Genomic DNA, 128,919 nt, shown 5'->3' with positions numbered 1-128,919 from the left:
GTGTTGTATTCAACTTTTGTGGTAGAGTAGAATGGGGTAAGATACATAGGTATGGGGGCACAATAGGTAGGTGGGGTTTTCGTCGCACTGTTTTTGCAGAGGTCACTCGTCTTATGTGAATTGAATAAGTGGTGGGGAACAACGTTCGCGACTGTCATTTCGGCCGTCACCATTGATTAGTTATCCTAGTTCTGGCGTCGTTTAGTTTTTTGTGAGCTTTTCTCCGACATAGCATTTTTTTGATTCTACGGTGCAGTACATTTAATGTATGTAAATATGTATTTGTCAGATGAGTTTTATTCTACGTAGAAAATAATGCTGAACACGAATAATGTGTTAGTTTTTTGATATTTTTGTTTAAAAAAAAATATCGACACTAACATAAAACATGTGCTTGGGGGTACTATAGGTCAGCCGTCTGGGGGCATTATAGGTCACTACTTTTAATTGAATAAAATAAATTTTAATTATTTTTGCAGCAAAATGGTGCGTAATTATGTGCGAAAAACGCCGAAACGAAGTGAAGAGGACGTAAAAAACGCAATCGCGGCAGTCCGAGATGGCGCTAGTGTTCGATCAGCCTCTAAACAATTTAAAATTCCGTTCGAAACATTACGTGCTCGCGTGATAGGAAAGAGCTCGTCATCAATAGAAGCGTGTCAGAAATTACGTATAATAAGAATAATAATATTGAAGTATTAGCTCTACCTCCGCATACCAGCCATCGTTTGCAGCCTCTCGATAGAGGAGTATTTGGGCCGCTCAAAACTTATTTTGACCATTCCTGCAAGGCGTGGATGTTACATCATTCCGGCATTCCTATTACCTTCGACCGAATAGCTGAACCCTTGTTGAAAGGTGCTTCCAGCATGAATATCATCGCTGGATTCAGATCAACTGGTATTTGGCCATTTAATCGCGACATTTTTTCGGAAGATGATTTCACGCCAGCATTCGTAACTGATCGGCCGCCGTAGCCGAATGGGTTGGTGCGTGATTACCATTCGGAATTCACAGAGAGGTCGTTAGTTCGAATCTCGGTGAAAGCAAAATTAATAAAAACATTTTTCTAATAGCGGTCGCCCCTCGGCAGGCAATGGCAAAGCTCCGAGTGTATTTCTGCCATGAAAAAGCTCCTCATAAAAATATCTGCCGTTCGGAATCGGCTTGAAACTGTAGGTCCCTCCATTTGTGGAACAACATCAAGACGCACACCACAAATAGGAGGAGGAGCTCGGCCAAACACCTAACAGAAGTGTACGCGCCAATTATTTATTTATTTTTTTTTTTATTCGTAACTGATCGTCCGTACGAGGACGAACCAGATCAAGAGGCTGGTCCATCGATTGCTCATCAAGAGACTGGTCCATCGAATGCCCATGAAGAGCCTGTTTTATCGAATGACGATCAAGAGCCAGATCAAGCGAATCTCGACCTATTAATTCCAATTGAGGACATTCGGCCGTTTCCTAAAGCGCCACTGCGCAAACCATCAAATTGAGGCCGGAAGCGACGTAAAGCTGTACTTCTCACAGATGCAGTGATGCTAGAGTCATTACGCGCTGAGCAAGCAGCTGCAGCTCAGACGAAATGGGACGCGGAAGCAAAAAAACAATTTGCCGCCGAAAGAAAAAATAAAGAGAGGCTGCAAAGAGGCAGAAGCTCATACAAAAACGCCAAAAATTGACCAAAGAAGAGAAGAAAAATGAATTAAATAAAAATTCCTAACTTTTATAACATGTGCAGTGTTCATACTCTATAAATAAAAGTTAAAACATTAATTTCCAAACCATGTACATTGTTCTTTTCCCCTCACATATAGTGACCTATCGTGCCCCCCGATTTTGAAAATATCGAAAAAAAGTACCTTTGTCTTATTGAATGCAGCTTGCAAAATATTTAGCCAAACATAAGTCAGTATAACCAAAATGTTAGCAGATAAATAACCTTTCAAAATCTTGCTTATTTTTCAAAATCAATGCAAAAACACCGTAGCAAGAGCTCTCAAAAAAAAAAAGACCTATCTTACCCCATTCTACTTTATCTATGTAAAGAATTTCGTAATTTTGTGGACGAAATTGGGAGAGTTGTTGACGAAATACTTGTAAATGTAATGTGTTGGGAGTTTTGTCTTTTATATATTTTGCAAACTCTGTGTTGCCTGACTTAGGCTGAAGGAGCGAAAGTGCGTATTTTTTAATGTGATGTTTGCGAATACGGTTTGCTTCACTTTTTCACAATTTTTAGATATTTCTACTAAGGAAAGCTTTTCCGGTGCCACTATCGAGTGTCTCTGGTGTCACTTAACAAGTTTCTCTGTGACAGGATTTTTGGGACTAGTCTGAGTCTGCTTTCGTGGACTCTTTCTTCCAGTGCTGGAAGGTCTCTTTACTCTTTACTGGTCTTTATGGCTCGGTGGTATGAAGGCTTGATGATGTTTAAAGTAATTTTTAGAATATTTTCATATAGAAATAGACCATAGTCTATTTTGCTTAGCACAAGTGTGTTTATCAAACACGTAAGTGTGTGAGTCTTTTTAAACCTCTTTTGGTTGTAGTCTTTTAGCAATTATCTTCTCTGAAGTTTTGAAGAGGCATGGTAATAAGGAAATTAGTCGTTGGCTGGAAGTTTTTGTTGGACCTTTAGACTACATATTTGAGTACGGGGACGATGATCGCGCCGGTGTTGAGTATTTTATTGTAAAGGTCAAGTATTTTGGAAGATATCCGTTCTGCCCCAGGAGTGTTTCCTTTTGCAGTATTTATTGCTTGTTTCAATTGGGATATGATTACGATTGCCTATAGCACTTTGTTTGCATGTTGGAGGGGTTGAGATTTTATGGGATTTCGGCCCGGCGTTTTGCTGCGTTAAAGGCGATAGAGAAACTTACATCTGATGAGAATCGTGCCCAGTGTGTAGCGAGGTGATTTGCAATGTTCGATGGATCAGTAAGGACTTGATTATTGTTTTTGATTGCTATTGTGTCGGCGTGTCACGGTTAACAGAGCTAGAGAATTGTTGGAAGCATTGGGCTTTGGCTGATTTTGCTTCCTTTCGGAATCTGGCGTTGGATATCTTGTAACGAATGGGATAATATTTTATAGAATGCCCTTGGTAACCGTTCTAGTCTTTAAACTTTGTCAATCCAATTGTGAAGAGTTCGTTACTGCATCAATATACCAATCTTTCCTTGCAGGGTTGGAGTTGACGAATGCGCTTATTACGACTCGAATGGATTAGGTAATCAAAGCGGCATCTCTGTTAGTTTGAGTGGTGAGTGTTTTTTCACAAGTTTTTGGTCGGTCGTTTTTACGAGTTCTACCCAATTCGCTTCGTGTAATTTAAATTTGACGAGAAATACATTTTGTAGTGATGATTGAGAGTGTTATTGTGGTTTTAATTGGAAAATGGTCACTGTGGTAGAGATCGTACAGCGTGTGACACGACGTTATTGGAAGGATTGCGGGAGAGCAGCCAGCGATGACGGAATGCGTAAGGGAATCATGGGTGGAGAAGTGGACTGGGCGAAGGTCGTTTAGTATACGTAGGTTGTGCCGTATGATTGCGGCTTCGAAGTCCCCAGGCGTTGGTTGCACGTGAGCGCCATATGGCGCTCTAACTGTTGATATCACCAGTCATTGTGATCGGTTTTTGCGTGTTGTACGAAATACGATTTTTGGTGATAATGGAAACAGGCGTTGACAGTTGCGGCAGCGCATAGGGTTGGGAAAGTATGGTTTGGCCTTGACGTTGTACCAAGCGACTTCGAGGGTTTTGGCAATGCGATACAGGTCGAAGGAGAGTACCATTTTTCATGTGCATTGACTCAAAGCTTATTTGATGCAGATAATACTTTTTTAGAAAAAAAAAAGAAAATGACTCGATGTTTATTAAATTTAATTTAAACAAAATGTATACGACTTGTTATGAGATATGTATGTACTGTTTACCACCTCAGAAAGAACAATATTAAAAACAAAGCTTGCTGAAAAAATATAGAAACAAATAATTTCCTCATCTAAATATAGGGTGTTTTTTTAGAGGTTAAGTTTTTTTTTTTAAATGATTTCGGGCAAGTGGCCGCCGAGGCTGGCTCGAATAAGTTCCAGCCGAGAGGCCCAATTTTCGACCACTTTTTGCAGCAATTGGGGCCGTATGTCAGCAATAACGCGCCGAATATTCTCTTCCAAGACGTCAATCGTCTCGGGCTTATCTGCGTAGACAAGCGACTTCACATAGCCCCACAAGAAATAGTCCAGCGGTGTTATATCGCACGATCTTGGAGGCCACGCCACAGGTCCACGGCGCGAGTAATGCGCTCATCAAAAGTTTCCTTCAATAAATCGATTGTTGCGTTGGCTGTATGGCATGTAGCGCCGTCTTGTTGGAACCAAAGGTCGTCCACATCAACATCGTCCAATTCAGGCACGAAAAAGTCATTAATCATGGCTCTATAGCGCTCTCCATTGACTGTAACATTATAGCCGGCTTCATTTTTAAAGAAATATGGACCAATGATTCCCTCTGCCCATAGAGCACACCAAACAGTGACTTTTTGAGGATGTAACGGCGTCTCAGCAATGGCTTGTGGATTATGTTCACTCCAAATGCCACAATTTTGCTTACTGACATACCCATTCAACCAAAAGTGAGCTTCATCGCTGAACAAAATTTTCTTCGATGCGGCGCGCGACCCGAACCATTATTTTCGTAATAAATTTGCACGATTTGCAAACGTTGTTCAAGTGTAAGTCTATTCATTATGAAATGGCAAACCAAACTGAGCATAAATCAAGTGACAGCTGTCAAAAAGACCATCTACGAAAAAAGTAGTGCCAACTTGAAAACCTAACCTCAAAAAAAAAAAACACCCTTTATGCTCACAGCATAAATGATACAATATTTTATATTTTCTCTGAGATTGCAATAACGATGAACTGTATATTTTACTGTTTAGCTTTAGCTTAGCTTGTCATTCTCAAAAAAAAATTTTTAAAGAAAAGTTCAAAAAATACAAATTTTTTAAAATGGGAAATCGGACCTCACTTGAAAAAAGGGAAGACGTTATTCGTCATTATAAAGAGGGCAAAAGCCAACGAAAAATTGCAGAAATTGTTGCTATTATATTTAATGATGGAGATAAGAGGTGGATTGTTCCGAAAGTTAAAGAAAAACCCGATTTAAAAAAATATTCATGGAAGGACTGCCCGAAATAAACCGTTGATTAATGCTCGTAATAGAAAACAAACAATAGAGTTTTGCAGACAACATTTGAATTAAGACATTTCGTTCTGGAAGTCCGTTGTTTTTGCGAATGAAAGCAAATTTTTCAAGTCTAATGGGAAGACCTGCGTTTGGAGAAAACCAAACACCACGCTTCAACCATGTAATTTTCGCTCTACAGTTAAACACGGCGGGGGCAGTGTGATGGCATTGGGTTGCATGTCCTATTCAGACGCCGGAAATTTAACATTTATCGAAGGAAATGTCAATAGATATATCTGGATCTGCTAAAAGATAATTTAGCACAAAGTGCGGATAAAATGGGCCTTAGGGATTCGTTTAATTTCGACCAAGAGAACGGTTCCAAGCATACGTCTGGCATTGTCAAATCTTGGCTTATCTGGAACTGCCCACATGTAGTACAGACTCTTGCACTTGAAATATTAATGTGTTTACGTTTTTTTAAATACTTTTAATTTTGTGCACCATTTAAGTTGTGCCTCAAAATTGTTACAGGATAATTTAATTTGCCATATCTTTCTTATAAGAAATATTTTTTGTTATTAAATAAAACATGTTATTTAACAATGAAAATATATAAAAATTGTTTCTGTAATGGAAATACCATAAAATATATTTGATATTTTAATATTTTTTTTTGGCTGCATCAAATAAGCTATGAGTTACTGTAGGTGTTATTTTTCCATCTTGAGTATTGCTGAATTTGTATACTGTAAGCATAAGCATCCGAGGCTTTGTTGCTGTTTTCATTGGGGGGGCTTTTTAAGTGGCGGGTCCCAAACCCAACGCACAACCAGCTATGCTGGGATACTTCGCCTTCTCACTTTAGCTCACTCCCGAACGGGTGTTCGGAAGCTAACCAGAGGATACGTGGGCTAATCCCGGACGTTGTGAGCTGCTTGAACCATATGTAGAAGAATCGTCCTGGCCACTCCCAAGTGAATGGCGATCAGTAACTTTCCCCACTTGCGTGGACTTCTACACATGGAACCATCCTTCTGCGTAAGATTTTTGAACCTTTGCACGTTGGCAACGGCGAATATCGCAGACGATGGAACGATGAGCTGTATGAGCTTTACGACGACATAGGCATAGCGCAGCGAATAAAGATCCAGCGGCTTCGTTGGCTGGGTCATGTCGTCCGAATGGATACAAACGCTCCGGCTTTGAAAGTATTCGATGCGGTACCAGCTGGTGGTAGCAGAGGAAGAAGAAGGCCTCCTCTGCGTTGGAAAGATCAGGTGGAGAAGGACTTGGCTTCACTTGGTGTGTCCAATTGGCGCCGGTTAGCACGAGAAAGAAACGACTGGCGCGCTTTGTTAATCTCGGCCAAAATCGCGTAAGCGGTTATCGCGCCAATTAAGAAGAAGAAGAAGAAGCATAAGCATACATCCATAGTGATTGATATGTGCAATTAGCCCCTAAGCAATAGTTCTTAGTTAACTTAAAAATATTTTCACGCCTTAAGGGGACAGATACCTGTAAACGGCCATATTTTCCCTGATTTTCATAAAAATTATTTAAAATGAAGAAGTCAATATATTTTTTTTTTAAATTGGCATACAGTTTATTTATACATTAAAATAACACTGTGTGACAAAACAAAAAAATTAAATATACTTTTATGGAGACCTAGCCCAACTTGTGGCTATAGAAAAACTAAAAAAAATGGTATAGGAGAAATTTCCAATACACCCCCAAAATCTCATTTTATGGCCATAAAACCGTTTTTCAGTAGGTTGATGTGAAGAATCACTCTTAACTTCGCCAATTTCCATCCGATTTCGAATTTGTTTTTTTAGTTCGAAAGAACAAAAACAAGCCTTTTTGAGAGTGTGTTGACAATTCTGAAATACTCCAATAAATATTATGTGTTTTAATGACACTTGTTATCATTTTCATGCTTCAAAACGCGCCCTTATTCTCATTTACCTACATACCAAATTAGTAAAAAAAAAATAAAATCTTAAAACCCACACAACTCTACTAATTTTAATTCAATTACAGTCAAATTTATCTCATTCGACGCAAAATTAAATTTACTATAACAGTAGTGTACTTAAAAAAATCCTCAATATCGGATAATATCGTAAAAATTATGTCAAACTTGAAAAAACAGAGAAAAAATAAAAAAAATTCCAAATACTTCCGTCTACAGTCTCGTCAGTTGTCATTTCAGAAAAATTGTCAACACACTCTCAAAAATGCTTGTTTTTGTTCTTCCGAACTAAAAAAACAAATTCGAAATTGGATGGAAATTGGCGAAGTTAAGAGTGATTCTTCACATCAACCTACTGAAAAACGGTTTTATGGCCATAAAACGAGATTTTGGGGGTGTATTGGAAATTTCTCCTATACCATTTTTCTTAGTTTTACTATACCTACAAGTTGTACTAGGTCTCCATAAAAGTATAATATCACTGTCGCACAGTGTAATATAATATGTATACATTTTTTTTTATTTTAATCATTTAAAATGGCGGATGTACACTCAATTCCTCCAGGAAGGTCGCATCGGCGTTAGTGACCTGACCAAAAAAAAAAATTTTTTTTGTTTATTAATGTCATAATTTCTATATGAATTAAAAAAATGGGGGAAAAAATTCGCGGAATAAAATGCTTAAAAAAAAGTGAATTTTGAGGCGAATTTTCCTACTATTTTTGCTTCGAAAAACTTTCAAAAACTTGTAAATTCTCATATAAAGTAATATCATAAAAAAGAGGCGCGCAAAGTTTTAGGGAGATCGGTCAATAACTTTTCGAGTAATCGTGTACGCCAATTCGAAAAATATAGTTTTGAGAAAAACGCGTTTAAAGTTTGAATACAACGTAACTATACCTCTCCCAGCGCTGGAACGCAAAGAATACAGTCGTCACGGTTCACGATCTATAATATAAGAAATACTTAAATTTACGTTCTAAAATTTGTTTGACATATTCTTAAAGGATTATACATATTAACATTTTAGGAAAAAAAACATTTTTTTCTTGAAATGTTACAGGTAAACGGGTTTTCAGTAAGAGCGCTTCAACTTTTGAACTTTTTTGAATAAAACACAAACGGTTTGACTTTTTTAACTAATTTTTTTTTTTATTATCGAGTTTGAACATATACATTTAAGTATGAAATTCGATTTCTTTTGCATGACCACCGCGTGCACGTTTTACGAAGTCCAATCGTTGAACCCAATTTTCGACCACTCTTTTGCATAAATCGGTCGAAATTCCAGCAATTTCGCGTTTAATATTGGCTCTGAGCTCACAAATCGTCGCCGGCTTGTTACTGTAGACCAATGACTTCACATAACCCCAAAACGGGACGGCTTGTTAAATGGACCGTAAAATGGCCGTAATGCTCTTAAAGTAGCAGCAACAGAACGATTATTTTCATAAAAAATTTGCACGATTTGCAATCGTTGCTCAAGTGTGTAGCGTTCCATGATGAAATGTATACTAATGAAGTTTACAAATGACAAGCGAAAAATAAAAAATATTGCGTCGTTCGCCCTCCCTATCGGAATAAAGTTGAAGCGCACCTATTGAATAACCCTACATATGTCGCCTTAAGTTAAGTGTTTAGACCTTAGGTATTGTTTGTTTTGTTTAAGAGTGTGGCTAACAACCATTTTTAAAAACGAATAAAAGCACAGATTGGATTTGACTACGAACCAGGTTGGGTGTGCATTTTTGTAAATATATTGAATATTTGTTACTCTTTGGCTTTTCAGTTTTTTTTACAATTTCTTTTTCCTTTACGTTGATTAGGCAAGGAGCGTATACCGTGCCCTCTACGGCGTTGAGATTGTTATGCAGTTCGGCAGAAACAAATATAGGGTGAGCCATGTAAAATTTGCTTTTTGAATCGGTTATAAAAAAAAACTAGTCAAAATTTTTTCAAACTTTTATTTTTATTTTGAAGATTGATCATTGTTATTTATGAATGAAAAATAATATCGTTCAAATGACTGCCAGGACTGGCTTTACAGTAGGCCATTCGATCAACCCAATTTTTAAGCACATTTTCGATTGTTTGGGCTCCAATTTCATGAATGGCAACTTCGATTTCGTGTTTTAAAGCATCAATCGTTTCTGGATGGTTCGCATAGCATTTGTCCTTAACGGCTCCCCACAAAAAATAGTTCAACGGGCTTAAATCATAGATCCGAGGTGACCAATTGATATCGGAATTTCGGCTGATTATTCGGTTTCAAAAACGGTAGCCAAAAGTTCGAGTGTAACTTTGGCAGTGTGACAAGTTGCACCGTCCTGTTGAAACCAAATGTCGACCATGTCATCCTCTTCAATTTTTGGAAACAACTCGTTGAGCAGGTCACGGTAACGCTCGCCATTTACTGTAACCGCGGTTCCTCGCTCATTTTCGAAAAAAAATGACCCGATGATGCCGGCAGACCAAAAACCGCAGCAAACAGTGACTCGTTGTGGATGCATTTGCTTCTCTACAGTAACGTGTAGATTTTCTGAGCCCCAAATCCAACAATTTTGCTTATTGACGTAGCCACCGATGTGAAAATCAGAAAAGAAGAAGCAGACTCACCACTTTGGAAATAGGTTTTCAATATTTCCCAATTTTTTTCAAGCGTATAGCGTCCCATTCCGTAAATGTCAAACCTTTAAGTAAATTATGAACACATTTGACATGTCATTTGTGTTATCATTCTCAAAAAAATAGGTGGTTCAAAAAGCAAACGCTATATGGCCCACCCTGTATTAGCTAGCGTTTTAGTTTTCAATAACTTTTCAGCGACTTTTCCAATTCGAGCTAAGATGAGAATGGATCCGTTTCTAAGTTGCTTGATGTTATCCACTTGGTTGAAATGGTGTTAGTGCTTTTTTTATTACGAATGAACTCAGTTCTGCATTGTTTGTTTTTGCGTTAGATTGGGAAAGGAATTGGAATACTCTAGGGAACTGTTGTGTTCACTTAGAAGCGAAAATCTATTAGCACTCCCATCCGGAGGTCCCGATGGCATTTTGTTGTTTATTTAACGGCGCCTGTGATTGGTTGAAATAATCGAATGATGTTACGGAAAATGAAAATCAAAGCGCAAAGCGCGACAGAACAACTATTTAGTAAGTAACTAGCACAGAACATTTTAATGCACGTCTATACACGCGGGCAGTTAGTCGATGACTGTGTCCATGATTTTTCGAAGATAGCAAATTTGACAAATGATTTGTGATTTTTGAATAGGTGAATTCGGCGATGTTTTGTTGTAAGCACGGAAGAATCGAAGTCAGTGCAAGTAGGTTGTACGAAACGAGGCCTAGACTACACTAACAAAATTTCTCCTTTGTGGCAGGTTGTAGGAGCATTGTCTATTTTGTTTTTCGGTTTACCTGCAAGTGCATATTCAAGTGCAATTTAATCTTTGGGTGCAATAAATAAATATTTATTCGTTACTTTATAACATATCTTGAAATTAAAGCACTTGTACATCATTTTACAGTAACGGATAAACAAAATCATACAGAATTCAAGGCATTTGTGAATTACTAATACAATTATTTTTTTTTTTTTACTTATTTGTTTATAAACTCTGTACAAATGTCTTTTAAGTCTTAAAGTGCTGTAATATTGTACCAAACGTATAAAATTTAGACCTTAGGTCCAATGGAAATATTTCAATTGCTCATGTTTGTATGCATGTATGTAGTATGTAGCTACAATATACTCAATAAGTAATATACACATTTAACACTTTATTTATCATTAACACTAACATTAAGTTTATTAAAGCTTAATACATGTGTATAAAAATATGTTTTTTTTTTAATACAAAATAATTCGTTTATGTTTTATGATATACGAAAATTCAGCCAGTCAAAAGACAAAAAGTAAAATGCTTAATTGAACTTGAAATTGGAGCTGCTATGTATTACTTATTTTGTTAGGATCTACATACACTCAGTGGTTTTAAACACGTTCTATAAATCAGCTCCCTCTCGTTTACTACGCGACATAGTTGAAGATGCATCGGTGATATAAAGGAAAATATCCTCTGGAACATTGCAATGATCTATTTCACTACCAAGGGCAAAATAGCGTTTTCGCAGTAGATGAGCCGTGGCCTTTGGCTGACGATTACGTGTGAAAACCCCTTTTCTATTACCGCCCACGCGTGTTACCGCTGAAACAAAAGAAAGCGATTTAATTACATTGGAGCAAATAAATAATTCTTCAACAGCGTACATTGTGCTGTCTTGAAGTCCGCGAAGTTCCAAACGAATTCGCCAATAAACCACTGCTTTTTTCGAAGTATGTCAAATGCCTTGAAGTGCTTCGAGAATAATTCATTTTGGTATTCTTCAGACCAAATATAAGCAGGAAGCAAATGTAGTCCTTCGATGGTGTCAGCGCCATATTCCCCAACCATCACCGGTTTGTTGTGTTTTTTGTTCCAAGTAATCGCTTCCTCGACGACGTTTGTAGTGATCATGTCCAATTTTCCGGGATTACTATACCATCCATTATAACGATTAAAACATATTATATCCAAATGTTTAGCCTGTATGAAAACACATTAAAATGGAATCTTTCAGTGTGTATTATTAAAGGCTTACAGCTCGATCACTGCCCGAGGGCACGGCAATGGCTGCAGTTACGGGCCTTGTGCTATCAAGTGCGCGTGTGAAGTTGGCTACAAATCTTTAGAATGATGTTAGTAGTTATTTACATTTACTATTAAATGAGAGCTATTGAAGTCTTACTGAAAGTGAGAATCGGCTTGAAATGGACTAGTACGGGGCTCGTTCGCTATAGACCACATAATCACACTTGGATGATTCCGATCCCTATGTATCAGCTGCTCCATGGAGGATTTATGTTTGTCCAATAATGCCTGGTTGTAATTGCTATAGTAAAATATAGAATATCAGATCTGTATAAAAAGAAACAAAATGTTATGCATTACATACTCCGTATCAACACTGGGACATTCGTCGATTATCATAATGCCATTTTCATCGGCAAACTGCATGGACTCTTCGGAGTAGGGATAATGTGAAGTGCGATAGGCATTTGCACCGATCCATTTCAACAAATTCATGTCACGAGTTAGTAACGCGAAGTCTAATCCCTTTCCACGTATCTGACGAGTATAGAAATAATTTATATTAGGTGTAACTAGTAAATAAATCAAAGTGTATTGTATTGTATTGTATGCAATTAAAAATAATATTAACATAACATTATAGCACGTAATAAATATATTGATGGATTTTTAGGTTGGGTTGCTCTAATATTATCCTACGAATGAAGCCCCTCGTAGGTGTATGCCCTATCCGAGCGGCAAGTGGTTTTTCAGAGAATCTTCTCCATAGCAAAAATGTGGAGGTTCGCTCTTGCCCGCCCATGCATGACCGCTATTTGAAAAAAAAAAAAAAAATGTATCCCAATTTGGTTGAACCCATTACATCGCACCGGAGTCGAGAAATTTACTGAAACTGTATTAATAGTAGGATTTATCAAAGTTCAGGATTTCTATTTTGAATGTTCCCAATAGACTTTCAAGAAACTAGTATGTGATATAAGGGCATAATAAGAGGGCGCAACAAATTCATATATAGGGTGGGCCATATAGCGTTTGCTTTTTGAACCACCTATTTTTTTGAGAATAGTAACACAAATGACATGTCAAATGTGTTCATAATTTACTTAAAGCTTTGACATTTACGAGATGGGACGCTATACGCTTGAACATAATTGGGAAATATTGAAAACCTATTTCCAAAGTGGTGAGTCTTCTTCTTCTTTTCTGATTTTCACATCGGTGGCTACGTCAATAAGCAAAATGGTCGGAAATTGGGGCTCAGAAAATCCACACGTTACTGTAGAGAAGCAAATGCATCCATAACGAGTCACTGTTTGGTGCGGTTTTTGGTCTGGCGGCATCATCGGGTCATTTTTTTCTCGAAAATGAGCGAGGAGCCGCGGTTACAGTAAATGGCGAGCGTTATTTTTTGTGGGGAGCCGTTAAGGACAAATGCTATGCGAACCATCCAGAGACGATTGATGCTTTAAAACACGAAATCGAAGTTGCCATTCATGAAATTGGAGCCCAAACAATCGAAAATGTGCTTAAAAATTGGGTTGATCGAATGGCCTACTGTAAAGCCAGTCGTGGCAGTCATTTGAACGATATTGTTTTTCATTCATAAATGACAATGTTCAATCTTCAAAATAAAAATAAAAGTTTGAAAAAATATTGATTAGTTTTTTTTTTATAGCCGATTTAAAAAGCAAAATTTTACATGGCCCACCCTATATAACATTGTTTTTGGCACAGCCTGAAAAATAACGCCCAGAAACATAAATTACGAATTCTAACTCGATTCCGTGTAAATAATTTTCTTATTCTGATTCATTCTTAATTTGGGTTCATATAAAATATATAGTATGTAGTTCAGCTTTTGTTGGTGTTGCATAAAAAAATGTCATTAATTTGCCTAATTGTAGGAACAATCACTTATACAATCTATGTAAATTACAATATATCAGGTCAGTTCATAAGTTCGTGCGGATTTTACCCATATTTTCACTTTTGTACGATTTTTGCATACAAAAAATTATTCGCGGAATATAACGGAACTATTTATATTTTCCTTGATATATTGTGGATTTTAATCGCGGATAGAAGCACGTGTTGTTAAAAAATAAAATGGAATCTTCGAACGCGTATAAGAGGCATATTTTGTATTAATTTTTATAAAAGTGGTAAAAATGCAACAACTGCTGCTGCAGAAATAAACACTGTTCACGGAGAGGATGCCGTGAGTGTAAGGACTGCGCAAAAGTGGTTTTCAAAATTCCGAAGTGGTAACTGCGACGTGGTGGATGCTCCGCGCGCTCGTTGTCCTGAAGTCTTTAACTACGTCGCCTTGCTCGAACTCGTGGAAGCTGAGCCAAATTTGACAGTCGATATGATAGCTCAGAGGTTAAATTCATCGCATGGAACAGTTCACAGGCACCTGGTTCAGTTGGGAAAGGTTTCAAAGCAGGGAAAATGAATTCCGCATAGACTTTAAGTCGCCAATCTTCAGCAGAGAGTGAATGTGTGTTCTTAGCTGCTGCAACGGCTTGAAAATGAAAGTTTTTTGTACCGTATCGTTACTTGTGATGAAAAATGGGTCCTTTACAACAATCCTGTTGGTAAACGCCAATGGTTAGATAAAGATGAAACACCAGAACCGACCCCTAGAGATGGCCTTCACCCCAAGAATATTCTCCTGTCTATTTGGTGGGATATGGCCGGTATTGTTTATTATGAACTTCTGGAACCAAACCAGACGATAACTACTGATTATTATTCCCATCAGCTATCAAACCTGAATGAGGCACTTAACAAAAATCGACCGTCTTTAGTGAATAGACGCAAAGTTTTGTTTCACCACGACAACGCAAGACCTAATACCGCAAGGCAAACATTAGGCAAGCTGAACGAGCTCGGATGGGAGCTAATGCCGCATCCACCATACTCTCCGGATATTGCACCTTGTGATTATCACCTTTTCCGTGGACTTCAACTCCATATGAGTAACAAGAACTACTCCTCAAAAGAAGCTATAAAACGGATATCGAACCTTATTTTAGCTCCAAGGACAAACAATTTTTTGAGCAGAGATTTAAAAATTTGCCTAAACGTTGGGAAGGCATTGTAAGAAATGAAGGAAAATATATTACTGATTAATAAATACTTTAAACATCTTTTTTATTAATTTTAAAACCACCTTTAAAAAACGCACGAACTTATGGACTGACCTGATATTATAAGCTGCTAAAAAACAATCTACCTTTCGGAGGTGGTATACAATTGTAGGCCCCTCCAATTGAGGACCAACATCAAGCCACAAAACAAAAATTGGAGGAGGAGCTCTGCCAGTGTCAAAATAATATAACCGATATTTTGACTACTCTCTTTTGTTTTTTGTTTTAATTAATTTTAATGAAAATAAACATTTAATATAAATTAAGCTTTTTAATAAATATTTTTAAACATAATTTAGGAATGCAGTTTAAAACCCATTAAATTTTAGTGTAATAAATTGCAAGTTTGAAGTGGCTGAAAATTCTCGGTGATTTTTGATAATTCTTTCCCTAACCGTGTTGCGCATTTTCTCCGTATAACGAAAGCACGAAAACTTTTTTGGGTTACTTACATCTGAATCTTCATGCTTGCCGAAACCTCTGAAGTACACTGGCCGTCCATTGATAAGGAATGAGGTATTATTCCAGGTAAGTGTGCGTATTCCAACCTTCAGTCGATAAATGTCTATTAAAGTATTATCAGCAGCGTGTAAAAATAATTCCATTTGATAAAGGTAACCAGGTTCAGGATGCATTAAATATGGCCACCAGGGATTTGCTTTCTTTACTTCCAGTACACCATTCAAATCGCCATTGGATGTACTATTGGAAACAATGACACCTTCTTTGTTTCGCAGTTGCACTCGAATTTGGAGAGAACTGTCGGCTTCGTTCGAGGCAGTTCCGCTCACTTTTACTTTATAATATACATGCCCCACTGCAGAACGATTGAGTATATTTGTAACAATAATAAAAAATACATAATAGGGTCTTCACACCGAAATCGTTGCTTCGTTACTTGATAGTTTCAGGTATATTTTGTTTTTGTAAATCCAACCAAAGTGCCTAATAATACGTTCACATATGCATTAATCACCTATAAATCCACCAAATTAATCTATCCGTTCACATATGGCAGATTACCTGCAAAATTGACCATCAGCAGCCAATACTGTTGTGAAAGGTTTTTTCTTTATAGAAATTATTTTGGTGGAGTATTTCGGTGTTTTTGGTTTCTTTAATAATTATTAACGATATGAAGAAAATACAAGGAGAAGTAATAGCTAATTTAATTGCGCAATTGGCTGCTAATAATAATCAGTTGGAAGAAAATCCGTAAACGACATTTATTGAGGTTGCAAAAAATTATGGCAGCAATGCGCATGGGAAATTCTACATAAAATTTTATAATAAGTAATAGGAGGACAAATCGTGTATGGACACACGCTTTTTTCTGTAAAATGAATCCCTAATTAATAATATTTAACAAACATTTTATTAGAATTATGTTTAAAGACCTGTTTTCTTTGATTTAGTTTTCTTTCTGATTTTAGTTCTTTCATTTAGTTTTTATTTTGATGCTTCTCCTTACATTCGTAATAATAATTATCGATAACACAGAAAACACAGGGTTGCATGTCAATAAGTATCGTTATTATCTAGGATTATTTTATAATCTCAGATATTGGGAGAGAAATTTTGTATGGGAAATCACGGATTTTGAGTAAACCGCGAAAAAGTAGATCATCTACTTATATGTGAACGTATTATAAGCTCTAAATAACGAGCTTAGCAATTTGATTGGTAATTGGCAAAAATAACAATCAGCTGTTTGACAATTGTCATTTGTTGGTGGGGCGGGAAGTTTAAGTTAAAAATATCAAAAAGGTAAAGGAACAATCATAAGAAAGTTATTCTTGCAATCAAAAATTTGGTATTTCAAGGATATTTTCTTTCAGTGGATGAAGCTCAAAAATGGAAGGATTGAGGGGACCACAGACTTATTTTAGATTTTTTGGCCAAGAATTGACTAATAGTTTTTGCTTTTTTGCTATGGTCTCTCATTACCATAAGTACGTATAAGTCAATAAGTTTCTTCGCAGTAAATACCATGCATATTTGCCGAACAGCCACTAACAAGCCGTCAAAGTAACGAAATTGGTTTGAATACCCCTAATATACACTTACACATATGTGTGCATGTACTACAAGTATATGTACAGGGTGGTCCATTCTACGTAAAAAATTTGAACAATCGCTAAAATCGTTATTTTGTGTGATGTGTCAAAAATTTACTTTATGGTTGGACATTTTAACAGCTTTACGCATAAACAAAGTTGGAATACGAGGCGTGTTCAAAAAGTAACGCGAATTTTGAATTTTCGCAGGTTACGAATATTCGAATTTCGATTTTTTTGTGGCGATATGTTGGTACTGTTGTTGTTTTTGTAGCACTACCTTTGCCATGTCAGTGTAGTGTAATCACCGGTCGCCTTCGTCTAGCTTATCTAACGGTAGGCACAGGAAACTAGCTGTTGAGTTGGGTCCAGAGGGAGCGAGGTGTTAGATGAGTGGGCTTGATGGGACATGTGAAAAAGTGGTTAGTGTCGTGCGGGGTGTCTTCACATGCCGGACATATGTATGTTAAGTATGTCGGGGTCGATTCTGGATAGGTAGGAGTTTAACCTGCTACAATATCCAGAACGTAATTGTGCCAAGGTTACGCGGAACTCTCGGGGAAGTTGGAGCTCTTCGTCTACAATTTGTGGTGGCGATAACGGCATTCGGAGGTCGGGAGCTTAAGAAGGTGGTAAGGGTCTCCCGATAAATGTCGTTTATGGCCTGTCTGTACACTGTCCGATCCTGGAGTGGTCTGTCTGTTTTGTCTAGGATATCGTTCACGTAATTTAGGAAGTGCCTCCTGATGTACCTGGGAGGTGGTTCAGGCTCAAGCAGGTGTTTGCATGGGTGAGGCCTACGGTGACATCCTAGCAGAAACTGCTTGCTGAGTAGTTTGTTATGCTCCTTCACAGATAGCATATGAGCCTCGTCATGCAGATGTTGTATGGGGGACATTAGAAGACACTGCTTATCACTAAGAACCGTACCAAAACTGCTAAATTTCGACCAAAAGCAGCATGAACATTGCTATTAAGATGTTGGACTCTGTTCCCGATTACCCAAATTTTCTCCAGAGGGTCATAAATGGTGACGAATCGTGGGTTTAAGCTCAATTATCTCAATGGAAGCTGCCGCACGAACCAAGACCGAAAAAGCGCGCCAAGTTCGGTCGAATGTAAAAGTTTTGCTTACCGTTTTCTTCGATTGCAGGGGCGTTGTGCATCATGAGTTCTTGCCACGGGGTAAAACGGTCAATACGGAATATTACCTGCAAGTTATGCGCAAATTGCGCGAAGCAATCCACGGATTTGTGAAAGAACAAAAATTGGCTCTAGCATCACGATGACGCCCCTGCTCACACATCGTTGCTTGTGCGCAACTTTTTGGCCAAAAACAACACACTAACGATGCCACAGCCACCGTATTCCCCAGATCTGGCCCCCTATGACTTCTTCTTGTTCCCGAAACTGAAGAGGCCCATGAAAAGAAAGACAGCATCGAAAGAGGACCTGAACAAGATAAAAAAATGGTTTTTTGAAGTGCTTCGAAGATTGCAAAAAAAAAAACGTTGGCACAAGTGCATAATATCTCATGGGGATTACTTTGAAGGGGACAAAATAGATATTAATGAATAAATAAATAATTTTTTAAAAACACACAAAATTCGCGATATTTTTTGAACACACCTTATAGTTGAAAAGTTAAAATGAGATTTTTACTGGAAAATCACATTTCTACGTCGATGGTTAGTTAACGAAGACATAGCTGTATTACTTTCAAGAATAAAATTAATTGAAAACTATTCATGCATCTTTTACGCTAGATTGGCCACCCTGTATATAAAGCAACCTGAATTTTCTGCCAAATCGGAAGTGACTTCAACCTCTTCGATGAAAGTTTTTGGTGTGGTATACAAATGGACGGAGCGATGTATTCCTGCGTAGTTGAAGAAGTCAAATGTATAAGTTTGAACTATTGCAACTCCTCCATCCCTTAAAGCATGAAGATATTATAAAATATGATAAATTTATTAGAAATACTTTTTGAATCTTTATTATCTATTCTACTCACTTCTTAACTTCGCTAATTTTTCCCTGAGGCACTGTGGTTTGTATAAGCGCATTGTCGCACATAACGGTAATACGATTTTCCTCGCCGTATTTTACAAAATTTGTAACTTCCGCTTCGAAAGGCAAATGACCCATTTCATGTTTTACGACCATTTCTCCATTAATCCACTATTAAAATTATTTCTATTACTCTTCTATTACAATTTGTGATATTATTAAGTAGCCAATTACTCACCACAAAGGCCTCGTAGTGCACACTGCCAAATCGAAGCCATACTCGTTGATCTTTCGCCCAGGACCGTGGAACGAAAAATTTGCGATCGTACCATACAGTACCAACATGATCGCGGATTGTATTGTCTGTTGTTATATCGTTATAACTAGCAGGCACTGGCATGGGGATCACATTTTTTACCTTACTCAAGTCGTCTCCAAACCATTTATCTCGTACTCCCTGTGTTGGATTTGCTTCGTCCGATGTGACAAAGTTCCATAATCCATCCAATGAACGCATCTCCCGCGTTTCGGACTCCCGTGGGTAAAGCATTCCGCGTGTAGGCGTCACTTCTTTATTCACAATAACTAACGCTATTGCGAAGTGAATAAGATACCCAACGACAGCCATGGCAAGTAAAGAAAATGCTGAAAATTTACGAAAAGATACATTGTAAAATGTTGGTGGCCATTTCAAATATGATAATAATTTGAATAGGTCGAGCCTTGCTCTAGCGAGGGCAGGACACTCACTGTTCATGCGAAGCATATTTAAATAATTATAGTACATGCTTACTTATTATCTTGTATTATTATTATTTTTCTTGTTAAACATATTCAACATACTTCAATTTATATAATTTCATTTTTGTAACTCACCATACTGTAATTGCAACTCTGTTGTAAGAATGAGGACTAAGCAATCGAAGTAAGTACTGAAAAAGTACCGTAATTGAGTGCTCTGGCCCTTTTCAAATTGTTGCCTTGCAGTATGCGAGCTTAGAATTTAGCTTTTCTTTTTCATTTGGACATCAGACCGTGTGTGTATATTTCAAGAATATCCAAATATTTAATAGAACATTTATTGGCATCCGAACAGGGACAGTCGGTCCAGTTTTTTTTTACCGTAAGATTATTTAAATTTTTTAATAAATTTGACTCATTTGTGTAATATGGATCAGGTAAAGGTACTTGCAGAGATTCAAACGCATTTGCTGTGCGAGCTGACGAAGCTTGAGGGGGGAAGCTGGTCTAGAATTTTGAAAAAATCGAAAAATTTTTTTTTGTCTTAAAAGGTGCTTTAGGGTCTTAGAAATAATATACCAAATGAGGGATGCCAGCAAAAATGTCTAAATGCCCAAATTTTTCATTCGACGGCAGTGCCTCGCAGGTATGCCCCGAACGCTACTTACAACTTTAAACGCGTTTTTCTCGAAATCACTTTTTTTAAACTGACCGAAGACATAACTCGAACAAATCTTTACCGATTCTTACGAAATTTTGACAATACATTCGAAATACCTTTCTCCGGAGACGTACGTAGGATTTTTTATTTATATTACATAGTTTTTTTTTTAATCAACAATTTTATGTCGTTCTTTATAGTGAAAATTGTAACTTTTTGTTCAAACGTGCACCATTTCGCGAAAAAACAAAATATCGAAAAAATCCTACGTACGTCTCTTTCTGTTGTTATATAGAAACTAAAAAAATTTAATTTTTTGATCCAGGACAAAAATTAAGGAGTTTACGTCTTCGGCAATGGACCCACTAGAAAAAAAAGGCGCCTTAGGAGAACTGCTGGACAGCGGCCATTTTGAAATTAATTCAGACGAAAAATTTTGTATTTGTACCATGAAAGCTATATTATTAAACCTATTTCACAGATTTTCGATTGATTCCTTTGTTGAGTCAAAATAAATTCATAAAATATGCCCATTTTTTGCGCTCTAGACCAGCTTCCCCCCTTAAGGAAAAGGCACATGGGCTGCGTCCGGAAACGCTGTCTCAGGGGTATATAAGGGTTATTAGTGATGAGATTCCATACATGACTAGTGCAACTTTTGACAGCTTCGAAGATGTATATGTCACCTTTAAAGGTTTTTTGCATGATTCTATGCCAGCCTGTTCTACAACTTCACCGGTGGCATTAAACAGTATATTAGTGGCGCCTTACCATCGAAATGACACATTTTACAGTGACGCTAAATTACCGAAAATCTCCGTACCAAATTTCTCGGGCGAGCCTTATTAGATCAAGGATCTCAAGGCACATTCGTTACAGAGCAATTTATACAATTATATAAAATACCATGCCGTTCGTGAACCCTTCCAAATTAACGGAAGATAAGATTGTTTTAGGCAACAGCGATACGGCTGTGAGTCGGGGCACAACCATTCAACCTGGCGATAAACCAATCACCTCCAACGGCTCGGCTGGAAACAATTTTAATTTTTCCGTTTAGTGAAGTACTGTCGTCCTAGGGCCCGGGAATGTTCATGCGAAGTATATTTAAATAATTATAATAGGTCTATGAATAAGTTCGTGCGGTTTTTTTCGAAATTTGAATTTCGGATCATTCCCATGGCTTTTAAACGTTTGGAAATGGTTGATTGATCAACTCCCAAAGTTTTTGCAACCTCTTCTTGCGTTTGAGCCGGATCTTGATCGAGCAATTCCTCCAATTCGGTATCCATGAACTTTGGCGGCGCGGCCAAAATCACCACTTTTAAAGCGTGCAAACCACTTCTGGCACGTTCGCTCAGCTAGAGCATGCTCACCATAAACTTCCACCAAGATACGATGACTTTCGGCTGCTTTTTTCTTCATATTAAAATAATGAAGAAGAATTCCCCGCAAAAACACATTATTTGGCACGAAATTCGACATTTTCAAGTGTGGTAAAAATATTGTTGTTTACGCTTCAAATAAAAAACGTATACTGACGTTTGTGCCTTACGACAGTAGCTCTCCAATGAATGTTTGGAAATGTGGATCGATGGAATAATAATCAAGTTACGCCATCTGTTGTAAAACCGCACGAACTTATCCATAGACCTATTAGTACATGCTTACTTCTTGACACGACTCTCTGGAGAGTATACTCGTGCACCAGGCAGAAATCCGCTACCACTTCGGAGGCGGATTCCCACCTGGTACTAGGTATCAATCTCGGGTCCCTCAAGGTGCTGAAGTCGAGGTACGGGTGCCGTCCTCACCTACATCTGGGGCGAATCCATTTCCGTATCCAGGATAAGATGGAGGACAAAGCGTAAATATACTCAGTCTTATGACTGAAGTAATATTTACACAGATAAATCTGCATAGCAAAGCGTCTACGGCTCTCCTGTGCCGTAGGCATGCAAAATTGCAAACAAACACACACATAATACTAATAATGCGAGAACCAGGGTGGTATGTCATGAGCGTATCTGTGGTCTAGGTGCTATGTCGTGGGGACAAATACTTCATTGTGAAGGGAATGTGAGACCGCGAGCTTGTATTATCATGCCGAGGTTTATCGAACACACGATGTTAAAAGAGCTATGCTCCGGAGATATCGTTGTTGCAAAAATAAAGTATTGGAAGAGTGGCAACAGTGTCGAAGCTTCGGCCTACCTACCCTACGACTCTTTACTTTACACATTCCCTAGCTCAATACTGGGGTAGAGGACTTGAAGACCTGCGACTTCACTTCTGGTGTGAGTAAGCCCTGGTACACCGTAAAGTCCCTGCGAAGCTTAACGAGAGTGTGGTTATCACAAAAATCTGACCCTAATTAAACATCAATATGGCTTCCACAAAGTGCACAGTACCGCCGCAGCACTTAATGCCATAACGTTCATGCTACTGTCCCAGCTAGCTATTCCACGCTACTGGATGACATTTAACAATCTACTCTCCTCCGGGACTGAAGAGATGGTCCGTAAATTTTCGAGATCATTGCATACATATAAGCAGAGTAGGATAAAGCAAAAGGGGTACGACAGGGTGAACAGGATGTTGTGCACACATTACTAAAATATAATCAATCGTTATTAATGATGCAATCAGGTTGCTTTTATCTTATAAATTCCCTTTATTATTTTAACTTGATATTTGTTTTGCTCCTTCGTCCCACATCAGGGATTAAAACACAATATTTTATACGAAATATGTTGGCATGAGTATTTGAAATATGTAAGAAATCGTTAATCGCTTTATAAAATCTATCATTTGCAGTTAATTTTTTATATACCGAGACGAGGCAGGGCAGGGGTACACAAATGGTATTTGCTCATAACATGAAAATAGTACAATCTATGTATGTATGTATATTAGGCCGGGTCGATTTGTGGGGAGGCAAAAAAATCGCCCATTGCTCTGTGAAAATCGTATTCTAGGGATCAAAATAAGAAACTTTGCCGAAGGAACCATACCTCTAAAACGAATTCTGATGTCACCCAGTTTGGGTCGAACTTTTTAGTTTCTTTTCTCATGTAAAGACCAAAAATGGTGATATTTTGAAATGATTGTATGGGGAACCCCCCAGGGGAGTTCCAGGGGGTGTGCCACGGGCATGGGTGGATCAACCGTCCAAAGTTAGTGGGGGTCGGTCATACATTTGGACTCGATTGGAGCACTCTAAATGGGTCAAAGTGGGATTTTTCGTTCGACTCAAATTGGGGGACATCAGAATTCGTTTTAGAGGTATGGTTCCTTCGGCAAAGTTTCTTATTTTGATCCCTAGAATACGATTTTCACAGAGCAATGAGCGATTTTTAAATCGACCCACCCTAATATATACATATATATCGCACCCTAAATATAAAAGGGTCACAACTCAAAATTTTCCACACTCGAGCTTGAATTGTTTACAGTAGCACAGAAAACAAACTATGTGACATATCACGCTGAAATTTGCCATGTAAGCTTATAACAGTCCTACCAAAAATTTTAGTTTTGCCATATGTCATCCGCGGACCGTTTTATTGATAACGTTTCGTTCATATTTGAGCAGAAGATACATTTTGAGTTGTGACCCTTTTGTATTTAGGGTGCGATATATATATATACATCTGATTGTAAATAAAGTATTTCTTAAATGGAAAGTAATCAACGAAAATTGTCATAATTGCTGGAGTATTTCACAAAAATAATATATTACCCACAGAATTACATAAATACTTACTCAATTGTTAGTTAGGTTTTTGTATCCATTTGTAATCATAGTAACGGTAGCACAGTAGATAAGGAAGTCGAAAGCGAACATGGAAAACGGCGATATATAAACACACACGTATATTATAGTTGAAAATCACAAACAAGAATAACAACAAGTTGAACGGATAAAATGATTAAAAATATTATATTTCAGAAAACACTCGATAATTAGCTCAAACGACATTTTAATACTAAAATTTTACTTTTGCAATCATATCACTTTCTCATATCAGCTGTTTGTACAACAAATGCCATAGTAATTCAAATGCAGAGAGCGAATAATGACGACACCGAACGTGTGCCACCCATAAATATTATAAAAACAAATTAAGAGAATGACGTGTTTGCGATGATGCAGACTGCGAATGTGACTTTCTACATACATATGTATGCACGTATATATGCACATATCTACATGTATCCATATGACTTAGAGCAGGCACAACTATTTTTCCAATATACAAGTTTAATAATACAAAATACTTGAATATGTTGACCGAATGAAATTACACATTTTCTTTGAAAAACTTGCGCATCATCCATTCTAAGCTAAGTATTAAAAAACTACTTCAATGTATATATATTTGTAAGCAAGTATGCTATTGACGTGTTGTTATTGTTGTTTAATAGAAAATCAAGGTATTTTAGCACAAACATGTTATTAGGCGACGCACTCCCCAGCCCATATTACATCGATGTGAAGCGGTTGAAACAGATCAACTACCGCTACGGTGGCCAAAAGTTGGTTTAGATAAGTTCACGATATAATATTTAGATGGTCACAATCCACTAATACGATAGATAATGTCAAAAAAAAAAAAGCACTTCAATTGCCAACTAGACGGTTTCACAACAAAATATGAACTAATCACATGCGAAATGGTTTCCTATGGCAAAAGCACACGCCTGCACTGGGTTTTAACTCATGCGGGCTGGTGAGGTCGAGGGTTAGCAAAACCGAGTGTTGAAAAGCTCATGAGAAAAGCTTAGCAGCCATACTCACCTCCAGATAATTTACCACAACTCTAATTTGATTAAAAACCAACCAACGTTATAACTTTTGTTTGAAAATAAACTGGCTTCATTTTATAGTCACAGTGACGGAATAGTTTAAATTGATAAAGTTATGTTCTCGTTGTTCGTGTAAAATTTCACCCATGTAGAAAAATACGCTGATACATATATCCAGCTGAATACTTACCCGAAATAGTTTCAAATACATATTTTTTACTTTTTGTTATGAAGGGTTTTTCAATTGGTCGATTTTGGCGCCCTGTGCCATTCTGTTTTGGTGACATCTGTCAAATCTTTTGTTTATTATTCAGTTGTTTATGCCAAATCATCATGGCCAATTACACGATTGAACAGCACGTTCAAATGATAAAACTTTATTATCAAAATGAGTGTTCATTAACGCAAACGTTGCGCGCATTGCGCCCATTTTTCGGTAGATGTGGTGGCCCTTCCAATTTCTTATGGCCCATATTGAACCATATGGACCTAGACGACATGTGGTTCGAGCAGGACGGCGCTACGTGCCACACAGCAAACGCCATTTTATTCCATTTCAACATCTACCCGCCCTTATTGAAAAACCCTTATTATGCGTACAAATAACATTTTGAAAACAAGCTTCTAAACTGAGTAGTCGTAAGCTACGTAACTGTTTGTTAATTTTCAAATTATGGAAGCACAAAGTTGTATGCTTTCTATTGGAGTTGTTGTGTACCAACAGGTGTTCAAAATGTATTGTCGTTTACAGTGTTTTGAGCGAATTCCAAATTCGTTATAAGTACAGGGTTTGATTGAAAAGTAATGAGCCTTCCCGCGCGGAGCGTCTGCTAAGCGATCAACTGAATGGGCTGGTGGGGGAAAATGATCGTTGGACCTTCCCCTTCCACTAGAAACCGGTCCCAGTTCGCTGGCAACAGCGGTGCAGTCAACATCGCTCCGCGCGTGAAAGCTGTTTTAAAAGTGTGATAGGATTTGCAGTGGCGAAAATGCAGCGATCGTTGAAGCAACGTTATTCGATCAAATTTTGCGTAAAGCTAAACAAAACGATAACCGAAACCATTGGGCTACTCGAGGAGGCTTACGGGAACCAATCTCTGTCCAGTGCCCAGGTAAAACGGTCATTTATACTGCATCCTCCGGGCGATAGATCCAAACGTCGTGCCACCAGACGACTGCATGAACTAACGAACAACAGTGCGCCACTTACATTCCCCAGCGATGAGGTTCGGGGGACCATCAACAAAATGAAATCGTCAAAAGTCATTGGCTCTGACGGACTAAGCATGCTGATGTGGAAAAACCTAGGTCCATTGGGAGTAGAGTACCTCAGAAGGGGTTTCAAAATCTCGATGGCCACTCTCGTAAGGAAATCAGGGGGAGTGGTCCCACTGCTGGGAAACCCATCAGCCAAGGGGGATTCTTATCGACCGATAATTCTCATTTTTCCTGTAGTGAAGATAATTGAAGCCCCCCCTACTCCCACTCCACACAGAACACCTGACCCCAGCCCCATATCAGCATGGCTCCCGACGAGTGCACAGTACCACCACAGCACTCTCCATCACAAACACTCAGATCAACCGCGGGCCCAACCAAAATCGCCTCTGCGAAAGGACTATCCTAATAGCGTTGGACCTAAAGAAGGCTTTCGACACTGTCAGCCGCGCCACGCTACTAGACGACTTTTCCCGTCGACACTCCCGCCAGGGTTGAACAGGTGGTCACATTCCTCGGTGATATTTCGAGACCAAATATCTAAACAGAGATAGATAATACAAGGAGTTCAGCAAAGTGTTCTCCTTTCACCCTTGCTTTTCAACTTCTAGATTTCGAACGACTGCACGATAATGGTGTCGGGAAATGGCATTGATGGCCTGTGCGTCAAAGTAACCGACTACTTCACCTGCCTTTCACACTTTTCGACTGTGAGAAACCTATAACTTTCCCCCATAAAGTTCATGGCGACCCTTTCACCACCTGGAGGTTGAAGTCAACGACACACCAATTCCGACTGTGAACAATCCTAAAATTTTGGGTGGATGTAACCTCTGACAGTTTGCTCCCTTTCTCTGTGCACACAACGACAATTGCTACTAAAGTCCAAAATCGCAAAAAGGTCCTCAAATCGCTAGCCGGCATTACTTCGGGCAAATACAAAGAAATTTTCTAAACTATGCTGCGCCTGTCTGTTCACCTGGAACTAATGATTCGCTGTGGACGAAGCTTCAGACTTGTCAAGACACTGCCATTCGGACTGCGACGGGATGTTTACTGATGCCCCTACTTCAACATCTACACGACGAGACGACGAGACCCTGTGAGGGAGCATAACAAACTGCTCAGCAAGCAGTTTCTGTTAGGGTGCTACCGTAGGTCTCACCCATGCAGACACCTACTTGAGCTTAAGCCGCCTTCCGGGCACGTCAGCAGACACTTCGTCAATTACGCGGACGAGATCCACGACAAAACAGACCGAAGATTACTGGATCAGACAGTGTACATACAGATAATAAAGGACATTCATCGGGAGACACCACCTTCTTAAGCTCCCGACCCCCGAATGCCGTTGTCAGAGTCCAACCACCACCCATTCTAAACGTAGGTTACGCTATGTTGTATTAACGCTAACGTTAACGTGAGCTAGACGAAGACGATCGGTGATTTACACTACACTGACAGGACAAAGTTTACTGCTACGACAACAACAACAACAATAAAACTTTATTAAGAGTGATTTGAAGAAAATGTAATCTGTCGCCGAGGTGACATGAACTATTATATGATCGTGCTTTGATCCAGCTAACCTTTTTCGTATTTTGTTATAAATCCATTTAATGTGGATTTCCCTATTTCCAGCCTTTACCAAGCGGCCGAGATAAAAATTTGCCTCCACTAAAACTTCATTTCAATATACGACGTGTGTTCAAAAAGTATGTGACTTTTCAAATTTCGTACATTCGATTTATTCCTTTTCTATGTATGTATGTGTGCTTTATTTTTAAAATCATTTCTCTATACTTAAATGTGTTTCTTTTGTTGTATTATCTCATATCGTCCCCTTAGTATAACAATAGCCTATGTGCTCATAGGCTATTATTTTTTATTGAATTTTTGGATTCTCCATCGTCGATTTTATATGTAGTCAAAATTTTGTCAAATTCTAGTTCCACAAAGTGGGTCAAAACGTCAGTCAAAAAATAATAAATATTTACAGACATAACGAGATTTGAGTGAGAGCTACTTTCGACAAAAAGTTTGAAATTCATTTTCTCAAAACATCAAAAAATTTATAGGCTATTTTAATACTAAGGGGACGATATGTTCGAATTTGATTTGTTTTTGATATTTTAGATACAAGTACTAGACGTGTTTTAGTGTACTCGGCGATTTTCTGTTATGGAAAAAAATTTATAAATATGATTTTTCTTGACCAAAAATTAAACCGTAATTTTGCCTATCACCGGTGAGTACGGTCTAGGCCCAATCCGACTTTTTCTTGCTCTCTCAAAAAAATATCTATCAACAGACGGAGATTTGCCACAAATGTGAAAACAAAGCCATACCAAAGAGCATTTGGTCAGAGGGGCTCGAGGATTGGAAAAGTAAAGCTTTGGCACAAGTGTGTAATATCAGAGAAGAATTACTTTAATATTGACGAATAGATAAATATTTTGCGAGAAAAATAGTTACCTTACTTTTTGAACAAATTAATTTAGCTTTTCTATACACTCTTGCAAGTAATAGCGCGTAACTCCAATGACTATTCATTAAAATTACTCCAAATGCGCCATTAGTTTGATTGATGACATTTTCCTATTAAAGAAATTATACATGAATGTAACATATATACATATGTACGTTCTACGTGTATTGAAAGCGTCAGTAATTTCTGAATGATAAGTAACTTTTCAAGATGAAAATCTTGTGGTAATTTTCTAATATTCCGGTGACATAAGTGAAAACAGAGTATTATGTTATAGTAGGTGAAGTAAAAATTTCAAAATATTTTATTTAGCGCCAGATGTCTGAGCCATTGCTCAAGATGCGTACATTGCATCTGGCCATACAAGGTGAAGTCAAAAATAAACAAGACTGAGCTAAAATAGAAACTACAGGAGCTTTGTTCTGATAACTTCGAGGCCCTCTAGCCTCAATACACTGTTTTGCGCGATCTAAAAACTTTTCGAAAGAGTGTTTCAGGTCATTGATCGGAATGTCCTTCGGGATGTCGGTACAAACCTTTTGGATGGCCTCTACCGACGCAAAACGTTTTCCTTTCATGGCCAAATGCAATTTCCCGAATAGGTAGAAGTCGCAGTGAGCCATATCAGGCGAATACGGTAAGTGATTGATGGTAAAAATCGTATTTATAGCCAAAAAATCACTCACAAGAGTGGATCGACGAGATGATATACATATATATATAAATGGCGCGTACACCCTTTTTGAGTGTTTGGCCGAGCTCCTCCTCCTATTTGTCGCGTACGTCTTCATGTAGTTCCACAAATGGAAGGACCTACAGTTTCAGGCCGACTCCGAACAGCAGATATTTTTATGAGGTTTGCCATTGCCTGCCGAGGGGCGACCGCTATTAAAAAAATGTTTTTATTAATTTTTGCTTTCACCGAGATTCGAACCAACGACCTCTCTGTGAATTCCGAATGGTAATCACGCACCAACCCATTCGGCTACGGCCGATGAGATAATGCATTATCATAAAATAAGCGCCAGCTAGCTTCTTCGGGGTATTCAGGGTGAATTCAACAACGGTAATGCAACAAACGCTTCAAAACGTCACTTTGACGTTTTGTTTCAGGTTCATGCTGGAGACACCTCGGTTCATCACCATTTACAATGTTGTAAAAGAAGTTCTCGTCTTTTTTCGCCTCTTTAATGAGGGCTTATGAATGTTCAATTCTGAGCAATTTTTCGTCCTCAGTTAACTTGTGCGGAATGAAACGTAAACCCAAATGATCAGTTAAAATGCGATAAATCGATGTATTGGAGTATTCAACCTCGATTCCATGAATGTCAATGATGATTTCGGTTTATTTTTGTCAATATATGGACATTCTCGATGGATTTTTCGGTGATTACTGATTTTGGGCGGCTCCTGTGCTCATTGTCATTTATGTCCTCACAACCATCTCTGAAACGTGTAAACCACTCATGAACTCTGGAAAGAGATATACAATCATCGCCATTAACTTTTTTACCAATTCAAATGTTTCGGTAAAAACGTTTTACCGATTTATCAACAGAATTTGATATTAGCTCTTTGTTCGAAACTCATTTTTGTATCGATGACTCAAATATACTGACACTTTAGACGCAATAATTTCGCTTCGACAGAACCGAATGTATCCAAGCTTTCACTGGACACGCACTAACTCATTAAAAAGATGGGGCCATCCAAAACATTTTTATGTCGTAGTTTACTTTGGACTTCAACTTGTATTATGCGGCAGTATGAAGATATTACTCTTCAACAAAAGTTCTTTGAAGCTTCTATCACTATGACCCTGAAAGTGAGCAAGAGTGTGAGATGGCATTGGAAGAATGCATGCGGTCCTACAAAATTTAAAGTTACTTCATCAGCTGGAAAGTTCATGGCTACAGTGTTTCAATATTCTAAGGGCCAAAAAGGGTGTACGCGCCAATTATATACTATATAAAATATATATAATTGAAAAAAAAAAAAAAAAATGAGAAAAACGCGCTGTCGTTGTGTTGCATTGTGCGTGTCCCGAAGGCGCCTGTAGCAGATTGCGGCTTCTCAGTGATTTGCCGATACCTATACTACTCGATACTGTCTTCCCGTAAGTCCCGATGTACACAGGGAAACGTTTTGTTCTTGTGAAAAGGACGAACGAGAAGAGATAGGTGTTTTTGTTTGCCTTACTGGCTACATGCTTTGTGCTACTTATTCGTGTTGTCAAACTTAAAGAAGTAAACGTCAAAAACAACGAATGTTGCCGGAATTTCTAGTTTCTCCCTTCCAGATGTCTCTGAAGAGTTCAAGGCGGCAATAAACGCTCATTTTTCATGCAAGGAGGAAAGATATTTTTTATAAGACGCTGAAAAATTATGTTAACTATGGGTGATTATATTGAAAAATAAACCTCCACTCATATGTTAATTACATTGCCGAAATAAAGCGAAAATTTGATTATCAAAGTTGTAAGGAATAAATTAGATTTTAGAGTAAAGTTTTCCCAAGAAGGACACTCAAAGTTGGCTTTTCAAGTTTTTATATGTCATTAGCCGAATTTCAATGTTAACTTGGTGTGCAATATTGTCACGAGTTATTTGTAAACAAGTTTTTATGCAGGCTCTTATAATTACCTTTTCACATTTCAGCACTCATTTCATCTTTTGATTCATTCGAATCTTATGACTTTTTACAGCAATTAGAAACTTTATTTCGTCCCCTTAGTATAACAATAGCCTATGTGCTCATAGGCTATTATTTTTTTATTGAATTTTTGGATTCTCCATCGTCGATTTTATATGTGGTCAAAATTTTTCCAAATTCTAGTTCCACAAAGTGGGTCAAAACGTCAGTCAAAAAATAATAAATATTTACAGACATAACGAGATTTGAGTGAGAGCTACTTTCGACAAAAAGTTTGAAATTCATTTTCTCAAAACATCAAAAAATTTATAGGCTATTTTAATACTAAGGGGACGATTTATATAATAAAAATATTTAGAAAAGAATTGAATTTTTTATTAACTTCCCATGAAAACTCAAAAAGCGTTATACGCATTATTTTCTTAAAAAAAAAAATTACTGTACTTTTGCATCGCAAGATAGTTATGTCGTTTATAGTGAAAGCATGTGAGTGCGCGCGCCCACACTGGCAGGTGATGCGTTCTAGATAGAGCGCACTTGAAATGTGTTTAAAGGAGCTGGCATTTTCACTCATTATCAAAAACACGTAATTCAAATCCTTTATCCCTAGACAATAATGAATAGTTATAAAAACAAGTTTGAATCATACTTAACTTACTACTTACTTATATACGGTTTTTTGATTTACTCGAGAAATTAATTTTTTGAATTTTTCACTATATGTATGTAAAGATGCATTGGTGGTAGTGCCCTCAGGCTATTGAAACACAATTGGGACGTAAACAATTGATTTTCAGATGAGATTTCGCTATTTTAATGTCCAAGCAATCTATATCTATATATATAAAAAGAAGTTACATTTCCTTGGTAATCTTATAACTCAAGAACCGCCGAACCGATTAACACAAAAATTTCAGAGTTCTTTTCTATCTCTGAGGAGGTGGTTTGTGTGAAGTTTGATTGAAATCGGTGCAGCCGTTCCTGACATTTTATGTGAGTAATGGTTTCCTCTCATACGAAATGCCTGTATGGGAAAAACAACAACAAATACACAGCCGCTTATGAGCGTTTGTGTTGTACTGTTGTGGTTGTAAGTGTATTATGTTAATATTAATTTTGGACGAAAATATAATAAAAACTGGAGCATTCAAGGAACTGGAAAAACATTTTTAACTTTATTTATTTTAGCACAATTTATTTAGCGTAAAAAATTGAAATGGAAATTAAAGAATCAAAGTTTAATTACAAGTTTTTATCGGCTCTTTCACCTTACCTGTATATAGGTGAGCACCAAATTTTAAAAAAGTACAGAAAAGGCTATTGTGATATCTTTAGAAAGTATGTTGAATGAAAAAAATCAACTAATTCAACTGATTAAACATTTTACGAGTTCTATAAAGAAAACTTTATATGAAAAATTTCTTGCGATATAAAAAAAACATTTTATGTATGGTGGTGCGAAGCCCACTGGGAAATGCTAGTATGTATATAAAAAGAAGTTACATTTCCTTGGTAATCTTATAACTCAAGAACGGGCTCACTTATCCAAACCAAATTTTTAGGCTTTGTTTGGACTATTCAGTAGATGGTTTGTGTTTTGAAATTTTAAGAATCGGATACCAGGGTCTCGAGAAATAGGCCAAAACGTGAACCCGGGTAACCCTAGGATGTGTTTGTACAATATGGGTAGCAAATGGAAGCTGCTGATGATTCTATAGTATAGAGTATTTTTGATGCCGCTCCGTGACTAGGGTCTCGAGATATCGGCCAAAATGTGGACCCCGATAACTTAAGGATGTGTTCGTACAATATGGGTAGCAAATGGGAGCTGTTGATGATTGCTATAGTATAGAGTATTTTTAATGCCCCTCCGTAACTAGGGTCTCGAGATATAGACCAAAACGTGGACCTGGATAACCCTAGGATGTCTTTGAACCACATGAGTATCCATTGTAAGTTGTTGATAAATGCTAATGAAAAGAGGACTTTTCTTTTCGCTGGGTAACTAAGGACTCCAGATATAGACCAATTGGGAACTCGCCTTCAGGTTAAGAGATTGCATTCTTATGTACTACAACCAGTTAAAATGTTTTTAAAAATTCAGATCCGTTATCAACATATATTTCTCGAACTTTACAGACTCAAGGTCCCAGATGGTGACCATCAATTTTTGCAAATATATTTTATTGGTGATGAGAATCGTGAATTAGATCAGCGCTGTGCAATTTCGACGAATAAAAGAAGATCAATCGTGAATGAATTGCAAACAATGTTCCATCAACACAATGAATTGGTGAAATTGTTCAAAGTGGCACTCGATCTGATGCCCACCGATGGCCACAAAATCATAATAAAGCCGATAAAACACCAATTGGGGAGCACGCCAGACGATTCAATGTACCAACGATTGATGAAGTAGCTATTGTTGTGGTTGGTGAACAGTTTCAGCCACGAGATATTGTTTTGTATCGTAGAAATGAGCAATTACAACGTATTTCAGAACTCCATCGCTGTTATGATGCATTGCAATACCCCATTTTGTTTTGGAGAGGGGACGATGGCTATCATATCAACATACCAATGATAAATCCAACAACTGGTACATACACATTTTATTTTTGTTTAAATATGATTTTTAAATAATTTTCATACGCTAATTAATTTTTGCATCGCAGGTCAAAAACCAACGAAAACCGTAAGTGCGATGAATTTTTATTCGTATCGATTGATGATTCGCCCTCAAGAAAACAATTTTATTTTGCGATGCAATCAACTTTCGCATCAATTTTTTATCGAATTGCAAGTCATTTTGGACGCAAATATAATAAAAAAATGGAATGCTCCAGGAGGAACTGGAAAAACATTTTTAACTTTATTTATTTTAGCATAATTTATTTAGCGTAAAAAATTGAAATGGAAATTAAAGAATCAAAGTTTAATTATAAGTTTTTTTCGGCTCTTTCACCTTACCTGTATATATGTAGGTGACCACAACAATAAAATTTTAAAAAAGTACAGAAAAGGCTATTGTGACATCTTTAGAAAGTATGTTGAATGAAAAAAATCAACTAATTCAACTGTTTAAACATTTTACGAGTTCTATAAAGAAAACTTAATATGAAAAATTTCTTGCGATATAAAAAAACATTTTATGTATGGTGGTGCGAAGCCCACTGGGTAATGCTAGTACATTATAATTATATGAAAACAATAATTTTTAATACATTTTATTACCCATTTCCTCACCACTTGGGAGGTATGACATTTTCGGTGCACTTTAGTTTTTGACGTATTTTTTTCACGTTCAAAAATACAAAATCATATTATCGAAAACTTTTACAAAGTCTGAAAAAAGAAGGAGGATAAGCTTTAGCCAAAAGTAGAAACGTTTTTACATTTAACTTTATTTTTTTCGTAAGGAATGCAAGAATGAAACCTTTGCGCATCGGCTATTGTTTTACACGTTTTTCTTAAGTTGCTTTTATTTTCTTATGTTCCACAAATACAATAAAGCCACCAGAAGCTACAATTAAAAAGACAATTTAGATACAAAAGTTCTCACAAAATCATTTTAATTTGAATTAAAATGTATAGAAAACATTCTGTTTCAATTTTTTTTTGTAATTTATTGGTAAACTTTCCTTTTTACGGTTAGTGGAGTAGCAAATTAAGCAGCTAAGCAGCAGAAAGGGTTCTTGACTCTGTAAAAGTTACAAATACACTATTAGTAACAGTATCTGAATGAAACAGAATCAGTAGGCAGCGATCAATTTAGCTGTTATTATTATTATTTCAGGGGATTTAGCAGCGTGACCTGAATGATCTATTGTGCGCAATTCATGGATTTTGAGTATTTCTCCGAGCCGTGGTGATCCTCAAGGTAGAAACTCCTTTATGTATGTGAAATTTTCGGAAAACGTGCGTAATTCAGCCACTATCTCAAGAACTACTCTATTGAATTCAACCAAACTTCGTGTACGGAATGCATTGGCCAGTACTCCTAAGTAAAATGCGTCCATATGCGATTATCGTCATATTTCAAGCAATCTTCAAGCTATAAATATGATCCTTACATGCCTATAAGCATAACATTCTATTGAGAACATGCGCTCGATATAGACAGCCTGTTTCAGAAAACGGAACCGCGATTATTCATAAAGTATAAAAGATATATATTTAATTTTTTTTACATGAAAGTATGTACAAAACTACGAGTCTTCATCGTTGTCGAGTATAGCCTGGCATCTTCTTCATGCTTTGAACCAACTTTTCTGCGTAGCTTGTTGACAAACAGGACTAGCGTTTTCATAGTTCCCCACATATTTTCCAATGGGGTTGGCGTCTGGGTACTGGGAAGGCCAGTCCATTTTTGTGACGCCATTTTCTTGTTTTGTTGTATCTCAATGTGTTTTTCTTAGAGTAGTGCTTTTGACGATGTGGGACGGTAGGATATGTTCGCCTCCTTTAGTCGTCGTTCGATGGTGCTGATACTCATATCTATCCTCTTTTTAGTAAGAATTGTGCGTCCTTGGCGTAGTCACAAAGAAGGGTCCCGCTTAAAAAGTTGGACGACTACTTTATTCTGCTTTTTTGTCGTCACTCGCTTCAGGCAGCGACACATCACAACACACTTTTTTTATTTACTTTTGCAGCAGCGGTATAAATATCGCCTCAAAACGCTTCGCATACTTCTCACTCATTTTTGTTTGTTTGCGTTTACGGGAAAGTTTCGAACGACTCTAACCTGAGTTAGCACTGGCGTCATAGCCCTTAAGTAGCAGAACGAATTATATCTTGAAGTCACAAGAAAAAAACCGGTTCTTTTTTTCTGACACAGACTGTAAAATCCGATTTGATTCCTACATCTTTCTCGGTATATAAAATCCCTGTTGTTAGCATTAGCAGCCCCCATACATATATGGAGATTGCTGCTGAAGTGACAGTTCTTAGCCGGATATAAATCTGGGTCGTCCCGGTTACGTAGAACCGACTGCCGTGGGAACGTATATAAAATCGTATTCCATTCTTATTGCTCGGTATATAAGATAAATTCGATCCTAGACAGTTCATTACTTGTGCTTTTTTCTGATTTTCTAAACATGTATGTCACTTTCATTAATTGTTATTCTACATCGAACAACTTTAGGATCACCTCACCTCAATTTTTGTTTTTTTGTTTTTTTTTTTTTTATTCTGCCACTTACAACTTCGCGTTAAGTCTTTGCACAAATTTGAAAACTGCAATTCTACTCTGCCGCTGTAAGCCGACTGATGGTCTTGTAAAGTTTTGCATCGAATTTTATTATGGGAGTCGAACGAACCACATACTTCAAATTAAATACATAGTTATGCGAATTTATACATGTGCATATATGTAGGCTAGGTACATAGTACGTACGTTAGTAATCAGCATAATGCACTAAGAAAACAACAAATTGAACGTCAAAAACATGTTTGGATCCCATTTGAATTTTATCAGGGCTATGGCGCAACGGTTAAGTTTACTCGTTTTCATTCTTCATGAAATGTATTGCCCAAGAAATAATTGTTCAGTTCAATTAAAATGCAAACTGTGTCTGCTGCTGGGTTAACAGGGAGAAAGCCTGTGGGTGCGCCTGACCTAATTAATAATATTACCATTCGAATGCGGATTTCACTTGACTCCAACAGGCTCACTATTCTATTAATTGGACACTGCGGCTTTATTTCCTTCTTACGAGCGTAATTGTGTATGTGTAAGTAGATATGCATATATGTATATACATACATACATACTAGTTGTATGCCTCTGCATTTTTTCATTTCCACCCACTTTTTAAGGTTTCACGCGTCGCTTACCGTAAATTTCAAAACGGTGACACTCAAGCCCAACTTTCAAACGCATTTTGATTGTAATTTGTGAATTAATTAGAAATGTTTGATTAACTAAATTTTCACATTTTTATTGCAATTTTTAACTACGATTTTCGAGTCCGACCCATACGCGTGTCCCGCACTCAAACGCAGACTAATCATTCAGTTCAGCTGCGGCTTAAGTGCACTGTTCTAACTTTTCATTTTATGTGGTTGTAGTACAGAGCCGCAAATTCTAGTATGAACTCAATCGCCACTGACATTTTCATGCTGGCCGTAAGTCGAAGTACATACGCAACTGCCCTCAAAACTCCCCCTTCATAGACGAACGCCGTTTGGAATGGATGATCACTGTGACCACATTGTACACAGAATAAACGATAAGCGATACAAAAATTACCTACACTTTGTGCAGCCACTTTTTTAAATTGAATTAAATAAATTAATGCCATTGCTGGTACAGCATCTACTTACGAGCGTGATGCACCGCACATTTCTCACAGTGTATCCATTATGAGATAATGCACATAAATATGTATACATATATATAGTATGTCACCATTGAACTCTTCATTTGCACCCAGGTGGTTGCTCCTTGAATAGGTTATCGTATCCAAATGGGCATTGCTGTTCCGGTTCATTTTATGTGCTCAATTTAAGTTCAGTAGGCTTAGGTCCATCCTCCTCTTACTAGTTTACGCATTCGGAACTCAATCTATTAACAATTTTCTACTAAAATGTATGTATATTTAAATAGTTCAAGACCAAAAGCGCAATTTTTAATACAAAACAACCGAGCATTTAATCCCTCAGCACTTTGTATACAATTCAATACAATTTTCTTTCAATACAATTTTCTGTATTAAAAATTCTGGTTGTTAAAATTCTGTATTGTAAACTTCGACTCGAAAAAAATTTCTTATTGCAAATGATGTAAGTATTTCAAAATTCGGTGCTGCAAAATTATGTTTTAAAAATTATGGACACCTTACGGATAATGAGAAGAAGCGCGCACGGCTGTCAGACTTTTTAATCCAGAAGTCAATATTAATAAATCAATTCCAGAATAATTTCAAATTGAAATTTGCAGAAGAGCTGTACAGTATATAATTCAGCACATACTAAAAAAGAACGTCTTCTTCTTAATTGGTGCGATAACCGCTTACGCAAGTTTGGCAGAGTTTACCAAAGCGCACCAGTCGTTTCTTTCTCGTGCTAACCGGCGCCAGTTGGACACACCAAGTGACGCCAAGTCCTTCTCCACCTGATCTTTCGAACGCAGAGGAGGCCTTCCTCTTCCTCTGCTACCACCAGCTGGTACCGCATCGAATATTTTCAGAGCCGGAGCGTTTGTATCCATTCGGACGACATGACCCAGCCAACGTATCCGCTGGATATGTCACTTCGCTATGTCTATGTAGTCGTAGAGCTCATACAGCTCATCGTTCCAGCGAACTCTTGTCGTGAACAAGCTCAGGAGATTCCAATGCACCTTCTCTTGGAACACAGCTAATTACGTGCACTTTTGGTTTCGTTAATTCCGTTCAGGCAATTTTGATGTTACAGAAAATGTTGATAATGTCGCAAATGTCGATAAAATCACACAAATAATTGAAGTTGGCCGGCATGTTACTAGTCGTAGCATCGCGCAGGAGCTAAAGATCGACCATAAAACAGTTTTAAGCTATTTACAGAAAAATTTTACGCGAAATTTCTGAATTTCTTTTACCTTAAAATAAAATTTTTGACAGTCTACCACTTTATCAGAATGAACGCATTCTTCTACTTCTCAATGCAGACGAGGATTTCGTTGACAACATTCTGCGCTTCAATAAGTCCTTGATCAAACAAGTAAAATTTGGATTGCCATGGAATTCATGGATTACCGGTACTTCAATTTTTTTTTTAAGATGTGGGTTGGTATTAATGCTTTATATGAAGGGATGAGGATTGCAGTGGGTATGGCAATACAAAGCGTTTATCATATACTCTTAGGAAAATCGTTTTCTATGGGCATGAGTATGCGGCTGCACTGGCACTTTACTGATCAACTGAGTTCTGCAGCATATGTCGTTTATACTGCTACAACAGCAATAACAACGTATCGGAGTATAATTATATTTGACAGGGTAATTTGCATTTATTAGTTCAATGTGACTTAAGTAGTTTCTTTTGAATGATGCATAGTAAAGAAAATTACTGCACGACTTGTTTTCGGTACATACGATACCAATGCCATATTTTTATTATTTTTATAAAACCAAAAACATTAGATTTGATGTCACGATTTCAACTTCGCCTCAAAAAACGCAATCCGACAGACGACAACCAATACATGCTCGCTGCGTAAGAGGTGGAAAAGGATCTCGGTATAGAAGAGATCTTGGAAGCTTTCGTCAATATACAGGAAGATACTGAAGCCAGATGCTGAAAGTCCTTCAGATAAATCTCGCCTCAGCCGAGCTCCTACTCAACATAGAGGGAGTCGGCTACGATGAGGCTCTAGTCCAGAAACCATGAACAGCATTGGGCTACATAGTCTCCGATTTAAAGCCACATAACTACAACACACGGTGAAGAAGCACCACAGATAGAGCTTCGGAAGCTAGTAGAAACAGCTGCCAGAAAGAAGCACGCTCTGGTGGTAGGAACTGACGCAAACGCACATCACACGGTCTGGGGTGGTGCGGACATAAACGACCGAGGTGAATTCTATAAGTTAGCCAAAGTTGCTGACAATCAGTTCTGCTGGAAGGAGTGGAGTATGGGGATCTACTAAAAGTATACAAGAAAGAAATACGTAGAGCCAAGAGAGAATCTTGGAAATACTTCTGTAGTAATAAGGAGGACACTAATAAAGTAGCTAGGCTTAGGAATCCGTCTATGCCAAGAACCATACGAAAAATTGGCGGGAAGCGGACTAACAATTGTGAGGATTATCTAGAAGACCTAGTCAGCACACATTTTTCAGGGTGTGCGGTCACTATAGATCTCGAACCTAGAAGAGATATTGTGCACGACATCCCAGCGTATATAATTTCGACTAACAAGATAGAATGGGCTATACAATGTTTCGACCCATTTAAATCGCCAGGACTCGATGGAATCTTCCCAGCCATGGTCCAAAAGGTACGCCTTCTTGTGGTAGCATGGTTAAGAATGATATTCGTGGGGTGCTTCGTATCGTGGAGAGAAGCGAGAGTTGTGTTTATTCCAAAAGCAAGAAAAAGCAACCATCTCTTATCGAAGGAATACAGGCCCATTACTCTGATTTCTTTTCTCCTTAAAACGTTAGAGAAGATTCTAGACGCATACATTAGAGACACAATTGCGCCGAACGAATTATTCAAGGCTCACACTAAAGGCAGATCTACTGAAACTGAAACAAGGGAGTGACCTTGTACTAAACATAGAAAAGACGTTTAAATATAAGGAGTATGCTCTAGGTGTATTTCTACATATATCAGGGGCCTTTAACAACATGACGAAATATGCTATTTTAAATAGTAGAGAGTCACTTAATGTGCAACCCGCGGTTTATCTATGGATAAAGCAGCTACTAGCAAGCAGAAAGATAAGAACGGAGTGGAACGATACGAGCATTACCAAATATGCATGCAGAGGTACTCCGCAAGGTGGGGTACTATCGCCGCTATTATGATTACTTGTAGCAAATTAACTGCTTAAGAAATTTGACGGAGGGGTCCTAAAACTAGTTGCATACGCCATAGCTATAGATCACACAGCTATAGTAGTTACGGGAAAGTTACGGCGGCGCTGGAAATGATACTCAACATACCACCTATTGACCTTATGACGGAAAATCTGCAAAGAACTCATATTGAATTAAGTCCAAAAATTTTCAACGGATCAGGGAGGCCATAAAAAGGCTAGCCGCAAATACATAGAAAACTTGAGTAGCTGGACACAAAGGCATTATGAGAAACGAAATAGTAGATGAGATAGCAAAAAGTGCTGTAAGACTACCATTTGAACCAGAGAACGACATACAAAAACCGCTAAATGCAGTATACAACGAAATGCACGACTACATGAAAAAGCCAGTGGATGCTAGGGGAACTAATCTGACCACAAAACAAGTCATGTGTAGAACAAAGTACAAAAAACTGATCCAATTCGGTCTTACGCTCTCACGAATGGACTGCAGAGGACAAATGCAGGAAATGCAGAGGGGAACTTGAGGAATCTTTCAAATACCTTCTGTGCGTTTGTTCGGCACTATTAAAAACGCGTTTAAAATGCCTGGGAGCCCCACTGTTTTAGGAGTCTGAAGGACGTCTCAAAAGCGGTTCTCCCAGCTCTGCTTAGATTCGCAAAAGCGTTGACATCCTATGATACGTGATGACTATTTTCAGTGTTCATAGAGGTCGGTCTCTATCTGGTATCACTAGGGACCAAAAGGTCTATGCGTGGCTTAATGCCAACCAGGCTAACCTAACCTAACCTGATATTTCTATTACTTCAGAAGCATAGTTCACACAATTGGTTGACTATACTTATATGCTAAATTTTCAGCTCTGTTTTGTCCTTCTTTTCCAAGATATGGTATACCATATAGAGGGTAGCTAATTTTACTGTCGGAGATCCACCAAATTTGTATGCCATATTTATCAGGCTTGCTGGGTATATATAATATCATTCGTCCTCGAAAAGGTAAGGTATTAGCTGTGAGGAATGGTGAGATTTCCTTTAGGTAAATACAATTTTTTTGGATTTTGGTTTATATATTCCCATAACAGTCTAACAGAGACAAGTATTTTTATTATGGAATCTTAAGAAACGGTATTTTTCCATTGATTTAGTAACCCTCGAGACGTTTCTGCATTGGTATCTCATCACACGGTATTGCCAAACCGTACATTTCGAAATCATTTACAAAATAAAATTTAAAAAATTTTTATTTTTATTAAAAGAACTTAAAAACAATGTTGAATAATGTTAATTATAGATAAATGAACTATTTGCATTTGATGATTTTGACTTTGGTTTATTAAACAATGAAAAATTGAAACTGATATCGCGGACGTGTATGCTAAAATATCAATGGCAAGATTGTGTCTAACAATCAAACACAAGCCGATGTATTGTGTAAATATGTAACTAAACGAACGCATTTATTTTCCACCGGTTAAGTTTTGCTCAATTTTGTGTACTCTACGGGCAACGGAAAGGGACTACGATGGTAAAGGTAATGGTTGTACGGGCCTTTATGCACTGCGACCAGATTAATCTATTGTGCGCCCCTAATTACTTAATTATATATTAATTATTTAGTATACCGAGGAATCGAACCAGCTCCTTAGGATTCTGTGTCTCCTGTGGCCTAGTGCCTCACAGTTGGTGATTAACGGTTCCATAGACTCCTCTTCATCCGAGCATAACCTGCATAATCTTGTACTAGATAACCCTATTGTGTTAAAGTATTTATAACAGTCAAAGTGACCCGTAAGTGCTCCACAAAGTAATCTGATGCCCTTTTTACATAGGGTTAGAGCAGATTTTGCTCTGAAGGGTACTGAAGTTCAAAAACTTTTTAGAGTGATTAAGGTCGCTTGTGCCGTTAGCCCTTCTGCCCCTTTTTTTTGCATAGAAGTCTGCCTTCTCGTTTCCTTCGTGTCCTTCATGTCACGGTACCCAAATCAGTGAGACCTGAGTTGATAGTAAATAATGTATGAAATCAAAATAAAACATTCTCTAGCACCAGTCTCATTATTCACGTCTCAGCAGCCGGAGGTGTAACCGTGAAATTAAAGTTTGAAAAAGGCGAGCCGAGAGAATGGTAACTCTTAAAACACTCGGGCTAAAAAGACCATTCCATTCGAAGCTCTGGAATAATTAATAGTGAAGAGGAGAGGAGAGAAGTGACAGAGAGAAAGGTATGGGATAGAATAGAGACGAAAACAGAGATGTGTAGCTAGTTTTGGGAGAATTTTCCAGATTCTTCGTCAAATCTGAAAATATCCTTGAGTTTGAGAGAACGAATTTTACTTATTCACATACACATCAGAACCCAAAATTCGTATACTTATTCTATCAAAGGCGGCCGCCGTTGCCGAGTGGGTTGGTACGTGACTACCATTCGGAGTTCAGAGGGAGCGTAGGTTCGAATCTCGGTGAAAGACCAAAATTAAGAAAAACATTTTTCTAATAGCGGTCGCACCTCGGCAGGCAATGACAAACCTCCGAGTGTATTTCTGCCATGAAAAAGCTCCTCATAAAAAATATCTGCCGTTCGGAGTCGGCTTGAAACTGTAGGTCCTCCATTTGTGGAGCAACATCAAGACGCACATCACCTACAAAAGGATGTAGGCGCCAATTATATTGTTGTACTCATGTCACTAGTAATGCATAAACATAGCCTTCTTTGCCGTCTGTATAGTTCCTAATGTGTGGACTTAACCGCGGTCCGTCGCCCCAAACCACCGGGGCAAACGATGATTGGTGTGATAAGTGTTGTGTATAGTATGTTATATCCCCAGGACCACAGCAGGTTTCAGACTCTACGTTTTACCAAAGGGTTTACGGCATTGTTGAAAAATCTTTAATGCGCGATTCATCTTCATCGAAGCATGTGTCTTCCTAGTCAGTTTCTTATCCTCTTCCTTCTTACTCCTAGATATTTAACTCTCTCAGAAATACTGAGTTTTACACATAACAATAATGGAAGACTAAGTTCATCCAATTTCTGTTTTTTCGTGAACACGCCTAAGGTAGTTTTGTTCGGATTGACGGAAATACCTTGTCTCGTGAACCAGTCATCGACCTAAAGGCAACCTTTCTGCCATGTCCATCATGGATGTTGTGCTAAAATTTCATGATATTTGGTTTAATAGAAGCTGAGTTATAGTGACTAAAGTGACAGTACTTCCGAACCATTGTTTGCATATATTTTGAATAAAAATTCCTTATTAAATTTTGCTTCCAATTTAGCTTTAAAAATTTGAAATTGTCTCTGAATTCATAAAAAGAGCCTAATCTTCATTGCGTTGGGCTCGTCCAGTGGACCAAAAGGGTACTAGTGTGTTGTATTTCTGTGTTATGAAGCGTGCAAATGTAAATTGCGCGTGTTGGGCGATAATGTGCCGGCTCATTGTTCAACTTTAATAACAAGATTTTTGACCAAAAACGGCCCAAAAGCGTCATTCTGTGTATCAAATGAAATATGGTTCACATAAAACCTGCATACACAAATATTATTATATTATTGCGAATGAATGCGCGATGGCGAAATTTATTATCTCAAATAGAAAGGTATTTAAAGTATCGGGTGTTCTTTAAGAACTTGAGGCATCGTCTTATCGAATTCCGACTGGGAATTGATACAATGCGAGTATCAATACATTCCGGTAGGAATCCTCGAAATGTGGACTGGGACAGGTGTGATGAGCATGTAACAGAGCGATTACTAAACCTGAAAAAACTCAAATCCGTAGAAATGATTGAAGATGCTACTAAGAAATTAGAAGGTACTTTAATAAATAATTCTAAAAACACTTTGAAAAAATTTGATTGCCAAGTCCACAACAAAACAGTAATAATTGCTAGAATGTGCACAGACTTTGGGTGAACCATGCTTTACTTCCAATTTTTATCTGATTTATCTTCGTATGACTTATTTTTGCTTGAAAAATTACATTTGGACATGAAAGGAAAGCGTCATGCAGACGATGAAGACATCTAAAGGTCAACGACCTGACCAAGTTTTCGTAAAATTTTTGATATGCTTCTTTGTTTGATGTGCTTTTTGACCGAATACGAAGGGATATATTTTTAATAAAATAAATCAACTGCCAGAATCCTTTACCGTTCTTTTATTGCACCAGTCCGGTAACTTTTTCGACAGACCTCGTACAAAGTATAATTTTAGCGTTGATGCCGAAAGCCGATTCATTTTTTTGAGCTTATTGACTCTGAAATTGATGAATTAAAATATAATTTATATCTGATTATGATATGATAAGTATAAGTAATAAATGGGCTTCACAAAATTCGCAATTTTTTCTTCTGCAGCTCTGAGGCACATACGAAAAATCTATTACGACCAGTTGATCGTCTTTGCATAAAGAGGCAACACTTCCATACGGATATATAAAGTATAGTGCTAAAAGCTGTTAATTGAAAGCCTATCCCGTATATATAACCGCCACAAATATGTATGTAGGTATGTATGTATATATTGTACTAACAATCGGTGTCAACGAGGGGTACAAAAACTGTGTTAATAAGGCAGAGCATAGTCATTCATTCAGTTTCTCTTCGTTCGTTGCGTTAATGCAGCTTTGTAGCTTAACTTTATTTGTAACGAACAGAGGGAATACGAGGGGTGCCTTTTATATTTCGCGATTTGGCAACCCTGGTGTTGCAATTAGGCAACTGACAGCTGTATCGCAAAGTTTTTGGCTTTTACGTACTCAGAACGTTTTGAAATACCAGCGCTATTTGTGTTGTTTACAGTAAGCTCCATCAAGGACCAGTGTTTATCGATGCTATGGTGAATTCAATCGTGGTCGTAGTTCACTCCAAGACGAATTTTATGAAGGTCGTCCAAAATCAGTTGTTGTTCCGAAAACCATTGATGCTGTGCGCGAACTGATATTGCAAGATCGTCAGTTGACCTATCGTGAGATTGAGACAATCTTAGGCATTAGTGGGACCAGCATACATTCAATATTGCATAAACATTTGACTGTCAAAAAAATTTGTTCGCGTTAGATCCCACACAATTTGTCAATCGCTCAAAAAAAGGCTCGTGTCGATTGGTCGAAGGAAATGCTCAAAAAATTCGATCGCGGGGCTTCGACACACATCAGGTGATGAATCATGGATTTACTCGTATGAGCCCGAAAGTAAACAGCAGTCGACTGTATGGGTGTTTCAAGATGAGCCAAATCCAACAAAAGTTGTTCGCGCACGAAGCACTTTAAAGCAAATGGTCGCCTGTTTTTTCGGAAAAACTGGACATGTCGCAACCGTACCACTAGAACAACGCAGAACAGTAAATTCTGAGTGGTACACAACCATTTTTTGCCAGTTGCCTTCAAGAAATTAGGAAAACCAATCGCCAAAGAGGGATCACTCTTCACCAGGACAATGCGAGCTCTCACACATCGGCTCAAACAACTGCATTTTTGAGCACCCAAAACATCGAATTAATGGGTCATCCGCCGTATAGTCCTGACTTGGCACCGAATGACTTCTTTTTATCCCCGTACGTAAAAAACAAACTGAGAGGTCAACATTTTACGACACCTGAAGAAGCGATTGCGGCATTCAGAATGCATGTTTTGGAGGTACCTCATTCAGAGTGGCAAAAGTGCTTCGACAATTGGTTCAAACGCATGCAAAAGTGTATAGATCTTCATGGAGAATATTTTGAAAAACAATAAAGTGATTTTCGATGATTAAAATTTGTTTTTGTTCTCTAATCCCGAAATATAAAAGGCACCCCTCGTAAGTGTAGCTACGAGCCTTTCACTAATTAATTACAGAGAATGCGGAAATGAAGTTGACACTTAATTCTATTGTCATTGTGTCCAATCTATGTAGTTGCAATACAAGAATGATAGCGAAAGAAATTGCGCCTTCCGAATTCGCCGTATTATAAAAGTTAATACTACAAATCAATAAACAAACAAAAGGAAGGGGAATTACATGTTTGTTAAGAAGAAGAGAAGGCAAAAGCAATGGAGACAATCAAACACAAAAAATTATACGCATACACACACACACTTTCTTGTCTCGGCGTCTTCTGCACAAAAACGCAAAAAACTGCATTTGGAGGCTTTATATTAATTTGTGCTTTCACAATTTAACACACGGCACCTTTTTTTCATAATTTGTGTATTTTGAATCTTAAGAATCACAATTCTACCAAGCCATTCACTGAATTTTCACAAACATGTAATTTCCCCTACTTTTGTTTGTTTCGTTCGTTTGTTTTATATTGTGAAGGGAGCTGATGTCAGAGTAAAGTAACTGTATTTTAATGGCGCCACAATTAACAGATTGAGCACTCGGCCTTCGCTCATGTTTTTAGAGAGCATTAGTAATCCAACTGACACGTCAAGTGAAGGGCATAATAAGGTCATCACCACCAACGAGGGAGTATAATCGCTCCCACGACTGTCGGTTCTACGTTACCGGAACGTCCCGGATTTATTTCCAGCCAAGGATTGCCACTCCAGCAGCAGAGAATAATAGGTTGGCGTCGATCGTGGTACCGCTACTTGCTCTCAGCGAATTTGATAGAATAGCCGCGTGTGTTACGTCATATTTGTGCAATTTATTCGTGTGTTGCTTGTGTAATTTCTTTTTGCATTCTTTTTCGCATTTTCACATCTCTCATGCGACTGCACCAATGTAACGTCATGCACTCTCTGATGGGCGCAATTTTGATTTTTCTATCATTCTTGATCATTATGGAATATTAATGGCAATAGCTGCCAAATAAATAAAGTAGATACTTTAAGAATACTAGGAGTTACTTTTAACAACCACTATAATTGGAATTCACACATAGCACTTCTACAACAAGACCTTTCACAGCGCCTTAATATCATCAAGTGCCTCTCTAGCTACAAATTCAATTGCAACTCAGTAACACTTATACACGTAACGAAAGCGCTCTTGATATCAAGAATTGATTTCGGTCTCTTTCTATATGGTTTCGCACCTAAATCTGCTCTAAATAAGTTAAGAATTATTCTGAATGCGGCTATAAGAACCGCACTAGGAGCATTTAGAACGTCCCCGATTAATAATATGCTTTTTGAAGCTAACATTCCCTCAATAGAAGCGAAAAGGGACTATACCACAAATAAATTAAATAAAGTGCTTATGAACAGCTATGATGCCCCTCTCTTCAAAATTGCTCAAACCTACAAAAAAAATAGGCCATCTAAAAGAGTCCCCTCAGCAGTTAGTAGAGCAGTCCTCAACAGCAAAAAACTTAACCTTCTATATCTACCACTAAAACCTATTCTAACCCACATCCCCCCATGGCGTTTACAGAAAGCAATAGTTAACACTGAGCTCCGAAAGTATAAAAAATTCGAAACACCAGCTAAAATATATCAACAAGCTTTTGTACACATACAAAATGAACTCAAAGATTGCACCTTCATATACACAGACGGCTCCCAAAGCAATAATATGATCGGATTCAGCGTAACTACCGAAAATGAAAACTTAATAGTTTCCAACCTATCTGCATACAGTACAGTCTACTCTGCTGAATTAATTGCTATCATGTCGGCTGTTAATATAATTAGAAATAAAAAAGGTAAATTTGCAATTTGCTCCGATTCACTTTCATCTCTCGATGCCATATCCAATATCGAAAACAATGATTACTATCCCAGTTCTATCCGAAGTATTTTACAAACAAAATACCCAAATATTTTACTGATATGGTCCCCGGGCCATGCCCTTATAAAGGGTAACGAATTTGCTGATAGCACAGCTAAATACGCCACTATAGCTCCTGTATTAACAACTACTAATCTAAATGTTAATCATATAGCTGAATTTCTCAAGAAAAAATTCATAAAACAATATAAATCTGAGACTTGGCAAAAATGCTCAACTTGGTACAAAGCGCAAAATGTTAAAAAGCTTGATTTAAGCAACCTCCTAAAACACGCTAACCTTTCACTTTCCAGAATGGGCCTTGTTAAACTCACGCGAGTACGTCTGGGCCATTCAAAATTAACCCACAATCACCTTATCGACAGCAATACCCCCAGAACATGTCAGTTTTGTAACTCCACCCCGATCTCCATTAATCACGTTATGTCCGAATGTTATCCCTTCAACTCCCTTCAACCGATCCCATTCAATGCATTTCCAACCCCACAATCGATAACATCACAAAAATTATAGCTTTCTTAAAAATATCAAAATTATATTGCGAAATTTAAACAAACATGTCGAATAAATATATTATATCTCCTAATTTATAATTAAATTCTAAACGATGCATAAGCACTTAGTATTAAGCATTAATTAAGCACTAATTTTACATCATAAGAAGAAGCTGAAGGCCTTAGCAGCCATAGCTTTCCCAACTAGGCTTACAATTTTAATTATAAGCTTCAGTTTGTAATAATAATAATAATAAGAATAATAATATCGATTATTCCGATAAATTTGATGTTTTTCGATATAACACTTATTTTCAATTTACATTTGTCGGGTATGTCTTTGGCCATAGGCAGGTCTTTTTTAAAATCGTATATAAAGGAATGAATATTTGAAAACTAAAGTCTATATAACATATTGATATTCAAAATTAGATAAATTGTCCTAATTAACGTAGAAAATATAATTGAAAAAAAAAAAAAAATATATATATATTTTTTAACAAATAATTCTTTTTTTTACAATGACGCTCCTGTAAACTTTTTTAGTAATTACATATGTATGTACATATGTATATGATTAGTAAAATAGAGTCGAGAACATTTGTTGACTATCCATGATTGGACGTTTGTAAAAACACATTTTTTTATTTTATTCATATTTCAATACTAATATTTTATTTAATATATTATTCTGATTATTTCAAGCAGTTTCACAAACTCTATACCAATCAAAGTAGTTGAAAAGCAAATTATTCATGAAAATAAATCAGTAAGATCTGAATCAGTAAGGGTTATCAGCATACAGACTTGCATGAGCGCAACTGGCAAGCTGTTTTTGGATTTTGTTTTCAAAAAAGCTCATTCTTAGAAATACTCGTTAATAAGCGTAACATCATTTCTTAGAAATGGCAAATAGACGTACGCATAAGCAAGACATTATTTCAGCCATTGATAATGGAACAAAAAAAATTGACATGGCAAAACAATTTAATATCGCTCCATCAACAATTACGACAATTTTACATAAAAGCGAGTTTATTCTGCAAACATCATCTCATAGTAAACTGAAGCATCAGAAACATGCTGAACATCCATTTTGTGGTTTACGTAATGCCGTGAGAGTAATGTTCCCATTGGCGGAGAGCTTTGTTTTTTGCCAGAGCTATGAATATAACAGATTTTAAGGCAAGCAGTGGTTGGCTAGATCGTTTTAAACAACGAAAAATGTCTCCTTTAAAAAAATGAGCGGCGAAAGTGCGTTTGCTAATGAAGGCGTTTGTTCTGACTGAAAGGAAAAGTTGAGTGACCTGATTAAAAACTACGAAGCTAAGAATTTAATGCTGATGAAGCTTGGTTGTTTTATAGGTGTTTACCAGATCGAACCACAGTAAGGAAAGAGTGACTTTGTTATTTTGCGTAAACATGGTTGGCACGGAAAAACTTAAGCCCTTGCTTATTGGGAAGTCAGCAAAACCAAGGTGCTTTAAAAACATTTCCTACTTTCCAGTGCATTATCGGAACAACAAGAAGGCCTGGATGACATCAATAGTTTTTAACGAATGGCTTCAAATATTAAATGGCCCCATGGCAGCTAAGAATCGAATGATATGGTTATTTATTTATAGACAACGGTACGGCGCATAGCGTAAATTCTCATCTGAGCCACGTCCAAGCTGCAGCCCTTTGACATGGGCAATGTAAAAGATTTTAAATCCTTATACCGCAAGGAAATGGTTATTAATCTAGTTAAGAGCATTGAGCAAAAGAAAAAGTTTAGTTGCACAATGTTAACAGCTACACAAATTGCTTACAAAGCTTGAAAAAATGTAAGCATTTCGTGCATTCAAAACTGTTTCTGTGCTTGTGGTTTCAATGAAAGATTAAACGATGATTATTTAGAAGATAGTCAATTAAACATAGATTATCTGTGGGTAGCTATATCTGAATACTGTGAAAATGCCGGATCTTTCGAGGAATATGTTAACGTTGACAATGACATTGCTGTAACTGGTACGGTAACAGATAACGACATTTTGGAAGAAGTTTTGCATGTCAGTAATGAAAGTGACGAAGATGATGATGACACCGAAGGAGATGAAACTTTAACAACCACACAAACCATAGCGTTAGTTCATCGATTGAAACATATTCTTTCAACAAATGATATTCAAGACAACCTTATTAGTTTGGAAAGTGAAATAGAAAAACTTAAAGAATAAAATGTCAAACAATCGAAAATAACAGATTTTTTTAAAAACTAATTTTATGTTATTAAAACAATTATGAATTTTGTTATTATCATTTTATTTACTGTTCAATTATGATTTAATATGAAAAACGTACAATTGAATGTATATACTTAAATATTTTTTAAAATTAAATTTATTAACACATTGACTGCCAAAGCACTTTCAGCAAATAAGATGCTCTGGGGCCACAGCATTTTTTTTAAATCTCATCAGAGACGTCTAAATTGGAATTTAGGGTAGTGCTGGTAATATTTTCTGCTTAGAAACAAGCAGTTTTTAACTAATTAGTATGTCACACACATATGTTCGACGTGGCGCCTACCGACTTTTTTTAACTCAGGGCCATGGCGGACATATATGCACGACAAAAACATTGGCTAAACATCAAAATACATCGTCGTCATACAAGCTCTACTTCGTTTTGCAAAAACAAAACAATTGGGAGTATGTTGTTTTTGCAAACAAACACCAAACAACGTTATATGACGACAATGTATTTTGATGTTTCAATCCGCCATTTTGGCAAACAGAATTGGTTTTTGAGCTGCGCCGAAGCCACTATAACAGAAATTTCATGGGAAGCCATATATTTTATTATTGCAATAAAATCATATTTATCGTCAATCGTTGCTGTGTGACATGGCGAGAGAGGATAATAGTCGCGTCGGACATATGTGTCCGACGTGGCGTAAACCGCATAGTACAGTGTCACACATATATGGCGCACGTGGCAGTCAATGTGTTAAGTATACATGATGAAATATAAAAGCCTCGTTTATTTGAATTTTTCTTTTTTGAGCCTCGTTTTATGGAAATCGCGATAATTTGAATTTCTGTGTAAATCGAAAAAAAAACTGATCCCCTTGCCATTTCGAATTATCGGGATTCGACTGTATATAGATTAGAACTTAGATTGCCACAACCGCAATCATCGCCGATTAGTGATTCAAAAATCGCGTTGATTTTTAATATTTACTTTTCTCTGTTGACGGTGTTGGAGCTATAAAGTTGCATACTTGGAACTTTTTCAGATATTATCATTAAAAAGTTTGAAGTTTTAATGAAAATTCGCCGAATTTTATGCCAAGTTCGAAAATTTTAATTATGAACATGGGTGTTGCAGTAGGTAGTAGCAGGAATTATATTTTTGTATAAAATTAAAAAATAAATAAATGCAATAAAAATAGTAAATAGTGTAAACTTGTCAATCTATGGTGTCTGTGTGCATGTAATATATTTAGGTTGATAATTTGAAATAAAAAACATGGTGTTAAGTTTCATAATATTTTTATTGGAATCGGAGGTATTTATATCATTCGAGACCCACTTTTTCGAACATTTGAGACGGTTCATGGCCAATGACTCGCTACCGCGATATACAGTTTGTCAAGGATATCTTTGCATAGTGAAGAAAAATTTAAAATTTTAACTTTGATCGAGAATTCCAACAATAAATAAAAAAGCAAACAAAAAATTTCGGCTATTTCTCTGGCTGATTTGCCTTTGTAGTGATTGAAATACACGAATTGAATATTTTTTTAAACTCGTTTTCCTGGCATTTTTTTATTCAAATCTGAGATCACTTGTAGCACTGAAGACAACTAAACTTATCACTAAATAATTTCTTACCCCTTTCACATTCTATACCATTTGCAAAGAAACCCAAATGAATGCAATTCGCGGAAAATAACTGCGTTTTTTATTTGTTTTCATGAGTTATGCAAAGATTTTTTTGACACTTTTTAAATAGAGTAAACATCTTTTTTGTTGTTGTTTTTATAATGTGTGTGTGTATACATTTTTTGTTTGTTTTTTTATTTGTTGTTGGAATTCTCCATCAAAGGTAAAATTTAAAATTTTTCTTCACTATGCAAACATATTCTTGACAAACTGTATTTGCTTATGAAGTCTAAGTGCGTGGACCGAATTTAAAAAATATAACACGCAAATGTAGTCACTATATCAGCCTTTTGATTTATAGTACTTTTCATAAGTTACAATCAAGAATTAATACCAATATTTAACGTTAAAAATACTTATTTTTGGCATAAGCTTGAAAAAATGCCCTATTACAGACGCTTATTTCACTTAAATACAAACACAGAAAAGTAACAATATTCACTTATAAACATTCCTTATTAAATGAAGATTCGATTTAAAGCTAAATACTAAATAATACTCCAAATTCTATTAAAATTCTATTATTACAAATGTTCTTCTAAACGTTTCTAATACCGTGCAGAATAAATGTGAGGAGCGAACTGTCAAACGAACGATGAGAGAGAGAAGAACAAAACGAAATAAGAAAAACCCAGTCAAGGGAACAATTCTTTTATTATTATTTTTATTATTTATAGGGACGCTTTTTTCATTTCAAATATGCATCTCTGTTACAAAAACAAATATTTTTACAAATACTGAAAATTTGGAATAAAAGTCGCGCGATTTTTAGTCCAAATTTTCCCTTGTGGGGCTGTTTTACTTTAAAATATACATACAGTTAGTAACATATGTATACACCGGACACGTTTTCAATTTCCCCCCAATCGATTCCTTCAAACAACCTATGTTATAACAAAATTGTGTATTATTTATATGGATGAAATACAAAAATCATATTTAATCCAAATAATGACAAAATTTTAAAAAGCAACCAAATTATAGCTTTTTATATTAAACTTTATAAAAATTCATGTCTCAAAAGTAAGTATACAGTTCTTCATATTTTTAATTTGTGAAATCAAAAACATAATTAAAATCAAATCCTAGTATTTGGTAGGCCATTAGACTTTACATTCGCTTTAAGTCGTTATGGCATTGATTTCACCAAGTTTTCAGTTACAGCTGGTGGTATTTTATTCCATTCTTCTTGAAGGACGTTTTTCAGTTGTTCCTTATTTCTAAACGGATGTTTACGTATTTGCCGCTTTAAATGTTCCCATAAATGTTCGATTGGGTTGGTGTCCGGGGACTGTGGCGGTGTTTTCAACTGTTTTCGCACATTGTATAACAGCTACTCTCATACAATGTTGGATGTGTGCTTGGGGTCATTATTCTGCTGGTAGATAAACGTTCCCCCAAGGCCTAATTTCGTAGCGCTTTCTTTTAAAATATTTTTCAAAATATTTAAATAACCATGTCGGTCCATAATATTTTCGATAAATACCAAATTTCCAACCCTGTTTGCAGCCATACATGCCCAAAGTATCACAGAGCCCCTACATGCTTCACAGTGCCGGCCATATTGTTTGGATCCAATTCCACGTTAACTTTTCTCCAAACTCTTTCACGGCCATCAGATCCACAGATACTGAACTTACACTCATCAGAAAATATGACTTGGTTCCAAAACGTTTGGAAGATCTTCATGATCTTTTGCGAATGAAATCCGTGACACTACTCACGAAGGGCTTTTTCCTAACATTGCGCACATGACAAAACCCGGCCAATAGTTTGGGTGCTAAATTGTTTTCCATTGTTGTCGCAATTAATACCAAACGTACTTCCATAAATTTTTATACTCACTTTAATTATTTCATTTTAATAAATAGTTTTAACTTTTTTAATCAATGCGTAAAATTAAATGTTATGCTAACTGAACAATCGTTTGCTGTATACTAACTTTTGTGACATAAATTTCGCTGGCATCAAAGACAAAGCAAAGCGTGGATAACGGTATTTCAGTACAAACTGCAAATACGGTCGGAAAAAACCTAATTTTTAAACTTCTCCTGGGGGTTCTATAGGGACCCTAGGAGGTTGGGATTTTCACGGTTATAACGGTGTGACCTTGCTCTTTCTAATAGGCGTGGTGGGTGGTGATGTATGTACGGATTTTTTTCAACTTTTTGAGTCATACACAGGTACTGAAAATACTGTAAAGTGCGTGCAGTTTTGTATCCACAAAACTAGACTTTGAAGATAGTTACGAAGCGGTTAGAAAAGAAACACTTTTGTAGATATGTACATATATGTGTATATAGATAGTATACTCGCATACGTAACCTGTAAGTTATTAATGAAGAAATTTAACGTGCTGCATTGTAATTTTATACTACACACCACCCTCTGAGCAAATAAACAATTGTCGCCTCTTTATTTACACTTTCGCTTTCGTTGACTTTCTAGCACGAGACTTTCAATCTGAGCCTTACAAATAGAGGTGGAAATAGGCGGCAATTGATTAATGAAAAAATAGAAAATGTTCGCTAAACGTGAAACCATGAGAAATTTACAACATACAATGTAAAGGTAGCGGAGCAGGGTCGTTGCAAAATTTTCACTCGTTTGTGTTTGATGACATAATTGCTTGTAGATTGCAATTGCTGTACAGTTCATTACTCTTTAGTTTTCATTTTTGAATTGAAAATAATATTATTTCTCATCTGCTACTTATTGTATACACTTGAGTAATTCTGAATTTTTACTAACCTTTCGCACAAATTCAGACGAAGTCATCAATAAGCAAAAAAGCGTGAATTAATGTAAACTGTTTCATACACCAAGATGCTCCTAGTTGAGTTGTTTCCAAATTGCATGCGAAAGATCAATCGTAGTAAAATATATTTTAGGTATTTTTGTACTTTATTTCACATATAAATGCTAATTATTGAGTCATTGCGATGCGTCAAATTTCAATGCTGTTGCCCTGCGGCAGTAGTAAAATGAACAAGCCTCAAACACCAGCCAATTAACCGTGACCAAACCAACTACTCGCGCTCACAAGCCCGAACCAACTGACCACAAGAAGGCATGCAATCCAGTGATGAAGTCTCCATCGTCGCTTTGTCGATGCGCTGTACAATGGGTGGAAAATGGAAAAAACTCTCAAATATGTTATTATACACATTGGTATGCTGCTCTTAGTGCATTTGGTATCGAGAGATATTGAACTGATGATTTTCTGCCACAGCTTTCCACAGAATGCTTTTATTTCTTTTAAATACTTTGCGTAGACCAACCAACGGAAACGTCTTGAATTATTTGAGTCTAACGTCTGTCAATTCTGCAAAATTTTTGAATACTTTTTGGGAATGTGTTTTGCTGTTACGACAACAATAATAATTTGCTCTTAACTATCGTTATAGTGAAGTCGAGAGAGAATTTCTTTAAGAATAAAAATATGTGGCATATGAATTATGACATTAAAGTTAAGGGGGGAGCCTGGTTTATGAGGTCTAAAACTTGCATCTCTTTCCGATTTTTTTTTTTTATAAGTATAAAAGTATAAAATATTTTTGTACTGGTTAAAATAAGTGGAAAAAAATGTTTAACATAGAAATTAGTAGAGCGCTGCAACGCTGGAGTTTCCAACTGGCGTACAAGATACAGCTCGTAATTATTATCTAAAGCAAAAAATTCAAATGGCTTTCTAATTATCATGATTTTTTATTCTAGACGAACTAAGAAAACTGAGAAATTCCAAAATTTCAACTTTTTGGAGGTTTTAAAGAAAAAAATGCCTTTCTATAAATGCCTTTCTATAAATTTTTTATCTATTTTGTTAGTTCAAATAGAAGAGAATTTAATACTGAAGGGAACAAGCTATGATTTTTTTTAAAAAATGTTCATTAGTTTTTTTTCATTCATGTACGCCAATTCAAAGAAATCATAAAAATGTAAAGTCGAGAAAAGAAGATAAAGTTTGTACTATAACTGTCCGGTTACAGCGTAACTACCTAACGCTCGCCTACCTTTGGCTTTGTATCTACGGAAATATTGAGAATTAGGCTCTGTAACTTTGTGTGAATATTCTGAAATATATTAGGAATCGCTTAAAACGAAAAAACAAAAATTGATTTTTTTGACGTTATAAACCAGGCTCCCCCATTAAATATTTTAAATTTTTTTCAAATAATAAATCCCACTGGCATGCCTGAAGCTACTCTTTCTACAACACGGTTGACATGTAAGCTCAGGTGGCAACTGTCTGAAACAAAAAAAAAGTAGTTCGAAAAAGAAATTTAAAATGGCGCGCTTCAAAGTTTTGAAACTTGTAATGTAAACGTAAATTGTTTAAAAACGGATTAAATATTGACTAATAATTATAACTGCAGTTAATGTTATTATGACATATTTGCAAAATAAGCTGTAAAAATTTAGCTCGATCGACCGATAGCTTTTTCTGAGTCATACCAACCAGGTCGTAAAGCGGAAACAAGAGAACCAAATCTATTCTAACAAAGTACGCTAAATTTACGTTCTGAGTGTATGAGACGCTTAAGTTGTTTCGCGTTTTCCGACCTGTACTCGAGTCTTCATATGTTAAGAGCTTTGTGTTGAATGCTTACAAGAGACCAATGTTAAGTCAAATACAACAGAAATTTATAAGTTTTTGTCTTAAAAAATTATATTTTTAAGTTGTAGTTCAAGTAGTCTCATATTTTTTTCTTTATAAAATATAAAGTTCGTGTCACAAAAAAATATGAGTACAAAATTTGTTCAACAAAGTAAAGTAAAAATACTAAAAAAGTGCATGTGACAAATTAAAATTTAGGTTTTGTTATTGTTGTAGCAGCATAAACATTCAGTACACATTCATATGTATATGTATGGGGAATGCTGCTGGAGTGACAGTGGTTGGATGGATACAAATTGGGGTCGTTCCGATAGCGTAGAACCGACTGCCTTGGGAAATAAATAATTTTTGTCGATCAGTGTTACTACAACAATGTCAATATATGTACATATCTCTCATTATAGAGATTGCCACCAGAAAGTTGCTGATGTGTGTATATAAAGGACCAATAAAATAAACACTAAATATTTATATGTATGTAGAAATTTTTTATTTTATCAGAGCTGCACGCTTTCATTAAATATGAATAATGCAACAAATACAGATAGTGTTCGAGACTCTTAGAATAACTTAAAAGATTGAATACCCAAGTACACTCAATTAATAATATACATATAAATATACACATGTGCATAAAGGAAGCTCACCTTTCAGGCATAAATTTTGAAACATGTACTTTAAAGCTTCCCAGTTTCGTTATTTTCGCCATGTTTTCCCCATTGTGCGGCGTCAGTTGCAGCTACAGTTGAGAGAAGGTCGCGCATGCCGCGATAACGCTACTCAATTCTATGAATTCTACAATTACGTAGACATTTCCTAACAATTTTTTGTTTTTAAACCTTTTTCCACCTATTATCATTCCTATTGCCTTCCTTGTTTATATTGACGTAGTCTAACTTTGCATTTTTGTTTAAAAAAGTTGACTATTTTGGCACTCTTCTCGTACACGAGTATTACAGATCATCTATATCTACTTCATGGTAAAATCACGTTTCTTCTGCACTTGACTTCTGCGTTATTGCTTCATAAAATTGTCGCTTTTTATTGTTTTTTGGCATGACTTTTAGTACTGAGGAGAACAAAATAGCGCAGCAAGTTCAGCCAGCAAAAACGAAAGGGGTGGATTGCTTGAGGGGCCCTGCTGCCACAGATCAAGGCGACTAGAATACAGAAGGTGGCGTCTTCCGCTAACCGTTACCTTATTTTTTGGGATTTTGACAAGCGTTGACATCATGCACCATAATAATAAAAAACAAAGCAAACAAAAGAAGAATTAATAACTTTACTGCATTCTACAATATCATTCTTGACTACTGATCAATATTTAATTAATAAACAAGAATGTGAATAAGTAAAACAAAGTGAAGAATAATAATAATTTAATTACATATATTTCGGGTACTCCCATTCACAAGTTGTCATATGTTGCATTTCATTTATATATGTACGTATGTACATTAGGGCGGGTCGATTTAAAAATCGCTCATTGCTCTGTGAAAATCGTATTCTAGGGATCAAAATAAGAAACTTTGCCGAAGGAACCATATCTCTAAAACGAATTCTGATGTCCCCCAATTTGGGTCGAACGAAAAATCCCACTTTGACCCATTTAGAGTACTCCAATCGAGTCCAAATGTATGACCGACCCCCACTAACTTTGGACGGCCGATCCACCCATGCCAGTGGCACACCCCCTGGAACTCCCCTGGGGGGTTCCCCATACAATCATTTCAAAATATCACCATTTTTGGCCTTTACATGAGAAAAGAAACTAAAAAGTTCGACCCGATTTGGGGGACATCAGATTTCGTTTTAGAGGTATGGTTCCTTCGGCAAAGTTTCTTATTCTGATCCCTAGAATATGATTTTCACAGAGCAATGGACGATTTTTTTGCCTCCCCACAAAAGACACTAAAAATTCGACACAAATTGGGGGACATCAGATTTCGTTTTAGAGGTATGGTTCCTTCGGCAAAGTTTCTTATTTTGATCCCTAGAATATGATTTTCACCTCCCCACAAATCGACCCGGCCTAATGTACATACACAAGTCATAAAATCATAAAGGGCACACTTGATAATACAGGGTGGCTGATGAAAGCCGCTACCAAAACAAAAAATTGAATAACTTTTTTTCTTTTTAAGTTATCTGTTCCATTTTTGTTTTAATTTGCAGATTGATCTTTAAAATTTATTAAAATGGATAACTGGGACACGCAAACAAGAATTTGGATAGTCCGCCGCTATCACGCACTGGAGTCCGTAGTTTTGGTACAGAGAGAGTACAGGCGGATGTTTGGCGGCGATCCCCCGAGCAGATGGACCATAATGAGACTGGTGAATAATTTTCCTGAGCAAGGAACAGTCGCAAGAAGGCCTTATCATCGAAACCCACCAGTTCGGACGGAGGAAACGATCGCTGCTGTAGCTGCAGCTATACAAAGCAATCCAAGGGTTTCAACAAGAAGCTTATCTGCTCAACTGGGTGTCAGCCGACAGTCTTTGCAAACAATAATGCACAAAGATTTAGACTTATTTCCCTACAAAATTCAAATGGTTAACAAACTGAATGCAGCAGACTTGCCGATTCGCTTGGAATTTTGCCAAAAGATCCTGCAAATGGTGGAAGAAGACCAAAACATGTTAAACTGTTTTTTCATGTCTGATGAGGCCCATTTCGATTTAAACGGCAATGTGAACAAACAAAATTGTCGAATATGGAGTACTTCTAACCCACAGATACTCCAGGAGACGGAATTGCATCCTCTTCGCGTGACAGTGTGGTGTGCGGTTTCTTCACGCTGTATTGTCGGGCCTTATTTTTTTGAAGAAAATGGTCACACCGTTACGGTTACTGGAGACCGTTATTTGAAAATGCTGAAAGAATTTTTCTATCCAGAACTACGCCGAAAGAGAATTCCTTTCAACTCTGTGTGGTTTCAACAAGATGGGGCAACGTCTCACATAGCCCAGACTGTTATGACAGAGTTGCGACGAAAATTTCCCAATAAACTGATTTCAAGAAACTCCGAATTTCGTTGGCCCCCCAGGTCGCCTGACCTTACTGCACCTGACTTTTTCTTATGGGGTTTATGTAAACAAGAAGTTTATAAAACAAAGCCAACAAATTTGGATGAACTAAAACAATCCATTCGGGCAACAATTGCGGCTATTCCTGTCGCAACTCTCAAAGCAGCAATGAACAACTTTTACAACTTTACATTTAATAAAATTTAATGACCTTCAACTTGAAAAAAAAAAAAAAGAAATGAATTCCATACACTAAAAAAAAGTTATTTGAGTTTCTTGATATAGCAAAATTCATCAGCCACCCTGTATGTACGTATGTACATATGTACATAAGTCATAAAATCATAAAGGGCACACTTGATAATATTAGGAACACAGCATTGCATCAAATAAATACATACCAATGTATGCGTACGTAAATATACACATACATACGTACATAATTTTTATTTTTATATATAATTTTGTCAATTAAAATTTCTTTTATGTACTTTTATATTGGTTGAACAGATATTCAAACATCTTTATCTGGCATCTGCATGGTATTAAATATTTGTTTATCGAAAATATTGTAAGTGTATATGTATGCCTGTATGTATAAACTAAAGCGTTGATTCCGGCGATTATGCAAAGTATTACGCAACACATTTATACTATGTATGTACATACAAACATCATGCATTTGTTAGCAGACTCTTAATATGCTTTAAAATCGTCTGTTGCTTAATAAGAAGTCGTGGCACAGTGTCTGCTTTTCGAAAATAGTTTTCTAAAAAGGGATGTAATATTTGTAAGGTTCGGTATCGGTAGGTGTAGGTGTACAAAAAGGGTTTTGAATTGTTTCTAACTCCTCCTGATTCCTACAGCTACGACAGAAATCATGCATGTAAACGCCTAATCTCGCTGCGTGATTTCCTATGAGGCAATGCCCTACTAAGGCCCTAATTTGAAGTCTACTCAATTTTATAATATTCTTGGAAAAACTTAAATTTAGCAATTTCACAGGAATTAGCACTAATCTATTTTTTATTTACAGAATTGATTAGTGCATCCATAACAAGGAGCTTACAAGTTGCGAGAGGTACCTACCTCCATAAAATTATTATTTATGTTTATGTTTGGCATACAGGTACCTTCTATTGCAAGTTGGTTAGACCTACAGTTCGCTGGTATATCTCGGTGGCCTGGAGTTACGTCTTATAAAATGTAAATACGAATTTCACATGCGTATTGCTGCTATAATTTTTTGAAGCCTCAGTAAACGTCGGCTACGGATTTCCTCCAACTGTTATTTACTAGCAGCCAATTGCGCAATTAAATTAGCTATTCCTTCTCCTTGTCTTTTCTGCATATCGTTAATAATAAAACAAACCATTAACTCCAAAATATTCCACCAAAGTAATTTCTATGAAGAAAAACCTTTCAAAACAGTATTGACAGCAATTTTGGAGGTAGTCTGCCATATGTGAACGGGTAGATTAATTTCGTGGATTTGCTGCTAATGACTGCATACTATATGTGAACGTACTTTTAGTAGCTAAATGGAAACGATGCGTCGGTTTTAACGCTCATTTGTTTGGAAATAGGTGGCATTCTTTTAGTTGAAGTCGGTAGCCCGTTTGACTGAGCGGAAATCGGTCAACGAGGATTTTCATCCAGCATTCAGAGCGATGGTAGAGATTGGATGAGTCGAGTAGTCACTATAGATGGCATCTGGATATTTGAGTACGACCGCAAGACTCATAAACAAAGTTAGTAGAGAATGCAAAAGTGTTGGGACTGACCAATGAAAGGTCGTTCCCATGACAGTCGGTTCTACGTTACCGGAACGACCCGGATTTATATCCGGCCAAGGACTGTCACTCCAGCAGTATTCCCCGTGCATGTATGGGGAATGTTTATGCTGTTACAACAACAACAACCAATGAAAGGTGGGAGCAACACTGGAGTCATGGTGAAGAATAAAAGGGAGTCTATTGTGAATTTCGCGGCCGCCGTAGCCGAATGGGTTGGTGCGTGATTACCATTCGGAATTCACAGTGATGTCGTTGGTTCGAATCTCGGTGAAACACCAAAATTAAGAAAAACATTTTTCTAATAGTGGTCACCCCTCGGCAGGCAATGGCAAACCTCCGAGTGTATTTTTGCCATGAAAAAGCTCCTCATAAAAAATATCTGCCGTTCGGAATCGGCTTAAACTGTAGGTCCCTCCATTTGTAGAACAACATGAAGACGCACACCACAAATAGGAGGAGAAGCTCGGCCAAACACCCAAATAGGGTGTACGCGCCAATTATATATATATATATATATATATTGTGAATTTCGAAACTAATGTGTCTCGTATGCGCGCATTACAACAACTTTAAATGCAGGATTTTGCACAATGGTAATATGTCGGAAAGCATTCCCACCAATGCTGGCGTACGGCAAAGCTGCCTTTGGTATCTGTACGGTCAAACTAGTTTGTTTGTCCGGCGGCAATGCTGACAAAAACGCTATAATTCGGTAAACTCCAAAAATATACTGTGTCTGTTTAAATTCTCAACTTATATCCTACGGTAAATACATTGAACTTATATTTGTATGGTTAAATGATTGCTGGAACTGCAATTCAGGGGCGATTCAAATGGCCCCTTCAAAGGTCGCATATAATATGATCAAATATCCCTGGCCCGTTTACCTGTATTTCAAGCAGGTAGTATAGCTATTTTATGAACTGGTGGGCGTAAGATTCCTCTTGAAGTTTTAACATCGAACTCTAATGCGATTATCATTGCCATCAATGCACCTAATGATACGTCCCATATTCCATCGCTGCGGAGGTGCGTTCTCGTCTTGGATAATCACTAGTTAGGATTACCACTCGTGGAGATGTATACTCCGGGCATCTGGGGATCTCCTTCAGTTTTCGGCTTCCCGACTACTATAGTATCTTTCAGGCCGAACTGATGGCAATAACGAAAACCAAGTCGCGTGTAGCACCAATTAAGAAGCCAACCTCATTCAACCTCATTGAACGCGGGCCTAAAAATAAATCACGAGAATACGAAAGTCATGAAAATTCGGTTCACGAACAACCATCCGTTCCTCTTACTTACTTGGGTAGTATATTCGCTGCTGAAGATAGTGCGAAACTAGACGTTATCGCCATAAAGCAAAGGGTGCGTACGCACAGTTCCGTTCATTTCGGTCGTCGAGCATCCTCAGCGGATTGAAGTCAAAATTACGGATTTTTACTATACTCTTGTGTGGATCGCAAACCTGACTCACAAACAATTGGGTTGAAAACAAAATTCAAAGCTGTGTGAACAGATGTTTACGCACGATGTTGAAGATGTGGTGGCCGAAAATCATAAGTAACGACGGTGCAAAATTCAGCCGGTAGCTAACATGGTAAAACTGAGAAAGTGGAGGTGTATTGGGCATACGCTCCGCAAAGACGCAAATGAAATTTGACGTCAGACGCCCAAAAATATCTTGGAGGAGAACGGTCCAGAGCAAGTTGAAACGTCAGGTAAAACGTGGAACGAAATCAAGCTTCTTACAAAAAAACAGATCCAGATGGAGGTGTTTTACTGAGCGCCTATGCTCCAGTAGGAGAAACAGGAACCGATGATGATGATTGGGAATTTCATGAATTCCGCTTATTTGTACATATGATGAAAGTATAGAGGTTTGAAGATTTTAATTTACCGATTTAGAAATTAAATAAGTAGTACGACATGTAAGTATGCAGATAGCTGTGTAGGTCCGAGTAAGTTGTGCGCGACCGCCATTCTATTGGCCTCGCGATGGTTGGCCACTGTGAAAGAGGAAACACTTCTCAGCAAGTAACTTTGCTGTTTAAAAGCACACCACCACGAATTGTGGGGAAGCTCGGCAAAACATCAAACAATAATTAGGAATTAACATAGACACATATATGTATGTATGTATGGAGTTTTAACTCATCTACAATTACATTTTATTTCAATTGCAATTAATAATTTTTTCACTGTAATCTATGCACTCATTCATTCTATCATTCTTGAGAGTTAGTCTTTTTTATATAGCATTTACAGTTCCATCCATTTTATTTATTGTGGGAAATTTGAAACCAATTTTCTGTGAACTGATAAATCTTTCAAAAGCCTGATATTTACTCCACGAAAAATCTTTAAAAATACTTTGGACCGCATTGCGAGAGCAGAGTGCGTTCCCACGACAGTCGATGCTATGTTACCGTAGCGACCCGGATACGACCAAGGACTGTCACTCCAGCAGCATTCCCGTACATCTATAGGGAATTTTTTGGTGCAGCAGTAGAGCACGTTCAGTCGCGGAAAATATTTCAGACCGACAGCTGGATTCCCCAAGAGACCTGCCCGTATACATGATTATAACAATATATGGGTAATCCTCCGAATCATTAGAGTACCACTCTGCTCGGCGAAAGTACACATATCGTTTGCTGAAGTAAGCCTCATGTGGTTGAAGGGTCAATGCCCCCAAGCTCATTTAGAAGAAATATATACATATTATTTAAAAACAAGTGGTTAACAAACAATGACATATACGATTAGTTGACAATTGATTACATGGATTTTGCAAGATCTGTTGGTGTTTGACGGTTAAGCCGACTTTGGGTAGATTTTTCTTTATTTGGTAGTCTTCTCATCATAGGATTTGTGAGTGTTAATAATCTATTTATGTGTCTTCTGCTAGCGCTTTGAATTGTTTCATCAATAGTATCGATGTCAAGGTCGCGATGAATATCTGCGTTAGGTATGTACCAAGGTGCATTAGTAAAGGTCCTAAGTACTTTAGACTGGACTCGTTGAAGTATACTTAGATAACAATTTAATAAGAATTTTAAATTCTATTGGCTTTTGATTTTTCTTGCAGAAAATACTATTTCAAAATGTTCAAGTAGCTTCTAATTATTCTTTAATATTCTTTCTTTGTAATCTGTAAGCAACGTTACAATTTCTACATTAAAACGAAATAAGTAAAGTTTAAGTTTCAATTATTTTTAAGTGAATGAAAGTGAAAATTGTTTTTTTTTCGAAAACCTTAAAACATTATAAATCCCAGTGGGAATAGTACAACTTTTTTTAGTGAGGCAACAGAATATACATATCTTCTGCTCAAATATGAACGAGACGTTATCAATAAAACGGTCCGCGGATGACATATGGCAAAAATAAATTTTTTGTTTTTTGGTAGGACTGTTATAAGCTTACATGGCAAATTTCAGCGTGATATGTCACATAGTTTGTTTTCTGTGCTACTGTAAACAAGTCAAGCGCGAGTGTGTTCTTCGAATTTAACGATGGAAATTCAAGTTGAACAAAGAATTTGTTTGAAATTTTGTTATTCCAACAAAATTTCGGCTTCAGACGCCTTAAAAATGTTGCAGACAACCTATGGGGACTCTGCTCTATCGCGTGCACGTGTTTTCCAGTGGTACAAATCGTTCAAAGAGGGCCGTACATAGCTTGAAAACTTGCCTCATGAACGTCGTCCAGCAACATCAGTAAACGACGAAAACATCGGAAAAGTAAAGGAAATTATCCTTGAAAATCGCACAAATCGCAAAATCGGTTAACGCTGAATATTATTTAGACGTTTTAAAGCGTTTGCGCGTGAACATTCGTCTTAAAAGGAAGGAATTGTGGGACAACAATTCATGGTTCTTGCATCACGATAATGCACCAGCTCACATATCACGTCTTGTTCGCGATTATTTGAACAAAAATAATGTTAATATCGTTCCGCAAGCACCGTATTCGCCTGATTTGGCTCGATGTGACTTTTTCCTGATTCCCAAGCTCAAGTTGCCGCTCCTTGGAAAACATTTTGAGACAATTGAAGTCATAAAAGAGAATTCGAAGAACACACTCGAGCTTGACTTGTTTACGGTAGCACAGAAAACAAACTATGTGACATATCACGCTGAAATTTGCCATGTAAGCTTATAACAGTCCTACCAAAAAACAAAAAATTTATTTTTGCCATATGTCATCCGCGGACCGTTTTATTGATAACGTCTCGTTCATATTTGAGTAGAAGGTATGTACAAACATACAATACGCCATTGTTGCTTAACGGTTGGTCTTATTCTAGCGAAAAATACGATTTTAAGGGATTTCTTATACTCACATATATATATACATATGTACACATACATCCTTATGCACTTACATATATAGCAAACCACTTAAGTAAACTTACATGTCAATAGAAGGATAACTTTCCATCGAAATTTTAAATACATTTATACGCCTGTTACTTTCACTTTGATGTTGTTTTTATTTAATTCTTATCCACTGCATATTTCCAAAATGCTGTTATTAACTCATGTTGAAGAAATATTTAATGAGTTGCAAATTATGCCTTTTATATATATTACTATTTGGAAATCAAATAACAAACATAGGTTGCTCCTTTTACACGAAATTCCAATGTTCATAGCACTTTAATTTTCCAAAAAAAGCCGTGACTAACTAAGGCTAGCAGCAGTACGTGTATATAATATTAATAAAAATATATAATGTGTAAATGAAGGAAATATGTGTAAATGAATTTAGCCTATATTTAGGCGCCAACGGGTGTGGCAACACCAGACACTACAATTTACAACAACCGCTTTGTTCTTTTTTTTATTCCCTACTTACTAATTTCGGTTGTCAGTAATGTAATGAGGTCAGGACAACCGAAAAGAGAGCACAAACTATATACGAGTATATGTATGATAGTAGCAACACCACTGAATGTCCTAAATTTAATGACGATGAGCGAGCAAGGACTGGTAAAAATGTAACTAACCACTCCGATACCGTGTCTAAACCCGTACACAGCCTGGCCGCAACTGAGCGCAGTCGGTCTCAATGCAGTTGGCAAAGGTGGCTAGCAAAACGTCATCCTTCCCAATGTCCTCTTCAATGACCCCTAGATTGCGACACTGAGTGGCGCGTCATTGTATGAAATACTCGCATTTTATACTTTTATGTTTACTCGTACTCGTGAACATATGTATGTACAGGGTGGGCCATATAGCGTTTGCTCTTTGAACCACCTATTTTTTTGAGAATGGTAACACAAATGACATGTCAAATGTGTTCATAATTTACTTAAAGGTTTGACATTTGCGAAATGGGACGCTATACGCTTGAACAAAATTGGGAAATATTGAAAACCTATTTCCAAAGTGGTGAGTCTTCTTCTTCTTTTCTGATTTTCACATCGCTGGCTACGTCAATAAGCAAAATTGTCGGATTTGGGGCTCAGAAAATCCACACGTTACTGTAGAGAAGCAAATGCATCCACAACGAGTCACTGTTTGGTGCGGTTTTTGGTCTGGCGGCATCATCGGGCCATTTTTTTTCGAAAATGAGCGTGGGGCAGCGGTTACAGTAAATGGCGAGCGTTACCGTGACATGCTCAACGAGTTGTTTCCAAAAATTGAAAAGGATGACATGGACGACATTTGGTTTCAACAGGACGGTGCAACTTGTCACACTGCCAAAGTTGCTACCGTTTTTGAAAACCGAATAATCAGCCGGAATTCCGATATCAATTGGCCGCCTTGGAGCTGTGATTTAAGCCCGTTGGTCTATTTTTTGTGGAGAGCCGTTAAGGACAAATGCTATGCGAACCATCCAGAGACGATTGATGCTTTAAAACACGAAATTGAAGTTGCCATTCATGAAATTGTAGCCCAAACAATCGAAAATGTGCTTAAAAATTGTGTTGATCGAATGGCCTACTGTAAAGCCAGTCGTGACAGTCATTTGAACGCATTATTTTCCATTCATAAATGACAACCTTCAAAATAAAAATAAAAGTTTGAAAAAATATTGATTAGTTTTTTTTTTATAGCCGATTCAAAAAGCAAATTTTACATGGCACACCCTGTATTTATATAGACAGTCAAAATGCGCAATATCCACTACGCTGCCTTTGCGAAGGACGATTTTTGTATGTTTTCACTCGAAAATATATGTGTACGTTTTGCATGCCAGTCGCTTTCTCTCATGCCACCTCATCATATTCCTTGGTGCACGGAGTCGCCTTCATTAGTTGAGTTTTGCTTTCTTTCCTTATACTTTTCACTCCCATTTCACGATCCGTTATTACCATCTATTTGCTTTTATTGAGTTGTTGAGCTTTCAGTCACTATTTTTATACCCAATGTAGAAATACAAGGGGGAAGTTACAACTTTTTGTAATTTAATGGTTGTATCCTTGTATTACAGAAATTGTAATATCAGAAGAGAGGCGCAAAACCCAACTCCCGGTCATGATCACCTTCAATTGCGTTACAGGCATGAGAGACACATACTCGTAGTTGTATATTACATAGTCCTGCCAAGTTCTGTTACAAGATAAGTCCGTTATAGATATGAAATCATAAACATTTTTTAATGAAGTAAGCTTTATTTAATCATGTAAATATAAAAAAAAAATTTAAATATTCATTCGAAATGACCACCATTTGCTTTTACACAAGCCTTCAAACGATTAGGCCATTCAGCTAATACAGCACGCGCGGTTTCCATGTTTGATTGTTTGAGACTCTCCAAATTTTCTGTGAGGTCTTCGACAAGCCATGACCTTCCATTCTGACCACAAACTGTACTCCAATGGATTCCGATCTGGACTTCCCGACGTCCAATCTTCTGCGTCTATTAACTAAGGAATATTGTTTTTTAGCCGGTACTGGGTGATTTTTGCCTATGGGCTGGAGCGAAATCTTGCTGAAAGATCCAACGCTCTCCATTGAAGAGAGTACTGCTCAACTACTTCAGAACGCCTTCTAATATATCCTCTTGGTGCACTTTTGCCTCGGTCTTAACCCCTTTATCACAGAAATGAAGAGATGTAAGGCCTTTGCCAGACACTCCCCACCAAACGTAGGCTGAATGGTGACCATGCTGAACCCTTGGAACAACATCTATTGAATCTTTAGATATTTTAGCATAGTTTATGTCGTTTTGCGTATTAAAAACTTCTTCAACAGTGAAAATTTTCTCATCCGTGAAAATAATATTTTCATGGCCGAGTGGCACCGAAGAAGCGGCTTACGTCTATCGAATCTAATTTTCTTCAAGCGCATCGCCAAAACATGACCAGTTGAGCGACGGAAGGCTTTCATATGGAGATCATCTCTAATTAGTCTTGACATGGATCTGGTCGATACATTCATTTCCCTGGAGATGATTTTCTGCTTTCTAAGGGGATTTCTACGAATTCTTTCTCGAACGTATTTTATGGCCGCACTGGTTCGAACCTCGCGAGGACGATCACTTCTTTTGCCGTCGGTCACTTCAGACGTTTGGGAAAAACGACTGATCGTGCGGTAAACAAACAATCTTGAAAAATTATTATACGTTTTTTCAGCAATTCATAAATCTCACTTGCACTTTTACAACACTTAAGTAATGCAATCACTGCAGTGCGGTGCTCCTTAGCTCCCCACTCTAAGCGAAAATTGCCACGAAACTGAGTATAATTTATGAGTAGACAATGCATACGAACAAAAGTAAAAATAACAGAACTTTAAAATTTTGATCTTTTTTCTGCTTATTTATGTAGATTAAACATGCAAAAATATCATCCCCAAACGATTTTTCGAAATTCCGTATAGTTATGGAGCTATAGCCGTTTTAGTGACGCAACCTCTACAGCAAAACTTCAAAATTAATTTTCAGGCAAAACAAAGCATGAATAACACGCATTTTATTTTGTTAGTGATAGTTATACGGTACATATGAAACCTCGTGTTTTTAGCTGGCGAGACAGATATTGGTGAAATAAAATTTAATTGACGTAGAATTGAAGTCGTTATCGCGTGAACTACGATCATTCGAAAAAAAATTTATTTATTAATTTTTATTTTAATTTTTTATTAATATAATTTTTTTTATTTTGTTTAAAGATCGTAGTTCACAAGATAATGACATTCATACTGAACAAGAACCTTTTTCCCTTTTTGATTTTAGACCCCTGCGAGTCTCGGAATCCTTGGCGACATACATACTATGTACCTGTTCTTGGGAGACCATTTTTTTAAGACTTACAACTTTTTGAACGAATCTCGTAAGGCCAAAAAAAGACTTTTAATTTTTTAACAATGGATCAAAAAAGCAAACACCCAAAAGCACCATTTCAAATGTGGCGAAGGCCTTAAATGAAACTGGTGCAAGTACTACCGAAGATTCGCCAATCGATTCTTATTTCTGCTCTCAGAGAGTGTTGCCCAACAATCCGCCATGGAGGAGCAATAGAGCAGCGTCTCTCGTTCTTTACGTGCCGCCGCCGAAGAAGAAATCGGATTTCGGTGACCCCGAAAAAAGGATTGGTACGACGAGAAATGTCGTGCTGCCGCAAAGAAAGGATGCTAGCTATAGAACCACGCTGCGATTGGGCACAACGTGAGTAATGTGAGATCGCTACCGGGAGCTCAAAAGGAAAAGAGGCGTATAGGAATGAAGAAACGTGAGTGCGAGGAGCTTGAGATGCTGGCCAACAGGAAAAACGCTCGAAAAGTTTAAGAGAAAGTTCGGCGGCTTACAGAAGGTTTCAAGACCGGGGCGATTTCCTGTAAGAACAACGACTGGGAACTGGAGACTGATATCCCATTAAAAGTGCCAACTGCGCATCTCACAGAGAATGTGAAGATCCCGATATCCCAATAGCTGGCGACGGAATTGACGTTCCGCTCAGCTAAAGAACAAGAAAATGACAAAATATTATGAAATAAGGGTACGAAATAAGCTATATCGCAAGTAAAAAGAAAACACGCACAACCGACTGAATAGGCTCACACTTTCTGACGTTACAAACGAACTTTTGAATCATCAGGGTCTGAAAGGGACTGAAGCCTCAAAAATTTTAGTGCAATCAAGCAGACTGAAGGAGCCAGTCTAATAAGAAGGAACGGAGCAAGAGCAAAAATCGACTTCGATCTGTTGGAAACAAAGCATATTTTCTTTGGAGATTTAGACTCATTTAGATTTCGGCATATGAAGAAGATTCCATCAAACTTTGATCGAACGTATACGCGAATGCTTAGCATTTGCTGAAAAACTTTAGTTTTCGGTTGAGGTTATGTTTTGAAGAAAAAAATTTTATTTAGCAGTCCTGCTGGTTGTCATAAGTACTGGCGCGATATCGGCAACACCGACAAAATCGAAACAAAGGAAATCACGATGGCGGTGTTTTGTTCAGCATTTTGATATGCTGAAAAGTCTCCAATTTCCCTCATAACAACCAAGACAATGTAGGTGAATCTGCTGGATGATGTACTACTTCGAATTTGCCACGAGCCCATACTAAGATTCCTGGATCATTCAACCGGGCAGGGCAGCACACCAATTCAATTTCCGTGCACTACTAAGGAGTTTCTTTCATCCAGAAAGATACCGGATTATGAGTGGCAAGAGATAAGCCCAGACCTAAACGGATCTCTGGCTATTGTTCTCACCCTATTAAACCAAGTTTTATTTAAAATTATGTTCATGCATTTATGTATATACGAATGTACATATGTATGTACTTATTTCCCTTAGGTAATAATTACTATTAATTCCATTTTCTCTAGTAACCAATCGATGCATGCATTGGGTGGAACCAAGCCCTCAGCCTTAGATTTCTTCATTTATAAGTAGCAAAAATGAAATGCAAATACCGACTGTGATGAGAAGGCGACGCCATCAACGTCTTTGTTTGTTTAGAATGGGTAATCAGGCATTAAGAACAAAAAGAAATAAACAAGTACATGACATGCACACACACATACGTATATATAGAGATATAAACATAAAACTTGTACGCGTTCCGAAATTATGCACATAGGAATATTTAGTATAAGGGCTACTCAGTCAAGGTTTAGTTATTTCCTTTATTTTGGTTTTCTCAATACAGATTAAGAAAATACGAGTATTCAGCGGTGCTCACAAAAGTTTAGAAATGTTTTCTCTCTTACGATAATTTATAACGAATTATTATATGCACAGTGAGGCATAAAGGTTTCCCATTATCACTAAAGTTTGATGATGTCCAACATGTATATTCATATCTAACTAATTTTCAGTATGAAATCAATGGTAGAGTAATAAAATCTATAATGTAAAAATGAATCGCAAAATGTGTTGGTAAGCGCATAACTCAACAACGCATGAACCAATCTTAACAATTCTTTTTTCAAAATGGTTCTGAAAGTCCAAGGATGGTTTGTACGGCGAGGAAAAGTCGAATAATTTCCGGGAAAACCCTAAAACAGCCATTTTCTTTTTTTCCATGCAAATATTGCGCGTTCGTGTGTGTGCGTGTTCGCATTGGAGGATCTAATGCGTTTACACAAAAGTGATAATATCGTGAACCTGACCAAATTGAAAAGTCAGAAAATGTAAGAGCTATTGATTTGATTGGTCTCGCAATATTCTTTCTTCTGTTTTAGTTTCAGAACGAATTAAGGCATATTTCATTCACAAATAATAAACAAAAATAGTTAAGTAAATTCTACGAATAATCATGTAGGGCTGAACAAATCCAAACATATTTTAAGAATACCAAAAGATAAAACACATGTATTTGAAGAAGAACAAAAGATAAACATATGTTAAGGGGTTACATGGGTTTCGTCGGGTAAAAAAATGCCTATTTTCAATATTTTTTTTTCATGTAAAAAATTATTTATTTAATTCAAACTTTTTTCTGTCTTATAGATACATATTTAAGGAATAATTTCTGAAATTTTCAAAAAAAAAAATTAAAACTCCTCCATTGTGACGTCATTTCCGGTGACCCCTCGAAAAAAAGGTGCGTCCGCGTTGTCAGCATAACTCCTGACAGGCTCATCAAAAATGAAAAAACAAAAATAAGTGTTTTAGTTAAGACCATAAACTCGTGCTTGAACGAAGGAAAGAAAAAAAAGTAAAAATTGGAATTTCGGCAGACATTTCTGCAAAAAAATGAAAATTTCGGTGAAATTTGCTTGACATTTTTTTTTTTTTTAAATAGTTGTAATTGAAAAAAAAAACAAAATCCTTCGTTCAAGCACGAGTAAATTGTATTTCGAACACCTGTGTAAAATTTCATCAAGATCGGTTGAGTAGTATTCGGGAACATTTGACAACCGACTTTGAAAACACAGTTCCGAGAAAGACGCGTTTAAACTTTTGAATAACAATAGAAGTGGCTTGGAGCGCACACATTCCAAAGGCTGTATCTCCGAATTTATTATTCGGATCGACTTGAAAATTTTGGATAATATTCCTGAGATGTTGTAAAAATTAATAAGCAAAAAAAAAAATAAATCGATTTTTTGAACCAACGAAACCCATGTAACCCCTTAAGAATCACAAAAGACAAACATTATTAATTAATGTAGAAAACTCACGTTTCTCACATGGCCAATTGTATGTTGCCTGTTCCAGTGTTGGAAAACCATCAGATTTGTTTGTATATTCTCCAGGTAATCAAACACAAAACATTGTATATCATAAAGCACTACAATAAAAAGAAAACAGATTTTGGTTAATAATTATGATTCACTTGATTTACAATAAAACAATTACTGAAAATACTTATATACGTTTTATTTCATTATTCTTCATTATATCGGTTATTAACCCTATGTTAATAATAATAATAATAAATAATTAATTAACTCTATGTTTTGTCATTGAAGCACCCACTTTATAAATATTTGTCACCTTTAGGCTCCCACTAACCCTTTAGATTATTTTCAATCAGGTTTGAACCTTAAGTTCCCCTCTTAGTTTGAAGCCCTCTGGCAGACATCCCAGTCGGGGTTTTTAGTGGGCTCCAAAAGGGTGGCCAAATTTCGAGGAAGCGAAGATACTTAGGTCATCCGAGCTGACCCTTTTCTTTAATTCTCTTGAACAGAACCGTCACCACGATGATAGGGCGGTGTGTGAGGGTCAGCAGAGTACAAACGTCTTAAGGTCGACTTATAAACTCAAAAGTATGTACATATATAAAATTAGTACTTAATACTTTTTAAAATAAATACACAAGAATTAAATAAAAATAATATTTAAAATTGGTGAACATGTGAGGCTAGTGAACCGGGTGAAAATTGGACATAGCAGGAGAAGTGGGTGCATGTGGATAATTCCGGACATGTGAAGCCGGTGAACCTGGTGACCCGGGTGAAAAGTGGACATAGCAGCAGCAGGAGTGGGCGGATGTGGAAAACGGTGGACATGTGAAACTGGTGAGCCTGGTGAAAAGTGGGTATAGCAGCAGCAGAAGTGGGTGCATGCGGAAAATGGCGGACATGTGAACCTGGTGAAAAGTGGGAGCAGGAGCCAGAAGTGGTTGCGTATGGAAAATGGTGGACATGTGAAGCTGGTGAACCTCGTGAAAAGTGGACGTAGCAGCAGCTGGAGTAGGTGGAAGTGGGTGCGTGCCCATTTACAAACGGAAACATTTGGAAGGGAAATATTTTGTTCCCGGGGAGAAGGACGGCCGCGGAAGAGAGAAGGGAATTTGTCTCCTGTACCGGCGACACGCTTTGCTCTTCTTATTCGTATTTCCAATATTAAAGCAATTTTTGACAGTTGCTTCATTTGTTTTCTTCTTTTGTGGGGGAAAGTTCTGAGTTATGTGTTGGTTTTCAATCAAACGAAAGATAACAACGATGACAAACATCCGAAAGCTCCTTGGGAAATGCACGATTATTTTTGCTAGTAGTATTTTAAAATAGTTATAGGACATGTTTATGTTGAATTCTAATTTTTCCCCGCATTTCTATATACTCAAGCTAATTTATATATGAAGTATTTTTAATTTAATTTTTTTTTATTCAAGTACAAAAATTTATAATATATATGTACACTAGCAAACCCGCGAACTCCGTTTCGCCACCAGATGTCTTCGTTTTTTGTAACATTTCGTTTAGGGATTAAAAGATGAAAAAAAATTATTATTTTTTTTTGTTTTATATTTGAAAAAGAAAAATTGTATTTCATTTATCCGTTTCATTGAAGTGCTTTTGGTAAACCACATTTTTGGTTCTTTGATATGACGTTAACACAAACAAAGCGGATGGTTTCGCAACTTGTGAACACATATAGCTGCCCATGTGAAAAGACTGATTTTCTAAATTTATCCCGCAAACACTAAGCGATTGGCTTTGCGACTTGTTAATCATTGGTATTCGAGAAATACATACATTTTCACCTGCGTAAATACGTTAATAATGGTTGCCTCAATCAAATTCGGCATACGTCTTTTCACCGCAAGTCGAGTTCCGTTGCAAAGTCGCGGTGGATTTAAATTACGCAATATCATAATAACTGAACCAACTTTGAGTTGCATGTTATATGGTGCAAATCCTGGTAATTCCAGAGAGTTCAAAAACTCCGTTGGATAATTTCCTACATCATCTGGGAATTTTCCATTTCCAACTGCTAGCAATTGTTTGGAAAATTGTGGAGCACTTTGCAAATTTTGAAGTTGAACTCTCATATTAGTGGTTAGCGATAATGTTTTTACGTTATTCCACAAAATTGATGCCTTCAGGCAAGCATTCAATTCATCTGCAGGCGTTCCACGGGGAATTACTGGCAACGTCTGCCTGAAATCGTCTGCCAACAATATGATCAAGCCGCCAAAGGTGTTGTTATTTCGCCGAAGATCCTTCAGTATGAAGTTAGGTGCTTCAGTGATTTCTGCAATGCAAACTGTGATTATATATTTCTGACAAAATTTATATTATCAAAGTTTCTAATTAACCATAGACAAAATTACGTTGAGCTGTCATTTGCGTTTTTGTAATACCAAATTTTATATGGAAACGCGTTCGAATGGGATAAAAAGTATTCTATGTCCGTCTCCTGGTTCTAAGCTACCTCTCCACCAATTTTCAGCCAAATCGGTTCAGCCGTTCTCGAGTTATAAATAGTGTAACTAACATGACTCTCTTTTATATATATGTATAGATTTATATTACATTTATTCCACCACATTTCAGATATGTCATGATTTTCGTTATAAATTCCAATTTGATGGAGTGTGATTCAGGCGCGAGTAATATTCCAGGAGTTTACTGTCATAATTTGTAATTAATTGGTTTTGTATCCATGTACAGTATGCAAAATTCGTATTAGTACACCCCCTTATAAATAAAAAAACCACGTATATTTTCAAATTAATTTTAAAACAAATGCTTGAAACCGTTTTATTTTATAGATAATTAACTAAAATAAGGCCAAAAACAAAACCGCTCACAAAGTGTATTGAATTGCAAAAACAAAAAAAAAATAAGAAAGAAAAAAATTAACACTTTTCACAGAAGCAAAATTCGTATTAGGACACAGGTATTTTTCATGATTTAAAGAGTAAATAAAAGATAGTTCAGAAAATTAATATTTTGTAGGATACCCTCATTACCTTAGAACAGCAGACAATCTCTTCGGCATAGATTCCACCAATTTTTTTGTGAGATTTGGAGAAATCTTCTTTCACTCTGATTTGAGGACTTTTTTTAAATGTTCTCGGTTCCTTATTTGATGATGTTTCAGTTGCTTTTTGAAAATCGACCATAAATTTTCTATGGGATTAATATCCGGGCTTTGTGGTGGTGTTTTGAGATAATTTGGACAGTTATAAAGGATCCATAACCTTGTATCCAACGCCGTGTGCTTAGGGTGATTATCTTGTTGAAATATAAATTTTTTTTGCAACCCAATTTTTTGGCACTTTTGCGTAGATTCTTTTTCAAAATATCAATATATTGCCTCGCAGTCATAATTTTATCAATAAAATGCAACTTTCCTACTCCGTTTGCCCCGAAACATCCCCATACCATCAGAGAACCACCACCGTGCTTGAAAGAAGGCTGCAGATTTCGTTTTTGAAGGCTAGTATTACACTCTCTCCAAATTTTTATGCGTCCATCGGACATTTTTATATTAAATTTACACTCGTCCGAAAAAATTACCCTTTTCCAAAACCGCATATTTTTGTTTAAATATTGTCTGGCGAATATAACACGCTTTCTTCTATTGACTGAGCTTACATACGGTTTTCTAACCGCAGTTCTGCTTCTAAATCCCAATTTTTTTACATAATTGCGCACTGTTTGAGGTGTAACTTTGATAGAAAAGTATTTTTCTAGTTCTGCAGCTAGTGAAACTCCACTGACGGTGGGATCTTTTCTGATAAGGCGTTTCAAATAAGTCTTGTGCCTCTGTCCAAGCTTTGTCCTGTTCACATTTCGAAGCTTTTTGTCAATCCTTCCACTGTCTCTATAAATTTTGACTACGTTTTGTATTGTAGACACACTTTTCTGCAATGTTCTCGCAATTTCGCGCTTCGAAATTTCGACTTTCCGTTTTTGTTCATATTTATTATTAATCTCCTAGTTTCGTTTGATAATTCACTTACTTTAGGCGACATTGCAAACTAACGAAACGAAATTCAACAAATGGCTACTAAAACGCAACTGCCCAAAGTTAAACATTGAATGTTTAACCCAATCCTTTCGAAAATAACGGTAAATACCAAGAAATTGTTTACAAATTCAACGCATACTAAGTGTACTAAAACGAATTTTGCCTGCAGTAGAAATAGCTACACTGCTACTAAAGCTATTTTTTTCAATTCTATGCAAATGTTTCGGAGTTTTTGTTATTATTCTATTTTTTTATGAATTATACAATACCGCGCTACGATTGAAATCAATTGCTTCAAAGTAAATTTGAAAATATACGTGGTATTTTTATTTGTAAGAGGGTGTACTAATACGAACTTTGCATACTGTATATACATACATATGTTATTATTATTCATACATCCTTGCTTAAATGGCTTTTCCACTTTACGGCGTGACAAATGTACAAGGATATATAACCGAAATATCTCTAGGTCACGTAAAGCTTAGATGACACAAACAACGAAAAGGCACATTTTCACTTCTACGCATTAACATATTTACCTCTTAGCAGCGGCAGCGAGGCGATTAGCGATATCCTTTCAGTTGGCGAAATCCCAGATAGCTTCAACATGGGATGGTCGTAGTCACATCACAGTTTTTCTGTGCTTCAGTTTGGCAGCAATCAAATTATGCACATGATTCCACGGCAAATGATTGGTTCCAAAACCGCATAATCGCTTCGGCAAATCCTACTTACAACGCACGGCCGCTTAGGGGCGTTTGAGGCAGTACGTGCCAATGCGAACATGTTGAACCATTAGCTGGTGCTGATTGCCCAAGAACGCAGCCTATAATACACAGAATTAATTATGAAATTCATTAATCGCAAAATTGTACTAATTATATATTTTATAATTCTACCTTTTTATTTCCGCGTACAATTTGCCCACTTGCTGCTGGTAGAATATATCCCATAGATACGGCTTCAATGCAGCCGTATATAAACCGCAACCAGATAAAATTATTGTCAATTCTTGTAGACCTTTGTACGTCTTTTCGATAAGCAGCGAGTCGAACCAGTGCTTTGTATGATTCACCACGGTCTAGCAATGATACAGCCGCAATAAATTGTCTTAAAAATTTTAAATTAATTAAATTAAAGGACAACCGCGAGTCAATAAATTGGCAAACGTGAATAAATGTTCCATTTGCATCAATAGCTCAGTAAACACAAATGTAAACATAAGTATGAATGTACATACCAATCCAAACAAAGCATATCATTTTGACGTGAACCATATCTACGGCGAAAAATTCAGCTGGGTGAATGCCATAGATGATAATATGGGAAACTCTTTCATTTTGAGAGAGAGCGCGCCCATGAGAACGTTTCAAAACTTGGCAGCACTCACACATTATGGGATTTTGAACAGCTGATAGGCGAAATGGCAGGCTGCCAGAAGAAACGCGCCAAAAATAACTGACGAAAACAGTTCGTTTTTGCGTAATGGAGGAATGACGCTTTGAGATGTTTATAATTATGTTATTTGCCTTAAAATTAATTCAATTGAAATGTAATAATTCGAATTGAAGTGAGTTTGTAGAATCCAAAGCTCGTTACATCTTTTTCGACTTCTACTTTTAATTAGTCTTATGTATATTACATAATGTAATTTTATTGAAAACTGTGTGTCGGTTTATGTAAATTTGTATACACGTAAATATTCTATGGTTGAAAAGCGTAGCTAAGGGAATTGAATTTGAGTTTGAGATATTTTACAAAAATTAAAGGTAACCTGCTTTAATTTATTCTGTTCGTTGTGTGAGAATTGTTTTTTTTTTGTTACCCACTTTCTGTGTTATATTAAAAAATCGCAATATGTCATGTTTTTAATTATAACTTATGTTTTTCGTGTTCATTACTTTATTATTATTAAATTGCTTTTGTATTTCAATTTTAAATAATTTCATTTGCATATAAATTTTAAAATTTTTTATGTACATATTTCATACGAATTGTGCTTATTTTTAGTATATGTAGGTGTTTACGAGTGATATATGGCTATTGGGCAACCGCTCACTAAATACAAACCTCAATCGTGGTGTGGAAACTAAAAACTCCAAACCTTTGTTTAAAAAATACCCAATTCATGTTTCTACTGGTGTGGCAATATTGGCAAATGTTACAAAAAATGCACATTTTTCAGCGCTCTCAGAAAAAGAGTTTCCCATCTACTCAAGGTGGATTTATTATAGGTGACAGCATTCACCCAGCTGAATTTTTCGCCGTAGATATGGCTTACGTCAAAATGATATGCTTTGTTTGTATGTATTGGTATGTTTATGTTAAACCCTCATCCCATTTTGTAAGTGGAATTAAAAGCCTCGAGTCTGTGTTCAACAACGTGAACGGGCCAGACATAACATACCGTAAAAATATCCGTCAGCATTTGGTTGATAGAAGCGGGGAGGTTGAACTTCCAGAGGATGTGAAACGGCTTTTATTCAAATGTAGGATTTTCTTCCGCATACGCAATCTCAACAAGCAGTTGAAAATTAAGAAAGCAGTTTCCATACAAACATTTTCTTTCCTATATGATTTTTTCTATAATTTAGATTTGCCTCATCGCAATAAAGCAACCAATAAGGCCCGGTCACTGTTACAAAAATTCATTTATGATTATGAGTTAGAAAATTCTACTAGCGTACGTATATATATAGCAAAAAAGCTGCTAAGTCTCAGCGCTTTTATACCGCAATGGCTATATAATGACTACAGGTATGAAATTTGCTATAAAAACGTTTGACGTAATTTATTAAAAACATGCATACCAGCAGTTGGCGAATCGTCCAGAGCTATTGTATTTGTTCGTCAAACATAATCCCTTAATTGAAGCTGCCGAATTACCCCATGCACTGTTGGAAGCTAGAAGCGAATACTCAGTTTCAGATATCGAGTATAAGCAGGTATGCATAATAATAATTCGAATAATAGGCATAAATAATAATTTGTTTTTTATATCATAGGAGATCACAAATTTAGAGGACGATACCACACATCGCACAGGAAATAAAATATCCAAATAGATGATATACAATTAATGTAAATTTAATTAAATGAAATACTTTATTCTTAATAAATTTTTTCAATGTTCAAGAACTTATGTTCTAAATACAGGTTATAAAACCAATAAAGTTGAATTATATAAAATGAATTCACAAGCATGTTACAAATTTGTTATCCAGAATTTAATTTAAGTGTCAGTTTTAGATGTGAATCATAGCGATCGATTTTCCACAAAAAACATGAAGCAAACATTTTTATGCAATATGGTATGCGCATCTCAACAGTATTTAGTATGAAGTCATCATAGTCATTAGCAGCCAAGATGGATTTCTGATAGCCATCAATATCCTATGAGGATATAGAATTACACATGTAAAAATTGCAAAATAAAAATTAAAATTGCAAATTGAAAATAAGTAAAAAAATAAATTCGCCTTGCATCTAGTCATCTATGCACAAAATATTACCGAACCGGCGTCTACACATGTCAAAAGGAAATGAGCCGAAGTCAGCCATTAAGGTGTGTGGGACGAAACCCCCACATATGCTTTTTATTTTATATTAACACTATTTATTTGTGATGTTTAATTCAAGGCAGTTAAAATAATACTTATACTTCTAAAGGAACTCTAAATTTATATGTCTTGTCGTTTGCAAGAACGCTTCTAGAATGATCTCTTTCTTAGAACGAATAACGACGCTAAATTAAACTGAATAATGAATAAAAATGAATAATGAATTCAGTGTGGCCAAAAGGATAGGTATAGGTGTGTTCCTGTACGACACTTTCAGCTGTGTTCCCACAAAGGAAATTGGGGTTTTAAAAACAAAAACAAAAATACCCTACAGGAATGTTATAAACGGATTCCACATTCCAGGAATAGTTTGCGTAAAGTAACGCAAACTACACAGGCCTGCGAAATTTAACTTTTTTCAGTTTCTAGATTGGCTGTACTTGTTTCTTGTAGTTTTTTATGCGCTGAAAACGAATCTGACCTTCAAAATGCTCCATCCCGTCAGGATTTTTGGTAAATGAAGCCTAAAAGGTCAAAAAATGGCCATTTTAGCCATTTTTGATAATTTTTTTTGGGATAGAAAATTTTTTTTTTCAATTTTCGACGAAAAGGTCGCATAGTACAACTCTTTAGCTTTAAAACCCATTTTTTAAAATTATTGTACGATTTTTTAAAAAAAAGTTATGACATTTTGAAATTAACAGTTTCAGTTACGTATACGTTGGGTATAACGTCTATTGGCGTAACTGAAACTGTTAATTTCAAAATGTCATAACTTTTTTTTAAAAAATCGTACAATAATTTAAAAAAATGGGTTTTAAAGCTAAAGAGTTGTACTATGCGACCTTTTCGTCGAAAATTGAAAAAAAAAATTTTCTATCCCAAAAAAAATTATCAAAAATGGCTAAAATGACCATTTTTTGACCTTTTAGGCTTCATTTACCAAAAATCCTGACGTGATGGAGCATTTTGAAGGTCAGATTCGTTTTCAGCGCATAAAAAACTACAAGAAACAAGTACAGCCATTCTAGAAACTCACCCTCGCAGGACTGTGCTATTAGTTTTTCTAACATCATGCACTTATGTATGCAAATGCTACACAAAATTATATTTATATATACATATAATTTTTTTTTTGCTTATCATTTTGTTCGTAATCTAGACAAAATATAATAAGAACAAAAGAAAACAAAAATATATCACGTACACCACGGCAGGACACCTTGTACTTGGTTACGTTCCACGTATAGCCAAGACACAATCCTTCTATGCGGCGAATATTACAAAAAACATTAGCATGTACCCACCCTTCGCGGTGAACATATTAAAAAACATTAAGATGCGATTGTATCTAATTGGACATGTATGGTAAATTTTTTTTTGAGTGGCAAGTCACACCACGAGTATCTCAGAGGGATATGAAAGTTACTCATAGCCAAATAAAAATAAAAAAAAGACTAAAATGCCTAGTGCATATTTAGTTAACAAAAAAAAATATATATATTATTTTCTCTTTGTCTTCTCCTTCGCTGTGACCAGCCAATGCACTGACCAGCCAATGCACCACTACCAATACAATCCACAAAAGCTAATTAAGCAACTATTTATAAAGCCGTGTACACACTACACATTTTCAGTTAAAAAAAAAAATAACTGGCAAATTAAATTCAAAATTATTTTTTTTGTAAAAAACAAAACAAAGGACTGAGTCTAGAGCGGAAACTAGGCCTTTCTGCCTAGACAAGCAGAGCGGAAACAAGATAGGGGATTAGAGACGTGGCCTCCCGACCCCAGCTGCAGCATGAACGGTGGCGTGCGCGTGGATCGGAAACCAGGCCTTTTCCACCACGTGCGCAAGCAAGCACACGTGCTCACCACGGCATAGGACGGTATAATATTACCGCAACATCTTCTTTGCTGCAGATGCAAAAGAAACCTCGATAGCGTATAACATCCATTAGCCCATGTGAGATGAACCTGAGAGCATGCCGCACATACCACTGGTATCACGGCTCTGAGCCATTAGAAGACGAACCTATACCATGAATGGTGGACCCAGACGTGGGTGAATAGCATTGGTCCATTTAATGGTCACAGTTCTGGGCCTTCCCGAAGTAATGCAAGGTAGTTCAGGGATGGGATTCTCCCCAGACGCAGTTGACGACGGTCGCTGTAAGTGCGAAGGCATTTTAAACCCTCCTCACCCACCACAAAAAAAAAAAATTAAAAAAATGTGAAGCTGGTGGGCATGGTAAATCGGAAATCGGTAGACAATTAAGGCTGGTAGCCATGAGCTAACATGGTGAACCAAGTGAGAAGTGCACATAGCAGCAGTAGGAGTAGGTGCATATGGCAAATGGTGGACATGTGAAACTTATGAACCGGGTGGAAAGGGGTCATAGGAGCAGCAAAAGTAGGTGGAAGTGAGTGGATGTGGAGGGGTGTAAGGCAGATCGCCTCCGCGTGGTGCACCCTGGGTAGGGCTAAATGATCTGCGGATTTGCACAAACTCTCCTCCAGTTCATTTTTGACTTTTGACCCCTGTGCTGTTAGTCGCGGCATTCTGCCACCTGAGTATGCTGAGATGAAACTCCGCAAAAATGGCTGGTGGGCTAATGAAGTGATTGCCCCCGTCCCGCTAAGCCCCTGGCAGGCCTCGAAGTTCGTTCCAAACCCTTAGTCATTACGTTGGCGTTGTAGATGCGGTTGAGACGACTCCCGTCTTTGTGTCTGGTCTGGCTCTGAGGTCATGCCTCAACCCTCGCATGGCCTCCCTGCTACAGCACAGACAACCATGGACCCTTTAAGGAATTTCCCCTATTCCCTCCCTTGGATCCGCCCCTGCAGTTTGGTCTATAATTTAACCATGAATCGTCTTACAAACGAACGACGCTTGCAAATCATTGAATTTTATTATAAAAATTCGTGTTCTGATAAGAAAGTTTAAAGTCGAAAAATTGTGTTCCGCGACGAAGCTCAATTTTGGATCAATGGGTACGTAAATAAGGGTACGTCGATTTCGGAGTGAAGATTAACCAGAAGAAGTGCAAGAGCTACCAATGTATCCAGAAAATGTTACAGTTTGGTGCGGTTTATGGGCTGGAGGTATCATTCGACCGTACTTCTGCAAAGATACTGCGAATCGTAACGTAACTGTGAATGGTGAGCGCTACCGTGAAATGATATCCAACTTTTTTTTGCCCAAAATGCAAGAGATTGACTTGCATGACATGTGGTTTCAGCAAGACAGCCTTTGGATTATTTTTTGTGGGGCTATGTTAAAGCTCATGTCTATTCAGAAAAGCCTGCTTCAATTAACGCATTGGAATACAACATTAAAGCATTTATATGTGAGATACCAGCCGAAACAATGGAAAGAGTATGCCAAAATTGGACTAAGCGGATGGACCACTTGAAGCGCAGTTGCGGTCAACATTTGCATATGAAATAATCTTCAAACATTAAATGATATGGACTGTACTATCGATTTAAATAAAAATTTCATGCATTTTTCTGAATTGTATGTGTGTTTGTTTTGAAAAACTTTCCCATAACTCTTAAAAAATCACCCTTTACATATATGTACATATATTTGTCAACGATAAAAATCTACTTACTGATATAATTCATAAATTGCTATCCTTGACAGAAAAGAAAACAAATTGAAATAGGCGAGGCTGCAAACTAGGTGTAAATGATGAATTCGTCGATGAAAGTTATGGCGTTAGCATCAGCGTAAAATAAAACGGTAATTTTAAATGCAATATTCTTGCGGCATACTTTTACATTAGAAAAAATATGATCAAAAGGAAAATAAAGTCGAACCCCGGAAGCGAATATTTTTACATTTGGTTTTGATTTTAGAAGTAACGTCGGTTTTGTGCCAATAGTGCCACATTTATCACTAGGGTGGGAGTCACCCACAAAATGGTTCATAGGTTGTGGTTTGTTTATTTCTAACATCAGGAAATACACCGCTAGCTGTATTTTAGCAACGCCCGAAATTTAGTGCACCGAATTTATGCAGATATAAAAAATAATTGGGTGAATTTTAGCCGGAGTGTAATTCGCGTATTTTTTTTTTTGCATATACAGTCAACGTAAAAAGAAAGTGTACCCCATATATTGACAATTCACTATCTTCATGAAAATCAATTATTTGATCAGACTTCTATACCCCATTAACATATACATTAATTTTCATGCTTGTGAAAGTAAAATTCTATGTAGCAAACCATACGCGAAAATTAATCTGCGAGGGCGTCAGAGTGAAGGCAGAAATTGATTGCATGGAATAGTCACAACAGATAAAAATTGGATATTTGAGTATAACCTCAAAAGCTGTAGGTTAAGAGGGTGCGAATTGGCCAACGAAAACACAGATGTCCCAGTCGCGCTTGAAGGCAATGTTGATCTTTGTCCGGCTAAATTTGCATGACGACCACGTGCCAACTCATTTCTCGCTAATTTTGGAAGAGTCTTCTAGACAAAAGGTTTTCCAACAGTTCTACAGCCACCCATTTACCGTTTTTTTTACTACCCAAGAGGGTAATATGGCGGCAAAACATGGCGGCAAACAGGAGGTCAAGGATGTGGTCACCGGCAGTTTTACCATACTTACTTCGGTAGATTACTAAGAAACTTTCAACCGTGGAAACAACGTTGAAACTGTGCGTAAAGTTAGATGCAGATAGGTGCAGGGATGTTCTTGTTCTGATTACGAATTTTGATCAATATTCAAAAAGTTACTTATAGTTGTAAATGTTGCGATGTGCAATTTTTTGGACAAATGCTCTGATTGTTTTCTTCTGACGGCTTTTCGGGAAACTTTACTGGTTTAACCTTTCATATGTATTTCATATATAAATTTCATAAGTAGCAGGATAAAGATAGCTTGTGCTATCCCAGTGAGTTATCTTCTAGGAAGAAACTGCTTGGTGTTACTTTTCCTTGCAAATTAATCAGTAAATTAAATGCCCCTATTTTCCTACGACCAGTGGTTCGAGTTGATAGGTACTATTCTCTAACTTCACATTTTTGCTATAAATAACTTTATTAACATTTGAGGCTTTTTAACCCTAGACGGACATTCTTCGTCGTTTCGACGACTGCTTATCATAATTTCCGTTCATTGTTTTTCTTTAATTTTTCGTACAGCTTTAGTCGTTGCTGAGCTTTAGTTGTGAGCGTACGTTCATCTGTGCTAGTTGCTTGTAAGTACCGTTTTAAAAAATTTGGGTCGTCGAAACGACGAAGAATGTCTTTTGTGTGAGTTTTGCAGCAAAATAATATATCGCTTTTAGGATTTTTTTTTGTCTTAAAAACTTTTATATAATTCAATTCGACATGACAGAACAAGCCTTTTGAAATGACAAGGAAATTGAAAAGTTTCTTGCTGAAGACGATGACTTAATAGTTTCGGATGAAGATGTTATGTCATTGGCGAGCTTGAGACAGACTTGGGAGAGCTAATGGACGAAGAAAATTCTTCTGAAGAGGTTTCTGCAGACGAAGACGATGTCCCGTTGAATGTGTTGCTTAAAGAGTCTGATATAATTACTTTCTCAAAAAACATATTACGTGGAAAAAACCGTCATAAGTGGTCGACGCAAAAAGCTACGTTTCATAGATATGGACAAAATATTGTACATCAAGTACGTGGTCCTACTCGAATTGTAACCATGGATAATTGGTTCACTTCAGTCTCCTTGGCTAAATCTCCTTTAAAAGAACCATATAAATTAACATTGGTTGGAACATTGCGAAATATACCTCCAGAGGGATAACTCCAGAGATGAAAGTCAGCAAAGGTCGAAAATGTGGCACTTCAATGCTCGCCTATGACAACGAACGGACGCTGTCATATAAGCCAAAACCGAATAAAATATTTTACTTGTTGTCCTCATGCAATGAAATTTGGAACTGTAAATAGCATGACAAAGACGCCACATATGATCGAGTTCTACAATTCAACGAAAGGTGGTGTAGACACCTTCGACCAAATGTGCAACGTAATGAGTTGCGCTCGAAACACCAACCGCTGGCCAATGGCAGTATTTTTGGCATACTCAATATGGCTTATATAAATAGTTATGTTATATACACCCATAATATGTTCCAATTGGGACAGAAACCACCTAGTCGCGGAAAATTTATGAAAGGCTTACACTCTGCTCTCATTCAAAAACACTTAGGTATATAAAAGACCTAACGTGGTAACTTTTAAAACGGCAGCTCGACAAAATATACAAAGCGGACTAGTTCAACACCATGAGAAGGCAAAAAACAGTGGAGAGGTATCAGCAAGCAAAAAAAGGAAGATTTGCACGATTTGTCCATCATCCAAACGTCGAATGGCCAATTCTTCATGTGCCAAATGTCAAAAAAGCTTGGGTGGGGAGCATAAAATTGATCTCTGTGCAAAATAAAGTTAAAGTCCCATAAAACAGAGTTTTATTTTTAGTTTTAAGCATAAAATGTACCTTTTTAAAATATTAATGAATTTTAATTTGATTAATATTACTTTTTTGTTGAAGTTTGTCAGAGGCTATGAGCAAAAAAAAAAAATTTTTATTGAATATGAATATATTTAATTTTAAGTTTTATATTATATTAAAATAAATAAACAAGCATTAAAACTATTAAATAAATATTTAGAGTAAAATACTGCATTTATATTTTATTCTTTTTGGGTGTAGGTGCAATCTGACGAAAGCTTAAAAAGAGTGGTCGTCGTTTCGACGAAGAATGTCTTTAGTGTACTAAAAATATGAATGTCCTTCTAGGGTTAAATACTACAATATTTAAAAAACCAAAGACCAGCAGCTCAATCCCTAGAACATATTTTCGCTTCACATTCTGAGATTACTAAACTATAAGTTGCTTAAAATGAATGATTTCTATACTCAAAGCAAATAAAATTATATGAAAAGCATAGAGTTGATTCCCATTAACTTTGAAGCTGGACCAATATCGAATTGTTGACAGATCTCACGCGTATACGGACAGTGTCGTTGTAGGCTGCTAGTAGTTCAACAGCTTCTATATATGTATGTGCATGTGGCAGGCAACTAGTAATTGGTAGTTGTGGGGATGTACAATTAACACTGCTGCCAAATAACCTTTTAATTTAAATTCTTTATCCTTTGCTCAAGTCAATTCTAAGGCAAAACAGGAGAAACAAACACATCCACACAAACAATTACAAGAATCTTGCAAAAGAATTTCTATTTTAGAATTTGTCATGTCTTCGTCATCACCGTCATCATCGTCGCCTTTCAGCACTTTGTATAAAATATCACACCAAACCCCGAAAGTGAGAAATGAGAAACGGTTCGTTGAAAGGGGGGTACTACTGAATTCAATCCTTTTATAAGATGGATTGGCTGAAGGAAGTAAGTGAGGTGTAAGTGAGGGATTTTGGTAGAGACGCGCATGGAAATCTAATATAATATAACCGACACCCAAAGCAATTCCTTTGCTTAAACTTCTCGCTTATCTTAAGCAGAAATGACAACAGCAAAAAAAGGAAAAACATATATGAAAAATACTTTGTAAAATAGAAAAAATCCATAGTAGTGGAATGAAATCACATAAAAATGAAATTGAGGCAAACGAAACGAATGAACGAACGTACTGAAAAGTGGCATGGTTGGAGTCACCCAAGCTATGCTCATCCGAAATTATGAAGTTGGTGCGAAAGGGGTGCGAAAAGAACATGCTCTTCACATTTCATGGCACGCAAGCTGACAGTGAATGATTTGACCATGCTTACTCATTTGCGTTTGCTGGTTATGGGATTAGTGAAGCATTGTACGCTCTGCAGCATCGGAAAACTCAGCCTGCAGTGCAGCAGATCTCGCAAAAAGTTTCTGCCAGGAAGTTTATCATTCAAAGAGCCACAGCGCGCACTGGACAAAGACAAAAAGGCAAAGGTTAGCCGATAGGTCGCACACGTACCGTTAGCTGGTGCGATGACACGTTGAAGGATTGGATGGATTCAACAACAGTGCATTGTAAATGTCCCACTGGCCACCCACCACATCACATAGAAAGGCTATTAGCAAATGCGTGTACTTCTCACACACTCCGCTTGCTTAGCATACCAATAGTGATAGCTGAGTTGGAAGTGGTGGTAGTCAGCTCCATCTTCGTCGTTGATTCACTGCCGGCTGACGACCATGGATAATTTCACAATAATTCTAAGAAAAATGGCAACAAAATATAATAAAGAAAAAACTTTTTCTTTATCAACTTGATGAGTGTGAATTTTCTACAGTTCCTACTTACGATTTTCCATAACTTTGCTGTATAACTAACTTTCGTTGCGTTCCCCATGTTGGCCTCTGCAAGTACTGAAATTGAACTCACGCGTTTTGCATTTCAAATGGATATTATGTAGATGGACTTCTTGGTGAGTAGATTACTGTTGTCTCAGCATTCGAAGAGTAAACGCGTGTCATAAATTTTACACGAAATGTACAGGTCCCTACGTTGAAGCTATTTGCTTTTTTTTCTTTGTCTAATCGCCCTGTCGCTGTCCGCCACACAGCTTACACCAATATGCCCCCATGATGGTTTCTTTGGGGTTGAATTATGCATCAAATTTCGTACAGAGACAATGATAATCTCGGTATACTGCTAATTAAAATCGAAGACTGAGTGGATTTTGTGTTTGTTTAACAACAACAAACAGCTAAACTCATACGCCGAAGGTAGTTCATTATTCCCGAATTTCGCCTTAAATGATAATTGCGTGAACATTTTAGGATATTTGAGACGATGAAAAGGATTAGCAAAGGTGAAGATAAGTTTAGGCAATTGTTTTCTACATACAATGAAATTTAATGTTTTAACATTTAAGAAAATACTAAGAAGGCTTGTTCAAGTTTCCATAATTTTGGCTGCCTTTCTCCTTGTCTAGGTCAGGTATTCTCATTGTTATGCTTTTGTCGAGGCCCATTTTTCACTACAGAAATGAAACCAATTTGTAAATTTAATAAATTTTAATAATTCATGGGCAAACGCCGAAAGAGTATTTATTTTCATCGGCGATTGGGAAACAAATTGGCAAAAAAAATTTAAAAGGAACCATATGTAGTTATGCCTCATATTCCGTTTCTCTAAGTTTCATAAGTTTTCAAATTTTTTAACTTTATATAGCGTAATGCTATTTATATACTTATGAATATGTATATGAAATGTAAGAAGTAAATCACGGAAAATGGGATACTTCTTACTTTAAAGTTTTGTAGGAGCTAAAGTTATAAATGTATACCAGAAGGGGCTTTAAAAATGAATTTCTTCTTTTTTTTGTAAAAAAGAAATTTAGGCTTCAAAGTAAAATACTTACTGTAAATTTTACTTTCAAACACAAATTTATTTTTTTTTGCATGTATTATTGTGGTTTTGGAAAAAAGAAAGCTTTCTATGAAAAAATACCCAAATTTTTTGAAGCTTTTAATTAATAAAAATTAATTATGAAAAAATGTATTTTTCTCTCTGATTGCTGGATTGCCACTCTTGACAAAGAATTGGCCAGGCTCAATTCACGAATCGTGGAATGGGAGAAATTTAAGTCCAACGTCAGCTCATTTTTCACAGAAGGACCAGTCATAAAATTAGTAGGCACTATTTAATTAAGTAAAAATTTTAAATATAGATGACCGCAAATTATTTCATTTATTTCTTGATCAATATTGTTATTAAAGTATATACAATAATATTTTCATTAGTTTTGAAATATTTTTCTACTAATATCTGGTAATTTATTTATAGCAAATGAATCATAACAAAAAATATGATTATTATACTTTTGATGTGAAACATCTATAAGCTCACTTGTAAACCGAATCGTTGGCGTGGCGACGGGTCGCCACGCTATACTAAGGTATACATATATATATTTTATGTGTAGTAGTATGAGAAGTGCTAAGCCAATTTCAAAGGAACAACTCACAAATGATGTGGGTTAAAGTGTGTTAGTATGTGTGCCATGTTAGTGAGACAAATGTAGAGTTGCTAAAGAGCGGCAAGTTGGATGCTCGTGAGCGCTTAGTAAATTTTGGTGCGTTATGTGTTTTTGAATGTGTTCTGTAATTTGCTATGTAGATAATAGGAATTCGATTACAGAGAATTCATGGGAAACTGGAAGGCTGGCTAGAGTGTGCACCTTTGAGGCGCGCTCTCTGTGCGAAGAAATGTCGAAGGTCAGTGTTTGAGTTGAAAAATATCAAAAGGTCACAGAAAGCAGAGCCACAGCAGAGCCATTACTCAATTATTTAAACCAAGTGGAACTATTTTGCAATGCCAAATTTATTGCTTTATTAATTCGAAATGGAAAGTGCAAACTTATTTAATAGCAAATTCGAGATATGCCAGCTCGTAATGAGCAAAAGCTGAAATTGAATAAAAAGTTTAAGCCTATGGAGGAAGGCATATTTTAAAGACACATTTTAATTATCATACAAAGTGACACAAAATTAATCATGCTATCGGATTATTTATATTTTTTACAAATAGTGCAGTACGTCAATCATAATTGAAATTTGTGAAGTGTAGAGCTGCTGTATAAAAACAGACAAGCAATGGCGGGCGTAAAGGTCAAAAGTCATCACTCAATATGATTTCTTTATTTATTATTTTTTTAATTTTATTTAATAATTTTCAAATACAAATCTGGATGATTAATTTTGCACCACCAGAAACGACCAAAAATTTCATCACTCAAAGTCATTTTTTTATTTAATTTTTTTTTTATTTTATTTAATAATTTTCAAATACAAAACTGGATAATTAATTTTGCGCCACCTGAAAATTCAAAAAATTTCATCACTCAAAGTCATTTTTTTATTTAATTTTTTTTTAATTTTATTTAATAATTTTCAAATACAAAACTGGATGATTAATTTTGCGCCACCTGAAAATTCAAAAAACTTCATCACTCAGTCATTTTTTTATTTAATTTTTTTTTTAATTTTATTTAATAATTTTCAAATACACAACTGGATGATTAATTTTGTGCCATCTGAAAATTCAAAAAACTTCAGCACATTTCAAAAAGAATTTCAATTGCAAATCAACAACAATCCAAGAGAATCTACTACCAAATATGGAACAACAATAGATGCTGTATTTGTGAGATATCTTGATAATATTTCATCCAATACTTTTTTAACGTACTTTAGTTATCGTCGACCAATCGTCACAGTAATACCGGCAGAGGAAACATCGAATATAACTATTACTGAAGTCACAGATGAAAATATTTAAATTGTGGCTTGATACTAATATCGAATTTTGATATCACATGTAAATAAATGTTTATTAAATAAAGTTACCATTTTCTGTAAGAAATTCGTAATACTTCATTTTTTCATTAGGCTATATTTAATTCCTGTAATAATATTATCTTTTATGCACATTTTTTTTTATATGACATCCAATTGGTGCCATTACTATCATTATTATCTAAATTTATTATTCCACATTCTATATCTTCTATATATATAAAAAGAAGTTTCATTTCCTTGGTAATCTTATAACTCAAGAACCGCCAAACCGATTGACATACAAATTTTAGAGTTCTTTTCTATCTTTGAGGAGGTGGTTTGTGTGAAGTTTGATTGAAATCGGTGCAGCCGTTCCTGAGTTATGACATTTTATGTGAGTAATGGTTTCCTCTCATACGAAATGCCTGTATGGGAAAAACAACAACAAATACACAGTTGCTTATGAGCGTTTCTGCTGTACTGTTGTGGTTGTAAGTGTATTATGTTAATATTAATTTTGGACATTCAAGGAACTGGAAAAACATTTTTAACTTTATTTATTTTAGCATAATTTATTTAGCGTAAAAAATTGAAATGGAAATTAAAGAATCAAAGTTTAATTACAATTTTTTATCGGCTCTTTCACCTCTTTCACTACCTGTATATATGTAGGTGACCACCACAATCAAATTTTAAAAAAGTACAGAAAAGGCTATTGTGACATCTTTAGAAAGTATATTGAATGAAAAAAATCAACTAATTCAACTGTTTAAACATTTTACGAGTTCTATAAAGAAAACTTAATTTCTTGCGATATAAAAAAAAAACATTTTATGTATGGTGGTGCGAAGCCCACTGGGAAATGCTAGTCTTTTATATTTTTTGGTAATCTATCTTTCATGAATACACCCCTAAAATTTGGTATATGGAACTTTCTAACATATGTAGTTTTTTAAATCGTAATTATGATGATTAATGGTTTAATTGGAACTAATTCAAAATACTTTTTTTTTTAAATTACTAGTTTTTTTATGTAACATACCGTTACCATTTCTTATATTCTTTTCTTCTAATAATTTATCGTTAATTTTTTATCACTATATGCTCTATATAATGTTGTTTCAGCAGTAACTACTGCACCTATTCCTGGAATAAACGGTAATAGTGCTGGTAAAATCCACCAATCTTTTCATTATTAAAACATTTTAAATGAGACGTAGTCATTTTAAAGTAATCATTTTTAAGGCAGTTTTATTATAACTCATATGTTTTTTAATAGCAATGATTTTTTTCCAGTTAATGTTCATTCATTACACTTTCTATGGTTCTGGTTTTATTGTTATATCTGTTTTATTTTTCTTTACATCATAAATTTGTTTTTGTTGGTTTTTATTTAGAGATTTTGGATATTTTATGTATCATCCATATTGTGAAATAAAATTAATTTCATTATTTTCATTTTGTTTATTACTTTGATTATTAATACTCATCAATTCAGTTGGCAACTCTGCATTTTGTTAGTCGTGTAATTAGAGCGTTCCTATAAAATTCTTTAATTTACCAAGGATATTCGAAGAAATAAAAAAGTTTAAACAGTGGAAGCGGATGTTGAGTGTTGGTGATTGCTGTTGTGGTGTGGCGAAACTGCTGGACGAGTGAGTTGGAGAAATTTATTAAATTAAAAAGACTCGCCTGGTGGTAGCCTTTTTGAGTGTCCTTTTTGATCATTATTCGAAATGAACTGAAAACTGAAAACGGCGCGACTTCTAGCGGCAGGAAGGAATTCTGCGATAATAGGATGGTGTGTAAGCTAAGTGAGGTGAATTATCATCCTGTAAAAAGTGGTAAACTCAATCAGCCATCCTGGATAAAAGAAAAGCTGACCAGATGTTCCATTTGAGGACCAAAGATCAAGCGCCGAAAATACATAAAATGAGTGCTGTGAAAGTTGGCGACTTGGATGTAGAATCTCTTATGTTTATAATAAAAGAGAGCAACAAGGAGATGATAGAAAAACTCTTCTGGAAATCCTACGTTGAAACAAAAACGTCCAAAGCACTGACAGCCTTCTGGCCGTGCAAGGGTGTTTTTGGGAAAACGTGGAGTTTGTCTCCTAGCAAGTTCCTATGGATCTACACGGCTATGACAAGATCTATTACACCTATGCATCAGTGGTCTGAATGAGTAGACTCCCGCTTGTGGGAGTCAGGAGGACCTTATGCAGACTAAAACGCACTGTGACCATCTGTTGCATCGGAGCTTTTCCGACTAGTTCAGGTCCGGCATTAGATGCTCTGGTTGGTCTACCACCACTTGATGTTTTCATCCATGAAGAGGCCTTGAAGGCCATCTGCAGCCTGAAACACAATGTGAATTGGTACGGCCCCTGTCCGCCATTGGACAACAGCGAAGGCATGGAGTTCGATCCAACAATCCGCGTCATGCCCCTTGACTCCATGCTATCAAGAGTCGTACTTGACAAAAATTGGGGGTCACTATAGAAAGAGCCCGAAGCCCCGTGCTTTAGCATTTTCACGGATGAGTATGTGGAATGTAGCACTTTGCTATTGTAATGCACGCATCTATGTTTAAAGCTGAGCGATGAACTTTGTTGTGGAAAACAGATGGAGAGGCAAATGTGCAAAGCTGCTTTCATGGCCTTAGACAACCCCCCAACCACTTCAAGGATAGTTGAGCCTTGTAAATCCAGGCTGAACTATGTCGGTAGACATAATAATGATGATAACATGGGTCCCGAGACACGTGGGTATCGCGGGTAATGAGATCTCTGTCTCTTTAGGATGGGCTCTGAGGCCAACTTCTTTCCGTTCTGCCTCTTTCTTCTGCAGCCATGAAAGCCGCGATTATCAAACAAGTTACTTTAACCCACAATCGAGCCTGGCAGGCGGAGAGAGGATTCCAGATGGAGAGAGTAAGCGACGTACAGTGCTATGACTCCATATAAACAGTGAGCAAAAATAGGAAAATGGATGGATTTTGATGTAAAGTGTAGTTTCTTAGTAGACTAGAGTACGCCGATCTTGAAAATCAAATTCGGATTTTCATAGATTTTATATATTTTTTTCACTCTTTCAGAAAGCACTGTGCAAGGCAGCAAAGCAATAATGTGTACAATAATACATCTGCCTACTTGACAAATGTCAAGGATGACATAAAAAAACTTCACTTTTGAAAGATTATTTACATGCGGAGATACATTGATTTTGTTTTTTTGTTGTTTTTTGGTTAACGCCCCCACTCCACATTTTTGCTATATGGAAGAAAACACCCAACACAGTCAGCAGAACAAATTTTCTTCAAAATCAATGGAATTTTTTAACCACTTAAAACTTGCACCTGATTGGTGCCTTATTATACTTGGCTGTTACAACGCGTCCTGACTTGGCTTTCAGCATTAATTTTTTGAGCAACAAACTACGGCATTTTCTACAAAGACTCAAATAAAAAATTGTATGCAAGTGCTGGTGCAGATTGGGGCGCGAATATGACGGATAGTCGATCTTATTCTGGATACGCCTTTATACTAGCTGGAGCAGCAATATCGTGGGAGGCACGCAAGCAGAGGACTATTTCCGAGTATATGGCTTTATGTGAAGCGACAAGAGAGCCCTTATACCTGCGTAAACTTCTAAGGGAAATCGGATTAAAGGATTATAATATATTTATAATGACAGCCAAAGTGCAACAAAGGTAGTGCAGAGCAGCGCTTATCACTCGCGAACCAAGAGATGTACGTCACCACTTCATACGAGAAAAACATCAAAACGGCGATATCATACTAAATTTTATGCCAACTGAAGATATGCCTGCAGATGTGCTCACAAAAGGATTACCTGTCGAAAAGCACTACTGGTGCATCACAGATATGGGTATGGTTGATGCGAATTGATTGTTGCCGCATCCGGAATTCTTCGAGGGGAGGTGTTGGACAATGCAACAGAGCGAAGCAATTTCGTCTGGGACTCTTTGCGCCATCTATAATTCCTTTAGATTAATTCAACATTTTTATTCTGTCTTACATATTTCAACATACAATATTCCGCACTTCCGTTTTTTTATATTTTTTTCTTCTTGAATAAAGCAACACAAAGTATAATTAGTTATTTTTTCTATATTACACTTCTCTTTTTCCTATTGCAAAAACAATTTGCTTACATTCATAACATCCCTCCTGCTGCTGTTGCCACTACGGAACGTGCGTATGACTAGTTTTTGCGCCCATTTGTGTGCGCTCGTCCTCCGTGTTGCTTAGCCACTATCAAGACTTCTCTTTCGTCTGCTTGCTTTTCTACTCTGTTACTTGATTTTCTTCCTATGTATTTAGTAATTTGACTATGTTTTTATTATTAATACGTATACTAAGACATAATTGCAGGAATGTCTTTTACCCAAGACAAAAATGTTCTCTATTTGGCTGCCAGCAAAAATTTACTTTAGGCTCTTTATGCACATAAAATGCCGCTCTCTTTGTGGTTGTCTGTGCGTGATAGTGATGTTGTTCTTATTTATTTTTTTGTGATAACATTAAAAAATACCTTTGATGTTGGTTTGCAGCACGTACCTTTAAGCTTAAATTTAAACAAAATCAGCAACGGATGCTTAGTTTACAGTTAAGATATGAAAGGAAAACACTTCTTTTATTACTTTACTTTTGTTGCTTGCGCTTTAACCTCCACCGCCAGGTCCCTATGCGATGTTATTATCGATTCCAAGTACTGAAAACTTATGACTTGCTCTATGCTTCGCTCGTAGCCGACCAGTTTACACCCCAACGGTTATTTCGACACGGTCATGGCTTTCGGCTTAGTGTCGGAGATTTGCATTTAGCTGCCGATTGCTCGAAAATATGCAATAGGCTTTGTGCATTGTCTTCCGTATCTGCTAAAGTCACAGCATCATGTGCATAACAGTCTTGATTTTATTCATTTTATATCCATTTACCGGCGCTGATTTTACAGTGGAAATGATCTCATCCATAATGATATTAAATAGAACTGGGCTTAAACCTGTCACCCTACCTGATGTCTGTAGATATATAAAGATATTTTTGTTGATTTTTCTTTATTTATACTTATGAAGGTACTATTATTTTTGTTGATATCTGTTATCAATGTTTCGTTTTCTTAATTAGTTAAGGACATCTGATACCCGTATTTTGTCAAATGCTTTCGTCAAGTCTATAAAGCTTAGAGGTTTATTGTATTCGGTTTATTTTTCAGCTAACTGTCTTATGATAAACACGGCATCAGTTGTTGATCGGCTTTGGCGGAATTGCTATTGTTCGTCATTAAACCCAGTCTTATTTATCGCATTAGCTATAGTTTTCGTTAGGAGCTTAAGTGTCGTATTTAAAAGTGTTATTCCTCTGTAGTTATTCGGGTCCTGTTTATCCCCTTATTTATAGAGAGGCATTGTCGTGCATTCACGCCATTCTTCAAGTATCATTTTAGTTTCCAATATATTGTTGAAAAGATGTGTAATTTCAACTGCCAAGCTAACTCCACCGTACTTTATCATCTCATTATGTAAGTATGTTATCCGGTCCGGGAGATTTTCCATTCTTAATATTTGTGATTGCCATTTCCATATCATATAGTATATACTATTCGATACTATTGATACCATCGTTGCTAATTTCTGGTTCTGTACTTCTTTGTAGTTCTGTGTTGCTGTATAGGTGTTGATACTGAGAGGTCCATTTAGGTATGGGAATATTTGAGAACTATAAATATTCATTTATTGGGTTCTTCATGTTTCGTAGCATCCCCCAGACTTTTTTCTGCACTCCATAGAGGTCGTACTCTATATCAGCTGAGAACTGTTCCAAGTGTGCTCTTTTTATTGAGCTTATTTCTTATTGCGAACGTTTATGTACTCATCATACGACAAAAATTTGTGTCAAAACAGTTAGTAAGCTTGTTTCTTTGCGGCAATAGCTTTAACTTCTGCGGTAAACCAAGGTTTTGTATTTTTTGCACTAGTTCTTTTAACTCTTCTTTTACCCATGGCTTCTTTTGCATTGATAATATTCTCTTTTAATGTGAGCCATGCTTAATTTACGGTCATAGGTCTACCTATCGGCTTATTTTTAACTTTCCCTTCCAATTTTGTTTCGGAAAGGCGTTACATTCCAACACGCTATTCTTACAGCATTAGTTTTCCAAAATCGTTTCTTTCTTTTTCGTGCCGAGTCGTCATCATAATTGTTAGTCTTATCCGAGGCTTTTTTTGTTGTTCTATGAGTAGTGGTATACTTCCTGGTAAGGTTAGCCTCGCCAAGAAGGATTTTTACACCTTGTCTGGTGTTTGCCTGTTGGTCCGCGAGAGGTATTTTATTTTCTCGTATCACCCATATCTGAGAGGCATTTCCCTATCCGCCACCTGGAGACGCGTCCCCTAGGGGTTAAAGGTTTCCCCGTGGAAATTGATAATTGAAAATAAAATTCCAAAATGTTGAAATTAATATGTAAATACCGGAAATTGTTAAAAAGAATTTATAAATCCCATTTGAAAATTAATAATAAAATACTTGCTTATCAGATATTTTGTATGGGAAAGGAGCTAAATGTCAATAAATAAGACAAAAATAAAGAAATATACGAAATTAAAGAATGCGCGATTTTAGTTTTAGGAAATCACACAATTGACAACCGCGTCGTAAATGGAGTTTGCCTTGTTATATATTTATATGTGTATATTGGCGCGTATACCCTTTTTTGGGTATTTGGCTGAGCTCCTTCTCCTCGTCTTGACGTTTTTCCACAAATGGAGGGGCCTACAGTTTCAAGACGACTCCGAACGGCAGATATTTTTTATGAGGAGCTTTTTCATAGCAGAAATACACTCAGAGGTTTGCCATTGCCTGTCGAGGGGCGAACACAATTAGAAAAAAACTTTTTCTGCTTTTTGGTCTTTCAACGATATTCAAACCTACGTTCTCTCTGAATTCCGAATGGTAGTCACGCATCAACCCATTCGGCTATGGCGGTCTTGTTACTTTTAAAAATTACACCAATTTACATAGATACAATATATTAGGATATTAATAATTTGGAAATATGTTAAGGGTAATAGTTTGAATAATTTTGAATTATTAATTTATTAAATATATTGAATCAGAAGATTATAATTTAAAATTTCAAAATGTGAACCTAATTAATTCTATAAAAACCGAAATAAAGTCAACCCCTGTATTTAAATTTGTAATAATATTAACATATGGTGTATTTTTTTCAAGATTTATAAAAAATTTAAGTTTGGAGTAGAAACAGACATTAAAAAAAAAACAAGAAATTAAGCATGAACTTATTATATAGATTAATCATTTAACAAATCAAATCACCGAAAAGGGGTAGTTAAATAGCAAATCAAATGCTAAACCTAAATAAATTCTCTATAATATAATCATATCGTTGGTTGGACTCAAATGGATTCCAATCTGATTAATACACCGATTTCCGCTACTGGGTAAAAATAGCTTAACAGAAATGGCAATTAAAAATAAAATTCAATACGACTTGAAAAAAAAAAATATAAAAAATTGTAAGCTAGAAATAAAATATTTTAGAAATGAATTCCACTTCGGTTTCGGCCTTGGAAGAAGACCGACGTTTTCATCTTGCTAAGAACGTTCACCGTATGCTTGAATATTTATATTAAATTAGCTGACTTATGCATTGAAGTTGAGTAAATAACAGCCTTAAGGGCGATGCTAATAGTGCTTGTATGAATATATGATTTTGACACTGTTAAGCGTCTATCAACTCGCTCGGTAGCACATTTAATTAGTGTGATTAATACGCTTGAACTTGGTGATCCTCAACGAACAAATATTTTTACTAATATCATTTCTTGCCATGACAAAAACAACAACACGCTTTAATTTGTTCCACAAAAGGAGAGCGAATTAATGTCAAAGTATGGTCACGAGCCTAATGAATTTCAATTGATCTTTTTTATACTTTGTTTGAACTTTTACTGGCTCATTACCAAAATGATACGCAATGTCAATTGAAAAGGTCAGAAACGCGTAAATTTTCAGCCACCCCCATGAGTATCGACATCAACATTTAGTCAGTTATGTCAATTGGTTGGTTGCTGATTCATGCCGATACTTATCAAATACCAACGACATTCGTACATATGAAGAGCATTCATTTGTGTTTGTGTATAGCTGCATGACTGAATAGCTTAGCTCACCCAGTCGAAATTGAAGTGAGATCTCCCCAAGCGATGAATAAAAAGGTATTCTCTTTGACATGATTCTGGAGCAATAGAAGAGGTTTCCCCATTGTATACTCAAACGTTACCCATTGAGAGATCTCCCTAGAGATAGCTAAAGAGTACTCTCTTTGACATAATTATTAAGCAGTAAATAGATCTTTCCGTTATTTTTTTCTTTTTAATTCATTAATTTCATTGGAAAAAACTATGTGTAATAATTAACAAAAACTTCCTCAAAGGGTGGTCGTCCGATTACTCGCCCCAGGCTATTTAAAAGTGAGTATATGAAATGATATGCTTATACTCGACAGTACTGGGGAGGATTCGCTCCCAGATTACTCAAACGATCATCCAGTATGAGTTGTGATGCCAATTGCAACCTTATTCTAACGGGAATCGGGAATTAAATTTTATGATAAATTCTTGTAAATAAGATTGTTATTGTTTTTGATGTGATGACTATTGGAACAAATCAGCGGTTGCACTTAATTGTTGCCTCCTAATTCATTAGTATTTCATTCTCTACTTAATACTAGAAAACAACAAAAATAAATTAGAACAAAAGTTTTAAAACAAAAACAAAATTTCGTGCATATTTAACGCCTCAAAATAAAGTGCACAGAGATATAAAGGGTGGTTAAATTTCAAGGGCCGGTGTTGATTTTGAATAAAATACAATTTTTTTAGGACATTATTATCTTTTCACCTTATTATGATAATATTGGATAGCTCAATGACGTATGACACAAAATATCGGCTAAATGGGCGCCGCGGCTTCGGCGTTTAATTATATTGGACGTCTTCTCCGCTCGTTCCAAAGAAATTTTGCTATACGAGCAATCAAAGGCTTTCACACAGTTTCGGTCAATTCGGCTCAGGGTTCACGCCGCTGCATCTGAAGATAATAGAAACTATGAAAATCGAAAGTGTCAAATTATCTGGAGTATATGATGAAACATTAAACGTTATGCTTGAACAACGTACTGCACCAAAAAATCAACTACATCCTTCCGAGCGTCAGTCTATACGCTTTGAAAGTATAGCATCACAACAGGAAGCTGACAATATTATCGACGCAAATGCGACCCACATCTATACCGATGGAAGCAAGTTTGACACAAGCGCTTGTGGATCAGCTTTTGTCGTTCATAAACAAGGTGACGTCGCGTAAATTTAAATTCATGACATATGCACTGTCTTCCAGGCTGAAGCTCTAGCAATTGACGCTGCACTGAAGTGGGCTCAGAAAGAATTAACCCGGAAAAACTAGTCATATATAGCGACAATCGCTCTTGTTTGGAAGCTATCCAAAATCAGAGCAATCCTAATCCCTTAATAGCATCAATTCATCTGCACCTGCACCTTCTTCGCCAGGGACACAGAATTGACTTTTACTGGGTCAAATCACATATCGGTATTGAAGGAAACGAGCGCGCAGATGAGCAGGCAAAAGAAGCTGCAAATCAAGGAGTTGATCGAGTATACACTGCATCCTTTAAGCTACGCTATACGGCAAATTCGTGTTAGAATATTCGAGTCAAGGCAGCAGGAGTATGCCGACGATAGCACTGGCTTTATTACGAAGACTTGATAGATACGCAATTTTACCGACAACTCTTTGGGATATCAATCGAATTGACACAACTCTTTACTGGCAATGGTTTCAATAAGGCATACTTAAAGCGATTCAAAATCATTGACGAAAACTGGTGCCCATGTGACCAACTCACTGTGCAGAGCATGCATCATCTTTTGCATGACTGCCCGCGCTTTCACAGTGCACGACAAAGACACGAAACATTCTGTGCCAAATATGATATTCCAGCATTTAATATTAAACAAATTTCAAAGTATCCTAGTTTGATAACATCATTCAATGATTTTGTCAAAAAAATTATCGATAATTTAAAAACTTCAATACTTCAAACATTCCTACCTCATGACTTAATCATAATAGTAATACAGGGTGGGCCATATAGCGTTTGCTTTTTGAACCACGTATTTTTTTGAGAATGGTAACACAAATGACATGTCAAATGTGTTCATAATTTACTTAAAGGTTTGACGTTTACGAAATGGGACGCTATATGTTTGAACAATGGGCAGAAAATCGTTTGACCGAAGATGAGCATTTTTACCGAAAAATCATCTTTTCTGATGAAGCTCATTTTCACATCAGTGACTACGTCAATAAGCAAAATTGTCGGATTTGGGGCTCAGAAAATCCACACGTTACTGTAGAGAAGCAAATGCATGCACAACGAGTCACTGTTTGGTGTGGTTTTTGGTCTGGCGGCATCATCGGGTCATTTTTTTTCGAAAATGAGCGAGGAGCCGCGCTTACAGTAAATGGCGAGCGTTACCGTGACATGCTCAACGAGTTGTTTCCAAAAATGGAAGAGGATGGATGACATTTGGTTTCAACAGGACGGTGCAACTTGTCACACTGCCAAAGTTACACTCGAACTTTTGCCGTTTTTGAAAACCGAAAAATCAGCCGAAATTCCGATATCAATTGGCCGCCTCGGAGCTGTGATTTAATCGCGTTGGACTATTTTTTGTGGAGAGCCGTTAAGGACAAATGCTATGCGAACCATCCAGAGACCATTGATGCTTTAAACACGAAATCGAATTTGCCATTCATGAAATTGTAGCCCAAACTATCGAAAATGTGCTTAAAAATTGGGTTGATCGAATGGCCTACTGTAAAGCAAGTCGTGGCAGTCATTCGAACGATATTATTTTTCATTCATAAATGACAATGATCAATCTTCAAAATAAAAAAAAAAGTTTGAAAAAATATTAATTAGTTTTTTTTTTATAGCCGATTCAAAAAGCAAATTTTACATGGCCCACCCTATATATATTATTGTATGTGGTAGAATAACAATTAACTGCTGGTATCCAATCACTGGCATTTTATTTCAGTTGGCTTTGTTTAACTCGTCCCCTTAGTATTAAAATAGCCTATACATTTTTTGATGTTTTGAGAAAATGAATTTCAAACTTTTTGTCGAAAGTAGCTCTCACTCAAATCTCGTTATGTCTGTAAATATTTATTATTTTTTGACTGACGTTTTGACCCACTTTGTGGAACTAGAATTTGACAAAATTTTGACCACATATAAAATCGACGATGGAGAATCCAAAAATTCAATAAAAAAATAATAGCCTATGAGCACATAGGCTATTGTTATACTAAGGGGACGAACTATAAAATATGTAATCGAAAATATTTGTAATCTATCAGAATGTCATACTGCATATATGTATAAAAATATTTGCACTAAAATAAAAATTAATTGAAATAATAAACTACTCGAAACGCAGTAAGCGCGTAGAGACCATGGAAAAAAAACCTTATTTACTTCATTAACAGTTATCCTGAGTTGGTGAGTGACTATCCTTCAGTGGTGCCCGGGTTCGGAACCCCGCGCATGAAGCACCAAATGGTATAAAGTATGTTTTCACAACGGTCACCCCTCGCAAGCAATGCAAGTGTACGAGTATTTCTGGCATGTAAAATTTCCTTCTCCATTTGCATCATCAACATCACGACGCACGCCACAAATTTTAGGAGTAGGCCGGTTAAGCACCCAACAAGGGCCTATTACATATACATATATATAAAGCATATAAATATATAGCAAAAGCAATGCAGTTGATCAGTACGTAAATGCGTGTGACGAAGCGGCAATTCCTCATATGAATGCATGTGGCGTACTTGCTAATGCAATCAATTCTTCGCCGATCGTTTGTGCTATTACATTTGTATGCAAACCAGGTAAGAGAAATGCTAATGGCCTGTAACTTTCAGTTAATAAATAAAATTTTTCTATATATATATTAGACTGTTTATTCAAGTTTGTGCATACTAAATTGTTATATTCGTTTTTTATGCGTTGCCCATGCATTTATATGTTGCTCATACTTATGTATGTACTATTAGTAAATAAAAAGCGTTGGCGCATAATTATAAGCGAAAACAAGCTATATTTGTTCAATAAAGGTTTAAGAAAAACGATAGTTTATTTTAATTGTAGTGGAATTACGTTTTTAGCTTAAAATCTGGTTTAAATTTAAACCCAGCATAAGCTTGGTTTTATGTAATTTAAAATCAAAAGAAATTTACGAATACCTGAGGACGTAGATATTGAAAACTAAAAATAAAGTTTAATTTACAAGATATTGAATGAGATTTTGATATAATAAACGATGAAAGATTTTTAAGACAATGAAATCTATTAGAGTTAGATGAAAATGCTTTTAATCAACAAAAAGAGCAAAATTCAATGCGAAACTTTAAACTGTCGCTTTATCCAAATTTAAAAGTTTCAGATTCTTTTAATTTTTTTAAATTTTGTGAAAGTGCGAAACTTTAAGTTATACATATGTATTTAAACATAAATGCTTTAGAAGAGATTATGATAGATTGATGACGAACGTAGGGGCAGGCTGTCGACATAGAAAACTGATGAAAACATCAATAAAGTGAAAGAAAAGTTGATCAATAACCGCAAGTCAACTAATCGAGAACTGGAAGAGGACTTGAACATTGCTTAATATACAAATAAATAATATTCAATACAAGTTTCACTCTACATAATTACAATTGTACAGGGTGGGCCAAATAAGACCTACTAATGTTAAACACAAATAACTTTTGCAATAATCATTTATTTTGGTTAATTGTTGATGTGAAACATCTATAGGCTCACTTGTAAACCAAATCGTTGGCGTGGCGACGCTTGCCGTGGCGACGGGTCGCCACGCTATACTAAGGTATACATATAATATATATATTTTATGTGTAGTAGTATGAGAAGTGCTAAGCCAATTTCAAAGGAACAACTCACAAATGATGTAGGTTAAAGTGTGTTAGTATGTGTGCCATGTTAGAGAGACAAATGTAGAGTTGCTAAAGAGCGGGAAGTTGGATGCTCGTGTGTGCTTAGTAAATGTTGGTGCGTTATGTGTTTTTGAATGTGTTCGGTAATTTGCTATGTAGATAATAGATTCGATTACAGAGAATTCATGGGAAACTGGAAGGCTGGCTAGAGTGGACACCTTTGAGGCGCGCTCTCTGTGCGAAGAAATGTCGAAGGTCAGTGTTTGAGTTGAAAAATATCAAAAGGTCACAGAAAGCAGAGCCACAGCAGAAAGAAGTGTCATTACTCAATTATTTAAACCAAGTGGAACTATTTTGCAATGCCAAATTTATTGCTTTATTAATTCGAAATGGAAAGTGCAAACTTATTTAATAGCAAATTCGAGATATACCAGCTCGTAATGAGCAAAAGTTGAAATTGAATAAAAAGTTTAAGCCTATGGAGGAAGGCATATTTTAAAGACACATTTTAATTATCATACAAAGTGACACAAAATTAATCATGCTATCGGATTATTTATATTTTTTACAAATAGTGCAGTACGTCAATCATAATTGAAATTTGTGAAGTGTAGAGCTGTATAAAAACAGACAAGCAATGGCGGGCGTCAAGGTCAAAAGTCATCACTCAATATGATTTCTTTATTTATTATTTTTTTAATTTTATTTAATAATTTTCAAATACAAATCTGGATGATTAATTTTGCACCACCTGAAAATTCAAAAATTCCATCACTCAAAATCATTTTTTTATTTAATATGTTTTTAATTTTATTTAATAATTTTCAAATACAAAACTGGATAATTAATTTTGCGCCACCAGAAATGTCAAAAAATTTCATCACTCAAAGTAATTTTTTTTATTTAATTTTTTTTAATGTTATTTAATAATTTTCAAATACAAAACTGGATGATTAATTTTGTGCCACCTGAAAATTCAAAAATTCCATCACTCAAAGTAATTTTTTTATTTAATAATTTTCAAATACAAAACTGGATGATTAATTTTGCGCCACCTGAAAATTCAAAAAATTTCAGCACACTTCAAAAAGAATTTCAATTGCAAATCAACAACAATCCAAGAGAATCTACTACCAAATATGGAACAACAATAGGTGCTGTATTTGTGAGATATCTTGATAATATTTCATCCAATACTTTTTTAACGTAGTTTAGTTATCATCGACCAATCGTCACAGTAATACCGGCAGAGGAAACATCGAATATAACTATTACTGAAGTCACAGATGAAAATATTTAAATTGTGGCTTGATACTAATATCGATTTTTGATATCACATGTAAAAAAGAGATTGTCTGTAAAGTCGGTTTACTGACGATAGTTTAACGTGACAACGTCATAAGAAAATATTGATGGAATGGTTGCAATTTTCAAAACAAAATTTTAATTTTATTTGTTTGATAGATATTTTGTATGGATATAGAGGAGGAGGTAACTGGAATTGCAATAGACTAGGTCAAATTACATTTACACAAACGTGAAAAATGACGAAACATTTATCAAATTCATGAAAGATATCTTCAATTTCGATTGTGCATCAGACATTAATAAGTCAACAACACTAAGAGGCATCATCATCGATTTGCCTTTTTCAAGACACTTTACACTCGAAACACTCCCTTTCATTTCCTACTTTTTCTATCATCGTCCTATTCTCAACAGAGAAATGGTTCATTATCATGCACACAGGAAGAAGGCATATGCAAATACAAGTATGTGAATTTATATACCTACATATGCGCATATACATACATATATATGCTCACTCAAGTAGGACAGAGCCAGATGTCGAACGTTGCCGAACGCGGGGGCCGATTGTGCTCTTTGTCGTTCGTTCCGCGCTCTCGCTTGCAGTTCAAGCACAATAGCTTACATTTGCTTGCGTACGGAATAGATTCGTATATTTGATATGTCCATATGACTTGTATGCATCTTGACATATAGATTTGTTCTTTTTGAAAATTGCGCGAAATTGTATATGTATATGCATGTTTATATACATATATTAGTACACAACATATCTTATAAGGTATATGGTAATAAAAAAATTAATAATAATAACATTAAGACAACAGGTATTATTAACAAACTTGGTTTTTTTTAAATTCTTCAAGTAAATCAAATTAATAATAATCAATAAGTAGGCATATGCAAATACAAATACGTGAATTTATATATGTACATATGCGCATATACACACATATATACGCTCACTTAAGTAGGAGAGAGCAAGATGTCGAACGTTGCCGTTCGTTTGCTTTGTTCGTTCCGCGCTTTCGCTTGCAGTTCATTCAAGGTAACGGCAATGAGCAAGGTAACGACAAATGAGCAAGGTAACACTAATGAGCAAAGTAACGACACATTTTTTCGTGCGTGCAGCCGGCTAAATCGAATTATAAGACGTTATCACGTCAAAAAATGTTTATTAAATAAAGTTACCATTTTCTGTAAGAAATTCGTAATACTTCATTTTTTCATTAGGCTATATTTGATTCCTGTAATAATATTATCCTTTATGCATATGACTTGTACTCACACGATGTTTCACATCTGCCAGGCGTCCCATGACGGCTCACATTTTTTTTTATACATTGAATATATTTTATACAAATTATGTATGAAATATTACATCAGACAAATGTCCACCATTTTTCTCGATACAAAGATTGGCTCTTTTTAATGCGTTTTCCATTACACCAAGGCCATGGTCAAGGGAAATCTGAATTTTTAGAAATCAGACGTTCATCAAAAATTTCACGCAGCAGCTTCATAGTTTGCCTAGCAGTATGCGCAGTTGCTCCATCTTGTTGAAACCACAGATTAGGATACTGCTCCGCAATTGGCCGCAAAAATTTTTGAATCAATGTTCTGTTAGAAGCTCCTGAAATCCATTCCGGCGTTTCATCCTCATTTACGAAGAAATATGGGCCGATAACTCTAGTGGCCATAACACCGCACCAAACAGTACATTTAGATGGGTGCAACTGATGTTAGTGTGTTGCCCTTGTGTTTTCAGAGCCCCACAATCTACAGTTTTGTTTGTTGGCATAACCATTTATTGATATTTACGCTGCGTTAAAACAATTGATCGTTGACAAGAATAGAAAAACTCGATAATTTTAACATGTTGTGTTGTACTGTGGGGTTCCATAATAAATTTCCAATAATTCAATTATAACCTACAAAAAGAGAAAAATAAATATGTCAAAAAATAAAAAAGTTATTTGTGCTTAACATTAGTAAGTCTTATTTGGCTCACCCTGTACAACAATATAACAGCAATTCAACTCCCTCTGCACATTTATTGCTTTCCAGCATTCGTTAAGTCGCTTCGCCGAGTTCTCTTTAGGCGTCGTTTGCTGTTTTTCCCCTTTCCAGAAGTTTGTTGATTTCTGCATTATTGTGTTCTTGTATTTTTTCAAAGTGCTTTCTTGCTATTTTTTTTGGTTTCTTCGTAAACTGTTGCTATATTAAAAGTCCTGTGGATGTCATCATTTTTCGTGTACCTGTCAAACATGGTCAAAGTTCGAAGAATCTTCAATTGTTGCCGTTGAATTTTTACTATATGAGACTTTTTAGCCGTTTCCTACACCTGTAGTCCATCTAGCCAGATAGGTTTAATCATAGCTTTGTACACTAATAGATTACACAGACAGTTTCTAAACCGGCTATGGGTGTTTCTTGAAGGTTTTATGGTGCTGAAAACGAATATGACCTTGAAAATGCTCCAGGATTTTTGGCAATTTGAGGTTAAATAGTCAAAAAATACAGATTTTGGCCATTTTTTTAATTTTTTTTGAGCAAGGTAAAGTTTTTTTTTTAATTTTCCACAATGACATCGCAAAGTACTCCTCTTCATCTTTAGAATCCATTTATAAAAATATTTTTGCGATTATTATAAAAAAAGTTATACTATTTTGAATTCGCCCTTTACAGGGGCGTTAGAGAGTTAGAAAGGTTGAATTTGCATATCTAAAAGTCTCCAATTCAAAATAGAATAACTTTTTTTTTATTTTAATCGTAAAAATATTTTTAAAAAAGGACCTTAAAGCTAAAGAGTAGTACTTTGCGATGCTGTTGTGGAAAATTAAAAAAAAAAAACTTTTTTTTTTATTGGCGCGTCCACCATTTTTGGGTGTTTGGCCGAGCTCCTCCTCCTATTTGTGGTGTGCGTTTTGATGTTGTTCCACAAATGGAGGGACCTATAGTTTCAAGCCGACTCCGAACGGCAGATATTCTTATGTGGAGCTTTTTCATGGCAGAAATACACTCGGAGGTTTGCCATTGACTGCCGAGGGGCGTCCGCTATTAGAAAAATGTTTTTCTTAATTTTGGTGTTTTCACCGAGATTCGAACCGACGTTCTCTCTGTGAATTCCGAATGGTAGTCACGCACCAACCCATTCGGCTACGGCGGCCGCTTTACCTTGCTCAAAAAAAAAAATGTTTAAAATGGCCAAAATCTGCATTTTTTGACTATTTAACCTCAAATTGCCAAAAATCCTGACGTGCTGGAGCATTTTCAAGGTCATATTCGTTTTCAGCATAAAAAAACTTCAGGAAACACCCATAGCGGTTTTAGAAACTGTAAAAAGCGAGATTTCGCAGGCCTGTGTTATCTACCATATTTATTGCCAACAAAAAGCAGCAAATTTACTTGTGATTATTTCAATAATAATTTTATTAGAAGAGTCGAAGAAAGCATATCTGTCTTGTATGGGACGTCTGAATAGAACACTAATGCGCGGAAGAGTAAGGAGTATATAGTGTATATATCTATAAATTTCCACATATGCTCATATAGATACTACATCTAAATGTCTTGGCGGCACATAATTTAAATTTCTGTTCGGCGCATTTTTTTACATACAATAAGTACGCTTATAAACGCCACTGTAAATGATTTGTGCGTTATGCATATTAATGAAGACCTAAACAACTAAATATCCATTTCATTCGCATATTACCCATTACACAATTATTCGTATTCTTTTACTTTTGAATTGTACAGCTGCGTCTAAACCTTTTTTTCTTCATTCGTATACACACACATATCAACATATGCCTGTATCTGTATAAATGAATATCCATTAATTTGGCGTTTCATGTTAAGATTCGAACCTGGAAACAAGTTAGTAGCAGTTGTTGCATTCATTTTGTATATGATCTGTATATTTTATTTTGTTGATGCTTGTTTTTTGTTTGTTTTTGCTTGTTTTTTTATTTTTATTTTTTTGATAATAGTAGTTCCAGGACTAGAGGTGGTGCTGTCGCTGAACGTAGATATTGTTGTTGCCCTTCCTTTCATCAAATAGCTGAAGGAGATATATATGTATGATATAATTGGCGCTTACACCCTCTTTGCGTATTTGGCCGAGCCCCTCCTCCTATTTGTGGTGTCCGTCTTGATGTTGTTCCACAAATGGAGGGTCCTACAGTTTTAAGCTGATTCCGAATGGCAGATATTTTTTTATGAGAAGCTTTTTCGTGGCAGAAATACCCTCGGACGTTTACCATTGCCTGCCTAGGGGCGACCGCTATTAGATGTTTCACGGAAATTCGAACCTATGTCTTCCCAATGATAGTCACGCACCAACCCATTCGGCTACGGCGATCAAGAAGGGGAAATATCATACTACACGTAAATTACTAATAAGTCGCTGCCATCCGATGACGGCTTGTCTATTCTCGTCGTATAATTTTCCACCTCACTGCGATTTGTCAGGTTGTTTAGCATTCATAAAATGTTATCTGAATTCAGCAAAAAAAAGTACACACACACACATGTATAGAAACGTACGTAGGTATTCGTATAGGACCGTGCCGATATGACAATTTTTTTTTTTGCTTATAAATATTTTTGTTCGTTTTTTTCACTTTTATGATAGCTACGCTTATATGCTTTGCCATCTTGCTGACGACCGCAAAATGAATTGGTATTTTCATTTGTCTTCATGATCACCAATAAGGGCTTGCCAGCTTGGTTGATTCTATGCCATTGCGTATACGTGCCCGACAAACATTTATTGTTGGTTGCAATGGCTTTGTTTTCAGTCATATGTACATATGTATGTATATTTATTAATGCTTCTTTTAGGCATATTTTTTATATTATAATTTTTATTCGATGCACATACAGCTGTTTGAACGTTAGCCAATACCGAAACTGAAAAATCGAAAAACTAATAACTACTTTAGGCTAAATTCTGGTTTGCAGGGCAGTCTCTAGTCACTTTTAGACTGAAAAGAATTTAGAAGAAAAGGAAATTCTTTATTGATTGTAGCGCTGTAGATCAAAAGCTTTAAGCGAGTTAGCTTCGCTCCACATTCTACTCTCGTTTAACTGAAAAAACCTTTCATTCTGTGCATTCAATAGCAAAAAATAGCAAAATACAAAAATCAACCTGTGCAATAACGGTCGGTGTAATCAGATGGTGTCCTAGGAAGGCTCTTAATGTACGGACACACGTTATTCCCCTAGATCTACATATCAAGAATATGGCAACCATGAGTGCATATATGTAGGTTAAATGCAGCGGGCCGCTGGAAAAAAAAACTTATAGACATACCAGTGTATTATTGCGACAAGCTCAGGATATCTCCGAGAGAACTGACTACGTCGTCCCGACAGTTACTTTCAATAAAAATTTTGCCACTCTCACTTAAAAACTTCGACACTACAGTCTACAGAGATGGTTCTAAAATAGATTGTGATTTTGGAGCAGGTATATATTCCCATAGTCTTAAAATTAAAAAAAAACTGTACGTCTTCCTAATACCCGCAGTATCGTCCAGACGGTAGTACTGGCAATTGGGGAAAGCTTGTTGGAAACTAATCGCAGATTTCTCCTCTAAGTGCAATATCGCTATTCTTTCGGATAGCCAAGATGCAATGCAGACACCATATTCGGCTACAACATCCGAACAAAGTGGAATAAAGTATGATCAGCCTTACCACCTTGAGTGAAAACCACAACGTTACCTTAATCTGGGTCCCGGGACATCGGAGCATTAAAGGGAACGAAAGAGCAGATGAACTAGATGATTCTACGCTGAGATATGCTGACTACTGCAAAATGTATTTTTGAAAAGACGTCTACGTAAATGTGCTCTCATTCGCTCATTTTGCAATATTTGTACATGAAAATTTTATCAAATATTCTTGAAATGTTACTTTATAATATGCAACAACTTTTAATAAACTGACTTGAACCGTTTCGCTACAATAAATTCATGAAAAAAGTGTTTTTTTAGCGTTTATCCCTTACCGCCCCCTTAAAATTGATAAACTCGAAACGACGCGACGTCTGGATGCCTAGAGACTCACAGCAGTCATAACCGGCTTTTGGCCAGTCGGGGAACAAGCAGCCAAAATGGGCATCCCTCACAACACACACTGTCGCAGTTGTAAGCAGCCTGAGATTTTCCATTTCCTCTGTGAAAGCGCTGCCTTATGGAAGGAAAGAATGTCAACCCTGGGCAAACCACTGTTGGAGAGTTTCGAACAACATTCTGGCTCGTCCACAACCTAATAAAGTTCTTAAACCACACAGACTGGATATAGTCATGCTGTAAGTGACATTAAACATGTTGGTAACGAGAATGTGGCGTGATCTATTCGAAGTTTTACCGAGAACCTTTGTGATAATGAGCTTGTTCCAGTGGAACCAATGAAGGCTGTAGAGGGGTAGGTGATCCCTGCTAGTCCTGTAGCTGATCCTGGGGAGACTGGACCAGCTCATTTAGGTCTCAGCGCTCTAATTCGGAGGCAATTCTTAAAAGTACCATTGCTCTAACGGCGTCTGGTTCGGGAAATAATTTGGTAGAATCGAATGTGGTTATGACGCAGGTAGCCCCTGCCTGTCATGTCACTGCATCCGAGAAACCAAATTGTTTCCTGCCCTTGGCAAATGAGGCGAAGGCGAGCGCACCGGTTGGTAAAAGGAAAAATAAAAGGAGGAAGGGTAAGAAACCAGAGTCCGAAGTAAACAACCTTGGACAACAGGTTACCAAAAACCGTATCCTTCTGATCCTTACTCTCGCACAAAATTTAGAGTATTACTTGCATTGTGGCTGCTAAAGCAAGCAAAAAACAAAGGAAAAAGAGACAGTTACACATTGCATCAGTGGCGCCAGCAAGAGGAAGCGGGCAATCGCGGTAATTAAGCAGACACACCAAAATTGAGCGAAGTCCTCAACCATCTGTGTGATCCTTCTGACAGAGAAATGTGAAACACAGATGGCGCTCTGAACAGTTAGAAGGCGTTGCTCCTAAGCAACGACAGGTGGGCTTTCCCACTAATTTAGGACTGATAGACGCCAGCTAATCACCTACCCTGCCAGAAGGCAAAATAGATTAACGAAACCAACGCAAGGCTGAGTCTTGTCGAGGTAGTATGCTCCCGAGTGAAGTGAACAAGGGGGAAAAAATATGACACTCAACATTTCAACTTGTAGTGAAGCATATCGGCTACTGGTCCTTGATACCACAGCCATGCGAAACTGCACACAAATCCTCACTCGATGCTTAAATAATAAATGTAGGGCTTGTGAGATTTAAAGTTGACTATATTCTCCCTCTACCTACGAAGAAGTTTAAAGAAGTCGAAAGATACCCTGAGTCCATGGAATTTGGTATTTTTGTGGGATGTGATGCAAATTCACAGAACACAATCTGAGGTAGCACGAAAAGTAACTTTATAAACTTATGTTATCTCGTCGGGTTATAGAGTACGTTGGCACCAGCCCGACATTCGTAACCAACAGAAGGCAGGAAGTGATTGATATGACATTATCTAACCATAAATTATTAGGTCTTATCACTAGTTGAAAAGTACTCGGTACAGATTCCTTGTCGGGCCATTGTTATTTATAGTTTATCGCGCCAGCAGGTCGGAATCCTCGAAAAGCGGACTGGAAACGATATTATGATCTCATAAAGAGGAAATCCTCGACGTTTCAATAATTGTGATTGAAGAAGCCACAAACTCCGTGGGGCGAATTTTAATCGAGTGTTATGAGAACGTGGGCCCAGAACGTAGGAAAAGAGAGGGTAAGATAGTTCCTTGGTCGAATGCTGAACTTTCAAAACTCCGTAAAACTTCCAGGAAACTTCATAACAGAACTCTTAAATTCAGTTGGAAGCAGATTGGACTGCCTATCAGTAACTGAGAAACGAATATAAGAAGAAAATTAGATCACCTAAATTTGACTCTTATAGAACCTACTGCAGTGAACTGGAGGATTGGAAGAGCTCAACAAGGTTATGAAAGGGCCTCCAAAGGGACCGGACATCTAAACTGGACTCACTGGTCAAACCTGATGGTACTTATACTGACTAAAGGTCAAAAGTGAACGATGTCCTCTTTTCAACACATTTCCCTGTCCGCAGAAGTGTTGTCGGTCAAAGCTCCACGATCATTCTGATCATGCCAATATAACTACCAGAAGATGTGACTGGTTCATTGCATCATGCTCAAGCGTAGCGGAGAACAACTAATGAAGGTTCTGAAAAGCATCTTTACAGTATATCTTGCGCACGGTTATGCTCAGCAGTCGTGGCGCTTGGTGAAAGTTGTCTTTATCAAAGTCAGGCAAAGGTGCCATGCTTTACCAAAAAGTTTCAGACCTATAAGCCTGACATTGTTTATGCTTAAAAGTCTGGAACGTATGGTGTAAAAGCACATTAGGACAAGGGTTCTAAGTCAAAACCCTCTCAATGTCAGACGCTTATCAGAATTAAAAATCTTGACTATCGGCTTTCAACAAGTGCGTTAGCATAATAGAAAAAGGGGTGGAAGCAAGAAAATACACTCTTGGTGTGTTTGTGGACATTGAAGGAGTTTTTAATAGTGCTACCTTTGACTCTATGTTCTCTTCTAGCAGAAGTCATGGAGTAGAAGAAATCATTGTCAGATGGATTCACTCTATGCCAAGAGATATCCATATCCACCACAAAGGGATAAATCGATGAAGGAGACAAGGTTGGGGCTAAAAAAGGCTGCCTACAAGGCGGTGTACTTTCTCCTCTACTTTGGTACTTTGTTGTGGATTTCCTTCTTAAATATCTGCAAGGAATTGGATACATGCAAGCTTTTCAAAACAATGGATCAAAAGGAATTTCATGTTCTAATTTTACACTGCTTCTTTATAAAAAAGCGAATCAATGGCTTGAAAAGTGTTAAGGGAACTCTGCGCCATCAGAAACAACAATACAACGATGGTTTGCTGTATTCAAACATGGTCGTAGAGACACCGATTATGCACAACGCAGTGGATGTCCAAATGAGGCGCTAACACCAGAAAACATGAAAAAAATACACAGAATCGTTTTGAATGATCGAAAAGTGAAGTTACGTGAACTAGCTGACATCGTAAAAATATCAAAAGAACGTGTTGGCTTTATATTGTATGAGTATTTGACTATGAGAAAGCTCTGTTCTGTGCTTACTGTTAACCAAAACCAAACGTATTGATGATTCAAAACAATTGCAAAACTACAAGAATTGAACTTCGAATTGCTCCCACATCTACCATTTTGCCAGATTTGGCTCCCAGTGACTACAGGCTCTTCGCAGATCTAAAAACAAGCTCGTCGGTAAGAAATTTCGCTCGAATAAGGAGGTCATCGCTGGAACTGAGGCCTATTAATTGCCTTTTTCTTGATGGAAATTACGTTGATATATAAAACTAATTTTAAACAAAAAACGTCTTTTTTTTGTTAGACCCGGAACTTTTCAGCCCATGTGTTATATGCAATACAATGCAGATAGTTCAAACCAAAATTGAGCATAGGTACGAAGCGCATGGTCTTTCGGTGAATCCTATAACATAAAAATTACTTTAGTACTTTTCACTAGGAAACACAATATGAAAGTCCTGTAACTACCTACTTTGAATGGGGTAACAGTGCAACTGTCCTTTGAGGTCAAATCCCAGATAGTAAGACGGCCTGGAAGACGCAAGTCGAGCAGAAGATCTCTCAAACTCTAAAGGATTCTGCCAGTGTAAGAGAACCTTTAGCAAGACATGGGGTCTAAAACTGGTGATAGTACGCTGGTTATACATCACCCTAATTAGACCTGATTACATACACCTCTGTAGTCTGGTAGACGGCTACTACGGTTAATTCCAGATGGGGCCACGTGAAAGAGAAAGTCTATGCCAACAGCCCAGGGTCGATTCTACAACCCAAAGATGGAATTCGTGAGGCTATCGAGGACATAGGGCAGCCACTTTGCAATTCGGTTATGGACAATTTCATGAAAAGGATATTGTTCTGAAAGCTTGGTCGTGGCTGTCATTTGTCTGAAGTTACTTTCCACTATTAACGACATACCTTCCTCTTTATAATAAAATAAACATCCGATCATTTATATTCAAAAATAGCATTTTTCTTTGAATATCAAAATAACACATCTTATTAGAAAACGCTTTAGTATTGGAGTTTGTAGTGACAGTTAAGCTGCACTAAAAACCGGTAGACCTAATTAGCCGGTGAATGTAATACAAAACTGAAGAGTGTTGCAAAACATAACAAAGATTGCATTATTTGGGTGCTGGGACATTGTGGTATGATATTATATGGAACGAGTCGGCTGATAAACTGGCTATTGAAGCTCCGCTCTTCCAGAGTAGTCAAATGCTTTGTGAAGAAACCAAGCAATAAATTAGCGACCTCACTCCTCAAACTTAGTAGGAAGAACCTCAGAATACTGGTGGGTGTAATCACAGGCTCCAACGTCTGTGGTCAGCATATGGCAACCAAAGTGACCCAATATGTCTACCCTGTCTTGAGAATAAGAACACTGCGGAACATTTTCTCTGTAACTGTCCGGTGTTTTCGAGAGTCAGACTTAGGCTGTTAGGTAGCGATGTACTGAGTATGGAAAATGTTCATACCCTCGCTCTACCTCTTCCGGATCTCTTGAGATTCATCAAATAATCTAAAGATTTGTGGAAGAGTGACCTCTAACCACTTTGTATGTATCCATGTTGGCTCTCTATTCTTTCCACTGTAATCTATCCGGGTGTAGAACAATGGTTTGCTTGACTGGGTACTTAGACTTGGTAGAATTTTCGGGCGTTGTTCCTATTGGCCAACATCCCAAGCTCCTCGCACTCACGGATTTCGGCCTCTCGTTTCTTCTGTCGGATAATACGTATCTCTTCCTTTTTTAGCTCTCTGTAGCGATCCCACAAGGCTCGCGTTGCGCCCGATCGCATCTTTTCTTTCGGCAGCAGCATTACATTCCTCATCGTACCAATTGTTTTTTCGGGCTCGCCGGAATCCGATTTCTTCTTCGGCGGCGGTACGTAGGGAACGAGAAATGTTGCTCCATTGCTCGTGCATGCTAGTTTGTTGGGCAGTACTCTCTGGGAGCAGGAGTGAGAGTCGAGTGGCGAATCTTCTGACTGTCTGTTGTGATTGTGTGTTTTGTATGCAATACTGCTTAAAAGAGACAGAGACTCACCCATAGCAATTGCAAGTGTTTCAAACATACTTAGAAACAATTTCTTGTTGATAAACAAAATAAGAAATAAAAATAAAAAATAAATAAAAACAAAGTGAACAAACAAATAATCAGAAGGCAAGATGAGTGTGCGGCACTCTCTCACGAGGGAGGAAAGCAATCCTCGGGTGAGCCTGTAACAAAACCAATGAATTTTCAAACTGTGAGCACTCCGGCAATTACGCGCGCGAACTTAATGCAAAAGAAAGCAAATGAAAATGAGACAGCCCTCTCTATTTACTCTACGGGATTACCTCAAAGCGTAGAGAGCGTCAACTTTCATGCTAAGCCGTTTAATGGTGGTCTCACAGCGTGCATGAGCACTAACGGAATGCCAACAACAACCACAACCAACTGATCATCAACAACGACATCAATTCTGTACACTAGTATTGCAACAACAACCGTATCAAACAAACCATTGCTTGCCATCTCCCCGCCTTCTAATGTACAACCTCATACTTTAAATGAGCAAATGAACACACCGCAGCCTCTCATAAAGAGGTCACGAAACTCATCCATAAAGACTACAACTTTGTCAACCACCAATAAAAAACAAAAAACAACAACGAACTTGAGCCAAACCAAATTACCAAACTGCTGGCTAAGCCGAGATATAAAGTCCACAAATAAATATGCATCTCTTGCTATTGATGACGAAAATGAAAACGACGAAACAATATATGTGCAAGGTGCGGAATGCATCAAGACACTAAAAAATGCTTTAAGTGCAATAGCCAATAGCAATTTTGTCCTAAAAATCCTAAGAAATAATGAAGTACGAGTTCAAGTAAATGACTTAGGAACGTACACTCAAATATACCAAATGCTAAAACAAAAAGGAACAAAACTGCATACTTTCAAACAAAACAATTAGAGGTGGTTCAAAGTAGTGTTATGCAACACGCATCCTTCTGTGGACGAAGAAGAAATAAAAAAATAATTAAGAGAAAAAGGTCATAAAGTCATAAATATATTTAATATAACAAAAAACCATTACCACAATTTTTTTGTTGAATTGGAAACAAATACTAATAACAAACAAATTTACAACATAGACAAACTAATGTGTTGGCTACCCAATTCGACTTCTCCCTAACCGGACTCCCGTTCCTTGGTGGAATCGAGAGCTCCAGATGTTGAGGCATGAGTCGAGAAAGCTTCTAAACTGGACCCTCAAAAATAACCTCGCTGAAGACTGGGAGCGATACCGTGATGTTCAGAAGAACTACAAGAGGCTTATTCGGGAATCGAAAAAAGCCTCATATGGGGATTTCTGCAGCGGTATTGAATCTCTGAGTGACACGGCGAAATTGGTTAGGATCCTGAAAAGGGACCCAACTGCAAAGCTGGGGTCACTTAGGAAATCTGATGGCTCCTTCACGGAGAAGCAAAGTGAGACATTCAGCTTGCTGATGGAATCTTACTTTCCTGGTAATCAGATAAGCTCAGCCGGCAACAGCCCTTATTATTAGAGGCGGTTGTCAGAGCTGCCCCACCTTCTCGGCATGACTGGCACTTTGCCAGATCTGTGGTGAATGAGGCCGCCATTCGATTTGCCATCAAATCTTTTGTCGGCTACAAGTCGCCCGGACCAGATGGCATATATCCTGCCATGCTGAAGGAAAGCGCAGAGTCCGTGACAGCAGCCATGAAGAAAATCTTCTCTGCATGCCTGGCACTGGCTTACATACCACACTCTTGGAGGATGGTGAGGGTCGCCTTCATCCCAAAGGTTAGAAAAGACGACTACACCAGCCCCAAAAGCTGCATGCCTTCTTTCATGCTGAAAAGTCTCGAACGACTGGTGGAATTGCGCATACGGCAAAAGTCGCTGAAGGCTCACCCTCTGTCTCCATTTAAGCATGCCTAGTCGGCAAATCCTGCGAGTCGGCACTGCAAAACCTTGTTGCTACGGTAGAGCTGGCCATCGACAGGAGGTACTACGCTATGGGCATCTTTTTAGACATAGAGGGGGCTAGTGAATTGGATTCGTTCGATGCTGGCTCATAGAATCGTCTCGGTACGAGCAGAGGAAGATCTGCTGGTGTCGTCCGGAGTTAATAGAGGTTGCCCCCAAGGCGGTGTGCTGTCTCCATTGCTCTGGTGCATGGTAATCGATCCTCTACTCACCACCTTAAACGATTCGGAAGTCTACGCAGAAGCATATGCGGACGATGTTGCCTGTTTGGTAACAGGCCCTTCGCTTATGAACCCCTGCAGGAAAGTGCAGAAAACTCTGGATCTGATTGACAATTGGTGCTATGCGAATGGGCTATCAGCAAATCCCACCAAGACTGCTATTATCCTCTTCACCAGAAGGAGGAAGCTTGAGCTAAGCTAAAAGGTGTCACAATCCAGCTTTCCAAGGAAATTAAATATCTTGGAGTAATCCTCGACAGTAAGCTCCTATGGAAATCCCACGTTGAATCAAAGACATCAAAATCACTGACAGCTTTCTTCTAGCAAAGTCCTATGGATCTACACGGCTAAGATAAGACCTATTATTACCTACTCTCTACTCGTGGCAGTCAGGAGGACGTCATCAAGACTACAACGCACTGTGGCCATCTGTTGCACCGGAGCTTTTCCGACTACTTCAGACTCGGCATTAGATGCTCTGGTTGGTCTACCACCACTTGATGTTTTCATCCAAGGAGAGGCCTTGAAGGCCATCTGCAGGCTGAAACACGATGTGAATTGGTACGGCCCCTGTCCGGCATTGGACAACAGAGAAGGCATGGACTTCGATCCAACGATTCTCTCCATGTCCCTTGTCTTCGTGCCATCAAGAGTCGTACTTGAAAAGAGATACAGTGTAGTGCTGCCAGAGGCTCAGTTGTGGGAAGACTCAGAAAATGAGCCCGGCAAACACTGTTTTCGCATTTTTACGGATGGCTCCAGGACCGAGCATGGCTCCGGCTCTGGGGTCAACGTGGAATCCAGCGGGACAAAACTGCATTTTGCTCTTGGAATACATGGATCTGTGTTTCAAGCGGAGGTGTATGCAGTTCAAGAAGTGATGAACTTTGTTGTGGAAAAACGATGGAGAGGCAGATCTATATGTGTCTGCAGCGACAGCCAAGCTGCGCTTATGGCCTTAGACAGCCCTCCAACCACATCAGGGGTAGTCAAGTCCTGTAAATCCAGACTGAACTATGTCGGTAGACATAATAGCCTGATGGTAGCATGGGTCCCGGGACACGTGGGTATCGTGGGTAACGAGACCTCTCACTCCTTAGCTAAGATGGGCTCTGAGGCCAACTTCTTTCGCCCGAAGCTCGTTTTGCCACTCCCTTCTGCGGCCATCACAGCCACGGTTAGCAAACGGGTAACTACCATCCACAGGCGAGCTTGGCAGGCTGAGAGAGGCTGCAGATGGACTAAACTGATGTTACCTGTCATGTCCGATCGACTGTCGCAAGCCCTTCTGTCATTAAGCAGAGGGGAGTGCAGACGGCTGGTTGGTCTGATGACGGGCCACTTTCTGTGGGCGAAGCATATGGAAAGGTTGGGTATCTCAGACATTGTACTCTGCCCAGCTTGTGAAGAGGAGAGACGGCGGACCACTTCCTGTGCGTCTGCCCCGTCTTCGCTCGAATTAGGTTTGAGGTCTTTGGCACTGATGTGTTAAGAAGCGACCATCTTGGCTCCTTAGGCACCACAAGATCTACTCAGATTTCTTCGGAGACCGGGTAGATTTAAAGAAAATTGAAAGAGAATCCAAGTGTTGTACAATGGACTTATTAATGTCTGAGTACTGCACTTGCTAGTTGTCCCGACGAAAAAAAAAACAAAAAAAGTGAATCAAATCGATCCAATTTATATCGGACCATTGACAAGAACTATTGGAAGCCCTAAAAAATAACAAATCGTGAAAACGGTTTAAGCTATATGAACATTTTAAGTGGTAATATCAAATGGTAAGCATAACTCAAAGGTCTGGGCAAGGGTTTGGCTAAAAAACGAAGCGTTTTTTGCGAATTTTTAATGAAATAAATCAATATTTTGGAAAAAGTTATTTATCAAACCTATCATGAACTTATAAATTATTGTTTTTATTTAATAAAAAAATAAATTGGCGGCTAGACAGCTTGGCCTTGGTTGGTCTGGTCTCGGTTTGCAATTTTAAATTTAGAAGTGAGTAGCTTTTGATATATCGACTTTTGTAAACAGTGTTTAAAAAAATTCTAAATTTTTTAAATAAAAAAATTGTTTTGAAATTATTTACAAAAATATAGGCAATATATACCTAAAGAAATTCGTCCGTTAGAATGTTCATACAAGTGAATATACCAGTACAGTTACAATTTGAAGCCACATCAAACTGAAAGGGGCTGAACCAAAATTCAAAATAGAAAAAAAGATGTATTCAGACATTTTTCGCGCCTTAATTCTTTAACTATATCATTTTCAAGTTATTGCGAATGCAATATTTTTTATTTCCCGTATTTGCTACAAAAATTCTGAAACAGCGAAACGTAATAATTTTCAATTGAGTTAATATAAGCATTCTAAAGTTGGAAACCAGCCAAATTCATTGACAAATTGCGAATTTGTTGCGGAAAAGATGAACAGGCAAAGCGGGCAGCATTGGTAGCTAACTAGCAGCCATTGAGGCGTTGAACAGCGGAAGTCAACAGCACATACCAATGGCCACATAGGCATACACAGGTAAGTTTATGTGTTTAAGTGTGCATGTGCTCGTTCTGTTTCACCCACTAACTTACAGGTGAAAACCAACCAGCAAGTTATTGAACTAATCGATGCCATGTCAAATAGGTGAGTGACCACTAACACGCTCAACGAGCATAATCGTACGGCCGGGAGTGGGAAGTCATAGTGAACACCAACAACTATGACAACAATAATAATAGAAAATGGCAATAGCAATCGCTTGTAATTATGGCAAGGGCAATGTGGCAACACTAACGTAATGGGCATTTGCTGACACTCAATTGTGCAAACATATAAGTACATGCCTAGTACATAGCTGATTCTTTCACATATGAATTCATGAACAGTAGGGGAAAAAACTTTAATAATTTCCTTTCCATTACAAGATAATGTATGCTTCTTTCCGTTAATCTATAGATTTTTCGAATTCATTACGCGTAGGTTGTATTACTATATATAACCAATAGCAATGAAGAGTAATAAGATTAGTAAGTTATTATTAATTTGAAATGGTTATCGTAGTATTTTTCCCAAGAAACATTTTAGTGCGAGCGATTAGTTAGAAAACTTGTATCGATCGCTCAAAACTGGCCACAGGTGGATCGGAAGCATTTAAAGAAGCTTCTAAGGGTTACAAAACCGCATTTCTGCTATTTTCTGGGTCTTGTCCGCAAAGTATGCATGCTGTGCGATTCGGAATTAGTTCGAGATCTTCTTGCAGCAGCTGTCTGGCAGCAGATGATGTTTACCATTCCTTTGGCAGCCGGTTCTACGTTACCAGATGTACTCGGAGTTTTCCCGTCACAGCAGCAATCCAACGAAGCAAGTCTGCCTCTCCTCAGGGCTAGTATCGAACCCAACTCTGGACCAGCAGCACTATATTGCTGCATATGCCATAAACGGATCCACTCGAACTCCACCTCGGTTAAGTGTAACAAGTGCAACGGATGGAGGCACCTTAAGAAGTGCTCAGAAGTTCTTAAACACATAGGGAGCGGTCCACACGGTACATGGTCATTTGTTGGTCCCGCTATCGGGAAGCCCGTGTCCCAACGACCACATCCTTTAATATACCGGCACTACAAACCGTCGTCACTTATCAAACCTTAACTGTTAGGAGCTCATTGGTGCAACACAACTCCTTCAACATTGACCGACAACCCTCTTGCTCCAACCCGAGTGCGGTGTCAAATCAGCAGCTCTTGGTCCCCATACAGTCTGCTCCGTGTGTCAGACCAAACCTCGGAATCCGACATCAATCAAATGCAATTATTGCAATGGCTGGTGCCACTTTCGGAGGTGCTCTCGTCTACGCAACACCCGTGAGTAGACACAAGACTACGTTGCCCCCTGCTATAAAGCCCTGCACCCGCAACCGCCCCCTGTTGCGCAGCCGCCCACCCACCATCAGGCCGCAACAATTGCGGAACGCACAACAGGACCAACGTAGACAACCTCGCGCGTCTCTCACACCCCGCGTTACGACAGTCCTCCTGAGGAGTTTCAAGCTTCTCCAATTTAACTGCAACGGACTCATGAGCAAGATACTTGGTACCTACTCGGGAAAAGACAAAGAAATGTTGTTGGCGACATTTAAAGGAATTCTGCATTACGCTGCGTCTGTCTGGTCACCTGAAATTAGTGATACGCACTGGAAAAATCTTCAGGACAGCGACGGGATGCCTTCTGATGTTCCTTCTATTACAGCTACATAATTCATCCATATAGACACCGGCTTGAACCAGAGCCGCCTCCCAGGTACGTCAGGAGGCGCCTCTTCAATTACTCCAACGAAATCCAGGACAAAAAAATCGATATTGCTGGGTTCAAACCCCCCCAGACGAAGTTTTAAAAAAATTTTTGACATAATTCGATATGAAAAAAAAAACAATAGGCATTTCTGAAAAAGCCTGTTTGACTTCAAGATACAAATTTTTATCCTTGACTTCCGTTGTGTCGTAATCTGGAGTTAATCCACATAAAAATGTAATTTTAATTAGATTATACAAATCTGTATTGCTAACAGTCCCGAAAAATATTTAATTTCGATCAATATATAATATTTATTGAATTGTTTTCTAGTATTGCTCCCAATCATAATATAATACGTATATAAGATACACATGTTGTATTCCCATCATCTGCACAGAGAAGAAAAAATTATGCAAAATCTCATTGTTTATAATTACTTTAAGAAATCAAACAATGTAACGCTTATTGTAACATTTTTTGAAAACCCCCCCTAAATCTGAGGGTCTGCGCGCGGGCCTGATACAGGGCATACTTAAGGCAGACGCATGGGTGCAGGTGAAAGCTTACATGATGACTATTCATTGTAAAGGCCTGGTAATGGATATTAGCAGCAAGGAGGAGCTGTCGGATTCCCCAGAGATACAGGCTAAAGTCAGGAGACCAGAAGACTCTGCAGTAAGACTGGCAAAAATGGAGTATGGAGATAAGCAGACAGCATACTTATCGCTCCCTGAAGAAGACGCCAATATGATTCTAGACCTGAAACATCTCCGTGTGGAATGGGTCCGGTGCTCACTATCGGAAGCAACATCCCCGATTAAATGCTAAAAATGTTGGGTGTATGGACATGTAGCTACAAAATGTAAAGGAACTGATGATCAAATTTTTGCAGAAGATAAGGCGAGGTTGGCCACAGAGCTGCAACATGCAAGAACCCTGAAAGATGTGTACTTTGCTGTGGTGCACATATCGAAGGGAGCATAAAATGTTCTAGATGCGCATCGTACAAATTAACCTCAACCATTGCAGGACTGCTCAAGATATATTGTGGAGAAATATGAGCGAGCTAAAAGCTGACATCGCTCTAATCTCCGAACCATACTCTGCTATCGACACCTATAACTGGTTAGCTGATGCAATATTCGGGGCTGCGATCTGGAAACCGGGATAATAAAACGCTGCAACGCAAGCGAGATGGTCCGCAGAAGGGATATACATGGGCAAAAGTATACGGCATAATCATTGTAAGCTGCTGTGCACCACCGAGGATGAACTTAGATGAATTCGCGGATATGTTGACGCGGATAGCAAGGGCTTTCCGACATAGGAAACCTATCATCATTGCAGCTGACTTTAAAGCGTGGTCAACCACATAGGGAAGCCTACGGACCAACCCCAGAGGAAGAATACTGGAAGAAACTTTTGCTAGTCTGGATCTGACGCTTTTAAATACGCCAGGATACCACACGTTCTATACTGGTACTAAACGATCCGTCATAGACCTTGCCTTCGCAACTCGCGTGCAGTGGCATATTTCAAGCATGTGCACCCACAGTGATCACCATGCAATTATAATGGACCTGTATACAACTCGCGTGCCCAAGCCTACAAGCGATGTCAAGACGCAGAGGAATTTCAAACCGGGAGCCTGCATCTCGGAGAACAGACGAAATCGCCAAACTCCGAAAACGATGCAACAAAACTCGCAGAAGACTTCAAAGAGCACGTCGTCAGCCATCTTACCCTGTTCAGCAGACCCTTCATAAAGAAGGCCGTCACGCATTGCAACAGGCAATATAGCAAGCAAATCCTGTTGCTTTATTGAATTAAGAAACTCTGCAGATACAGACCCATGGCGTAAAGCTTATAGAACAATTATGAAGAAAGTGAGAGGACCAAAAGACATCCAACTCACATGCCCGGTCACCTATTTCCTCCCTAGAGCCCTGTAAAGGTATCGGATTTACATCCTTCCCCCCGCAGTCAGAAGAGTATACGGTCTCAAAAGAAGAAGTATTGGCCAGCCTTTCGAGAATCAAAACAGCGAGAATCCAAGCGAGTCCAGAAATTTTTGCTGAACTCTACAGTGAGTGTAACAAATTTGGTATATTTCCGAGGAGATGGAAGTGACAGCGTTTAGTGCTACTGCTAAAACCGGCCAAATTGCCAAATGATCCATCAGCATACCGACCCTTATGTCTGTTAGATATAGTGGAGAAGGTACTAGAAAGAATCATCTTTGAGGGTTTGCAGAAATACCTAGAGGGCCTATCAGGACTTGCGGAGCGACAATTTGGCTTCCGGCGAGCAAGATCCACTGTCGACGCCTTTCGACTGGTGGTCGAAATAGCGAGCGAGGCTATTAACAGGACAGGTGGGGCATCCGGCTCTATAAAATATTGCGCTGTCATAATGCTGGACATAAAGAACGCTTTTAACTCAGCAAATTGCACGCTAATTCTTTCAGCACTAAGTGGTCTTGGAGTGGCTTCGTACCTGCTTCGGATTATCCGGAGCTATTTTGGTGGCAGAATTCCTGAGTACGACACCGATGACGGACCTCAGAAATACACAGTGACAGGCGGAGTACCGCAAGGCTCGGTTCTTGGCCCTACTTTGTGGAACGCAATGCACGATGACATCCTCAAAATGGAGCTGGATGAATACGACACTGGTAGGATGCGCAGACGATATTGCGTTGGTTGTAACGGGGAAACAGGTCATTGATGTGGAAGTCACCTGAAACGATGCGATAGCGAGGATTGTGCGCTAAAGCAGTCTTGTTGAGCAAAATGAATGAGAGAGAGAGTTTGACGTTAAATTTCGGAGGTTTCAACATCCAGTCTAAACCGGTTATAGAGTATTTAGGAGTTATGATTGGCGCCGTAGTTACAAATGCTCTAATACGGTTGCTGCGGAGCATTGGGAGAACCCAAGCTGCAAGAAGGAGACTGTTATATACCGTTCCCATTTGGTCTCAAGCCCGAGAAATACACCTACGTCGGGCCAGGCAGGTTTGTAGGGTGGGTGCTTTGCGAGTATCCTGTGTATACCGGACAGCATCCGATGATGCAATTTGCGTGATTGCTGGAAAAACTCCACTGGATAGCCGAACACGTGAACTAAACCGTCTCTATCCAATGCAAGGTGCAAAACCTACAAAGAAACCAAAAGTTGGCACAGCGAATGGCGTCGCTGGACGAATGGCAGCGAAGATGCCGCTGGACGCACGAACTTATCCTTAACCTTGCCACGTGGTTACAGCGAAGACACGGGGAAGTGGATTACTTCCTGTCACGGCTCCTTTCAGTATTATCTGCATAGATTTGGTCTCTCCGCTTTAACACTCTGCCCTACATTCTCTTCTACTGTTCAAGATTCGCAACAGAAAGTGAGGAGTTAGCCACTGTCTTTGGAAGACAGTCAAGTGAGACTAATTTAACTGGCAGTATGTGCATTTAAAAACATTGCTGGGATGCTGCATGCAAGTTTTCCAAGCTAGTATTGCATATGCTACACAAGCAGAACGAAGAAAGACGAACAATAGAGCAGTTTCAGTACCGGCAGCTAGAGCAAAATAATATAAGGTTGTCAAAAAAGTCTTGCGGTATTTTTATTGAATTTTCAATTGTTCATAAAATTGGTTATAATAATGCGATTTAAGTCA

The 128,919-nt window shown here is 37.2% G+C and overlaps 1 protein-coding gene across 7 annotated transcripts; it reads right to left on the bottom strand.

The window, feature by feature from the left end:
• Positions 1 to 10,964: 10,964 nt before the first annotated feature.
• LOC129246490 (beta-glucuronidase) lies at positions 10,965 to 79,496 on the bottom strand. Of its 7 annotated transcripts, XM_054885351.1 has the most exons (12): positions 79,229 to 79,496; positions 78,869 to 79,155; positions 74,303 to 74,412; positions 19,274 to 19,680; positions 19,040 to 19,206; positions 18,818 to 18,960; positions 15,421 to 15,785; positions 12,181 to 12,353; positions 11,974 to 12,117; positions 11,827 to 11,911; positions 11,456 to 11,771; positions 10,965 to 11,393 (listed from the first exon to the last, which is right to left on the bottom strand). In XM_054885351.1, exons 4-12 carry the CDS (start codon positions 19,661 to 19,663, stop codon positions 11,191 to 11,193), a joined length of 1,986 nt encoding a protein of 661 aa, XP_054741326.1. In that variant the 5' UTR covers positions 19,664 to 19,680; positions 74,303 to 74,412; positions 78,869 to 79,155; positions 79,229 to 79,496; the 3' UTR covers positions 10,965 to 11,190. The 7 variants fall into 7 exon arrangements, with proteins under 7 accessions (XP_054741326.1, XP_054741323.1, XP_054741324.1 ...); XM_054885348.1 differs by lacking the exons at positions 74,303 to 74,412; positions 78,869 to 79,155; positions 79,229 to 79,496 and adding an exon at positions 67,132 to 67,148; XM_054885349.1 differs by lacking the exons at positions 74,303 to 74,412; positions 78,869 to 79,155; positions 79,229 to 79,496 and adding an exon at positions 56,020 to 56,310.
• Positions 79,497 to 128,919: the final 49,423 nt, after the last annotated feature.

This window comes from Anastrepha obliqua, chromosome 4 (assembly GCF_027943255.1).
Source record: "Anastrepha obliqua isolate idAnaObli1 chromosome 4, idAnaObli1_1.0, whole genome shotgun sequence".
NCBI classification, from domain to species: Eukaryota; Metazoa; Arthropoda; class Insecta; order Diptera; family Tephritidae; genus Anastrepha; species Anastrepha obliqua.
Note: the sequence above shows the minus strand (reverse complement) of the source record. Positions and strands in the feature narration are given on the sequence as shown.

Bases quoted from the DNA above. Each gene is read 5' to 3' on its own strand.
- LOC129246490 (XM_054885351.1), bottom strand. From the start codon at position 19,663: ATGGCTGTCGTTGGGTATCTTATTCACTTCGCAATAGCGTTAGTTATT. The intron at 15,786-18,817 runs GTTGCTTTATAT...ATCGTTCTGCAG, and splicing joins CGATTTGGCAGAAAATTCAG to TGGGGCATGTATATTATAAA. The intron at 12,354-15,420 runs GTAAGTAACCCA...TATACTCGTCAG, and splicing joins GCAAGCATGAAGATTCAGAT to ATACGTGGAAAGGGATTAGA.